This window comes from Astatotilapia calliptera, chromosome 17 (assembly GCF_900246225.1).
Source record: "Astatotilapia calliptera chromosome 17, fAstCal1.2, whole genome shotgun sequence".
Classification (NCBI taxonomy): Eukaryota; Metazoa; Chordata; class Actinopteri; order Cichliformes; family Cichlidae; genus Astatotilapia; species Astatotilapia calliptera.
Genome location: NC_039318.1, coordinates 13258748 through 13393408, shown reverse-complemented (window position 1 = coordinate 13393408; position 134661 = coordinate 13258748). Strand labels below are relative to the sequence as shown.

General features: G+C 40.5%; 2 protein-coding genes across 4 annotated transcripts; one reads left to right on the top strand and one right to left on the bottom strand.

Annotated features, from left to right (window-relative positions):
* The first annotated feature begins 7003 nt into the window (after positions 1 to 7003).
* jak1 (Janus kinase 1) lies at positions 7004 to 37159 on the top strand. 3 transcript variants are annotated; one of them, XM_026146093.1, is made up of 25 exons: positions 7004 to 7294; positions 15301 to 15509; positions 16982 to 17105; positions 20421 to 20571; positions 20956 to 21119; positions 21255 to 21523; positions 22280 to 22395; positions 22843 to 23025; positions 23534 to 23691; positions 23955 to 24069; positions 24556 to 24754; positions 27407 to 27516; positions 27781 to 27933; positions 28034 to 28121; positions 28214 to 28341; positions 28486 to 28624; positions 30854 to 31005; positions 31164 to 31314; positions 32129 to 32217; positions 32587 to 32779; positions 33034 to 33158; positions 33245 to 33417; positions 34020 to 34137; positions 34588 to 34698; positions 35449 to 37159. In XM_026146093.1, exons 2-25 carry the CDS (start codon positions 15308 to 15310, stop codon positions 35587 to 35589), a joined length of 3552 nt encoding a protein of 1183 aa, XP_026001878.1. In that variant the 5' UTR covers positions 7004 to 7294; positions 15301 to 15307; the 3' UTR covers positions 35590 to 37159. The 3 variants fall into 3 exon arrangements, with proteins under 3 accessions (XP_026001878.1, XP_026001876.1, XP_026001879.1); XM_026146091.1 differs by having other exon boundaries at positions 7004 to 7298; XM_026146094.1 differs by lacking the exons at positions 34020 to 34137; positions 34588 to 34698; positions 35449 to 37159 and having other exon boundaries at positions 7004 to 7298; positions 33245 to 33421.
* Positions 37160 to 45060: 7901 nt separating this feature from the next.
* On the bottom strand, positions 45061 to 134330 carry raver2 (ribonucleoprotein, PTB-binding 2). The gene is made up of 16 exons (XM_026146201.1): positions 133989 to 134330; positions 114245 to 114311; positions 82001 to 82308; positions 80500 to 80664; positions 65198 to 65389; positions 59567 to 59687; positions 56402 to 56484; positions 56212 to 56310; positions 54548 to 54659; positions 52645 to 53003; positions 51206 to 51314; positions 50562 to 50743; positions 49760 to 49870; positions 48771 to 48872; positions 47320 to 47538; positions 45061 to 45831 (listed from the first exon to the last, which is right to left on the bottom strand). The coding sequence occupies exons 1-16, from the start codon at positions 134259 to 134261 to the stop codon at positions 45691 to 45693; spliced, it is 2643 nt and encodes an 880-aa protein (XP_026001986.1). The 5' UTR covers positions 134262 to 134330; the 3' UTR covers positions 45061 to 45690.
* Positions 134331 to 134661: the final 331 nt, after the last annotated feature.

Below are 134661 nucleotides of genomic sequence, written 5' to 3'. Positions count from 1 at the left end.
TCCAAAGCCCGCGAGATGAAATCACGCGTGGTTTCACGAGATTTAACGTTGCTATCTTATTAACTTACTTCACCTGAACATGATATGAACAATTTAATACACCCTTTCTGCATATCATGTAGTTTTTACACTATATAGTGACATTTAACTTTAAAACATGAGGCAATTGTGTTAAATACATGCAAGATGCTTACATAAATCCAAGAGATGGCCAGTCCCTTTTTTTCAGTGTACCTGAGCAAGGAAAAAAGGGTGTAGAAACATTATTAGGATATAGCTTAATGCATCGATAAGTGAGGGGCATTAGTTTGATTGTGCAGGTGGTAAAAAACAAAAAAGCCTGAATAAACTGACACACTACTGTAGCATCATCTGGCTCTCAGATGGATTTCATACAGAAGACGCCTGGATGAGGAGGATCCTGTGACTGTAACTGTCTGCAACTTTACACATGGTCCAGATATTTGTTTCTCTTAAACATATAGGTTGTTTTGTTTGCTTTTCCCCCCTCCCTCTGTCTGACTTTATTATTTTACCAGTTTTCTCATGTTTAGAGAGCTGAAGACCATTGGTGTAAAGGACACTTTATAAATATCACATGTTGCGTTACATGGTTGTTAGTGTGTAAATGAAAGGTTATTTCAAGTGATTCATTTGTAAGCAAAAGAAATTTGCAAAACTTGCTTTGCATGAGGAGAAAACGAGCTGCAAAAAATGCAAATGGAATGTTATCTTTGCACCTGCTGACCTACAGCAAGGATTTTATTGGTGGATGACAAAGTGGAGTGAAGTCTTGGACTGCTAGATTTGACAGGCTGCCCTGGTTCAGTTATCACAGTGCTGATGCTGTCCCCATCGAAGGTACAGTACTGTGATAACTGAAGGATGGCTGCCAACTTGACACTAGTGCAGTGGTCAAAGTGGCACATTCGGCTAACGAGGCAGAAGAACCAAAGAGAAGGTGGACAAGTGTGGGTATGTAAACGGCATTTGTTGTGATATGCTGAGTAATAAAGTTTGTAAAGGATGTCCAAGTGTCTGTGTGTGTTTTCATTTCCAAAATAACATCCATAGGTTGAATCTAACAGCACATTTGTAACAGTGTTCAGCACTTCAGCAAAAAGCCACAGAGCCAGAATCTGTAGTTTAGGATCGTCCTCGCTGAGTTATTTTCCCCAGCAGTACAATATTTATAATCTATCTCAACTGTTCAAAGGTCAGTAAATATTTAATCTTTATATCTAACAACACAAAAGCAGTTGAGTTCAGATGGATGATTTTGGTTCTTTATAGGTTTTTTATCTCTTGCGTGAGAGCCCACTGAACATTATTATCAAATATTGAAAAGCACGTTAGATAAGAATGCAAGCATCGTTGACCCAAACCAACTTCATTTGTATTTTGTTTAGTTCTTTTATTTTTTAACCATTTGTGGCCCTTGTTCGTCATTGGCAGAATCAGCTCTGTTTTTTCTCATTGTTCTTCTGGGACAAAAGTAAACGTAATCTTTACTTTTGAAGAAAAGAAACATTTACAAAAATCAGAGGGCAGAACCATCCCAGGCATGACGCAGTGAATTCCTTAGAAGCAAACAGACGCATTGTACTTACTTAACACACCCAACACAAATGAATCCTGCAGTTTAGCCTTCTTCTGGAATTCATAAGCACAAACTCAGTTTATGGAGGTTCTCCTAACTATGACCATAAAGGTCTAATAAGCATTTAAAACACTGGAAGCATGAATGCCTCATATTCACCACCTTAAATATGAACGAGCTTTGCATTGCTCGATCATTTGAGAGTGATTAAAAATAACTGCTCAAGTAGAAGAAGCTGTATTTGGTCCCGATCTGGAAACGCTGGTGGCAACTAGTTTCACATTGCTGCCAACAGGGGTCGCTACAGATCCATTATTAGTAGTCGTATTACTAGTATTATTATAGCGCTTTGTGGTGTGGTTGAAGCAGAAGCACACAAATGTTTCTGTGTTGTGTAATCCGTTTGTGAACCCTTATAAAGTAAAGAACTGCTGCTGAATTCCTCTGGACTAAAGCCGGGTTCACTTCTAGTGACTCATGGAGGACGTGAAATGACATGAAAGTGTGGGGTTTTGTTGTTGTTTTGTTTTTGCTCAGTCATCCAGTTTTGCTAATAGAGGGAGACTACTCCTTCCTTCCATTATACTGCGTGAATAACAACACAACGGCTTTGAGCGAGCATCCATTTTAGTACGAACTACCGAGTTGTTGTTTTGGTGACTCAGTTTGCGCACAGTTGCGCTGTAATCTGCGATCTATCGATGCCAGTTCGCTCCAAAAAATGAATCGCACTTCTTTTTTTTCGGAACGTACTATTTTGAATAATGCAAGCACTGTTTGAGTCATGTCTGATAAACCGCGGGGTCACTCTGCACCTGTCCTTCGTATGTAAAGGGTACATGCTGCCGCTGAAGCTGCGGAAAGCCCCTGAAGAGTCATGATACTTATTTTGTTTTTCTCTCACGTTAACCTCAATCTGCTAAATCCCGCCTCGAGTCGCGTGTTTTTCTCACTCGGAGCTATACGTGCTGCATTGTGGCAAGGCTGTGTTTTGATAACAAAATACGCAACAACGAAAAAACAAAAACAAAAAAAAACATTTAAAGTCGCTTTCGAGACGAGGACAGCGTCTTCCCATGACCCTCCACCATGAGGGAATTTCTCCTCATACTTCCTTTAATGTGTGGCAGTAATTGCGCTTGCTTGGATGTGCCGAGGGAATTCCCTCCCCTTCATATGAGCCACATACTTTAAAAAAGACGTCTTTCAGGAGCTTTCCTTTCTCCCTTTGTTGTTGCAGGAAGAAATGCTTTTCTTCTTCTTCTTTCTTCTTTTTATCAACTCTGATCCCCATCTCAGACAGTGTTGCATCAGTAGTTCAGGTAACTCACAGCTGATAACTGCTGCTGTGAAGCCAACCTTCACAGTTTCATTAATGTGAGAGGAAAAGGTCGAGATAAGCCTACTTTGGCTACGCTTTCTGCTGCTGCATTTTTAGCATTCATGTGCACTAGAGCAACATTTGATGTCCTGTAAATGCAATTGCACAGTGGCAGAGAAAAGGACATTAAAGAAACTGATGGACATTATGGACAATGCTGGGCATCCTCTGCACACGGCCATAAACAATCAGAAGAGTCTGTTCAGTGACAGGTTGCTTCTCCCCAAGACAAGAACTAACAGACTTAAAAACTTCTTTGTCCCACACGCCATCAAACTGTTTAACTCCTCTCTGGAGGGGAGAGGGAGGGGAAACAGGAGGACAAAGGAGGGGGGAACAACTAAGCTGTAGTGCCTCTTCACCTCACTGTACAATACCTTGTGCAATACTTTTTGTAAATAGTCAACAGTGCAATAGACTCAATACTTGAAATGTGCAATTCACTTGTATTTTAATTTTTTATTCCTATTTATTCTATTTATCCCCTTTGTATATTTTATTTATATTTGTCTCTGTATTTATATGTGTGTGTGTGTGTGTGTGTGTGTGTGTGTGTGTGTGTGTGTGTGTGTGTGTGTGTGTGTGTGTGTGTGTGTGTGTGTGTGTGTGTGTGTGTGTGTGTGTGTGTATATAACAGTTCTGTAACTGTAACTTCGGTCGTTGCTGTGCTTTTTTTGGAAGTCGAATTTCCCAGAGGAACCCACCAGAGATATTAATAAAGTTCTATCTTATCTTATCTCTTATTCTAGCCACACAAGTGGAGCTTTGTGCTGTGAATAAACCATAAAAATATGTCTCCATAGGACAAACTATATCATTACTCGCTTAAACTCTCCTTATAGCTGCAAATGCATTTCTACATTTGTGTTTGTGAGTTCTAAACCCATTATAAATGCTACACAGAGGGGCTTAAAGTCAGTGTCTGTGTTTACAGGGACACTCGTGACAGTGCAGTTTAAAAATTCTGAAACACATATCAGTATCTGCACACAATCACCCAGCATTGCTGTTTGATCCTTTGTCTGCACTCAGCAGGGAAACTCCATTTTTCTCTGAGCGCTGATATCACCCAGAGACGATGACTCGCTGATTCTTAGCTCTAAGAAGACAGTTAGTCACACATTTCTGCACACTTCCTGGATTCTGTACCTTCCAAGGAAGCCTTTCTCACTAGTTACAATTGTAGGACACATGATTTTAGATGTAAACCATGTTTGAGTTGCTCTTTGTGTAATCACAGAGCTGGTGTACATGCCGGCTGCCAGTCAGATGATTGCAGCTACACCTGAAGGAAAACAGATAAGGGGAAGTGCTTGCAAAGGGAATGAAGTGACATCCATAGCTTGCAGGTATTTCTTTGGTATGGGAATGCACAGACAGAGAGGCCGTGAACAAACCACAATCAAAAGAACACAGCATTCGGCCCCTTGGTGTTAGTTACAAGAAAAAACTGGGATATTAACGCATGCAATATTCTGGAAACACAATCTGAAAATAGCGGTCTAGAAGAAAGTGCCACCTACAGAAAGGCAAAGATTGAATGATAAGCCTCGCCGTCTGTACCACAGCAGTTGGTGAACTTGTACTTTACATAGCTTACTGTACATCTCAGCTTTTCTGCTGAAGTCAGGATGTTCTCCAGTGCTCACATCAAGTTTCAGCTAAAGGTGACTAAACTCAAATATAGCTAATCACAAGCAATGCAGACGAGAAATCTGGCAATATGAGTAGCAGGAGTGATGGAAACTAAGCCTCTGACACATGCACTGAAAGTGGGCTTTACAGTGAAATGAATGAATTCAAGAGATCAGTGATTCTCAGAACGCCAAGCTTTTGGTTTTCTTTTTTCTATTTTCTTTGTTGTTGTTGAGGGATTTAACTCTAAAATGAACACTGAGTGCTCATCATGGACCTTGAATCCAGGACTCAGTGAAGGGGATTGGGGCAGTCTCCTTATTGTGTTCTTAAGGGTTTTTATTATTATTATTATAGTGTCATTTATAGTATTTAAGTTCAGAGTTGAACTGAGAATATTAAGGGGGTATAATAAAGTATTTTTGAGCAAAGTGTCATCAACTGAGTTATGAAATCAAAAACATCAGTGTTGATACACTTCTATTAATTCTCCTCCTCTTTGCCGTCCTCCTCCTCCTCCTCCTCCTTCTTCTTTCAGCTGTTCCTGTAATGGCTGCCACAGCAGATTGTCTGTCTCCATCTTAGCCTTCATCCTTTTATCACACCAACTGTTTGCATGTCCTCCTTCCATGTACATCCACGAATCTTCTCTGTGATGCCCTTTTCTTTAACTCCTGCCTGGCAAATCAATCTTCTCCACACCCCCAAATCATCTCAACCTTGCCTCTCTAACATCCTTATAATGTATTAATTTCTTATCCTGTCCATCCTGCTCACTCTGGGTAAAAATTTTAACATCTTCATCATTGCCACTGCCTCCAATCATTACATCACTGCAGGGTCCCACAACCATCTTGTAAACCTTCCTTTTTTTTCTCTAGCTGCTATCCTTCTTTTTACATATCACCCAACACTCATCTCCACTGGCTTCACCTCTCTTGTGCACTCTGTTCCTTTGAATGAATAAATAAATAAATAACTAAATAAATAAATAAATTTTTATTTATATAGCACCTTTCAAGACAGAATCACAAAGTGCTTCACATAAGATTACAAGTCATAAAAAGATTTAAAAAGAGAAAATAAAACAGGCATAAAATTAACCAAAAGCAGTTTTAAAAAGGTAAGTTTTGAGTTGTTTTTTAAAAACAGCTACTGAGTCCACAGTTCTTAATGCTTGGGGGAGAGAGTTCCACAGTCTAGGGGCCACAGTGGCAAAAGCTCTATCACCCTTAGTCCTCCTCTTAGTGTTTTTTATAGCAAGTAAGCCCTGATCAGATGACCTCAAAGACCTGCTAGGGACATAGGGCTGTAGCAGATCAAAGATGTAGGCAGGTGCAGTCCGTGCACAGCTCTGTAGGTCAAGACCAGGATCTTAAAATCAACTCTAAATTTAACAGGAAGCCAGTGTAACTGAGATAATAACGGTGTCACAATGGTCAACCTCAGTTATTTAATCTTATCCACCTTCACTTACACCACATCATGCATTTTCACTGTTACACCTGTCTCCTTCTCATTCACTACATTTCACAAGTAAATACTTTATGTATTTACTCTGCTTCTATTTGTACTTTAGCGCCATTACGTGCTTTTGTAGTAACTTAGATTTTTGTTTCATTAGAGACCAGTCAGAGTTTTTCGAGAAAAAAACACACTGTTGAATATCAAACCAGCGTTTTGATTGGCCCCTTAAAGGTGTGTCTCAGCTAAATGACCATTTTGGGGAATAATTAGTTAAAAGTCTACCTTATTATTTTTTAAAAAAAAGTGTGTGTGTGTGTGTGTGTGTAGGGGGTGGGCACAGCTTCAGCTAGTTAGCTAGCTAGTTAGTTGTAGGTAGTTCCATCTGCTCTAATTGCTGGAGCACAGCAGTTACAAGTGATGAATAATGCGTTTGAATACTTTAATATAATTCCCAATCTTTCTTTTTTATATAAATCTTTGCTCATTCACTTAACCTATAAGAAGCTTTAAACGCATGGCTTGTAATGGACTAATTTTACAGTGTTGTATTGGTTCTTAGATGGAGAATCTAAATGCGTCTTCCATAGTTGTAAGCGGATAAGAAAGAGGATGAGTGAAAGCTGGGTTTTACTTTTGCATAGTCACTTACATTACTGACATTCCTTGGCATTTTTGCATCGAAGATATTAAATGCAGTTAATAAATACATCAGTTCATTGTTTAATTTTACTTGAGTTTTTTTTCTTTCTGTATCATCATCATCACGTCGTTTAAGCTAAATCTGCGGCTGTAAGTAACCCACAATGCTCAGAAAGTGTGAATAACAGTTTAATTTATGTTTATCGCCGCTCAAGGACTTGTGTCGTCATCTCCAGTGAAAGGTCTCACAGCCAATCAGCTGCCGGCTTTTACCGCCAGCCACTGCGTCGTTTTCGGGAAGGGGACGTTTCTTGTCAGGAAGGGTTAGAGCTAGAGTCGAGGAAGGCTGTTTTCTCCACCGCCAGAAAATACGGTATACTAACGGGGGAAGACTGTGGAATTAACTTCGCACCGCTTTTCTTTGGGATATTTATACTTTTTTGGGACGTTTTGGAATTAATATACAACATCTGATACTCACGAAGCTTTTAGAGAAAGCGCACCGACTTGGTCGACGCGTCTAATGTACAAAACGAAACGGAAGTAACTTGCCAGCTGTCTGGCCAAGCTTGGTAGGTGAGTAAATAACCGTTTATTAAATATTTCCGTCGAACACAGAGCACGTCTTCTGGTCTGTTAAACACATCCTGTCGTTTATCATCATTCTCCGATGCTGCCAAGAGTAAAAATGTTGGCGTTGGGCTTTTCTTTGGCAATCTAAGTTAACTTACTAGCTAGCATGCTCACGTTAACCAACGTCAATGCACTTGATAGGAATGGCACCGCCTCCATTGTCCCTGTCACAATACAGGAAGATGGGTTAAACTATAATTATATTATTTAAACAATACAGAAGTACGGTGAAGGATAAGTAGGCTTAAGGAAAGCGAGGACGAATTATTAGCATATGTATTACACAATTTACCGTAATATACAAAAAGAGTCCATTATGTTCCATTAAACATTTAACAACATGTCAAGGAAAATCGTGGATTAGATTGACATGGATACTCTGTGTTTATGATTGTTATAAAGGATTTGGTAATAATGGTTAATCTCAGGATTTGTATCTGACAAAGTGGACCCAGAGGTGACTAACACAGAAAAGGCAGAATTACATAAAATGATTGGCTTCGGCATTTTTATGAATTGTATTCATTAGAAGAGAACAAACACATGTGGGATTAATTTTGTATCCTCCACATGAAATTAGTACACTACAGTCGACTGATCAGTTTATAAATCAAATCTACACGTTTTTTTTAAAAAAGACGTTTCTTTTCTTTCTTTTTTTTATAGCAAAATGACAAAGCCACTAGTTTCATCTTTTCAAATGTGATTATTTCTGTTTTCCTGTTTGTGATTTATGCTACTGCCGTTGTTTTGTTGTTGTTGTTTTTTTTTCATTGTTGTAGACAAGACATTTAGCTTGGATTCTGGGAACTCGTGATGGGTCTTTCCCACGATTTTTGACGTTTTGTATAACCCACACAGTAGACCAGACAATTAACTGACGCAGAAGCCTTTGGTCCAGTGATAGTAAGTGAAAATAAACTCCTGTTTCAGGCTGGAAATGTCACATTAAGTAAAATAAAGCCACGCAGTGAAAGGTAAGTGGCTTTGAGGCTGACAGAGGTGGGCACATGTTTTTTTTTTTGATCCACAGCACACAAAAAAACACATAACCAAAGAGGCATGTTGAACATTAATTAGAATATAGTTCCTAGAGCTTTTCCCCAGCTGTACTTTTGGTCAAAAATTTATTGATCAGATTGAACAAGCAGCAGATTTATCTGCAATGATAACCAAAAATGATGAATAGATTAGTGTAATTCAAAAATATTATTGATGACATTTTTTAATGTGCATACATATGGAAACGTGATCACAGTTGAACTTTACTTTGATATTGTTGATCTCGGTATGCCCACCTTTTGGTATTCACCCTGATATTTGACATCAAAGAGAAAGTTATGATGACTTTTTCTCCTGATAGCTAAGTGGCACTTTTGATGGTAATGCTTGACCATATTTGAGTTTCTCTGTATTGTTATTTAAGTGAGACACTTATGTAACACATTATTGATACCTAATTAAAAATTGTTACAAAATGGTCCTTCCTTTTTTTTCTTTTTGTTTTAAGTTTAGTTTCACTCATTACCTACTTCTTTTCTGTCTTATTATTAGTTTCTTCTGAAATCTTAAGTGCAGGTACTGTATGGTAAAGATTTAATTCTATTAATTCCATACTGATAAATGTTTAAAAAATGTGGTCTGGAATGTATTTTTTTCACCTTCTAAACTACATAACATAGGATTCAAAAATAATAACTAACCTATAATAAAAACAAAGTCTGTATCCCTTGCCATCCAATCACTTCGTCATGCTTCCATAAGTTAACAGAAAATAAAACAGAGCCAGGTTAATGAACAGTCTATGAAAATACTTTTATCTTTTGACTCATTGTGTTGTGGCTTAGACACAAGTCATATGATTATGACAAAAGTAACGGATTGAATGTGAATCATCTGAAACAGAAAGTAAAATTTAAGTCTTTCGTAGAATTGGGCACCACTTAAATGATCTTTTAATTGCTTGACTTTCCTTAGACCCTTATAATGGATTAATACTGCTGTCAGAACCCAGTACTTCTTGGTCTTACAGCATTAATAATTAAACTGTAATTGAGCTATAGCTAAAAGTTGTTGATCAGTAGACCAATTATTTGTTAACTGATTAATCATTTGAGCTGATTATAAACCCATAATGAAATGGGTGAGGAGCTAAAAAGGATTTTTTTTTAACTGACAGGATAAACATAGGGGATCCCCAAAATAAGATGGATATTATTATCATTATTTTGAATTATGAAGCAAAGCTACTTTGTAGAGCCAACTGTAAACTGCAAATGAGCTGAATAGGTTCCCTTTAAAAAACTTGTCTTGGGCACCGAATGTACTTGACATTTGAATAGAATTCAACTGAAAAAGAAAGAAAAGGTATTGAGATGGTGAGAGAAACCACATCATCCGGTGGGGTGTGAGGCCCAGACTAGGGAAGGCAATTGTGTGGCCTGTGTACTCAGTCACAGGTAGGACCATTTGACTTCCTTTAGTTTGATTCTGATATAATAGGTTGATTCCAGCAGTCTACTGGCAAGCACTGGTTTACAAAATTTGTCCCATGAAGGACTTTGGATTTTGGTCTTTGCAAACACTGACAATGTAGGCTATGCTCTTATTTGCACGTGTAGCACTGGAGCTCCATCTGATAATCCAAGTAACATTTTAATTGCACTCCATAAAACTCATAAACACCTGTGCTTGCTTGAATGCAGCTATAGTACATGTATGCAACAGTAGAATGTCATAGGGGGGGAAAAAAAGCTCTTTTTTTCCATTTTCACTTTCTTGATATTCACATGAATTTGTTCCCATGGTGCTTTTAATCCATATTTAAATCCATTTTAAATCAGACAGTCTTAGTTTTCAGTAGTTAGGGAAAAGTGACCAGTGATTTCATCATTTTGGATTCATTGTGGATGGTTAATGCATGAACTGTAAGTTATACAGTAATGTAAAGTGTGCATTTAGCGCCCTATGCTGCCTAAGTGATCCACACAACATTTCAAATGTAATTGAGTTTATAGGAACGTAAGTAAAAACATGTCTAGCCTGTATAATAGTCTGTATTATGTTGACCTGTGTGGACATATCACAGACATAAGGATGTCGGTGGGAAATGTGTTTTTCGTTATACAACATATACTTGGGGAAATCAGGAAATGGTTTCGTCCCATAGTTTGTCCACCTCCAACTCTGTTGTTCGTAATACTTTGAGCACAGGTAGCAAAGTATGCATCACATGCTGAGCATGTCTTGACATTAACTTTTCTAACAAATATCTTAACTACATTGCCTCATCATTTTCCACATTCAACAGAACTCGTCAATACCTGATACAACGTGAATAGAACTCACTTCTCCAATAGAATAAGAACCTGAATTGCAGTTAGAGGAGTCCCGTCAAGCACTTTGCAGATATATTGCTAGTGGTTTTCACACATGAATCATATCAGGGCATTGCTCAAAGTATTCCTTTCTCAGTGTAGTGAACAATATAGTTTCCTTTAAATGTGTTACTATTAGAAATGCTGGAAAAAAAGAACTGTTAATTACTTTATTGTTACACTTGGACACACGCGCAATTGGACTTTGTATTTGGGTTGGGAGTTGGGAGGTTAATGGCAGTTTAATGGGATTGGTTTTGACTTTTGCATTGTCACACATAGATGGATAATGTTGAGAAAGGTTAGGGCTACAGTGCTAGTCAAGTATGACTCCTGTCTGCAGAACATCACAGGGGAACATTAACGACAAGGCTGGTGGTGACTAATACATCCACTGTTGCAGCTTTAAGGCAACACATTCTGTCTTTTTTTTTTTTCTATGAAAATGTGGGCACAAGTAGAGGCATTCTTTGTTCTGACTTTTGTGAAGACTTTTAATTTTAACTACACCTCAGAAAATTCAGCTTTTACTGTCAGACAATCGTAACATCATAAACTCTTCCAAGGTCTTGTTTTGTTCAGTGAAAAAAAAATGCTTCAGACATAATGTAGACGTGAAGTTACCGAGGGAACCAGCGCTTAACAATTTGTTTTTTCAACTGCTGTGGAAAGTAGTGGCGTAATCATTGCAAAAGCCTCATCGAACTGGTGTCACAAGTTTGCTGCCATGTCATTTGTGTTTGCTTTATGATAAACTTCATGATAAACTGTGTTTATCATTAGGATGAACTTTGTTTGTTGTAAAATGTATTTCTCATAGATACATCTTATGCATTTTTACATTTTAATATGAAACAAAAAAGGGATAGTGACTTTCTAAAGTACTGATGATAACTGAAGTAATAATAATAATAATAATAATAATGGATTGCATATATATAGCGCTTTTCTAGGCACCCAACGCGCTTTACAGTTCCACTATTCATTCACTCTCACATTCACACACTCAGTGCTCAGAGGAACACTGCCTGAGTTACAAATAAAAAGAATGAGTCATTGAAATTCTCTTCTTAAGAAACTCAGCTGTAACAGTGATGAAAAGTGATGAGAAATTATAAGTGCTAGATGAAAGCTGGTGTAGGGGAAACAAGCTTAATGCGGGGGATATGGCATTGAGTGGAATTATTAAACACCACCACCAATAATAATAACAGTAAACGGATATGAGCTTGATAGGGATATATAGCGTTAGGAGGTCAGCATTATGAAGTGTAGCCCTAGAATGATTAATAAATGGAAGTTTTTCTCTTTTAAGTAGCTAAAAGAAACTTTAGAAGGGAAATTTTCTCTAAATAGAGGCTACAAAGAGACTGAGACGTAAATAGATAAACAAACGCAATTAAATGTTAAATATTTATTTTTAATGCTACAATAAAAAAACAAAGAAATATGATTAACGAATGACTCTGAAACGAGAGCATGCAGGGAAAAATGTGCAGCATAGTTGATAAATGCAGCAATACAGTGAATTTTTAATTGTATCAATACAGAAAACTGAGTTAACTGAGAACAAGGCTAGTTATGGTACTGCTGTGTGCCTAAGCTGGGTGCTGAGTTGTGGTGAGGTGGGATTGCTGGAATGTCAGCTTCTTGCAGGATGTTGATATCTCTCGGTAAACAAAAAACTCAAAGTTGCTCAAGCTCATCATGGCGTATACGTGAAGTGTATTGGCAGCAAATTCCAGAAACCAAATATTATTTTGTGCTTTGCTCCTGATGACCTTTTTGTTCTTAATTTGTCAAGTGAGGCTTAATTCAGTCTTTAAGGTTAAATTCAAGTTTGTCTTTTTTTCCAATAATCGTTGCTCCCGTGCCTGGGCTTTTATGCAATATTTTATTTAGAAGTGTGTTGTATTCCATGCTGAATAATAGTTAATTGTTTTGTTAATTGTGTATGTTGAGAGCAGAAGTTCTTGTGGTGAAAAACTGACAATCAGAATACTTTAATAATCACTGAGGAAATTATGTAGACAAACAGTCTAAGTACTAAGTAAAGGACAAAGAAATAAATAAGAAAGTAAAGAGAAAAAGCAGGAGCAACTGAAACAGGCTGCATGCTGGTTGATGTATGTGCACTTGACTCAAGCATTGCATGGTTAAAGCCCTTCCCCACTTGCTGTACGGGAATCTGCTAGAAAGTGCTGTGATTTCAAATCTCGTGGCTCTCTGGGGTCTTAAAACACATACTCTCTTGGTTTGTTGGTCTGCTTCTGTAGTGAGAACGTGTTGTCCTGTTGGAAGATGTGAAGAACATCCAGGCCACCTGGGTTGGCTGGAAGACTGTTTACTTAGCCTAGCAGGGTGAAGGACACTGTCTCAGCTGAACTCTGGACACGCACACACATACATATACACTGATATGCACACACTCATCCCCCTCCCTTTCCAAACGCCTTCGACGCTTATTCCCTTCCAATGCTGACGGTGGATCAAGGAGACCAGCGCACAGGCTGCAGGCCCGGATGTACTGTCTAAATCGGCTGTCTCTCACCCTTTACCCACCCCTGTTGCTTGTCATGTGTTTCTTTGGCGTATTTAGAGTTTTTTTTTCATGTGCAGAGGTGTTTTTTTCTGTTCTCAAACTGATCTCCCTGTTGAAGCTCAGTCTGGGGGGAGTTATTTTTTTTCTCCTTATCTTTCCTCATGTGGTGCATTTTCCATTGTTATACCTCTCTGACCTGTCTTCCCCATGTGATGTTTGTGTAATGTATGTATGGTCAGAAGGGTAAGTCGGCGCTGGCAAAGGTCGGCAGCCTTAACCCAATTTCCTTCGGGGTCAACCTTCAGGATCAATAAAGTTTTATTGAATTGAATTGAATTGAATTGAACATGTCATAGTAGTGGTTCTCCTGGGCTCTGCCAACATTAAATAATCTATATAGCACGTAGACCATGTTGTTCAAAAAAAGAATTGGTGAAAATGTGACACTTTACATTTTAAATCCTAAACCTAACCTGTTCTGTTCAGCACATCTTATTATGATAGGCATGATTTCAACAAGGTGCTAGAAAAATTCCTCAGAGTTGTTTGTTCTTATTGACATGATTGCATCACTCCGCTATTGCAGAACAGTTGATTGCAAATCTTCCGTTCCACCACATCCCAAAAATGCTCTATTGGGTTGAGACCTACTAGTAGCTGTGAATGGCATTTGTGTACAGTGATCTCATTTTCATGTTTGGGAAATCTAAATGAAATGCATACATGGTGGTATATACAGGGATGGACAGCAGCAATACTCAGGTAGACTGTGGTATTTGAACAACGGTCAGTTAGTAATAATGACCCCTAAGTGCACTAAGAAAAGAAAATCCCCCACACCACCACTAGCAGCAGCAGCAGCCTGAATCTTTGGTTTAAGGCAGAACGGAAGGTTTTCCAAATTATGACCCAACCATCTGGAAGTTGCAGGACAAATAAAGGCTCACAAGACCAGACAGCATTTTTCCAATTTCCTATTGTCCAAGTTTGGTGAGCCCTGTGAATTGTAGCCTCAGTTTCCTGTTCTGAGCTTACAGGAGTGGTGCCCATTATGGTCTTCTGCTGCTTTAGCCTGCCAGCTTCAAGGTTTCACATGTTGCTCTTCAAAGTATGCTCTTTTACATACCTTGGTTGTAACACGTTTTTATTTTAGTTACCGTTGCCTTCCCATCAAATCGAAGCAGTCTGGCCAATCAACACTGACAACTACAAGACACTTCTGCAGAACTGCCACTCAATGGATATTTTTTCTGTAAACCATAGACATGGTTCTGTTGAATATAAGTAATTGTCAGCCCAGCCTATGTGATATAAACATCCATGCCACTTAAGTCACCTTTTTTCACTTTGAACTTGAGCGGTTTGTCTTGACTGGCTGACTTTAAGACCAGGTTGCTGTTGTGTTCAATAACGTTATATAATTACTTATGCTGTAATGGGAATGACTGTTAAGTAACTGCAAAGTTAGTTCTTGTGGTGCTCTCAAGCTTATAATGATTTTATTTAGTAATTAGTTTAAGATAGTGAACTTCCTTTAAGGCAATACAACTAAGTAAGAAGAACTAAAGTTTGAAAAGCTGTGACCATTAGTAGAATATTGAATATAATTGAAGTTTTCAATGAGTTATCATGTGACTATGGTCACAATGTTATAGCATTAGAGCTGCCAGAGAACAAAAACTGTATATTAAAATATGTACAGAGTAACACATTACAAAATAACTAAAATATTAATTAGATTAAATATTATAGTTTGAATATGTGATCCCTGACAGTGGCAGAGGATGCAAAATATCTGTTCCTCAACTAGAAACAGGAAATAATCATTAGGAACCTGTGGTACATGAAGCTTGTATGAGTTACCTGTTCTTCATTCTGTCAGCACAGTAAATTTTCACAGTTTTCCTCTCCACAGACCAAAATTTTAAGAATTTCCAAATGTGATTCTAACATTCCCACTTCCTACCCCTACCCCCTTTTTTCTGTTTTTTTTTTTTTTTTTTTTTTTTTAATTTCACTTCTTTAGGGTCTGAATGCCAACTTTGTACGTGATGGAGTTGGGCAGGCAACTCTGTTTGAAGATGAGGAAACCTAGGAAACCCCAGACTTCTTCCTCACCTGCTTCCATTAAAGGCCTGGAAATCCACTTTTACAGACTTGACATTGACCCACTGAAATACCCAAAAGGCCACTACACTGCTGAGAACCTCTGCGTGGACGCTGCCAAGAAATGCTGTAAGTGGCTGACTTGTTTACAGAATTGTCATTTGCCAGTTCTTTGATTTAATCTTTTCCTGTTGCAGTAATTAAGAGTGTATTTTCCTTTTTTCTCTGTAACTGAATATAGTATATAGTAAAATGGGTTATCCAGATTCAAAAGACAAAAGCATAAAGTTATTAATAATGATTAGCTTTAATCTTATACCTATTGCGTGCAATCTTACATATGCTGACTGTCAAGTTTTAGATTTTGTCAAAATCAGAAAAGTATATTAAGCAAAAGTACACTTCTTTTTGTCTCTGTTTAAAAATAATAACAATAATAATGGATTGCATTTATATAGCGCTTTTCTAGGCAGCCAAAGTGCTTTACAATTCCACTATTCATTCACTCTCACATTCACACACTGGTGGAGGCAGCTACAGTTGTAGCCACAGCTGCCCTGGGGCAGACTGACAGAAGCGAGGCTGCCATATTGTGCCATCGGCCCCTCTGGCCATCACCAGTAGGCGGTAGGGTAAAGTGTCTTGCCCAAGGACACAACGACCAGGACAGAAAGAGCTGGGGATCGAACCGGCAACCTTCCGGTTACAGATGAGCTTCCCAACCCCCTGAACCACAGTTGTGGAACCAGATTATATTCGTTGTCTCTTAAACAGTCTCATTGCCTTTACATGTATGCACATTTATTTCTCTAACTAAACAATAATACTGTTAGCTGCCTAGCTTCCATTGTCACAATGGTGGGATTTCAAACTTGATACTGAGAACCAGGAACATACATGATACTTTATGGAACTTTGGTATTGAAAGGTACCAGAAGCTTCAGTTTTGGTGACATCCAGACAAATGTGAACAATGTTTAAATGTGAGGCTGTAAGAAGGAGTAAGAAAGATATCAATATCATCATTGCAGCTTTTTACCTGCAACAACTCACTTTCACCCAAGTGTGAGGTGAAAGTAAAAACATATGAAACATACGAAATAAAAGCTGTTGTTGCTGCTGTGCAAATGTAGCTCTGTAGTGTGAAATGTCTCCCAACTGCTGTCCTTTTACTGCCAGCTTCCTCCATGCTATGTTAGCACTCTGGCTAACAGCCAGTACTCTGCTGCCGTTGCATGGTGTAGTTAACTAAATAGAACTGAATTGAATAGAAATGCTGTAGATCAGTGCATTGTCTCCAGTATCTTATCCAGCTATTCGGGATCCAACCAGATATCTGATCCAGATATCAGACTGGCACATCCCAAGTCAGAACAACAGATGGACAGAGTGGAGCCTTTTCTACGAGTCATAAAACATTTCATCTTTTGCAACGATATAGTGGTCTATGCTCTCTATGTGTCTGTTTAGAAGCAGATTGTATTCCATATCTCTTAAACACTCTCTTTAAACAGGCTGTAATCCTCTTCCAATGTCATTATTCTAATAGCCTGACTATTGATCCCCCCCCCCCCCCCCCCCTCTGCTTTTCTGTCTCTCAGCTATCTCTCCCTTGTGCCATAACCTATTTGCCCTGTACGATGAGCTCACTGGCACTTGGTATCCCCCAAACTACGAGTTCGAGGTCACAGATGAAACCAGTATCAAGTTCCACTATCGCATGAGGTAAGAATGATGTCACGGCAGCAAATGAGCGCTCTGGAGTAGGGATGGGTACCGATATCCGGTGCCATTATGGCACTGGTTCTGACATAAACGGTAGTAACCAGACCGAAAAGCAGCGCACATTTCGGTGCTTGTTTTTTTTTTTCCTGAGATGTCATACACTTTGGATTCTAGCCAATCATTTTACCTTTCCAAGGATAGTAGGCAGGCCCAGGTACGTACGTTCTTTTAGAGCAGAGCTACAGATCAAAAATGACCAAGGTGATGCGGTCAAAAGTCTGGCTGTACTTCACAGCAAAAGATGCAAACTCAGCAGCCTGCAACAAGTGCTTTAAGCTGATACTGTGCAAAGGAGGTAACACCTCAAATCTGATGAAACACCTGGCGACACATAGCGTTTTTTTTTTAAAGCCGAGAAATGCACCGTATTTGATAGCTTGCTACAAAACCTCACACCGAGCACATCTACTGCGGGTGTGGTAAATCTCCATTAGTGAGTTAGTGCGTATCGCCTCGTGCGTGCGGCTGGACGGTGCTTATCATTTTGCAGAAATAAAATAAAACCTAAACGATACCCATCCCTACTCTGGAGTTGAATACTCTAATTTTTTATCATATGTGAATTGTTTCCTGTATTGTATCAGAGGGTGTACATTTCGTGATACCAGAAGAGAATACTGCAAATAAAGTTAAACACTGCCAGGCTTTCTTTGCTTTAGTTGACTTGATAAATCTAAAACCCCAGCAGGAAGCAACGGGTTTCACATTATAAACTTTCTCTGTAAAGCAGCACAATTTGCTTCAGGCTCTGTGCATACTCACATAAAAAGGGGCATTTCATGGGTCATTCATGTTAATTATTTTATTGCTGAAAGTGCACTTGGGGCTATTGTTGGGTTTTTTTTGTTTTGTTTTTTTCGCTAAGGTGATGACTGCACATTAGAGCTCTGAACTGGAGACATTTAAAAATGAAATATTATTGCCCCATAACCTGACAAAGAAGATCAAAGGGAAATTATTTTTATTGACTGAACAGGTATTCTTAGCATGTGTTCTGTATTATGCAATGCAACACAGTTTGTAATTAATTCTATGGTTCTATTAAGGTACAGCTTAACAGTTTTCACATATAAAACATATTTCCCCTATAGCGACTCGACTGTATTTAGAACATGCCGTAAATGAAAGAGTCAGCTTGTGCTTTCAGCTGATTTTAAACCGTAACTGGTCAGGGGCAGGTTAACGTGGTCTTTCGCAACACATAATACTCTGACTTTAAGCTCGACATAGTTTGCTAAGCTGTAATCCCTCCTAGCTAATATGAGGGACTTGGTTGGGTCCCCTGACAACCCCCCTGATAACCAGCTAGGACAAGTTGCATACTGTATGATGCTCCGAGCCCGATAAAGCCTGACTCAAGAGGTATGGGCTAAAAAGCGAGATTATAGCTTACATCTCAGAGCATCATGCAGTATGCAACTTGTCCTAGCTGGTTATCAGGGGGTTGTCAGGGGACCCAACCAAGTCTTTACAGGCCAGACAGAATATTAGGTGCTGGAATCTGGGCATTGCAACTCAGGCAGAAATTAAAGACGGGAACCTTGACTTGCCTCCTCCTAGCTAGGAACACTGTCAATTAGGTATGGAATCTCTCCTCGCTTGTTGGGATAGAGCAGTGGTTCAAACTGTATTAAAGCAACCATGTCCCAAAAACCCAAAGACACTATTAAGACTAAATTATTTTGTTTCACTTTTGTTTAGCACAAGCTAAGAATTCAGACTTCTGGATAGGGCAGAATTGCTTCCTTATATGGTTTTTTCTGTACTTGTAAGCCATTCTGTGTGCTCTGATTTAAAACAAAAACTTGTCAGCATCAGACATTTTTTCATAAATACGAGTGCTCTTTAAGTAAGACGATAGGATAAGATATTTCACAATAATAGAATAGAATAAAAATGTCTGGACCAAATGATATATTTGTGATTGATTGGGGAGTTTGGTCATTTCTGGATTACAGCTTTAGTTTTTGCAGCGAGAATTTGTTGTTACTGTGGCGTGTTTTGAACCCCAAATTGAAATGAAACATTTGCTAGACCTTATTTAAAAAAAGAGAAAGGAAAACCAACACAGGACTCAGCTGAAGGTCAAGGTGAGTGAGGGAGTTGTTTTGCTGCTCATAAAATAATATAGTCTTACAACAGCTATAAAAGGAACTAAAAATAGGAACAGAAAGCAGTTTGTTCGACCATTTCGCGTGATAATGGCAAAGTATTGCAACAGACTCGACCCAGTGAAGAATACTTCAGTGAAGAGTTTATTTTGCCAGTTTTTTAAAACCAGTAAAATAATGCCATATTTGTACTTGACTCTACTACCCCACTGTACTGTGCTACTCACAACTTGAGTAGCATGTCATGCAAAGAGGAAAAAAACCCCACTGTGGTGTCAGTTACACTTCCTCTTTATCTGTGCTCTGTTTTGGCAATAGCTAGTAGAGGGAAAATCAAGTGTACATAGAGCCTAACTGTGGTGCATATTTTTTGTATGAGCTTCTTGTATCAAAGTGCAGCCACCTAAAAACAAGTGAGTTATTATGATCATATCATGATATGAACATGGTCTAAACAAAGCACACACAAAGATAAAAATACCATCAGGATAGATTTATATAAGGTCAGAAAGTAGCAAAACAGAGCGTAGATGCAGATATTTTTTTTTAAAAAGTTGTAATATTAGAGAATATCGGATGGCATATTTGACAGTATTAATATATCAGTTTTATCAGGTTTTATTAAATTCATGACCTTTTATTGAGCCCTCATTATTTGTTTTATTACTTCTTACTCTTCTTTTCATTCATTTTTCAGTGTTGCTTTGATTTAGGTTACTACTGTTTTGTGCATTGCCCTTTGTCTATTGTTGTTCTTTGAAGGATGTAGACAGATACATGGTGTACACGTATTTCCTCTGTAAAGCACAGGCTAGCTTTAAAATTGCTTCGTTTCAGAGAAAACAGGAAAACGGGTCAAAAAGTAAAAGAAAAAAAACAACAACCAAAAAACCAAAACCTCAAACCTGAGATGGTGGTGTCACTGCCCAGCACTGAAACGCTAACTGGAAAGTCAAATGGAGATGACAGATTAAAAGAGTAACAGAGTAAAAGTCAGCATGGACAGTTTTACATTTCAATCACTCATCATCAGTAATGTGATGCAGACCCACATAAAAAGAAAAACGAAGAAACCAAAGCCATAAATTCCCTCATGTGTATTTATGCTGTGCTGTTAACCAGTCCTCTATCTCTCTGCTGTCAGGTTTTATTTCAGAAACTGGCATAGCTCCATTGAAGGAGAGCCGTATGTCTGGAGGCACTGCATCAGTAAACTCAAAGGAAACAGCCCACAGAAAATACCAGAGGGAACACCGTTACTGGATGCTGACTCCTTGACTTACCTGTTTACTCAGGTTTGTGCTTGCAAGGTTTAGTTTAGACCCTGAATTATTATACTGGTTTTTGTATACACAAGCTTTTACCCATTTATTGTTGCATGTATCAAGAATATAATATCTCAGATCACAGAAAGATCCACTTTGACTCAACTTAACATTTGAATGTTTTTGGTGTGTTATTTTCTTCTTAGTTTTACTTTAAAATCCCATGAAAACACATTATCAATGAAAGCTCATTTTAAAACAACATCAGCTGGTACTCATGGTTTTTTTTTTGGTTTTTTTTTTGGTTTTTTTACAGTGTGTACAATCAGTTTTCCATTAGAGTTCTGTTATGATCAGATGTGTTTGCTGTTTGTCTGATTATCTGCTAAGGATAAATGTATATTTGTTGCACAGAGCCAAAATGACTTTCAGACTGGCGTAGTTCCACTCAGGAGCCCCCAGTCAGAGGCAGAGCAACATGAGATAGAAAACGAGTGTTTGGGCATGGCTGTGCTTGCAATCACTCACTACGCCATGAACGAGAAAATGCCTCTGTCCACTGCTTCCCATGAAATCAGGTAACACAGCTTTTTGATTATTGCCAAAAAAAACGACACCTACTACTAAAATACAGACAGCAGCACAGTGTTTTATTGTATTGACAAAAATGTTTATGCATTCTGTCTTGATCCCCTCCTCTCCCCATTTCCCAGCTACAAACGTTTCATCCCAGATTCGCTGAACCGCAACATTAAGCAGCGTAACATTCTGACACGGATCCGCATCAACAACGTGTTCAAGAAATTCCTCACTGAATTCAACAGTCGCACAGTAAAGGACAGCAACATCACGACATACGACCTGAAGATCAAGTACCTGGCCACGTTGGAGGGTCTGGTCAGCAGCATGGGCAGCGAGGTTTTTGAGCCTTCTTCACTTAGTGTAATTCAGGAGGGAGACTTCTGCAATGGAAGTTACTACGGTAAGTAACTGGAGTGGTGAGAAGGTGCTAATCATGATTTTAGTTTCCCAGGGAGTGTTCCAGATTTGTGACATGCAACAGCTCAGGTTGTAGAAAAAAGCACCCTGGCATATTATTTTTTGACTTCCAGCATGACCCAAATTTTTCAGAAGATTTTGAGTAACGAAAGATTCAAACAGTTACTGAGTTAATCCCTGTTAGAGTTTGAGACCAGTCAGGGAATAATACATATAATGAGGAAAACTGTAATTGCTACTCTACCACAAAACTGAGATAACGGCTTGTCTTTACTGTCCTCTGACAGTAGTTTAATTAGCTGCATTGATCTATAGTTGGCAGTGGTTTGGTATGTTTACATGTAGGCTCCCTGTGGTGTCCCACTAGCAGATCTGCAAGAGAGAGAAAAAAAGGTTTGCACCTTGTTGACATCCAAATATACCCAAGACACAGTGAGAACTTTTGCAATGGCTAAAAAACAAAAGTGAAAGAGGATGTTTACACATTGTAACATTAACCCACTTATTACTTAGTAGACCACACCCCGTACTTTTCTAAATAACATGTGAAGATTACAAACACTATAGGGCTGATTACTGAAAGTAATCTGGGGATCTGAGTTTGTTTGTTTGTTTTTCCCTTTTAAACATAAAGTCACCATAGTTAATAACAGATTATTTTGTAAACAATCTTTGTGTAAAATGTTATGTTTCTATGCAACTACTACAATATACGTTTGCTATGTTTACCTGTTTCCAGGATATTATAATCAGAGTCTAGGACACGCTCAGAGTCAGAACATGGAGGCAAGCCGTGACATGCAGGTCCTGGTTACCGGCACCACTGGTATTTCCTGGAGGACGAAACCCACTACAGTGAGTAAAAACCTCAAGGGCCTTTAGTTTCACAATGGTAAATTGAGTAGCAAACAAGTAGTGGACAGATCTCTAACCTGTTATTTGAGAATCCCAGAGACAGCACACCCATTTAATCTGGCCTTAATTTATAAACAAATGAGGAAAACTTAACTTACTGGTGGGTGTTAACAAGTTCATACAAACTTCAGTAAGTTAGGAAATGTGTGCAAAATTGATAAATGTAATCAGTGGCTTTAATAGAAATATTAAATGTCAAACATTGTAATATTTAAAGTATTTTAGTAAAACATTTTATTTTAACATCGCTTAATCACTCGATACATCTCTGATGCACTGAGATCTGTTACAGAATGTCATTGAGACTTTGAAAAGGTGATGCAGCATTTTCAGATTGGCTAAGAAAAAATTATATCCGTGTGTTTGCTTTGTTTGCTTTGTAAACAGTCGTCTGTGGCCTGTAGAGAAAAAGGAAAGTCAAAGAAGAACAAACATGATGCAAAACAGAAGACTGACAAAAAGAAAGATGCAAACGAAGGCTGGGTGGTCTTCTGTGACTTCCATGAGATCACGCATACTGTCATCAAAGAGGCGATGGTCACCATCTATAAACAGGACAACAAGAAGATGGTGAGACTAGTGTGTGTGTGTGTGTGTGTGTGTGTGTGTGTGTGTGTGTGTGTGTGTGTGTGTGTGTGTGTGTGTGTGTGTGTGTGTGTTTTTCCTTTAGTGTTTGCTCAAATGCGTACTTAAAATTTTAAAACTTTTCATTTATAAGTAAAACCAGAAATTGCAATTAAAGTGTTATTAATAATATCTTAAATAAGAATTGTATAAGGATTCATTGTTGAGAAGCCCTGTAGCTTGTTTCTTGCATTCTCTACATTGGTTGTGTTTTTGTTTTTGTATTGTTTTTTTCACCTGCCAAATCAAAGATGGCGCCTCGCTACATTTTATTAGCCATGACAAATTATTTTATCATACTTAATTGTGAAATTAAATTTGAGTTTGTCATTCATCACTGCTCATACTACAGGGCTCGAGAGTGCTGTGGAGTGTTTGTAATAGCTGCTACTTTGATTACTTCTTCCCTTCCTGCTTTCCTTCATCACTCTTTGGATGTCTCTGCACTTTTCAGGAGCTGCTGTTGGATACAAGGGCAGAGGCTCTGTCCTTTGCAGCCCTTGTGGACGGGTACTTCAGGCTGACTGTGGATGCCCATCACTACCTGTGCAAGGAGGTGGCTCCGGCTTCAGTGGTACACAACATCACCAATGGTTGCCACGGACCCATCAGGTTTGTACTGGCAATTTTATTTGAGGAGGATGAGAATGTGCCACATGCAGTTTTATCAAACAAATTCATCATTTGTTGCATGTCATGTTACTGGACAAGGTGATTAAGTCACATCGCAGGCTGAAAAATGTCAAAGTAGAAGCTCCTATAAGAACCTCCATCAAATTTTCCTTGTAGCTTAATATTTCTGGGATATCTTGATTGAACAGCTGTCTCCGGTCAGGTCAGTTAAATCAAATGTCTCGTTGTTTTTCTTTTTGCAGTACGGAGTACGCCGTCCAAAAACTGCGCCAGGAGGGCAATGAGGAGGGCGCCTACATCCTGCGCTGGAGCTGTACTGAATACCAGTACATCATCATCACTGTGGTTTGCAGTGAGGTACTATAGATCTACTGATTAACTGACAAATTCACAAAACACTACTTACCTAAATTTTATTTACTAATTTTTAAATGAGAACAGCAATTTTGGGTTGAGGGGACCACTGTAGACCTCAAATGTATTCAAGCACACAGCCATCTTTGTTGGTCTCTGTTAAATTTCTACAAGCCTGTTTGCCATTCAAAAGCTTAGGAAAAATAATTGAAAGCTGAAGAATTAGCGATTGTTAAATTCTGGCGCCCTTTTCCATAGTTTGTCGGGGTTTTTTCTCTCTGCTTTCTTCTCTTTTCTCTCAATCTCATGCGGTTGCAGCAGATGGCTGTCCTCCCTGCTCCTAGTTCTGGCTGAGGTCTTCTCCTTTTAAAAGGGAGTTTTTCCTTCCCACTGTCACCAAATGCTTGCTCATAGAGGGTCTTTTAATTGTTGATTGTTGATAAAAGAACTACTTGTTTAAAATGAAAAAATTGTTTATTGTTCATCCAGATTGACTTGAGGGAGTCTCGTCCTGTGCGCCAATACAAGAACTTCCAGATTGAGGTTACCCCCAGTTCCTTCACTCTACACGGCACAGATACATCACAATCCACTCTCAAGGAGCTGCTTGAGCACCTGGAGGGCCAGAATCTGCGTAGCGACAACCTTCAGTTCCAGTTGGTCCGCTGCTGCCCCCCACAGCCAAGAGGTAAGCTTAATGAAAAATAAACAATGGCATTCACAGTAAATGAAGACAAGCTCACAGCATTGCAAATTTACATTATTATTTTCAAGACAAGAATAATAACACAAACACACGAATAGGAACTCTGCATTTTACATCCGTAAATTGACTATTTTTAATGCACAGTCTTACTGCATATGGTAATTTTAACAGTGTTGAATTAATGACACAATAAAGTAATTTCACTGGTTCACAGCAGGTTTTTTCATACATATTGTACATGTAAAACATGTGGCACAGTTAAGCCTATGCAGTGTGTTCTTTTCTCCATCATCATCATCATAAAAGGCAAACTCCAACTTTAATACTGGGTAGGATCAGACATACAACAGATTTTCGACCTATAAAGCTCAGGGAAACAAGTCATTCTTTTTCAGTGGGATATAAAGCTAGATTTATATTTGTTTTCAGGATATATTGGCATGATACCGCAATTATAAAAACTGCGTGTCATCTACTGACAATAGACAAAAATATGAGCACAGACATGAGTAACGATCAGTCTGTTTTGCCAAGATTGGTGCAAATTAGCAGGTCAAAAACTTAATTAGACCTAAGAGAAGCTGGTGAAAACACAAAAACAATGTCAGAATGTTTGAAATTTATGGAGACTGCATGTACGATTGGTGATTATTGCAGCTGGTCTCTAGATTAAGCTGACTCAGGATGTGAAGAAGAACACTGAGCAGTCTTGAGGAATGGCAGCCCGGAAACTTTACCAGTGGGACACATCGTTGTGTGCCTCAACTTCACAGGGTGTTTCAGTCTTTTATCACAAGCTATTCTGGCATTTTTAAGTTTCTTTTTACCTTACTTGGTTATGTTTCGGGATTAGTAATCTGATCTAGAATACAATATAAAAATTGTGGGACACATAATCAGCAGTGGACCTTGGATTCATTGGGGGTTTCGGCCATTATCACTAGACACCCTCATCCAAGGAGGTCCTGCCCGAGTTATATCAATAATTCAACGTGCATTTCCCTTTTTTTTTTTTTTTTTTCATGGGTGACTCACAGCCACCTTTTGGGCAACAAATCATTGTAAGATTGAGACGTAATTCTAGCTCATTCTAAGTCATAATAATGGCTTAGCTTGAAAATTGGTTTCGGATGTTTCAGAGCTCTGTGAGTGTGCACTGCTGAGGAACAATGAGCAGTGGCTTTGGTGCTTTCTGACACGTTCTTCATGGACTACTCTTTAAATAGAAATACTTAATTACTTAATTACTTTAATTTGAAATTTGTCATTGCAGCTTTATAGTGAATCCCAACAGTATATTTTTTTTACATCAAAAGACAGTTTTGCACTTTGTGCAGACTCTAAGTTGTGGATTGCTGTTGAAGTTTAGGTGACTCACTGAGAGTGAAGGGAAGCAGGTCTGGTCAGGTGTGTGTGTGTTTGTCTCTGTAAAATGGTGTCAGAGAGGAAGAGAGTTGTAAATGTGGGTTTCCGGAGCCAATCTAGTGCTCTTGTGTTTACTTCACTCAGGGAAAGGTAGAGCCATTTATGCATGGATGTGTTGGGCTGCTTGTGTTTGTTCAGGGTGTTGTGGTTCAGACAGTCATCTAAATGCTGGCTGCTTTCGGTTAGTCTTTGGTCGGGATGAGCTTTAGAGGAAGACAATAGACAGAAGTTGCTGTGTTGTCTCTGCTAAAATATTTATAAGGTGTTACACAACGCTCTGTCTACCACAATAACACCCTTATATGCTCACTTCCTGGGAACAGCATGCAGTTGACTTATTTATTGTTATTTTGGCTCTATGCAGGTTTTTGTTTATCTGTTCTGACAGTAAGATAAATTGTGAAAAATGCTGCAGGGTTTAAGAGTGGGTGAGTATGTGTTGCTTTGTAAGTATCTAGATTAAGGCGAGGTTTTAGAGGAGTATATAAAATATCTGATGGGACATGTGGGTGCAGGCTGTGTTTGGCTTTTAGCATGAAACCCAGATTGCATGTTACAGAATAGTGCTCGAGATGCTCTCCGAAATGATGGAGCACAGATGCTGGGTTTTTTCTTCCCCCTTAAACCACAGTGCGTTGGTTTTGTCACAGCAGTAGACACCCACAAACACACATGCATATAGGTAACAGGCACAAAGATACATCTTCACTTGTTCCTCCCACATGTCTCTGTATACACAAAAAATAAACTGAATCAGTATGGTAGCCGAATACGAATATCTGTTCACGTCATTGCCACATTGACGTAATTCTTGAATGCCCGTTTTACCACATTTAAACACGGTTCTTCTTTCATTCAGAACGCCAGGGCCTATATGATCATCTGTACATTTGTAAAATACAATACTTCACTGTAAAAATCATTCTTGCTTATACTTTTAATGTTATTGGATATTTGTATATTTTGATAATAAAGGCATGGTAGTTTTATCTTATTAAATATCAATAATATGTAATATATTAAATATATTAAAGCATCTACAGAGGTAGATTTAAAGTTTTCTAAACAGAATTTAAAATGATAAATACAGAACAGACAGACAGGCCATTTTTATATGAGGGCACACAGTTGTTCGCAAAAATAAGAATCTAAAGTATATCTTTTTAATATGTAATGCTTACAATCAAATCTGTTTTCTTTATGTTACAGAGATTTCAAATCTCCTCGTGGCCACCAAAAACAGAGCATCAGCCCCTAAGAGACACATGCCAGGCAATCAAGTCAGCTTCCCACGCATTCTCAAAGAGGACATTGAACAGGTACTCCTTCTCTCTTCTGTGTTAGTTTCCTTTTTTTGTTTATTCTTTAAATAAATCAAAGAATTACACTTTTTTACATTATTTTAAATGCATTCCGTCGCATTTTATAGTCCGGGCTCTGTTTTTTTTGTATGTGGAAATGAGAGTTACGATGTTTTTGAAAAACCTGTAATAAAATGCTGCAAAAACCTTTCTTGTAGGAGGTATACTTTTGCTTTAATACTTTACACTATAATCTTTTGGGCTCTCTGTTGTGTCAACCAGGAGGAGCACCTGGGTATAGGTACAAAAACCAACATTTACTCGGGCACTCTGAAGGTGAAGGGTGAGGAGGAGGATGATGCAGGATATACATCCTTCCAGGAAGTCAAGGTGGTCCTAAAGGTGCTGGGTTCTGGACACAGGGACATCTCCATGGTGAGCTCCTAAAGATGTGGAACATCCCAGAAAATTCCATCAAATTGTATCTATCCTGTAACATCTAACCATACTGAAATGTTTGTCTTTCTGTTGAAAGGCTTTTTTTGAAACGGCCAGTAAGATGCAACAAGTGTCCCATAAACATATTGTGCTGCTCTATGGAGTGTGTGTCCACCACCAGGAGAGTAAGTGCATATTAGAAGCGGTGTGGTTGTCTAATGAGGTTCTTATTCCTGTGGCTAAGGTTTTTGACACCTTTCTCTTTGTGTACCATAAGATATCATGGTGGAGGAGTTTGTCCAGCTGGGACCACTGGATGTGTTTATGAGGAGACAACAGACTCCACTCAGCACATCGTGGAAGTTCCAGGTGGCCTTGCAGTTGGCATCAGCCCTCAGTTACTTGGTAAGAGAGGAGAACAAAAGACACAGTCCATGAAAACTTGTTTTTAGCCATGGATTAATGTCAATATTAGCGTCTTTTATTAAATGTGAAAGCGTATCCTCTTGATTATGGACGAAAATGTGTTCTGTCCCGTGTTTGTTGTAGGAGGACAAAAAGCTGGTCCATGGCTTTGTGTGTGCTAAGAACATACTGCTGGCCAGAGACGGACTCGGTAATGATGAAGGAGGGCCATTCATTAAGCTCAGCGACCCAGGAATACCAATCACAGTGCTCACTAGAGAGGGTAAGTCCACATACAGACAGGCTCAGTTTGGATTACTAAAAATGAAACTTAAATGGTTACAGAATAGCTGCCATGGAAAATTTCACAGTAACTTCCACTTTTCTAGTCAGCTGTAACTGAAAGTAAAACCAGTGGATGAGTGTCAGAAAGTCATTGTGCAATCTATAAAGAAAAAGGATGTGTAGTATCTTTCTTAAAAGTTGTTTATGTAGCATTTTCAGTCCGAGAAACATTTCACTCAGCCTCTCATCCAGGTGACTAATATAGTAATACAATAGTATAGCAGTATAGTGCATGCTGCTAAGAGCCAATGATGGGGAAATCAAACAATCTCTGGCTAAGCACAACACAGAAGGAAATGGCCATCTCTGATCTGTGGAGGGGGCCATCTTACAATGCTGTGGTTGTGGCCATTCCCCAACTTTCTGTGAATGTTAGTCATGACCTTTGATCAGTGGTCAGGACAGTTTGCATATTAATGATCATGAAACTGGCCTCACGTCGGGGGTGTTACTTTCGGTCATTCTGCAAATGTAGTACTTATGAGCTTGGGGAAATCTGCAGTCAGCTGAGGCTGAGGAAATCACTGAGGTGAGTTACGAAACGTTTCTCCCACAAAATCAACTTTCTGGTATTTCCTTACGTGGATGATTGAGCGTGCATCAAGATGGATACAATCTTTGCTCGCTGTGGGGACAAAGCCTCCAGTCGTGGCCAAGTGGGTGGAATCACAAGCAGTAAGGAAGTTGACACAAGAGGGCGAGGCTCTGTGCTAAATACAGGCACTAGGAAGCTGGCTCTGGGCCATCTTGCTCTAAGTAATTACCTTAGACCCTCCTCATCCTCATCCATTATCATATTTACTTTTTCCATTCATGACAACGTGTTTTTCCGCACGACACTGATGTCAGACCGTCTTCTTACTGTTAGTCTTGTTACTACAAACTGTATGTTTAAGCCAAAATAATCAGGATTAAAACTGCAAACATAATTAGATGATGTTTAATTTGGCATTGAAACCAGTTTAAAAACAAACCAGGACACAAAATTTACGAAAACGACAACACATCAATGTTGGCTTGCTTGAGTGACACTTTATCTGATAAACAATTTTCACTTAAATGTGGGGTGACTACTGTTAGCTTTCTCTCTTTTTGCTTCTGTCGTGCCCTCATTTTCTTTCCACTCAACATAGAAAAGATACAAAATGAACATATTTCTGATGAAGCACAGGTAGTTGACCATAATTTAAGGCTAGGTATTGGATCAGAGAAGACAGCGCAACTAGGATATGTCTACTTTCAAATGGCTTATGTTTCTGCTTTTCTGCAAGAGTTATAAGTTGTGTGATGACCCAGTGCGCTTGTATAAACCACAGAACAGTTAGAACTGTTTCTGCACAAATGCCCACTGCCATATTCTCCTGGGAAGGCTCCTCCCTCACCATTTGTTCCCGGAACTTTACCGTTTTTTTCCCCATGTCTCCATCACTTTACTGATCAACTGGTTTTCCAGTTAGACATCGATGTTCTTGTACATGGATTTGATTGAACATAATGGATAAAGTGCTCAGAAACCCACTGGGAGCAGTCTTCAGTGCTTCCCAGCAATTTCAGATCACTTTGCTCAAAACCCTCTAATCCATTGTCGTCCCCCCCCCCCCAATTATGTAATTTCCCGCTCAGATATCTGTTCGGCTCCCCCGCCATTTCTTTCCTTCTTGACCTCTTAGTACTTACACTGCTCATCTATCTATCTAGTGGAGGTCAGCCAATCATTTAGCCCGTCTTCCAGTCAAAGCCGAGCCGGCCAATACAAAGCCTTTTTTTAAAATTTACTTCAAGCAGCAATTTAACATTTTGTGTCGGCTACCTGCCAGCTGGCTTGTCAGAGCTAGACTGTAATTAATTATTTTTCTTTGAAATTGGGGCATCGTGAGTGTGTAGACGCATAACCTGCCCTAAGATGTCTTTTACAGTGTGAAAAGTCCACACACACACACACACACACACATACACACTCACACACACACATGCATATGTTTTGGGGGTTTTAGCCGTTTATCAAGAACAAACTGGTGACGTTAGAGCCTGAGGATGATAACATGATTTGATAATTAAGTAAAAACATGTTGTTCACGGTTTCTTTTTTGCTTTTACTTCATGAAACTTGAAACTGCAAGTGCAACTTTTAAACAAAGTGGAGTTTGTTTGTGTCCACTTTGTGCAGAGTGTGTGCATCGTATCCCGTGGATTGCTCCAGAGTGTGTGAGGAATGCCTCGTCACTGGGTGTCGCAGCTGACAAATGGGGATTTGGTACTACTCTGTGGGAGATCTGCTATGATGGCGAGGTTCCCCTCAAAGACAAGAAGCTTACAGAGGTAAAGAGCACACACAAGCACTGATGATCATCCAACCAAGTGTCCCTCGGTTTCTTTCTGTTTTTGTTTTTTTTTAACCATCTCTGTCCATCCGTATCGACTGGTCAGTTTTCATGCAGCACCTTGTTCATACGTGTTTTCATGTCTGTTCTGAGCAGAAGGAGAGATTTTATGAAACAGAGTGCCAACTGGCCACCCCGGACTGCACAGAGCTAGCTGAACTCATGACCCACTGCATGAACTATGACCCCAAGAAGAGACCTTTCTTCAGGGCTATTGTCAGAGAGATGGATCAGCTCATAGAAAAAAGTATGTCCGAGTATGTCTGTACGTCATATAAAACCAGTTTTTACACTTTAATAAAGAGGCTGCACATATGAAACCTGAGCAGCATTAGATTTCAGTCATCGTATTGCTGCTGTGTCCAGCTTTTATTCGTTCTAGATGCTCAGAGTTGAAAAATGTTTAATTTAAGCCAATAACACTGCATAAGACTACAAAACAAGTGAAGTACAAGTTAAAACATTGTGATCTTTTTTTGTTTGTTTTGTTTTTTAAATATCGGCATGGTACCTGAATGTGAAGCATGCTTTCTATCTCATGGAGTAGCAGGCTGTGAACAGACTTGTTTACACTACTCAGAGGTTCTTGAGGAAGTTCACTGGGTGCATTGTCAGAGATCAGCCCCTCAAATGGGCCCCATGGCAGGATATTATACTCTCTTCTTCCACCTGCTGGTTAGAATTGGGTACTGCAACCCATTTTACTCAAGCCAGTTTTATCATATAATGAAACCCTAAGGGACAAAAATATTTCAAGCTACTATATTTCTCACTGTTTGTGAGTATTGTTTGTTTGTTTGAATTTTTTGTTAGAATTAGGTAAATATTCAAAATGATGACACGTAAAAAGTTTTGCCTGAGTGATGTATTGTCCTGCCAGAAGTAGCCATTTCTGTGGAAACATGAGTAAACAGGTAATTACATAACCACACAGAGTTCTAGTGAAAACGTCGACACTGTCGACCACAATGGACTTCCTATGACACAAGCGTGCATGTGCTGTGAGAGAGATGTGCTGTACTCAGTGTGCCTAATGAATTTGTCTCTTTTTGTTCTTTCAGACCCTTCTATCAAACCCCAGCCAACACCAGATGTTGACCCCACCATGTTTGAAAAGAGATTTCTCAGGAAGATCAGAGATCTGGGAGAGGTACAGTGCTGCTGTGTCTAGCTTCATTCGTGTTGAGCCAATCATAGGATTCATTTTGTTAGTAATTAGACTGACGCACAAAAAACTTGGCACCAGACATGAAAAATGGCTTTATTAAATATAAGTTTATTTGGTCCAGTGGGTGTAAGCTTACAGGTATATATAAATATATATATTGCAGTGGCCCCTCTTTTTAGGGGTCACCACAGCAGGTCATCTGCCTCCATCTATCCCTAGGACCTTCAGAGCTTCCCTGTGATCTGAGCATAACAGAACTAGATGAACTAAACGAGCCAATGGATGAAGTTTCCCATGTAGTTGTTTGTCTGCTGTTCAGTACTTAAAATTTGTTTCATGTTTCTCGTGCAGGGTCACTTTGGTAAGGTGGAGCTATGCCGCTACGACCCTAGGGGGGACCGAACGGGCGAGATGGTGGCTGTGAAGTCGCTGAAGCCCGAGAACCGAGAAGAGCAGAGTAACAACCTCTCCAGAGAGATCGACATCCTGAAGGATCTCTACCATGAAAACATAGTCAAATATAAGGGCATTTCCCAAGAAGAAGGTATTCTGTCCACTGCATGATGATGATATTGAAGATTTTGAATGTGTTTTTAAAGTTAGTTTTTGAGAGAGAAACTGACATAACCGAATATTAGAAATTAACTTTTAGTTTGACTCTATAAATTGAGCGAGGACATACTTGTTGTTGAAGACCATAAATAGATTCTGGAGTAAACCTTCAGACCAGCAACAAGTGTTTCAAACATAATATCATGTATACACAAAGTCTGACTGCATGTTTTTATGAATCTATAGGTGGTCAGGCTATTAAGCTGATCATGGAGTATCTTCCACTGGGCAGCTTGAAGGAGTATCTGCCCAGAAACAGAGCCAGGATCAGCATCCCCACCTTGCTCAGCTACTCTGTGCAGATATGCAAGGTAATGCACCTTCTCTTCAGTTCCTTCAATTCCTTTTGGTCACTCTGAACCTGATGAAACATGACACTGTGTTTAATTCATTTTAGGGAATGGACTATTTGGGATCTCAAAATTACATCCACCGTGACCTGGCTGCCCGAAACGTGCTGATGGAGAACGAGACGACTGTGAAGATTGGTGACTTTGGCCTCACGAAGAGCATCAAAGATAACGAAGGTTATTACACAGTCAAGGACGAGAATGACAGCCCTGTTTTCTGGTAAGTCAAGAGGACAACAAAGAGATAATAGCTGAAAACCTGTGTGTGTGTGTGGTGGGGGCGGGGTGTCAGATGGTAAATGAAATGGATTGATAGGATTAATATAAAAAAGGCGCATATGGGCTCTTCTTTCTAGCAATATATTGACTCTGGTGTCAGCTGGCAGATAATTAAGCCTCAAGGATGTGTTTGCACTAAAATGACAGAAAAATGCACACTATGTCAGTCCGAGTTGTTTTATTCTATGAGGACATTAATCTCTAAAGCAGCTTTAATTATTATTTTTTAAATAAGATAACAAATAACAAGAAAACTGTTTAATAGTGGTGAACTATTACTGTTGTCCAACTCGCACACACGTCACCAAAAGTGACATCACATTCGTTGGCACAAGCCATGCTTAGGTGCTGTTTGGGCCGGGTCTGCGCCTCTCAGGTTTCGTAACCTTGTGACGGTCCCACAGCGACACAAGTGTTAGATTTAGCTCTGCTGTTAACATACAGTTGAGGACACTATATGTTGCTCAGTAACCTCTCAGTATAGTGGAAGGATGAAGAAGGAACTGTCACAGTGACTGAGCCTTTATGCTTTTTGTGTTTCAGGTATGCTCCCGAGTGTCTGACTCTCTGTAAGTTTTACCTCGCTTCAGATGTTTGGTCCTTTGGGGTGACGATGTATGAACTCCTCACTTACTGCGACTCTGCCAAGAGCCCGATGAATGTAAGTGTGCAGCACTTTCATTACTAATATTTCCTATCTGCGACTCTGCATTAAGTACACATACTGTGCCAGTCGTGTAAAGTAAACGGCACACACATATTTGTATGTAGCAGATGGTGTTGGTCTTTGGCCAGAGTGGCAGATGATAGACTCCACTGTGAGCTTTCCAAAGTAGCTCGAGCCAGTGCTAAGAGCTCATTTTATCATTAACATCTTTTTACATCAGGCTTTTTGCTGCTACCAGAAGCACTAACTAATAAACCTGCACAGATTAGAAAGACTGAAGAATTATGGAAGCTAGAAAATAAAAGCCATTAAACCTGCAACACAGAGTGTGCACGTTCAACACTGCTATGACTAAAGTTGTATTTCTATGGCCCACATCTAAATGAAAGTAGAGAAAGTGTAGCGTATTTTCCTTTTGTAATCTCCCCTTGTCCTTACCCTCAGTGCTTCCTTGAAATGATTGGTAAAACTCATGGTCAGATGACTATCATCCGATTGGTGAAGGTGTTGCAAGAAGGAAAGAGGCTGCCGTGTCCTAAAGACTGTCCTGACTCTGTAAGTATTACCAGCGGTAATGATTTGGCTTTTTTTGTTTTTATTTACACAAATCCAAATACAGCATATTGAAAGAAAAACAACAGCCACAGTAGGCTTCAAGAGAAGGTAAATATGGGCCTCTTAATGTGTGATGCGTTGTATTCATTCATTGGGAGTTTTTTACCTTAAATAGTTGACATTCATCTGTGCATTGTTGAGTACAAAATTGAGACGTTCTTACTCATAATCCAGTCATTTTTACTGCAATCACCAGTTTTTCACTCACAAACTGTGTTTCTTTCATAACTTCGCTCTTTAAAGAAGAACCGTTAACCACCGATGCTGCTTTTAGATATCTTTTTCAGACATTTCTACAGAAACTGCTGATGTCGGTTTCTGTAGAAATGTCTGATTTACACGAGATGTGGATTGACTTCCTGAAATATTGCTAATCATAGCAGTATCTTCACTGTGCTTTTATGGCATACTTCAGTAAAGGGGCACTCATTTCTTTCCTAACCTATTTAAGCAGAACTAAATAGTGAACAATTTTAATTGTAATCTTTGGTTTTATGTTAAATCAAAATGATTCAGTGAGTTTTAACATGCTGTCAGGTCACACTGAGGTTGCAGGCATTTAAGCAGCCGTCCAAGGAAACCTAACAGCATCAGATGTAAAAGTGTAGCGAGTCAGAGCTGCTGCAGTTTTGTTCGATTTTTAATTTTTAACAAAACTTCTTTTGATTGCCGTTTCTTTTTCCCTGACAGGTGTATGAGCTGATGCGAAGATGCTGGGAGCAGTCACCCGAGAGGAGGATCACCTTCAAGCGCCTGATTGAGGAGCTCACCACCGCTCAACAGCTCGCCCAACAGCAGCAGCAGCAACAAAACAGCCAACCAACTTTCTGAGGCGCTTGCAGTGAAGCTGACTTTGCTTGCCAGTCTGGATGCAAATGGAGATCCTGACCCCCGCCCCTCCTTCAGATCAGCATCTGCTTGTGCAGCTTTATTGTAAAGTCACGCTCCTTCATACTCACGTTTAAACTTTTAACTACCATGCCATAGTCTGCTATATTTTTTAAGGTTTTTATTTCACATATATTCAGATTTTGTGTTTTCAATTAAGAGTATTAGAAAAATATTTTAGCCCTCTTGTATACTACATGACCTGATCGCTTACTTCCAGCTGTCTTGAATATTATAAACGATTTGCACTGTCTTGTGGCCCAAAGACCTTCGAATTATGCAGGACTCTTGATGATGGACAATGGAAAGATTTTTTTAAAAAGGTCAAGGAAGGGACTCTTTTATGACTGCATTTAATGGTTACATCACAGCCTTATTTGGGATGGATAGCTGGCAAAATCACGCTAGAAAACCTCACGTGGATGGATGGATGGATGGATGGGATAAAGAAGATGGAACATAACCACAGATATCCAAGCTGTGGCTTCAGAGTTTTGTGCCACTGCTGTTTTGTTTTATGGACTCCTCTTTTTGGGAGAAACTTGCCAGATTTGAGCCTAGGAATTATGTGTGATAAACATCTGGATTTGCTGTTCGTGATGTGCACATGCAGTCACAGAAAAGTGGCATGTCATTAGAGCCAGTAGTCGGTCAGCATTTTTCCTTCCACCCCACTGTTGTGACTGTTTTACAGATTAAATATTTGCACGGTTAAAAACCATCAGTTCTTACTTGTAATTTCACGTTTTTTTCCTGATTAACAAAAAAATTAAACAAAATCTTTTGGGAATTTTGTGGACCATTTGAAAAAATGCAAGCACTGCGTTTGCACAAGAACAGAAAATCTGTTATTTTTTGTGTTCTTTCGATGTAACGGATGGATCGGTTATATCTTAACAGTCGACTGTTATTTGTGAGTACAATACTTGCGAGAGGCACTTGAGGGCAGTACAACTATACTTTTCCTTTTCTCTGATGTTATGGGGCTTTTAGTCTGAACCACAAATATTATATATCAAATACATAGACTCATTTTAGAGCCAATTCTCACTACTGTGGATTGTCTGTGAAGGAAGTTTAGATGATGTAACAAAAGCAAAAGTGGTGATTTTATACATTGTGTGCATGCCTTTTCCCCCCCCAATTTGCTAAAAAAGTATAATTTCTCCAACACTCATGTCGTCTGTGCATTTTCCAGTGTATACGTGCATTTATCCATGTGTATGTTGTATCATTTGAGCAGAGGGCTTTAGATATGCAGCCAGAAACTTTGCGCTCAGTCATGTATAACAACCCCAGAAACAGAGTCTACATAAAGGCGACAACAACAGGAGAGGGATGTGCTTCAGCCCACATTTTATTTAGGAATGTAAAAGACAATTCCTTCTGCTCTAAATAAGAGAAAAGAAATATATATTTTTCAAAAAAAAAAGATGTAAGTATGACTTATGGAATTTAAAATGATCCATAAATACACCATGAAAAAATAAATAAAATCAATGTTTGTGTCGTGTTTTGTCTGTCAGTCCAAATTCAGTATCATCACCTTCTGAAAACAGCTGGTTCTGTACATTACAGTTTGCAAGTAGGCATGCTAAGATTGCTCTAGAAAGACCTTATTCACAGTAAAACAATATCAATGTAAGTGTGATATAAAATTTTTGCAAAATCTAATGTATATTTCAGGTCAGAAAAAAACAAAACAAAATAAACTCCACATACTTAAAAAGCAGAAGCTGTTTACAAAGCAATAAGCAACAGCAAATTCTAGATTCATCTACAGCCATTAAAATGTGTTAGAAAAAAACCCTCAGAAATACTTTAGTATTGCAAAGCTTTGTGATCAACACACACACGCAGTCATTCACTATTGCAAAGTCCAGCATCAACGCTGGTCTTGTGTAATACGCAGGATACATATTGAGTACAGAGGCATCGCACAGATGCTGAGAGGGAGCTCGGTTTACACAAGAACAGAAAGAAAGAAAGAAAATTGTGGATTTGGCTGTGTTTGTGCAAATTCTACAAACAAATAAATCACAATTCAGCTAAACTGCACAAGACACAACATTTTCTATTCTAATGGAAACTGAGCTCTCAGACAATCAGCCCGACTGTTTTTTCATGTCTATTAACAACTCTTTTTTTTTTTTTTTGTTAAAGTTGCATTTGCACATAGTTTATCCAGAGCTCTAAAGTCTAAAAATCAACCACGCAACACAAGACTGGAGAGCATCCTTTAGTTCACATGTACAATCGTCAGGAGGCCGTCACATGTAGCTGGTGGTACAGAGAGGCACAGAAAATAAAGAAACTGCCCTTTATCTTATCAATCTAACCCATATAACAATAATCAATAACAAAAAAAAAGGAACTGGAACTCAACATTAGTGAAAGCCTTAAAAATACTATTTGTACTGTGAATGTTGGGAGGAAGATTATAATATTGCAACACAGGTTCTTTCTTTTTTTAACAACATAGAGAAAAGAGAAGTGACACCAGTGAATCTTGACCTGTAGGTTGTGATGGGAGGCAAATGTTGAGTTACTACACTGCACCAAGCATTTGAATGCACAAATTAAAAACTCTCCAGAATGCAAAGGTTTGGTTCACAGTGAAACCAAAAGCCTGTAATTCTCCCCAAAAATCCTACTGTTAGCACAAATCATTAAGTATTAACAATGTGCCTTTTGTCCTGTTTTCCTCACAGTCTTCCTGTTAAAGGGGAGTTTTTCCTTCCCACTGTTGCCAAAGCTCTTGCTTATATGGGGTCATGTGATTGTTGTAGGGTCTTTACCTTAATATAAAGCACTATTTGTATAAATAAAAGTTAATTGAACAGAGCCAGCACCACAGCACCCCCTGGTGTATGTGTTTACACAGACACAGACTGCATTCATTGCAGTGTATCATCTTCAGCTGTGTGAAACTGCCAGACGTGTCACGGTTTCTACTTTCTGTTTGAAGGCTGAAGGCTACTGAGTATTCAGTCATGTCCAAGTTACGTCTCTGAGTCCACAGTTAAGGCTGCTGTCTGGGTTTGTTGAGGAGGCTGGATGATTCACTCTACAGGCGATAAAATAACACGCCTAATTATATGAATGTCTTATTATGTCTTCATCGAGATTCAGCTCTAAACAGAAGAACTGTGCCAGAGCGAAGGGGGGAAATGGTGTTCGAGAGTCCATCTAATACTCATACTCTACCAAATGAGAGGAGACATTTTCCAGTGTGCTGGAGTATGAGTATGTGTGTGTGTGTGTGTGACAGCTCTACAGGTACATGCAACATGCAGGAGTCTGGCAGACAGAAACACTTCACTGAGCAAGGAGACAAAATCTAAAAAAAAGAAAAAGATATTCCTGCAGGCTGAGTAGCTGAAGGCAGCTGGAGTTGTTTATCCACCGCTCTCTTTCTTTCAGCCCGTCTCTCCTTACTCCCATTAGCTGCCAGAAGCCCATTTTTAGAGAGCTCCAGCCCCATAAGCGCGTACACAGCGCCAGCTAAATTCACCCCGCCGGCTCAACTCATAATGTGCAAATTCAGGAACGTTAAGAAAGCTTCGAAACAAGGGAGGTATTTACTGAAGGGATGACAAATGGAAGTTTGGAAGCTGTGGCAAACACAGTTTAACGATGCATATCTGCTATTGGTAGATGTGCGATGTTCACGAACAAAGCAGAAGCGAAGGAAGAGCTAAAAAAATAAAAATAACTCTGGGCTTGAAGTGAGGATGGTGTAGCTGTTTCTGTAGCAGCCCCAAAGGACAAAACAGAGAGAGAGGAAAAAAGGGAAAAAGCCTAAATCTAGACATCCCAAAACAAACAGGTGAAGCGCTACAAAAACAGACACCAGCACACAGGATGGACTCTTTGACCTGCGCAGACAGGTGAAGACAGGGAAGAGGAACAACTGTACACTAGAGCTGGGCGATATGAGATTTTTTCATATCACGATATGTTTTTTTTCATTTCAGGCGATAACGATATCTATCACGATATAAGCCAAATAACTATATTTGTAAGATTTAAATGTGCCGTTGCTCACAAGTAAAATGTGAAATAATCAGCAGCTTGTTTTTAAATATTTATTTCCCATAATAAGTTCAACAGGGTAGATGTACTTAAGGAACATGAGACTTTTTCAGATAAATAAAGGCAAATATTGCAAACTACACAAAAGGCAGCCGCTAAAGCGTTTAAGTTTCAAAATAGAACAAATGAAACAGACTAAATTGTCAATTCCACTTAGAAACAAAATATTAATTCTAAAAATAAATCTTAGTTTGTTTTACAGAAGAACAGACAAAACTGACTAACTTTTGTCAGTATCAAATAAACTGAGAACTAAAAGGAAATTCTCAATCTCTCCTTGTTGTATAGCTTAGCTTTTCAAACAGTTTTAACAGTTACTTTAGTCTGACAAAAGCCGAATGACGAATTAGCGCTTCCAGTCAGAGACTGAGGCTACGTCCACACGTACACGGGTATTTTTGAAAACGGAGATTTTCCGTTTTCGTTTTAAAAAATAATCCCGTCCACACATAAAGGCAGAAATGAAGGAAAACGGTGCTATGAACATGCCAAAGCAGCAGGTGGCGCTAGATTCCTAACCATGCAGAAATGTTGGCCAATCAGAAGTCTAGAAGCCTCGGTGGGAAAAAGTAAACAAAGCTGGGGCATAGAAGCAGAACCGAGTCGTATGTGTGGAGGGACAGTAACTGTGTGTATATGTAAGCATTTAAACACTGCAGAGAGTAGAATTAACAGTAACAGTATTGTAGAAGTTCATTTCACCGAAACAATAACGTGGCGCACAGTGTGACGCATGCACCAGTTTATTGTATTTCCAGACTTGCTTTCGGCACAATTTACAGTGCACGCTACTCTGTTTTTTGTCAGACTTGAAATAGCCGAAATACCTTCACACTACGGAACTTCTATGGCTCTTCCGTTCGACAATCTCTCCGGCATTGGAACCATCATCTGTTTTCTCTTCGGTCACGCTCGGTTGATTTTTCTAGTCGGTACACTCATTTCCTCCATTACCCGCTGGCTGCTTCCCAAACAAACACACGTGAAGCTGCGGCTGTGATTGGTTCGGCTCTGCGCTGCTTAATTTGGATCGGCCGTCCTTTTTTTTTTTTTTTTTTTTAAAGAGGACAAGAGCGGCGAGGTCTATCGCGATAGCTTAATTTCTCTATCGAGTAAAAGTTATATCGTGATAGATATCGTTATCGTTCTATCGCCCAGCTCTACTGTACACTGTATATTAAGCAAACAAAAATGGATGCCGTTTTGTGGGATAGCTTTCACAGTTTAGTGAAGCTGCAATCATATCCTTTTTTTTCTTGTCACTAAAAAATTTGAATCACACTTTATTAAAATACACACACTGAAGACGACCTGAAACAAGACAGTGAGACCTCAAGAGCAAAAAGTAGGATCGTTTTCTTAAACCAGAGGAGTCGCCCCCTGCTGGCCATGAAGATTTTAAAAAATGCAGGTCGACTTTTCAAAGGCCCATCTTTTATTTACAGTTTGTGAGCCTGATGGGCCTCGTAGCACTGCTCCTTATTAGTGCCCTTTAAAGATCCTGGGACTGTAACAATTTCTCTTGTAACCTTTGTGTTTTTGCATGTTTAACTTCATTGTTGTGCTTTCTCACACTTCTGTGCTTAGTCTAAAGGGGCCTCTGCACACTTTTATTAGATGCAAATGTAATCAATAACTAAAAACACTTCTTACAGAAGACGTTTGCTCTGTTTATCCCCAGTGGCTGACGAATAACAGCTTGAATAGTGGAAGGACAAGGTCTGTGTGATCTGGGCAGAGAAGGATAGCGGGGTGTGTTAGCTCAACAATGCCACCTGTTTAATGTTACACCGGCTAACATGGCTAACCCTGAAATATGAGAAGAAGAATAGAATTACTGCCAAGTCTTAATTAACCAGCACATTCAAATAATGGTACTGCACTGAATCTCATTTCTTCACTTAGATTATTGGGGGCTGAGTTCCAAACTATTCAGACAATTCCCTCCTGAATTTGAAAACATTTTCTGGGAAGTTTTAGAAAGAAAGAAAGAAAGTGTACTTTATTGGTCCCCGTGGGGAAAATCCCTCTCTGCATTTAACCCATTCACTCAGTGAAGCAGTGGGCAGCCACTGGGCGCCCGGGGAGCAGTGTGTAGGGACGGTACCTTGCTCAGGGGTACCTCAGGGTAGTTGTTCAGGGGAATCGAACCCCCGACCTTCCGATCATGGGGCCACCACTCTACCTACTGAGCTATCCCTGCCCTTATAAATAAATAAACATGTACTTCGTTTATAGGTACTTCTGTGATAGAAAACGAGGTCTAAAAGATCCAAGCTTTATGAAATTGAATGGATTTAGTCCACAGTTTTCAGACGTTCTGCAATATTGTACATAGTAACGACACTACGCAGATAAAAAAGATGACACAACTGATGAAAAACCACTAAAATAATTCAGGCGTCACTGACTTTAGTAAGAGGATCCAGACTGGACAGACAGACAGGAAAGCAGAAAAGCAAACAGTGCATTTTAAAGTCTGCTGCCTCAGCTGTTCATCTACAAAAGGCCCTGCTCATAACACACACATAGACAGGCGCTTCTAACTTAAAAGAGGTGAAGGTGAGAGCTGTCACCTAACAAAAAAAGAATAAGAGCAGAGCTGGAGTCCAGCTGGCTGCCTTTATTTTATTTTATTTTAAAGCACTCGGTGCTGGGAAGCAAATCAAACTGTGGCCCCGAGACAGGCCGCACAGCCAACTAGTCCAGACGACCACATCGCCATAAAATCTACTGAAGCACTTTGAGCTGATTCGCAGGAGACCCGAGCACAGCACAGTACAGCAGGTCGGAAAGTAATCTATTAAAAGAAGTGCTTGAAAGGGTCTCGTGAAAGCTGATTTGACTGCTGACACAGACTTCATGGGCCAAATGAGGTTCACTCTCCTTAATTTCTAACAAACGAGCCGTCTACGAGAACAGCTCAGCAGATAATGAATTTATCTAATGTGCTTTTAAATGTACAGGTATGTAACGGGGAGGTACTGGGACAGATGGTGTGAGAATGCTCACATGGTTTCAACTGCTCTACTCCTCCACCTCTGTGCCACGCAGCTCTCCACGTGTACACCTTTTGTTTCCCAGAACCGGCCAATCAGAAGGGAGGGTAGAGTTTTTAAGTCCGTGGATGAAGCCTAGTGTAAGCTGAGAATCATGCAAAGCTACTCTAGAGTCCAAGATCAACAACGTGGAGGTATGAGCAGAATAAGGGCACTTTAATCATTTGGATGATGATTAGGCTCCATGAGAGGTGTTTTGAGTCCCAGCTTTAGTTACAAGATTTCTGCCTGGTGACTTTTCAGTTTGTGCAGGTATATAAAGCTGCTGCTGTATTCAGGGTTGCACCCATGTTCTCAAAATGAACTTCAAAGAGAGGTTTAGGGGAATGTTTTGGCCCATCTTAAAGTTTCATAGCCTTTAAATGGCTAATAAAATAAAAATAATGATAAGAAAAGAGGCGGTCTGATAAAATGGGGCGGAGCTGTGAGATGGGGAAGTTGTGCGACAGTTTTCACTGACTTCACTGTAATCTGAAGACCTGCGACATCACGGAGCACGTGAGAGTCCATTTATTGCAAACCACAGAAAGCAGACAAAGACGGAACGGAAAACAGGAAGGTGAGCTTGCGTGTTTATTGCCCTTAATTTACCGTTGGTTTTTTTTCCCCACTGTAAGAACAATCCTGACATTCAGCACACCCGTCACACAGGCGGCAGCAAACTCACACCAGATTACTTGGACTAAACGAGTGTGTGAACATTATATATCACCAGTCACTGGTGTTCACACTAGTTGGGAGCGTGTGTTTTTCGGTGTGGCTGCAATAACAACATATGTATTTTTCTGCACAGGAATATTAAAAAAAATAATCGATTTTGTTTACACTGCAAACTTCTGCACAAGTTCTACATTCAACCTTCCAGCAGGAGAAGTGGGAACCTTAGTTATTGCCAGTTTGTTAGACACAGAGGGCCGCATGCACAAACCTAAATTCCAATGAATCGTAAAATTATGAATAAAAAGTAAAACCTCTCCTCTGTAATGAACACTGCACAAATTGCCTGGATACTGCCTGTGCCACAAATATCTCACTGGCAGAAAAATGCACATTAAAGTGGACCTATTATGGTTTTCTTCATCACATACAGCATCTATGCTGTGACAATAGTGTGTGCTCATATGAAATATGAAGACATTTTCAAATAATGAGGTATTTTGTTTTTGAGGACCAATCAGAATAAAGTCGATCAAAAGAGGGGGCGTGGTCTTGTTTCAGTCAGGGGATGAAGCCCAGTGTAAGCCTGTAAATCATGCAAAGCTACTCTAGCAGAGTCCAAGATTGTCAATGGTGGTAATGAGCAGAATAGGTCCACTTTGATAATTTACCCCAAAACACACACATAAAAAAGACCCTCCCTACAAGCATGAAATTAAAGTGCAGAAACTCACATGCAAAGCAGCATGTTAGTAGCATCTCGTGTGCAAAAAAAAGAAAAAAGCTGAAAACCGTACAGACCATCTTATACAGCATACAATCTTACTGTTTTATTATAACAGCGACTTATGCAATATGCACACCATGCAAATGTATCCAAAATGACTTTCAAATGTCACTGCCAGTTAAATCTCTCAGTAATGACTAAATGCTTTTGTTTTTGGCTAAAAACAAACCGCTTATATTGTTTTTTAAAGGTGATCCTGAAGCTGTTTCACCACTGCCAGCCATCAGTTGATCATTTCATCCAGCTAAGATTTGCTACTCACGAGAGAAGCAACAGCACATGTTTTTTAACAGCGATTTGAGTACAAGTTTATTCGCAAAAGCAAACACACTCGGAACCTGCTTTGATTAGTAAATTACTTGAATTGCCTTGTAATATTATTATATTACAAATATATAACAGTATAGGTATAAACAAAACAAATCAGACACTAAAAGGTTTTACCTTCATTCATGTTGTACAACAGGCTCGCAGAGGAGCTCAGAAACATCCATTGTATGTGATATTGTCTGTTACACATGGCTTTATATATTCTGTATTACACTGCACTATTTACACCAGCCTTTTATTATCCATCCAGTCATTGTAAGAAAAGTCCATTCATTGAGGGAAGCTTTAAATTAAGGGCTTTGATTGGTTTAGGCCCTTTGTTTTCCTGATGTGCTCCCAAACCTTGGGATTGAAATGGCTGACATTTCCTACAGATACAGCAGAGCGGCACACACACACGCGCATAAATACGCACACACGCGTACTCTAATTCTCGGGGGGGGGGGGGGGGGGGGGGGGGGGGGGTGGGGGTTAAAGAGTAACCTGGTCTAATAAAAAGAAAAGAGAAAAAAGAGGGAAGCGAGAACAAAAAGATGTCAGACTGGCTGACAAATCAAAGGGCGAGTGTGCGACATCAGACACGTTCAGTCTTTTGAAAAAAAAAAAAAGGGAGACTGGGATGGGGGGGGGGGGGGGGGTAGCTGGCTGCATGGCCAGTCCTAAGACAGTTTCAGAGGCAGACGGCGGGCCGCCCTGCTTGCAAATACAAAAGCTGCTTGTACATACAGATGCAATATACTTCAATTTACATGATATATTAGAAAAATTGTACAAGATAATAGTAGTTAAGTACAGTTAACACACTGACTGTGAAACAACAGCTTAAGTTAAAGAGTTAAGGCTTGAACAGGACAAAAATAACACTGTGTGTATATATATATATATATGTGTGTGTGCGTGTGTGTACATACGTGCCAAGATCAAAGAGCACTATGGCTTCATTTCACTCGAGCCATCTGCAAACCTAAATCTTTCAAACTCAACACTGACTTTTGTAGGACTGCAAAATGGCAGCCACAGAAAGGCCACTAGAGGGAGCTGTGACATCCAGCAGACATCCAGCTGTTTGCGCCTCCCTCCCCTAAGCTTTTAGGCTTCAAGGTGGTTCGGTTCAAACTAGAGCCTCTTCCTCTTAAAGTAGTCAGCGTACTGCCCCCCCAGGCCTTGCGAGTGCTGCCCGATGTAGGCCGCATCGGATGCTGTAACTTCCTGCACTGCCAGCTGAGGATACTCCCTCTTATGGCCCCTCGTCTGGTTCTGATGGGTTAGAAACAAGAAGAGAACGGGAGGCAGAGGTGAGGAGGGATTATGGACGTTTGACCTGGACGTGTATGAAAACACTTATAGTTGGAAAGTCACCGATAAAAACCATATATTTCATTTTCAAATACTAAGGAAATCTTTTTTTATGATCATGAAAGGGTTTATTGTTTATCCCGGGAATATTACTCTTGGTTTCAGACCATTTTACCAAAAAATATTGTTTTATTAATTTAATTCATCTCGGGACTTCGGTTGTCCACTACTATAAGTTTCTGTGGTCACTAAACATTGTTTTCTGCGTCTTACTAAAACAAGTGCAGCCTTGCTAACGATCTGCAGGAGATTAACCCTAAATTACTGAAATGATCAACTAACATAGAAGGTCGGTGACAAAGAAGCGTACGGGTTTGTGCAATTTTGACGAATAAGCAAAAATCCTGAATTTGCATGCATTTGTGTGTAGTAGCACAAACAAATGCAAATCTTTGAGGAGATGACGCTTAGCTCAGACGTCTGGCCCCGGTCTGTTTACGTCACTGTGCACTCTCTCTCGCTCTGTGAATCTCTTCCACCTCCGTGTCTCTTTGAGTGGCTTTAACGGCCTTCAACTATGCAGGGAAAAACATAAATAAAAGCTGCACTGAATGGTAGTCTACTGGTTGACTTGGTTGAGAGAAAAAAGAGGAAATAAATTTTTAGCAAGCAGCCTTTATAACACTGCACTGTTTGAAAGCAGAAACGTGTGGAGCTACTTGCAGCTAATGCAGACCAGCACAGACCTTCAAATGAGAACTGGTATTCAAATCACTGGCAGCACTGACATCAATCTGTACACGTCACACTGCTGCCTGGAGCTCAGCTTTATTGTTTTTAGTCACTGTTTTTGTGTTTGTTTCAGTCTAAAGTGCCTATTTCCTGTTCTTCTTTCACATTAAAAGGCCTACAAGGAAAGGAACCGATCCTAACATTTGACCCAGTATAGCAGCTTTTAATTTGAAACATCTATGCAGGGAGCATAGCATCCCAGCAATTTCTCTGCTTTTATTGTAAAGCAGTCGCACCCTCAGCAACTCTTTTTTTAAAGCTAACCACAGAAAAATACTCCTGCAGTACAGACAATAATCTCTACACACATTTCTTATACTAGCAACAATTGCCCTACTACACATAAAGGCATACAGAAAAGGTTAGCACAATATATCACTTTTCAATTCAGCAGGATGAGCAGCAACCCCCTCCTCCCAGATCCCCACTGTCAACAACGAGTGCAGCGCTCTAATATCAGAAGCTGTGGAGGAAACAACAATTCAACATTTCACTTAGCTGCAATATGAAATGTTGAATTGTTGTTATTTGGCCCAAGACGAGTGTGTCATGATTTCAAAAAGAAATGAAAAGGAAGGAGAAAAAAACCCTAAAAGAATGGAGACAAAAAAATGTGTTTCGTGTCTCATACGGGATCATGGATTGTTCTTTACTTACATAGTAATAGGTGTTCCAGTCCGCAGCAGCGGTGTGTGCGTGTGTGACAGGGTTCGGTGCGGCCGCAGATGGGTGCGGTGCCCCGAGGAAGCCCGGCATTAAGGGCAGCGTGCTGTAAGCTGGGAGCACGGCGGCGGCAGGTAGGACGGCCGGGGGAGGAGCCGCGCCATTACTGACCGCGTGCAGAGACACTCCCAGAGGCTTACACACCTCCACCTCCTACAGGAAACACAGAAACAAATAGTAGTAGCTTATTTATTGATATGATTCAAAGGTATACTCAGGACACCAAGGAAAATGGTCTCTGAAGCCGTTTTTTGTTGCCGTGTTACTGTTTAGGTGCTGACAGAATCTCATAACATGAGAAAATAATTGACAAAAGTGTTTTATTCATGTTAGCTTTTCTGTCCTCTAGTGTCTAGTGTCACATCAGGTAGGCTCATTCAACCGGCTTCCCGTCACAGGGGCTTACTCTCCGAGGCAACCATCCCAAATCAAAATACTCATGCCGACATATACACAGCTCAATGTAACGCCTTTGTCAAATGATACGAAGGATTTCTCAGGCAGAGTTATCAAAATTTCCACGAGCTCAGGACGCCAGGGTCCAAGCCAGCTGTGCAATAAGATCTATGACATCATCTTCTAAGAAAACATCTTACATGCAGTCGTGTTTCCATTATGTCAGAGGACATTACTTTTGCCTTATACGTATTCATCCTGGAGCCTTACCCTAATTATTCCACCAAAAAGCATTTATGATTTACCTCAAAGAGACTTTTAGTCCCCAAAAGGGAGGCGAGTCCCGATTCATCACAACGTGAAACTGATCTATGTCCCCCCCACAGGTAATGCACATATGCTCACATCCTCCAGCAGCAGCAGATAAGCCTGGATTTGGCTGCTCATTGTGTGTGGAGATGGCTGGCATCAGCTGCTGGGTGCAGAGTGATGCGTTCCCTCTAACAGGGTATCGGTGTCGCCGAGAGGTCAACCTCTCCAAATAAACATGCGGATGAACTTCATGTTAGTGCCAGCGCGTGTAGATAGCTTACACTCTGTCTGCAGGATAGGAAGCTGCTTGGATTTTTCAAGAGCTTCACTTTGTATCTGTGTGTATGTGTGTGTGTGTGTGTCCGTATGGTCACGGACAATCTAAATGAGCTTATCTTACCCTAATATGAATTATTTGTATGTTCTAACTAATTTAAGAAGACAAATGAATAACTTGTGTAAAAATGCTTATCCCTGGGACACGCTGGGTTCGTTAGCTTTGCTGATACATGCATGATAACTGAAGTGAATGGGTACGGAGGCTGTGTGTGTGTGTGTGTGTGTGTGTGCACAGGATTTTGTTTTCTCTTCTTTTCCAAGCAGCTAGTTGAGGGCTAGCACCTGGCCAAGGGAGCCATGTGTGTTTCAAAGAGTTTATAGTGTGTGTGTGTGTTTACCTTGCTGGCGTAGCCCTGATTGGCTGTTGCTGGCTGGGAGTAGTATTGAGTGACTGCCTGCATGTAGGAACTGTAATCTCCATAGGTGGACACAGCTGGAGTCTAGAAAACAAGATTTCACATCCATTGTAGTTTTGTTGTGGGTTTTTTTACACTGCTCAAAAAAATTAAAGGAACACTTTAATTTTCAAAGGAACAAATTAGATCTCAAAGGGAAAAAAAATCATGCTGGATAACGTGTTAGGAATAAAAGGATGTGATGGAAATGAAAATATTGACCCTGCAGAGGGCTGAATTCAAAACAAAAAAAAAATTTTTTTTTAAAAAGTGAAAAAATGGCAGCGGCCAGTAGACTTAGGTTGTCCGTGTTAAGGGCCTTGTCTCTGGAATCTCCTTCATGTTCTTAAGACTGTGCTGGGAGACACAGAAAACCTTCTGCCCATATGCCATCCTGGAGGAGTTGGACTACACGTGCAAACTCTGCAGGGTCCAGGTATCACCTCACGCTAACAGCAGCGACACTGACCCTAGCCAAATACAAAACTAGTGTCAAACAGTCAGAAAAGATGAGGAGGGAAAGACTGTGAGTGACCTCCAGCTGTAAAACAATTCCTGTTTTGTTAGTTGTCTCATTGTTGCTCCTCCAGTGTTGTTAATTTCATTAACACTAAAGGAGCTGAAACTGATTAACAACCCCCTCTGCGACTGACCAGATCAATATCCCAGAAGTTTAACTGACCTGATGCTACACTGATTGAAAAGTGTTCCTTTCATTTTATTTTTTAGCACTGCAGCTACTTTTTGTTAGTTGCAAAATATTTTATGTTGCTTGCACAAAGAACACATTTACAGCAAACTGAAGTGGGCCGGACTCTGATGCGAGGATGAAGAAATGAAGGAAATACATTTACATGGAAATACATGGATCAAACAAAAAACAACACGTGGCACAAATCCCACACGGTCACAAACAGGTGTGTGTTTGCCACCTGAGTGTGCTCCTTGCTGTAGTCTGTGGCCGTGCTGTCCTGTGGCGCGGCCGTGCTGTAGCTGTGGGCTTGTGCCGCCTGATAGTGCTGGTACCACTGCTGCATGGCCTCCTACGACACACACACATTACCAAGCATGAACAGTGCTTTCTTGTCTTTGCGTGATTGTTTTGGGTTTTTTTTCTTTGCCACCTTTCAATTTTATGAGTCTCATTAAGTATTGTTCCTGCTCTCCAGCGTTTCGTTCCTCTGTCTTTGTCTTTCCAGACAAATTAAACCGACCGTTTTATTGGTTATCTAATCATGACTCATTTGTTTGGATGAGTAGAGTGTAATTAACATTTCAAATGGGGTTTGGTACTTGCTGCGAGCATCAGATATGTCACCTACTGCTGGAGGAGGAAGAAGCGCAAAAAAGAAAGAAAGAAAGATGACAAACAAGCAGTAGAAGGGCTTTGGGACTTGTTCTGAGTGGAGTGTTAGGCGTGAGAAGGAGAGCAGGGACAGATGGAGACACGCAGTGCTCACTGCCAAATCCACTCTCATTCTGTCTGTCCAAATATCCATACCCATTCCCATCTCTTCCACCACCCTGCCTCCCCTAGTTACAGCTCATCCTGTCTCTGCTGCACCCATCCAGCCGCGCTTTGTGTATCCATCCATCTACTCAGCAACACATGCATCAATAGCATATTTGAGGCCCAGTAATGCCTGTTCACACTAACTGAATGTACAGACCCCAAAATTCAGCATTCATATTTGTGTGTGTGTGTACACACGTGCATGTGTTGTAGGGCAGCACCTGTGTGTATGCTTGGTTGTACTGGCTGTAGTCAGTGGAGGAATCTGTGGTGTACGGGGCAGCGGTCGTAGCTGCTGCACTGTGGGAGTAGGAGCCGGAGCCCTGGGAGACCACAGGAGCGACTGAGCTGTTGTAAACTGCAGCGCTGGGTTGTCCTCCCTGGGCTTTGCTGCCCACTGAGCCTATGGAAGAGTAGAAGGGAGAATGGACGACAAATGATGTGTTAATAATCATAATGATGTGGGTTATCACACAAACTGCCCTTTTTTGTAATTTAGTGTATTTTTATAATATTTCCCCACACCTCTACACAATAAGTTAAATATTGGAAGAATTAGAGACAATTCAGTAAATAGAGACAATTATAATCTAGAACCTGTTTCATGTTGTTCATGATTGAGATGCTCTTGGACACTTCGTACGTGTCTGATATGAGGTTTCCAACTGATTTTATTCATTTTAGTGTTTAAAACTGATCTGATTAACAGAGGTGGTAGAATTGATCACCGGCTGACCTGAATTGCTCTTCTTGAATAAAAAAGCTTGACTAATAAATGAGCACAAAATGCTTTTAAGTGCTGCAAAAGCCAGGACGTGAACTCTGGTGCAAAAACTTTATGGTTGTTGTGCGATCGTGTGCTCACCTTGCAGAACTACTCCTGGCATTACACTTGCCAGGTTTAGGTAAGGATTAGAAGGCAGCCTGACTTCTTTAGGAGGATCGCCCAACAAAGAACTCTGTCCACTGTTTACCTAAAGAGAGACAGGTGAATATAAAACGTATTATTCACACTGCCACCAACAGGAACTGCAAATAAAAATCAGGTTTTCGTTTTTAGAGGTGTTTGAAGGCAATTACAGCTACTTTGCTTCATCTTTATTCCAAACATGTATCACATTGTGGATTTAATGAAAAATACTGTGCTACACAAATTCTAAAAAATACTGATTATACAAACTTTACATGAGGCTCTAAAGCTGACTTTTGTGAGCTACTGAAGAGCTAAAGTGATGGTGGAAACCTGCGAGGATTGTCCTCTCTAGTAATTACACTTTCTCTCTATTAAAGGGACTTCAGAGAAGACAGTACTGGGACTGGAATCGTGTCCCCTAAGAACCTCGGCACTGTGATTATTTCTGTACACAGACTTATAAGAGATAATGATGTTAGTGTAGTCGTACTGTATTTAATCCTGGCCGAGTCTAGGAGATTTAGGGAGGTGTTTTAGAAAGAAAACAGGCAGGTGGGTACAGGTTGCATTACAGGCATTTTCCAAAGGTAAAGCGCTCAAGGGACTGAGGCTGTTTATTCAAAAAGCTCCCTTGATATTGTGTGTTGAGGTTAAAAGCAGACAACACTAATCAGGAATAAATACTCCCTCCCCCCAAGAGACAGAGAGACTGAAGGGTAGAAGGAGTTAGGACCATAACAAGCATTTCTAGAGATAAGTTACAGATCGGTTTCACGGAAAATATCAACAACTTGCATCACAGTTGGAGTTCAAATATTAATTTGTGCAGCAACGTACACATAAATATAGAAATTCAAGAATTACACCAATATCTCTAGAAACTTCCACCAAACATTTGATCAGGCGACAATTATGTAATACTGACAACGAGGGCCAGGTAATGCTGCCTGGTTTGTGAGTCTGTCAAATTACACATTTTGAAATGTTAAGACTGTATATAAATGATGGACGTAGCCAAGGGGACATCATCAAATGCTTTGTGAGCATTTTGACTGTCGCCATCTTGATATCTTTTTAAAAGCACACATCCAATTAAGGAGACGATCCGAGTAAGCGAGAGCACTGCAAGGTCATAATTTGGCAAATTTTCAATCACAGGGTAGCTCCGCCCTAAAGCATCCAAAAATCAATATCATGTTGTATTAAGTAAGAACTGAAACGGTGTAATGATTAGAACATGTTTTACTTAGATCATCCATCAAATGAGACATACAGGCCCAGTCTAGGTTTATAACTGGACTTCCTTTCAGACTTGGAAGGCCATCTTTTATTTACAGTCTAAGTATTTTGTATTTGCTTCACGCATGCAGATTTTCGGTCGGTGTCCTCACCAGGGGGCAGCTGTCTGAGCTGTTGTGCTGGCCTGTTGTCGTGTAAACTCCTCCAGGGGGTTTAGGCGGAGGCGGGCCAAGGCCCGAGTTACTTATACCCAAGGAATAGCTCTGTCCCTGCGGTTGGGCGCTCACCATCGTCCCTGGAGGAGCTGGCTGCCTGTTGTCACAGGAGGTGGAAGAGGAAGAAGAGGAGGAAGAAGAGAAGGAAGCAGAGGGGGTCGTAGTCACAGAATGGGTGCTGTGGCTAGGTAGGTCTCCTCCTACAGCCCGACCCTGGAGGTACGGCATGACACCTGCTGCTGAAACCACTACTGTGGCATTGTGGGTAGATGCTGGAACTGACTCCTGTCCCAACTCTGTAAGGGGAGATGACAAGAAAGCAAAAAAAACAAAAAAACAGGAGGAAATGAAAGGAGAGGTGAGTGATAACAGAAAGTTGAAATTCAAGAAACAGTAAAGTAAAAACATAGTATACAGAAAAAAAGGAAATGAAATGAAGGGAAATAAAGGCACGGTTGGGAAAGATGCCAGATAAACATGCGAAATGGCTTTCACAGATGACCATCAGTGTCTCCGTCTCCTCAGGACACAGACGAATCGCTCAAACGGCTGGAAACTCCGCCTGGCCGTCTCTGCAGAGCCAGCTGTAATATTTGAGAGCAAGTTTCCCGCTCATACATCACTGCTTATCGTGTTTATTTACAGCCTGCCACTTAGCTCTCCACAATCCCAATATTTCACTCACTCCAGGGTTTAATAACACAAATATGTACACATGCAACATAATCCCATACAAATGCACACAGGCCAAAAAAACAAACAAAACACAAACATATAAGTAAAAGAAGCACACACACACTAAACGTGAACATACGCAGTGGCACTTATTATAAATCCAATATTGCTGTGACAAATGGCCTCCATCGCACAATAAACGAAACCGCTCTAACAAGCCTTGAGCCAACATTCCCCAGCAGACACGCGCACCGACAAGAGACACGCACGTTCGTATGCAAAATTGCAAACTCATGCATCCAATCAAAGAGGGACACACTCACAGTGGTGCACATGGGCATGATTGTTTGTTTTTATGCACATAAAAAGTCTGCGGTATATCATTTCCATTTAAAACAACACAGCTTTTCTCAGCTGGAGATTTGAATTGTAAATCTGCTGCAGCTTCCTGCTCCGCACTGTAACGTACAGCTGGGCGAAATTCAGCAGTCTTTACAGGGACAAGCCCGACACACGGGTCAGAATTAGGAAAAGGACCCACAAAATTTATGGCTTTCACTTTAACATGAACAATATTTTTCTGGGACCTTAGAGCCTTCATTATTAACATGTAAAATAGAACAGATTCTGGATTTGGCAGAGAGAACAGACCAAAAGGTTACACTGTAAACAGTAAATCATTGATTTTTAGAAAACTGGTACGTGGAAAAATAAAGGTGGTGTTGTAGGAGCGCTACCAAGTTAAAATGTTAATAAGGTCTGAACCAGCAACCTTCACAGACCTTGTCAAGCAAATGTGTAAACCGCTGCACTCTGGAGCCACACAGTTAGTTAAACTATTAATATGCTCCCTCTCAAGAAAAAGACAAAAGTAGTAGAGCAAGAAAACCAAAAACAAACACTAAATTAGGTATTAACCAAAGCCTGAATGCTTCAGTGTGATTTAATTTGTTTGCAATAATTAAATGAACTCATCTGATCAGGGTGCTTGTTACTCATTTACCTGCTATTAAGGGGTCGCCACAGTGGGTAATTAACATTTTGATTTCTTACACCGGACGCACTTCCTGACACAACCCCACAGAGATTTGTGTCTACTCTTAAATTGTGGCTGTTTAGCGTGTTAGGTAAATGTGTAAACCACTACATAATGGAACCCGTTTACCTGTAGGAGAGTCTCCCAGGAGGCCTTTCCCCAGCTGCACGAGGCCTGGAGGTCGCAGAGACAAGGCTTTCTGCATGAGCAGTCTGGACGGGTCCCCGAGCAGACTGGAGACCTAATAAAGGGGAAATGAAAGAGGAGAAGGAAGAGTATTACAAAAAAAAAAAAATGGAACAGAAAAGCAAAATCAAAGAACAATATCATAAAAAACAAAATTGGAAGAGCATGAGCGAGATGGTCGTTATAAACCAAACAGAATCCACCATGGAGGGCTGTGCTAGCTATACAATGGTGTGTAAAGCAGATCCAGAGCATCCAATCCACAAAGGTTTTAGAATTACCAGGACCTGCTCACAGATTTCTCAGAATATGCAGTCTCATCTTTATAAAAGTCCAAGTGGCAATCTCCGGTACTGAAAATGAAGCCAGCGTTGAAGTTCCCAGAACTCTAGTTCCTCCAAGACCAACACCAAGAACGAGTCATTCCCCATAGAGTTCAAATGCCCAACTTCAGAGATTAAATTAAAATGTCCTCACAAAAAAGAAATGAATAAAAATTAATAGTAATACTTGGATATTCCACAACAATTACAAAGCAATGAAACTAACTCTTGGGACATGGAACTTCACCTCTTTGGTTGGGGAAGAAGACAAAGCTAACACGTGAGGCTGAGAAATATCATCAGGCTCACCTCAATGTACAACATGGGCTCTCGAGCCTCCTGGACAAGGGCTAGACTTAATGTTCCAAACCGGAGTTGCCCTTGGCAAGAGGAGGTGTGGACAGACTCTTATCTCTTGCAGTCTGACAGAGCAAAGCGGATTTTACCCGTCAGTCAGTCTCCCTACAGGCACATATGGTCACAAACTGGGTAGTGACTGAAAGAACATATACAAGGGGTGCAAATGAGTTTCTGAAGGGTGGGTGGGCTCTCCCGTAGAGTTTGGCCATTCAAGTAGGAGTAGCAGAGCTGCTACTCCTCTATATCGAAAGGAGCCAGTTTATTTTGCTCAGGCATATGACTTGGATGCCTCCTGGGTGAGATATTCTGGGTATATCCTACAGGGAAGAGGCCTTGGGGCAGACCAAAGACATACTAGAGAGATTACATCTCTGGGCTTGCTTAGAAACACCTCAGTGTCCCTCTGGGTGAACAATAGGAAATAGGACTGGGTTTAACTGCTTAGACTGGAACCTGGACCCAGATAAGCATGTAGAGGATGGATGGATGGACATGCCAATTGAAAGCTTAAAATGGTCCTCCTTGTTAAAGTTATGGGTTGATTAAGTTTTTAAAAATATGTAGAGATAGAATCCAGTATGCATTGCAATCATTCAGCTTAAAAAAGAAAAAAGATAAAGAAAGAAAAAAAAAAACATCAAATACTCCAAACATCAGTACCCATGACATTTAACTTTCACTTCAGCAACACAAAAAATATGCAAATGAAAACACAGACAGAAACTCATCACCTCAAGGTCTCACTTTAAACAGAAAAGGAGAAGCAATTAGGTTGCATGATTTCGATGTGGTTTCGTTTTCCCGTGCATTAAGTGCTGGAGATAAAAACATAAGGGCACATATGCACATGCCCCCAACTATGTTTAACCCTCAGCACTAGCATATGCAAATCATCACACACAGACACACAAACAGGTGTCTTACGCTGCTGATGCGTTTGTCTTTGATGTGTAGAAGCTGTTGCTGTGCCAGCTGCATGTGCAAAAGGTTCTGGAGGACTAGTCCATTTCCAAACATAGCATTCTGCAGGGTAAAAGAAAAGGACATCAGAATACGCGCACGCACACACACACACACACACTAAACAATTCAGAGATTTAGATGTTAGTGTGACCTGGTGTGCTTTTCCCAGTGTGAGCAGGGCTGTAGTGAGGGGAGGTCTGAGGAACGGCAGGCTGGTGTGACGCCCGTATTTTCCTAAAAACATAGTCAAACAACAAAGAGAAACACCAGAGCCTCCATTAGTGATTTGCTTTTTTTAAAGTCTCCACCAAAGTACTAATCAATCATCATCTCAACAGGCACACACAGGCGAAATTACAAGTCAGACAACCGATCCATCAGTCATTTACAACACATTTCAAGCAATCACACAGCTGGCTGTTTTATAACAAGCACCAGTAAAGCAATACTGGGATATTATGCAAGCACAAAGCAAATTACCTCCCACATAACTTTAACTTTTTTCCCCTCAAAACTTAATTTCTATTTTGGTGTTGAAGACAGATTTTAAAAAGAGCTCTAAAAACAAAAAAATGTAAACTCCTTTATATACCAAAATATTCTAGGGTCAAATGTGAGGCCATCTGTCCAATAGATAAGCTTGGCCCAAACCGGCTGATGCAATAGGACAAGGAAGTGCAGCAGCAAATCTGCAGCAGAATGGCTGAAGAGTAAAAACAATCTAGTTGTTATAACGGCCTGACAAAAGACAAACAATTAAGCAGATGAATTTGTGTTAAGCTCACCAATAGATATTTCATCTTAAGTACTTTTGCCCTTGTATGTATATATGCAGAGTATATAGGATTAATTAGTCATACTTCCTGATGATTTAATGTTTATCATCCACTGATATGGTCTCTTCCTGGCATTAGAGATTTACTTTTCAGGACTTGAGTGCAAATCACTTTTGCAATGCTCTTGGTCTTATTATTTTCTGATTTGCAATCTCCAATTAATTTGTTGTCCAGTACACTTCTCACAGTAAACACCTCCAAGGCCAGCTCTCGCTGTGAAAGTGACACCCCACTTGATAGGACATCCAGTGAGAAGTCTTATCACACAGAGTAATGCATTAACAAGTTTCCTTTTGCTCCCCTTGAGCAATACCTCCTGTAGTTTTCTATACCCTTTTTAAGGGCAACTACATGTTTGTAAGGAGAGACATTTGTGCTTTCTTTAATGCACCTTCTTTAAAAATACATCACAAAATCCAGTGCAATGCCAATTTCTAAATTCAACAGACTTCCTGTTTGTGATTCATAAAAACAAAATCGATCACACTGATCTGCACCCATGCCACAGATGCACAGCCTTTCTTCTGCTTCTTTTGTGCATGCGTGGTAACACAAGCCTTGGTCATAATAAATGTAAGCGTCAATGCTAATGGTAGCTTCCTCCAGAATAAGTAGAGAAAGTTTAACATTTAATCAAGATCCTAATTTTAGACTTTAATTGTGCATACTCTTCTTTAAGAGAGCTCCCCCACCTCTCTCATTTTCTCTCCTTCCTGTTCTCATTTCTTCCCCTAATGTCACACGATTTCATTTTAATACCTGATTAGCCATTCATCAAATAATGAAGCCACTGCCGAGGTGATTACAGTATATAGGAGGGCCTGGCAGAGGGAGACTCATTCAGCGGAGCTTTGATTGCCAGCCATGCCCTGTAGTCATGATCTAGTTTCTGCCCAGATCATTATCACCAATTTCATCATTTTATATTTGTCTAAATGTTCATATTGACTTGTTGTATAGTGCTTACATTTGTTATCCCACCTCCCAATGGAATGTTTATGCCACAGCTGCCCTTAATTAATAGCATTGCTAATTACCTTTTATGTTCCTATCATGGTTAATCTGCCAGTATGCACAATAGGCCTGTGACATCGTCCACAATAACACCAGTATAAATTATTGATGTGATATAAAAGTGCCATATGCCAACATCAAGATGAGCAGTTACAAGGTTCAGTTACTATAATTATTAAGTGTTAGCAGTTATTTTATACTTATACTTAAAATTTTCCGGGGAAAATACTGCCTAGGCTATTTTCATGCTTACATTTGAAAATGCTCATCAGCTAGTTACATTTATAAATGCTGCCAACTGCATGCTTTTTCTAAATTGATAGAAATATTGATACTGCATAGCATTCTTTAAATATTGTGACAAAATGATGAGCTTAAAAATCCCCCACCCATAATGCGGAAGCTCTTAATTAAAATTTTAATGCTAAAATACCATAATTTTTAAGTTTTATGGTTTTTCAAAAAAGCTGAAAAAATAGTAAACCAACTGCAGAGGCTTCTGAGACCTGAAGCTTTTCCATTCCTGCTTGATGCAGGTTAAAAACATTCTGGGCATTTCATAATGCCCAGAATGTTTTTTAGATGAATGACAGCTGTGGACTTCAAGCAGACCAGTTTATCACCTGGAATCTTTCCCTGTGGAGCCATGCAGGTTCAATGTGAGGAGGATACATCTGGCACCATCTTATAGCATTAAGCAAACGTGTATGCACCAAAAAGCTGTTCTAAAGCTGTACATATCATTTCAGCATTAATAAGGCTTTGACAGATGTACAAGCTACCCATGTCATGTGAACTAATGCACCTGTACACCTACAAAGAAGCAGTCTTTTTCAGATTTGATTGGTCAGATGAAAGTATAGTTTTCCCCTTCAACTCACCTCAGTCTTTTATAGTGGAGGATGATGTTCATTTGTTTTTTAATTGCATTATAGAGTTTTAACTTTCATTTTCAGATGCCACAGCCTGCGTTCAGTGTTCCTGAGCCAATGCTTGGATTTCCAATTCACTGTCAGATAATCCACTATCCAGATGTTAGGTGTTTTTTTGTTTTTTTCCCAGATGTACAACTTTTTCAATGTTGCCACAATCTCAGCTAGCATGTAGCATGCTATGCTAGCATGATATTTAAAGAGAAACCACTTAAAAAAATAAAACACCAGTTCTAACTCCTCATATGTTGCCTTTCTTTTTTAAATATATATTTTTTTTTTAAAAAATCGAGAAACAGAACTTTCATCATACAATGTTTAAAAATTATTTTGGAAAAAGAATTCACAGGTTTTAGGCTGTAAATTTTGTGACACCCCATCCTCAGGATTTTCCCGCCCACTCAACGTTTTTAAGGAAATCATCATCATGCCAACACACTTACCAGGAACATAGGAACAGCCAGAAATACTTTTTACATATTTCTGTACAATACTTTCGTTTCACAGATTTGAAATGTAGACTATCCAGCATACCTCCTCTTTTCCCAGTGTGGTACGGTCTCATGAGTATCTGCAGAGCAGCGGGGTTCGTCATACTGGTCAGCAGCTGGGCCAAGTTTGGTTCTGGTAGCAAACCTTTCCTGTTACTCAGAATCTGGAGACAAAACAAAAAACACAAAAAGCAAGTGAGTGCAACAACACGTGACTAGATGTGTGCATGTGTGTATCTGTGTATGTGTGGAGTACAGTATCGGTTTTGATCTTGTCATTAGGAGCCCCTGATGGCTTAAGTAATCATTACACTAGCTTACATCATCAGGATATGGCTGCAATGTCAGCAGAGGGGCGACAAAAGAAAAAAGGCAAGAAAAAATATAAAAGGACAAAGCTGGGAAACGACAGCAGCAGGAGGGAGAGAAAGGACGGGGGAGAAAAACAAGGACGAGAAAGTGTCTGAAGGAAAAAATGTTTTTTAGAGACTTGGGAAGGCCACTTTTATTCACAAGTTTGTATCATATTTGAAAAACAGCTTTTTTCACAGTCTGCTGCTGTGCTGGAACTTGGCTAAAGACGCACATTATGACACATTACATGACTGCTGCCTTTCCAGCATCAAATTCTGTGCTGACACAAGATGACAGCTTATAGTGAGATGGCCAATATTTATTTATTTTTATTAAGGTTTCAGAGGGCGTTACGGTCGTTTCAAAAGAAACGGACACAAAGAACAATCTTTCAGAAAATGTCTGTCACACATGTAGTTTAGCTCACGGTTTGGGAGCGTCTGCCTTGAACTTAAATACGTCACTTCAAAAGAATATCTGATCAAAGCGCAGCTTTTTAAAATGTAATCCTGCGTCTTGTGCATGGCTTTCACAAATATATACATAACAAATAAGTCTGACGCAAGAATATCATCCTGTTATTATTTTCATTGAAATTTGTAAAGATGATTAGTAAATCAGTACCGACAGAAAGCAATAAAATAAGGGAGAGGGGGAAGTTTGATATGCAATCGCCTAGATTGCTCATAGAAAACTGGACCTGCCAGTCTAAAAAGAAAAAGAAGAGACTCCATCTTAGGCCTGTGTAGCCTTTGGTGTTTATCAGAGCAGAGTTGTAAAAGAGGTATAAGCACCGTTGGCTCACAGCAAGAAAGTCCTAGGTGGCCTGTGCCTGTTTTCTTCCAGGAGGTCTGGTTTCTTCTGCCCTCATGCCAAGTTAATTCTCCTGTCAGTGTGAACTTCCACCAAGGCTTACAGCTGGAGCTTGTCCTCCAGCCCTGCACACTGCTTAGAATGAGTAAAATGCAGAGAGCAAATTTCTCTACAATAACACACTGACCCCACCCCTGACTGCTGTGGAATTCATTTGTTTAAAGTGCAACAGCTCTGCTTTTCCTAATCTTCTGTCATATGTACAATGGTGGATGTTCAACTGAGGCACATGGTTCCAGCTGTGAGCATAGAAGCCCCACCCACCAGCGGTTTAGGCCTTCTGTTTAGAAGGTGCAACCAATCAGGAAAAAACGTGATAAAGGGTGGGCTTAGAGGAGCTGCACCAAAGACCAGTGTAAGATTTACGAGGACTGTTTTGCATTACTACAGCTATAATAAAAAAATATATATATATATATATATATATATATATATATATATACATACACACACACACACACACATATATATATTTGTATAAAACCTAACCCAAGTGCATTTTAGAACATTATGTTTAATTAAAGCTGAGCTTATCTCACACACAACACTTCTCAGAGTCGTTTTAAAATCTTGTTTTCTTTCCTATTGCCAATAAAGCTTCTATTTAATTTGACATTAAGCTACATTTCCTGGATCTGAACAGTTCTCTGCTGACTTGCATTTAATCAAAGGAGTTACTGTAAGGCACATTACCCCAAATAAGAATTCAATTACTCATTATGCTGAGGAAATTTCATTCAACAGACTCAAATGAAATCCTATTGAATTAGACTGCGTCAAATCGAATGGAGCTGCCCGTGCTCTGGTAGATCCTCCTCAGCTCTGACAGTGTGGCGGCAGTACGCGCTCGCCGCCCTACAGACACGGCTATTTAAAACAACATTAGCAAGGATGGTGATGTTTCCTCTTCGCCTGCCCCGAGCTACAGCCTGACTTGAGCACAAGTCAACGTTGTTTCCTCTCTGTCGCATCCCGGAGCCGAGAGCTTTACTGACGGGGATGGGCTGCGTTTGACTCCGTCCTGTCAGCAAGTAAGGAAGAGGAGAGTCTAGTGCACACGTACACTATGTGTATTCGAATGTTCCGGTGAGGAAAACTATTGTTTGTGTGTGCGCGCGTGTATGTGTTGAACAAGGCCAGTCATAGCTGACAGCGTCTTTCAAGGGAAGAGAAGGAGGAGGAGGAGGAGAGCTCTCTCATTTCTTTTCTTTCTGCTGGAGAAAATGTCAGCATGCATCAGTCTGTTTGGCTACTGGCACAAAATCCAGCCACACACCCACACACTATAACACACACACAGACATGCCAGGGAGGTAAGGAAGCCGCGAAGAAGGGAAAGCGAGAAGTATCGTGTAAGGGGAAAAAAGGACGAAGGGAGAAGAAAGGAGGGAGGGAGGAGGCCATCTGGTCCTCAGCGTTCACACTCACACTCGCATCACACTAACTGGAGAAATGAGAGAATCGCCTCAGACAACTGTAGACAGGAGCAGGTCTCGAGCTCTTTCTGAAGATCTGATGTTGCTTTTACCAGCTGCTCACATTCACTGCAATAATGCTGAAGGGGCCTCGGGGCACTAATGTAACCTCACAGTCCTCACAGGATCTCTTTCTGTCTTACCTCTTTTTTTCTTCCCCTTTTTCTGGTCTCCTCCTCAAATCCCCCCCCCCCCCCCTCTTTTTGTTTCTTTTACCAATTGCATGTCTTCCTTCCTCCTCAATCGCCCCAGTTAATTTATTCAAAAACACATTTTCCAGCCCATCCGTCACAGCTATAACCTCTTTACGTGCATCTGATAATTCACGCTCTGCAACAGCTGTGATGCCATCAGAGAAAGAGAGACTACAGCTTTTAGCTAAAGTGGAAATTTAGCACTTATAACAGCTCGATAAGGGCGATCCAAAGTATAGAGGACACCTGCGGACAGCTTGTTGTTGCGCATCCAAGTTGCAAATAAATATTAATATCATTCAGAGACATAAAAAGATCAATAGATGAAATCTTGATGGAATCTTGAATTACACAAAATATATTCATGAAAACCTACGTGACATACTTCAAACTTCAAATACTGTAAAATGAAAAATCTTTAAGATGCTATTTCCCGACGAGCGCTATTTTACATCTTGTCCCATCATTCCTGTATTTTAAAACGTGATTACGGCTCCTCTGAGAACACTGATGAAAGCCCTGAAAACTCATCTCTCTTCATCAAAGTGACATATGTAGACGTTCAGCCTATGACAACGATCCCTCCAGGTCTTCAGCATGAGCCGCCATTAGTAGGTGCGAATCTGTGAAAATTGCTCCTCACCTCCAGCTCCACCAACGCATCCAACGCCCACCCGCAGCGAAGGCGGTAGCTGCTCACCTTCTATACAAATGTAGGTTTGATGTATTCTGATAACAATAATTATTCTCAAACCTGAGAAAAGAGAAAAGAGAGAACCACCTACAAGCTGACATACGAGGTAGTGATGCGTTTCATTTATCACTCTCTACTACACAGGAAACACATAAACAGATATAAAATATCATCAGTGTTTGTCTTAATGACATTATCAAGAATAATTATGTGTTGCTAATGCTGGATAATCCTTGCTCTTGATTGCAAGCTAGCAGGATACTAACCTGACTGAGGTTTGTTACATACGAAACTCTCTGAATCAAGTGATTCTGACGCAGTCATTGCTGCACTGCATGTGAAAAACAGTCAGTCACGGTGGTGACTGCTTATTTCATTCACGATATGTCTACTAGCATGAAATAAACACCATCTGGACCGCTCTTTAAGTAGCCATTAACCGCTTCCCTTCTCTGTCCCTAGATTCCTTCCATACCCACGTACACACAAACCTGTCAGGACTCAGTAGCTGTAGTAAATCGAGGTACCCACAGGGATTAGCAGGGACTCCTCCTTTTGGGAACTCTCACTTCTCACTTACTCTCACTCGCTGTATTTACATGCCGTGTGCGGGTTCGCTGGGTGCATCTGTTTGAATGGGTGCACGTATGAGTGTCATAGTGTGTCACTAGCTTGTGGTTTGGTTTATTTCAGGCTGCGGGAGACAGCGGAGGAGCCCAATCAGTCTATAGAACTATAATTATCATGTCAGTGCCTCTCTGCTACCACAGCTCTGTGTAGGAGGGGTATCACAGCTACAAAGACCTTCTCGGCTAGAGGGTGTTCGTGCATGTGCTCCACGTCAAACCTCGGTGTTTCTCAGCAGCGGATGTGCAAGAACCACCCGGCACTGGCATCACAATTAGATGGAAAAGTAGCTGTGAGCATATCCGCTCTTTTTTTGTTGTTTTTCCATGAGAAGTCCAGTGTGTCAGTGTTGTAGCATGTGGTCCTCCACGTATGAGGGAATGCTACAAAAATGAGACTACTGTGACATAACGTTTTAAAATTTGAAAGTAATATTAGGATTTATGATAGGAAATAGCAAAGGGAATGTTTCAATTCATTTACAGTGACGGTGGGTTTGGAGGTTTAGGGGGTGTGGTAAGCTGATGATGGTCCAAATACAGCCAAGCAACATGGTAGAAATATTGATTCCTGGATGTGTCTGGAATCAGCTTTAACAGTAACTAAGATTTCTGCTACTGCCGGACTTGAGCTGCGGAGAGACGAGAGTCAAATCAGTGAATCGGATGATGAAATTCAAATGCATCGCACCTCAACGGTCCACCTGTGTCAGCTAAGTGGCAGTTAGTTGCCATGGTGACAGCATGTTATGTAACTATAACCAAGTGTCAAAAAGTGATGTGAACTGAGTTTGGCACTTGTTTTTCAAAACAGCTTATAATTCCACCTGGTTTAAAATCCCAGAGAGCCCTGATAACTTGCTCTATGCAGTAGAAAGAAAAAAAAAATAAAGATTTTTCCTTTAATTTGGTGATAAAAACCATGCCCGTAGATTAATAATTGTGGGCTCAGCAGCAGGTTAGAGATGGAAAAAATGTCAGAGAAATTTTCCAGCTTCTGTAGGTTAATTTGTTCACTTTAGCTCTGCACACTTCAAATGGCGTGAAAAAACCGAAAGCTCGCATTTTGCAAATCAGCCGGTCGTTTTGTGTTTAAATTGTGTTTTTATGTGGGGGCTGGGTGAAAACCTTTGCACATTTTTATGTGGAAGATATAACTGTGACATACTGACATATCCACACTAATAAATTGTGATTCATCTCTCATCGATTCTTCAAGTCTGTAATAAATACAGTACGGCTGGGGTTTATTCTAAATAACACTTTGGGCGGGTATATTACATTAAAACTGGTGGCTAGTGAACTGTTAAGATTGCTACTAAACCAATGCTGCCGCTAATATTAGCCTCTTCTTGCGTTAACAGAAGGCGACATTAAATGCCGTGTACTGCCGTCTGCGCTCTCTTCAGTACACTCTGTGATGCGTCTGTGATGCTGCTTTCTCCGTAATATACTCACCATACCCTGGGCAGCAATGAGTGCAGCCAAGGTGCTTCTCCCTGAGGTGCCAGGGGTACAGAGTGACAGACGGACCTCCTGTCCTCCCACCAGAGTTCGGTCCATCTCTATCAGCACAGCTTCTGCCTGCTCGGCGCTCTCATATTCCACCACGCCAAACCCTCGCACTGGACTGCCCTCATCCTGAGCAAGCTAGAAGAAACATGCATAAAAAGACAAAGCATTTATTCAGTAAGTCATTCTTTTAGATTTTTCTTCTGTGGCTGGGCACAGAAATGTGGGCTCTAATGTGAAAAATTATTTGAATTTCTTTTTTCCTCGTGTTTGATTCTTCATCTAAATTCCTAGTTGGCCGGGGAACCGGCAACGTCAAGACATTGGTATTGATCACATCCCACAAATTGTATAAACATGATGAATTGAGCTAATTTGTGCTTAAGGAGATCTGAAAAATCCCTATTGACACTTGTAAATGTGGAGCACTACAAAAACCAAAAGAAAAAAAGAAAAGAAAAAGAAAACAACTCGTATCTCGTGTTTTATTTTAGCTTCTTTTTTTTCTTTTCTTTTTTTTTTACATGTCTTACTGGGGCAGAGTAGTCTTCTTATGCTCCCACTAATTACAAGGATTGCATTCATGCCATTATCAGATTTGTGCCTGATAATGGCATGCCTTTTGCAGATGCTCACCTGCTGGAGTGTCTGATTAAAAGCAGGCGCACTCCTGTCATGTTTGTTGTTCCTGTTAGTTCACAGGAATGCTCCAAATCTACTTAACAGGCTTTCACTAATATACAGTACACCTTTCCACTTCCAGGCATGCCACATTAGCTGTAAGATGTTAGAACTGTCTGCTCACTGGTGGGTTCAAAACATATGGAATAACCTGTCCTGGTTAAATGCACCCAGCAGGCTGGAGCGAGTTCCTTCAGGAGAAAGTGGGTCGAGTGATATAAGGGAGAAATGCCACCAGTAGCAAGAGCAATAGTCCAGCATAAAACCCAACATCAACTTCTGAAAACAACGTAAGTTCTGACACTACAAACTAACGTCATCAGCCCTTCAGACTTCAGCAATTATCTGTAGGAATAAAAAATTAATACGCCACCACTGCAGCATTATCGCCAAGAGCTGTTTAATGAAGTAAATGTATTTTAAAGTGGATTTTTTTTTTTCAGTACGCAAAAGAAAATTTACTGACTTCTTATCAGCCAGTATCAGCTGCTTACTGCTTGATAGGTGTGCCCCCCTCCCCCTCACCAGAGACCTAAAAATACTTGCATTTACTATCTTTTAATAAATCATCGGGGCAAACAAAGGAGGTCAGACACGTTTTTATATCTGCACGTTCTCGGCACCATCTAGGAATAGCAATATCATTCATCTAGAAGACTGATTGGCAAAACACAATCTTCTCCAGTGGCAGTTATCTGTGCAGCCCAAGCTACCGTCATGATGCACTTTGACTAAGAAAATGAGAAGCCAGCATGAGAGGCTGCAAAGACTGCAAAGTTATCCGAATCCTAATCCGCCCAATGTTTTCAGAGAGTTTTAGACTAACAAATGCACAAATTCATGCATGTATGGGTTTTTTTCTGTGCATGACTGACAGACAGGGAAGTGACAGATAACAGTGGAGTGGAGGTAGAAGTGCTTCTCTCAGCTTCTTTTGTCAAAAAGGATAGATAAAGAAATGACATGATGTAAAAGATACATCCTTTTGCTCTTCCTACACCGCTTCAGGGATGTGCACATAGATAGAGATACACACAAACACAACCTAACGTAGTGTCTGTGGAAAAGACAGCTCCAAACTACAATAATCTCCTACTTAGGAGCCGGATCGAATAATGGGCCTTTTTCAGCATATAAACTTGACAGAGCATTATTATCATACATTTATGGTCAGCAGTCAATAAAGACATGTCTCAGCGCTAGAGTGTCCTGCTGATAAAGACTGACTTCTCTGTCAAGAAGGCTGAGTCATTTCCATCTTCTGAGCTCAAGCTAAATAATGCAGGCAGGCTAATAGCTTATAGCTAATGGACTTTATCGGATAATGACTATGTCCACAAAGTAATGGCTTGTGGTTAAAACATACCACTTAACGTATTGTTAGCACTGGTTCGATTCATATGAAATACAGCAGGAATAAAAAGGACAGGAACTCAATTTAACTTCTCTCACATTTTAAAGGATGTGTGATCTGTTAGAGACCATTTGAAGGTTTGGTTTGCTAATACTTGTATCATCGCTGCTAAAGGTGCACAATTAGACACCAAAAAGGCAGTTTTCAAATAAATTCATCTTCATTCCAGACACGCACAAACAAAGAGAATTTCGTGGCACTGTTGGAAGTTAAATGCAGCGTTACTTGTAGTGTCTACAGAATATAAACAGCTGTGTTAAAAAAAAATCTGCATATTCATAGACTCTGGATATTTCAGCCAAAGAGAAAAGCATATATAATTTCAGGAAGCTGCAACTATATAAATGAACACTTTTATGAGAAACCCTTATCTGATTTCTTATATTAATTTCCATATGGTGAAAGGAAGGTGCACTTTTGCATTCATTTGGTACATATTGTGTGGTTTGCTCCCGCTGAAATGCAGCATTTGTGATAGACTCTGGCCACATCTCCCCACTACTTTAAGCTGCAACCAAGTGATCAGCCAAAACATTACTGACCTTTTTAGTCTGAAAAGTAAAGAAGGGGAAAATTGTGCAAAACAAAGCTGAAGAGCTATATTTGTGGTTCTCTTTGCACACAAGGTCGCATAAGAGCGTGTGAGTCATGGAGGCTTTTATATCAATCAACACAGTCTGTATCGCACAGGCCAAATGTATTTTGAAAGGTGCAGACGCTGTGAAATACCAATCATGTAGCAAGCAAAACAGCAGACCAATGTGAATACTGGTCCTTAGCCATAGCGTGAGATTTGTCGTGTTAATTGTGGATTAACGTTATTTTGTAGCGACTTTTATAGTACATCAGCACAATGTTGTTAATGAGTGAAGTCAGCTTTGGTTTCTTTTGAGAAAGTAGCATAACTGTGAGGTTGGAGTAATTTCTATGGAAGGATGTAATCTGTGGGCATCTTTCTCACCCTCAACCGGTTGCAGCAGATGGCTGCTCCTCCCTGATCCTGGTTCTACCAGGTTTCTTCCTGTTAAAAAAGGGAGTTTCTTCTTTTCATTGTCACCAAGTGCTTTTGGGGGTTTTCTCTCTATCCAGCTTTGTCACATCAGCATCAGTCTTCTTGGAATTTTTATTTTTTGAATCTCTACTGGAAGCAGTTCTAGATGTGACACCATCACAACACTGGTGGAAAAGCCCTGGCTACTCTCTTATAATGTTGCAATAAACTCTGATCTTGAGGGTATGAAAGTCAATAAATCCAAAGTCCAAGTGACAAATTTCTAATGTGAGAGCAATGAAAAAGTCCTTCAGGGTTAAACAAAGCAGAACGGGACAGAACAACAGAGACATTAATACGAATAATGATCAACAATCAGGCAGCAACAGCAGCGTGGAGCAGCAGGTGGTTTTAATGATACATGTTTGAAGGTAATACTTTCCATGAATTTGCTGCCTGAAATAATGCAATATTAAATACAAGCAGAGCTGGAAGAAAACAAGGAAGAAGGATGATCAACAGAAAATTAGCACCTATAATTTCAACTCATTTGGATGCTCATTGATTCAATGTTTCTCAACCAAATGTACCAGACATTTACTGCTTTGTACATTTGGATTCGTAGGTTTTCAGCTTGAAATTCTTAGAAACTGGATGTCTGTTTATTTATTTATTTATTTTTTGGGGGGGGGGGGTTAGTATTTTCTGACATTTTAAGGTAAACCATTGTTTGAATACTGAAGAAATACATTATTCAGCCTATTTCCCCTTCCAGGGCTAATAAAAGGAAAGCCGTTCAGAAAGTTGAGTTAAACATTAGGAAGACATCTTCAGCAATAAATTAAAAATAAAATACAATCAATTCAATTAAATGCAGCTTTTGCTAATGTTTTACCACTGTTCGCCAAGAGGTGAAGATATCTGAGTTTTCTCAAGTCGCAGTTTTGACCTCTAAGGGCCAGCATATGAATCGAAGTACATGACTAAGGTCTACACAGAAAAAAACCCCAATATGAATAAGTCTTCTGATGCCTCCACATACAGCATAAAATCAGGGAGGGTATAAGAATTCATACACAAAGGCTTTCACATGAAATGTGAGCAAATCAGAAACTTGATTATTTATTTTCAACTGCTGCAAACAGCTAAGGCATCAGCTAAACTCAGAAGAGTTTCAAACTCTGCGTTTACATTGCACATATGTACATTCAGTACTGTGCAAACGTTTTAGGCAGGTGTAAAAGAAAAAATGCTGTTTACAAAGAATGCTTTCAGAAATATAAATGGTTGTTTATTGGCCCCAAACGTATTCTGCAGCAGGACAACGACCAAAACATACAGCCAAAGTCATCAGAAGTACTGGAAGTGATGTTATGGCCCCATAGAGCACTGATCTCAACATCATCGAGTGTGTCTGGGATTACATGAAGAGACAGAAGGATTTGAGGAAGCGTACATCCGCAGAAGATCTGTGGTTAGTTCTCCAAGATGTTTGGAACAACCTACCAGCCAAGTTCCTTTGTTGTTGTCGTGTACCCAGAAGAAGAACTGATGCTGTTTTGAAGGCAAAGGTTGGTCACACCAAATATTGAATGATTTAGATTCATTCACTGCATGTTGTTGAAATAATTAACACTTCCATTTTTGTGCTGTATGTGAGTAGTTTATGAAATGATTCAATTTTTTCTTTCCTTTCTCTTTGTTGTAAAAATAAAGGAATTTTGAATCAGTGGAAAGCAAACGCATTTGTACTTTTTCAGCACGAACACTGACGCCTGTTAGCTTCAACACTCAATCAAGTGGCCCCTCCACTTCCTCCCACCTCTCATTCGTCTGCTGTTCCCTCCAGCCTGAACAGGGGGATGGAGAGATGGATGGTTGAATGAATGCAGGGAACACGAGAGGAATATGCACGTATGTGTGGAGGAGTAGGTCGATAGGCTATTATCATCAGCATATATTAAGCAAACTCCATGGAAATGACCGGAACCACTTTACCACTTGAGATATGGATGGATGGATGGGGGAGAGAGAGTGGGCGTGAGGAGGGAAAAGAAAGAAAGTAAATGGCGGAGGAAGGGGACATAAAAGTGAGGCAGAAAACATCAGTGATTGATTAAGTGACTGATGGTTGAAGAGAATGAGGGGGGGTGGGCTGACAGAGAATATGAGCCAGAAAAGACAGGAAGAAAAACACATAAAAACTTGCTAACCATTATTTTTGTGTGGACACACACACACACACAAACACACACACCACACACACACACACACACACACACACACACACACACACAGACGGGTATTCATAGCTTGTGAATCTAATTCAGCGGCCCCTTTTTGCGCCACAGACCAGTTTATGTCCCCCAATATTTTCACGGACCAGCCTTTAAGGTGTCGTGGATAAATACAGCAAAATAAAACCAGTACCGGTACCAAAAAAAGATTTATTCATAACACACGGGAAGAGACACTGGGAAACTGAGTTAACGATAAAAACCGATAAAAACCCTGAAAACTATAAATTTCACACCCGAGCCTCAACTCTCACGGCCCGGTACCAAATGACTCACGGACCGGCCCGGGGGTTGGGGACCGCCGATCTAATTGACATAATGCTTTCTCTAGCCCTTACCTAACCATAACCCAAATGTAACCCTGATACTAAAGCCACATTTTGAGTCTTAAAAATGCCTTCAAACTCATGGGGACCAGGATTTTGGTCCCCCATGAGGTGTGTTGATCCCCACAAGTATAGTAAACTTCCAATTTTTGGTCCCCACAATGATATGAATACACACTCTCACACACACACACGAGTGGAAGTGGGTAAACTGTGAAACAAACATTATATATCAAATTGGATTCTGTGAAAATGGCATTCAGACTGTCATCAACTTGTGTTTGTGAGCGCGTTCGTGAGCAAGGATGCAAAGACTGAGTGAGCTTCTCCCTTAATTTTTTTTCTCCGACTGCACTCACACAACAGAAGACTGGAATATATAAAACATTCAATCATTATTTGAATCTGCACAATTATGCAAATTTAAAATGGGCTTGTGCGTACTGTATCTGAGCCTTGTGGATGCCAGTTGTCATTTAGCTCTCTTTCTCTCTCTGTTTCCATGTGTACAGTCTCTTTAAAAACCCAACACCCCTCCAACAAAGACCATAATTTCTGGATCATGGTTTGAAGATTGAAATGTCCTCTTACTGCAGGAGTGTTCACATTAAGACTACTGTACAGAGAAAGACAAAAAACAAAAATATTTCTGATCTAATGTCAAGTTTCCCAGATTTTCCTTCAAAATTATGCTTTAAATGCCTTTGGATGATTAAAAAAAACCCCAAAACAGATTTAAGATGGAAATCAGAAACTGTTTGCATTGCAATGATCCTTTTTTCTGTTTTTTTCCTATCACGTGTGGCTCTACCTTGTCCTCAAGGCAGACTTTGAGAACATTAAAGAGTAATTATATGAGCAAATTTAGCACTTCGTGCTTCATCCTCCAAATTATTCTTGATGCAAATCAAAAACAGATTGGCCCAGAAGAAACTCCTTCTCCTGCAATATGCAATTACCCTGTACCAGTCTAATTAGCACATTTTTTTCCACACGTTGGCCAATAGGTAGTTATGTTTGAATAACAGATTACGCTAACCCACTGCACAAACTCAAGTCCAGGGAAAATATGGATTTTTGACTAAAAGCACAGTTTTCTTTGAGCGGTGCATAAAAGCCAAACTGTGATGCATAAGCCTTCAAATTTCACTTGCATGCAATACGCTTAGAGTTTTCATCTTTATGTGTCGGAAATCATCATCACTGCATGCACTGACATGTTTGTTTTGATGCTGTTTAATCAGAAAATGAGGCATACTCTCACCAGTCACTTTATGCGGTGACCCGGTTCAAGTGCTTAATACAAATATCTAATCAGCCAATCACATGATCTTTCTTTTAAGCCACACATTGGAAATCTTATAAAAAACATTCAGATTAAAAGTAAGGTGTGAAAAAACAATTTGTTGCTGCCACCTTCTTACATCACATTGATTATGGTGACATTATTTGAGGTATTTTCTTACAATGCTCCTTATACTTGGAACAAATTACAACAGGATTTGAAGCTGTGCAGCTTAACTGAACTGAAGGGCTTTAAACCAATTTTAAGGACAACAGAGAAAGCATCATTGGATGTCTGTTCATGTTCTTGTGGTATTGTTACTGTCTTTTATTTTATTTTCAGGTGCAAATTTTTTTGTATGAATTGTAACAACTACAGTATGTTTTAACATGTTGTCATTTTGTATGGATATTTAAAACGGGTCGCTCTTAAAAATGAGACCTCGTGTCTCAATGAGATTTACCTGTATAAATAAAGGTGAAAATAAAAAACATGAGAGAAACTGAATTAGGCATATAGGTGCACTCAAGATGACCTGCGTGGAAGTTGATGTCAGACAGGCTGGTCTGAGTATCTCAGAAACAGCTGATCTACTCTCACACAACTATCTATAGGGGGGAAAAAAGAAAAAAGAAAGAAATAGGAAAACACTGGAGTGAACAGCCGTTCTCTGGGTAAAAATGCCTTGTAGATGCCAGAAGTGAGAGGAGAATGCCCAACAGATGGTTTTGAGCGAACAAAAAGGTAACAGTAAATCAAAAACCCCTCAGTACAACTAAGTTATGCAGAAGAGCATCTTTGAACCCACAACTGAACCTTGAAGCAGATGGGTTACAGCAGCAGAAGCCACACCAGTTGCCCTCATGTCAGTAACTGTAAGAACAGGGATGGGATTACGGAAAATGAACATCAGAAGACGGGAAACCCGTTGTCTGGTGTGATGATTCTTGTTTTCTGCTATCAGATCCAGAGAGTAGGGGTACCATAACATGAAAGCATGGTTCCAACCTAGCCTTATATCAAGGCTAGTAGCAGTGGTGTAATGATGTGGGAGATAACTTTCGTAGCACACTTTGGGCTCTTTAGTATGAATTGAGCATGGTTTGCATTTCACAGCCTACCTGAGTCTTGCTGACCATGTGACCATATGAGCAGTCTTCTGACGGCTGCTACCAGCGGGACAACGTACCACGTCAAAGCTCACGTCATCTCACACTGGTTCACTATACTCAAGTGGCCTCCACAGTTACTAGACCTGCAGTGGAGCACCTTTGGGATGTGGTGGAACAGGACATGTGTGCAAAGAATTAAGGTAGTTCTCAAGGCAAAAGGAGGTACAGCCTACAACTAGTAAGGCACACTAATAATGGGACTGTAAGTGTATATTTAAACTACTACGCAACATACAACATATTCATGCGGAAAAAAAGACACCATGTCTAAGCGAAACGATAAAAGGAATATAAATGCAATATGGCTGAAAATCACACTTACAGCATTTTGTTACATGAAGCACTCTCGTCTTATACTCAAACATTCCTTACTAGCCAGGGTTTTGACAGCATAATCAGGCATCTATGCTAAATGAGTCAAGCCAAAGTGCTGTGGCACTTGAGGCAACTTCAGTTTCAGCATAATTAACAGCAGCTGATGACTCTTTTTTTTTTTTTTAACTTGTTCAGTACGACAGCAAATTTTCACAAAGATATGAAGCACTAAAGGCTGAGTTTTCAAGTGGGAATCTACATGTAAAGGGATGCTGCTGATTGAGAACAGCATTTTCCATCATGACATGTTGGATTTTATTTGTTCTTTTTATTTGTTACAGATCTTCAGTTGTATTATTGGTGCTTTGTGTATAATAAGGTCCATTACAAAAAACACTCACTTCTAACCTAAAAAACTCTTCATGCACCTTAAATAACATATCCAACAGGAACAGAAAGTTCGTCCATAGTCAGCACGCCAAACTGAAAAACAAAATGTTGGGGGACCCAAACTGCCCTCTTGTTGCTACACATTGACACTTACGACAGACATGGCACATGTTGTGAATGTGAGCGATTTATGATTGATTGTTAACAAACACGTAGTCTGTTATGTGTTGTGACCAAGTCATGACACACATCTTTGACTCAACAGATCTCTAAAACTTATTTGGATGTACACAGATGTAATGCTTTGGTGCTTCCATGCTGATGGTTTTGTATTTTTATTCTGTTCTTAATGTTAAGCGCTTTGCTCAGCACTTGCTTTATAAAAGAGTTGACTTGGCTGGCAGCTCTGCATTGAAGAAGCCTAGAGTGCAGAGAGTTCTGGCAGGAAATTCTTGCTCACTCATGTCTGTATCTCAACTTGCTGTGCTAAACTTTTCAGTTTTATTTAATTTCATTATATGATGCCAGTTGAAAACTGGTTCATCATTATTCTTACTTTTTCAAGTCATCTGCTGCGTTTTTTCTTATTTGTCTAAACTTTTTTCCACTGTATTTACTGATATGTTGCATTACTAATATCTTACTGATTTTTCTTTATTGACTTTTCAGATCATCAACAGGGAATAATAAACAATCCACATCTGAGTGTGGTTATTTATATATCTATCAAGCGTCTGGTCAGGGTAATATATGGGTTTTGATTAGTCCATGTGATGTGACCATGTGACCAACAACATGTGATTCAAGACTACACTGCATTATTATCAGATGAAGAGCAGAAGTGCTTGAACTGTTTCATCTACCAAAATCAGAATCAGAATACTTTAATAATCTCTGAAGAAATGATGTGGTTACAGTTGCTCCAAGACAACAACAGTAACAGACTGAACTAAATTAAATAATACAATATATCACAAAATATAAGAGATGGCTATAATATATACAAATAGCTCAATTATAATTATAAATGGGCAGCACGGTGGCACGGTGGTTAGCACTGTTGCCGCACAGCAAGAAGGTCCTGAGTTCAATTCCACCATTAGGCCGGGGTCTTTCTATGTGGAGTTTGCATGTTCTCCCTGTGTTTGTGTGGGTTCCCTTTGAGTACTCTGGCTTCCTCCCACCATCCAAAGACAAGCAGTTAGTGGGGATAGGTTAATTGGTTAATCCAAATTGCCCATAGGTGTGAATGCTGGAGTGAATGTGAGCGAGAATGGTTGTCTGTCTCTGTGTGTTGGCCTTGTGATAGACCGGTGACCTGTCCAGAGTGTACCCCGCCTCTCGCCCTATGACAGCTGGAATAGGCTCCAGCGACCCTGAAAAGGATAAGTGGAAGCGAATGGATGGATGGATAATTATAAATATCCAGAAAAGATGCAACAAAGAGGTAAAACTACAGAATGAGAGCTGCTGATTTTCTCAAGGTAAAGACTCTTCACTATTTATGAGAGAAGACCAATCATTTCACCAATCCAAGAACTCCCTTTTAACAGGAAGAGACTTCCAGCACAAAATGACTCGTGGATGAGTAACCATCTGCTGTTTGGAGTTGGGGTTGAGTGAAAAGAGAAGGAAAAAAATCCCATTGCATTAACATGTGCCAATGGACTGCCTGGAATCTCAGTATCATCAGTACAACAGGAGAAACGGCAAATACGAATTTAAAGCGGATTCACTGAATTAATGCTGTCAAGCTCAATACTGCAAAGACACCTTAAAAACAATTTTTAAAAAAAGCAGTTGCCTGTCTACTCTTAAATGATGTTACTATACATGTGACTGTGCATGTGTGTGCACGCATAGCTAGCAATCACTGTGTCCGACAGCTCTTGACCTCCAGTCGTGGTCCCCAGCAAAGCGATGCAGAATGCATCACTGGCAGGGCTCAGGCTCGGGGGAGCACCTGTCAGTTTGTCGGTGTGTGTTTGTGTGTGCGTGCGTGTGTGTGCGTGTGTGTGTGACACAGTTTAAATGGTCACGTCAGTTGTCGGAACAGAGTGATGAGGTCAGGACAGCCCTGTCACAGCTGTCTTTGAAGAGAGGTACATGGCCTATCACAGTGACAGCTTTAAGTGCAAATGTCTTTATGACGAGTGCTGGACAACGAAGGGAGAGGTGGAGTTAATCTAAGTAAGCCTCCATTAAAAAAAAAGGGGAAAAAAAGAACGCTTGTGGTGTACTTCTGCTAAATCGAATGATTTCACAGATTTATCGTCACCTTTGTGTGCAGCGGGAAGACGTCACTGAATGAGATCATCTTTTCAAATAAAACTTTGAAACACTGCGTTTCACCAAAGGGGGTCAATAATTGTGTCAAGAATCTTATGCTTGTACTTGGAAAGATTTAATTAGCTCTACAAAAGCAAGTGCCAGTGATTGAGAGAGTAAAAGAGTACATATTCAAAATCAGCTAAATTAGCTCTTTTTTTCTCCCCTGTTGTACTAAATAAGGCAACTGTCTGGCTCCCGACAGCAAAAGAAAACTCATTATTTTCATTTCCATTTTTCTGGTTGATTGTCAACAAAGCTGAAGGTGCCTTGGGGATTTTTCTTCTAAAAAACAAAAAAGAAAAAAAAGTTAAAAGTGGCCGAAAAGCACAAGAAGTGCTCATATCCATCCTCATAAAACACGTATCATGAAAGCTCAGATCCACGTTCACCGCTTTGCTGTTAACTTCTCGGCTTTTGTTCTGACATTGCTGCACATCACCACCATCTGTATCACTTATACACCACTGATAGTGCAGATTTTGCTTTTTTGTTTGTTTGGTTGGTTTTTTTTTTGGAGGGGGGGGGGTTAGGTTGGCACTAGTATGATGCTTTGCTGTGTCCGTACTCATCTAACACTGCTCTGAAGAAATTACTTTTTTGCAGCAATTTATTTCTGCACTGCTTTAAACCATCCATCCATCAATCTTAATCAAACCACTGGAAGTTATATCCTGACCTGAAAGAAAAATCAAAGGTCTTAAAACAGAACTTGTCCACTCTTTGAAAGACATTTTTATGTAACATTTGTTCTTTTTTTGTCTCCTGCCTATAAATGTGAGTATTCAACTTGCTCCTAGTCATCATTATTACATCAATAGTTGCATATATGCCACCAGTCGTCTTCCTTTGATTGGCATCATACGCCTCTTCGCTATTTCACCTCATCGCTCCACGTCTCGCTGTCCTTCTATTATGCCTGACACTGTCGGCTCTCCTCCTTCACTCCATCCTCTCTCTAATAGTTCTGGCATTCTTAGCGCCGTCCTCCTTTACTCCCATCCCTCCTTTCATTTCCAACCTGCCGTCCTTTCCTCTAATATGGTTGACATTCTTTACTTTCTCTTCCTTCCATTTCTCCTGGCTGACTCAAGCTAAAGTGCTGCCTGGAGGGCCCTTTCATGGGTAGCAGAATTATAACGCTCGGGGCCAAGGCCACAGGTTAAGTGCACGCCGAACAAAGAAAAAGTGACATAAGGGCTGAGTTCTACTTATGTGCACAGAGGAGGAGGACGGTTTATGCAAGGTGAACTGGAGCTGCTGGCAGTGAGGCATTAGGGAATCATCTTAAACAAATAAATATGCAACAAACAAAATGACCAACTCAGAACAGCTCCTCTTCTATTCTGCAGACAGCACTGATCTCTGACCTGTACAGAAACACATTCAGTATATTGATATTATTAAGTATTAATATCTATGTTATCTCTCTCTTGTAGAGTCTCTCTTGGCTCTTGATGGAGGTGGTCGCATCTTTCTCTCTGTCCCTCCCTTTTATTTCCTGCTTGGCTTCTTTGTCCTTGTCTAGTCTTGTCTAACTCTTAGAGACTCTCTCAGTCTTGTTCTCTGTAAACAAGAAATTATGGATTTGATCAACTGGTCTCTTTTTCGCCCTAAACCAAACCCAAACAACCACTAATTACATGCAGCCTCACCTCACTAGCTGGAAGCTCCAGGGCGGAAGCAGGAACAACAAATTCTCCCAGATCACAAGACGGTGTATGACCCCATCCTCCTACTTCCTCGGACCGGACGGCTGTTGTGTACATCGGCTCTGTCCAATACCCCCTCCCCTGTCACAAGTCGCATGTTTTTTATGTTGTTATGTTGTAAGGTGTGAAGATTCATGTGCTTCATTGTGCTGAGGGTTTTTATTCTATTCTCAAACTGCTCTCCCATAAGGAGCTCAGTCTGGATGGAGTTCTTATTTTTCCCTCCTCTTCCCTCATGTATTTATGTATTTCATTGTTTTTTTACCATCATACATCTCTCTGACCTGTCTTACCAACGTCATGTTTGTGCAATGTATGTACGACGGTCGGAAGGGGTCCTATTTCAACTCTGTGTTCGTGTAACATTGCTAGTAACAATTAAACGGCTCAATCTCAATCAATTATGCTACGCAGTCAAACAGGGAAAACTGTGGTTGGAGACTGCAGCATGACCAAAATTATGGCGACCGTGTACATGCATACATGCAGTCTCCTGACAATAAACAGCGATACAGGTGAAAACTGCACATCTGTTGATGAAAAAGTCCCATTAACTACTTATATTCAGAGTTTAGCCAGACTGATCGCAATGTGCTGGCAATCTGTCCGCATTTATAGGTTGCCTACCACCAGGTGACCTGTGGAATCACATGGTGATTGAAAGTGGTCGCTCAGGTATTGGGGGTGTTGCAGGGCCAATCAGCTGCTCAGCTCACCTGTTTCCAAGTGGTTGCTGCGTGTGACATAATTGAATGGAATCACCGGGCAACCGCTGATATTTCTCAGTCAAACGGAGGTTGCCGTCCTATTTCTACTTTAGTGTGAATGAGCTATTATGCATAAGCAAGACTAGCTAGCTAGCAACGGGAGCCAAACTAGCTACAGAGATTCTACAACCTTACCATGGTACCGCGCTAAAGGTTTTATCAGGCATGCAGCATGACTAAAGGCATGGCAATGTCTGTCAACCAGTGCATCATTTACTAAAATCTGGTAAAGAAACGCACAACCTAAGTATTGATTTTTCTTGTAACATCACTACCAGGAAGGCATCAGAGAACCAAACCTGCTTGGCATTCACAGCTAGGATTGTGAATGTGGAAAACATACCTGTTAAATGTTAAACAGTAACATCACTGCATCATTGCTGTGCCTCAGCAGACTATGACTAAACCACTAATATGACTGTAGACTGCCCGAATCCATTCACCACAGTCACTATAAGCAAAAAAGGATGAAATAAAAATGCCAGTCAGGTTGCAATTTCTATTCATGTGTGTTCTGACTCATATATCTCACAGTTCCTGAGGTTTAGAGTTGAATATCACAGTAAGGTGACCTTATGACCATAAATAAACAAATAAAAGAAAGAACTCTTGGGCGTTCCGATATCGCTTTTCAATATTGAAACAAAGATATTATCCATACAGACAAATGGCAAACACACAGGCCTAATACATGCCCATCTCTGCCATAAGGAAAGAGATATAATAAATACTATCATTAACATTACACTAGCAAATAATGGCATGCACATTTTTCATATTTCTGTACATGTTTTCTTTGCATCCTAATAGATGGTGCAGAGCATTTCATAAGCTCTTATCCTGAAATATTCTGGTGCATACATGGTGAAATGCAATAATACAACTGCTCTGAAGCACATAATGTACTGTACATAAAAAAATGCTGAACTATAGGTCAAAGCCTGCTGGCTTTGCAACAGTGAAGCAACATGAGCTAAACACCCACAAAGCATCATGGGACTAGGATGATGTGGGTGTATTGATTTCTATGTGGGAGTGGGGCAGAGGGGTGGAGCTAAAACTGGAAATGCAGTAGATGACAGATGCCGATTGTGTGAACTTTAAATGGGCATGTGGGGGAGGAGTGGATGTAATGGAGCAGGGCGAACGGCGCAAGTGAAAAAAAAGACAGATCAGAGTGGGATGGAAGGAGGGAGGGATGGAGTTGAGGGGTGGGGCCGGTATCACAGTTACCACACCTCACCATAGAGACGGTTGCTTAGTGATACGGCGAGGCTGACCAACACCGATGCTGACCGCTGAATTTTATGTCAGCACCTCTCACCTGGAGGTGTTCTTGTAATAAAGGTGTGTGTGTGAACCGAATGTTTCATATGTCATAATGAGATGAACATTCATGTGTAAAGTCCTTTCAGCTTCTGCACAATATTAAGCTCTGAGAAAAAAAATGGGGAGATATTGATTTCAAGCTCTGTTTACAACTGAGTTGTACTTGCTAAATCAGTCCATGATCAGCACTTTTACACTGAAACAGCAAAAATGAATAGTTTTCTGTGCACTGTGATCTCACCTGGCAGAAAACGGGTTTATACGTGTCGGAAAAGAGCTGGGTTAGCTCCTCAGAGTCACAGAGGTCCAGGGGCAGTCTGTCCATGCACAGACACTTGGAGTGCAGGTTTTCCTCCTGGCTCAGCTGGTTGACGTCCATCCACTGCACCATTAGCGAGCGATCCCCCTGCAACAAGCACCAGTGAGACGCAGAGTCAGACAGTAAGGCAACGCTAGGTCTACTTATTTGCCAAGCGCATTTGGTGACACTATACTGCAAAATAAAAATGTTTGTATTGTACTCAATTAGTCATGGTTACACTTTGTGGATTGTCCCTGTGCAGTTATCCCACAGAGAGTACAGCGCTATTTGTACATGTCTACTTTACTTTCAATTGGAAAAAAAAAAAAGAGTCTGTTTGTGTTTTTACAACACATTTCACCTGATTTGAAAAGCTGGGATCCGTGAATATCTTTCCAGCTTTACAGCAGTCACAATATATGGCTCGCTTTTTTGTGTGTAATGTCTCGATCTCTGCTGTGTCTAGGAGTAAAAGGGGTGAAACACCAGCTCAGAGAGTAATCTAATTCATTCAGCATTTGACTGATCCGCCTGTCTGGACACTTGAAATCGGTAGCGGGTTGCCAGGTCGTGGTGAAGGTTGTACAGACTGTGTTTAACCGACAATCTAGCAACTTGGTAAGATTAGAAGAACTAACCAAACATAGGCATGCGTGCATTCCAATTATTCATTAAAAAAAAATTGGGAGGACACTAGAAAATGTTCTCAAAATACAGAAGAAACCCAGGAAAAACTGGCATGTTGGTGATTGCTTTAAGATCCTCAGCTGGCGTCACGGGCACTTGCTAAACTCTGCAAAGCTTTAATGCGAGATACAGTCTGCGCTCTTGCCGCTGTAAGTGCTGGTTTGAAAGCCTGTCAGCCCTTGAGCTCTACTTCCATTTGCAGATTCTGATTCACTTTTCACAAATGTGAGGTCATAGATTATTGTATGCAATAAACCGATTTTGATGCACTTAAATTTAAGCAATTATGATTTCAGCATTTGTTCCCACAGATAATTTTACTTGGACAGATTTTCTTTGTGTGTGTGTGTGTGTGTGTGTGTGTGTGTGTGTGTGTGTGTGTGTGTGTGTGTGTGGTTTGTTCAATTCATAAACTGAAACCAAACTCAAGCAGCAGGGCCTGCATTTTTACTGATTATATTTTTTTCTCTTCTATTGCCAGTTCCCATCAACCTCAACAAATGGTGGTCGTCGATGGAAACAAGTTTCAGTTGAGCTTTGTCTATATAAACCATGCATATAGTAAATAAGACAAAAGAAATAAGCAGCCTGTGTTGTCTTGGCAACTAGTCTAATCCAGTATAATCAATCCCTTATTTTGAGCATTTGATGTTTCAGTCCATGTAAAGAAGATGTTTTCTGGCCTAGGCTACTCCTTTCCCATCTCATTACATGTACCTGCTGCAGCAGATTTTTAACACTTGCTCTAACATACCATTGGGCGGCCCAGGAGCTCCGAGCGGGCCCGTGAAGCAGAATCCTTCTTCATGTATTCAACAAACCCATATCCTTTGGAGTGGCCCGTGAGCTCACTGTACACCAGGAAGGAGCGCTCGATGTTCCCATAGGAGCGCACCAGCTCCTCAAACTGCTGGGCGGTGAAGGTGTGGGGCAGGTTGGTGAGGCACAGCAGGGAGTCGGTGGGCTGCAGGGTGACGTTGATCAAACGCCCACGGACAGTGCTGTGGTGGAGGGAGCGGATGGCATCCTGAGCCTGGTCCCCGTTCAGCAAAGTCACAAAAGCTGGAGGAGGGGACATTATGGAGACGGCGACGAGGGGAAAAGACGGACGAGGAACAAGGACACACACAAAGAAAGGGGATACACAGACACGGATGGACGGGAGGATCGGGACAAACACAAACATACATTTAAAGCGGACATTCAAAAAAACGTGCATAAAGAAGTTTGCGGGGGATGTGGGATGGAGACACACAGTCAAAGAACATGCTCAAAAGAACTCACGTGAAAAGCAAAGAAAATGAGCGACAGGCCAAATGTGGCGGGGTTAAAAAAATAGAAAGAAAAAAGAAAAGAGGGGGATGAAAGAGGAAATTTAGGCACAAACAACCAAAACCACAGAAACACAGTCATAAAAGACAGACGGACACACATACACAGAGAGAAAGACAACACATTAGCTAGAAAGCCAATAGGGAGTCACTATGTAGGGGTGGGGGATCCACTGTGACACACACACACACACACACACACACACACACACCTCACTCTATTTAAAAACATCAACCTGATAAATGAGAGAACCAACAGCACTAACAAATGCAATGTTAAATGTAGAATTTAATGAGAATTCAAAAGAGCTACCTGATAAAATATCAGCTGTTTTTAAAATAACTTGAAGCAACAGGAGTTCTGTGCACAGAGGCTGTCAGTGCTTTGTTATGTTATTTGGAGGAAGGAGGACGCGTTAAAATCAGAGAAAGTGGCATGTCCTGAAAGTCTAATGTGTGTGTGTGTGTGTGTGTGTGTGTGTGTGTGTGTGTGTGTGTGTGTGTGTGTGTGTGTGTGTGTGTGTGAGAGTGAGAGTGTGTGTGAGAGAGAGAGAGTGTGTGTGTGTGTGTGTGTGTGTGTGTGTGTGTGTGTGTGTGTGTGTGTGTGTGTGTGTGTGTGTGTGTGTGTGTGTGTGAGAGAGAGAGAGAGAGAGAGGAAGCAAGAGAGAGAAGGAGAGAGAGGCGAAATACAAAAGGCATAGTTAAAGGGAAGGTGAAAAAAATGAACCTCCAAAAACCAATTAAAGCCAGCATTATGTTAACTGATCTCAGGGGGACTGACTGCAAGGAGTCTGTGCTGCTATTTAACTTGTTTCCAAACGAGGGTGTTTCACTTGTGTATTTTACTGCAGATTGTTTATTGGCCTTGCAAAGCGAAGTGTTCGTCCTAAATGAATAATTATTAAGTTATTCAGATTTGAGAAGATAGGCTTGTTCATAAATAGTAATATTAGCTGACTATTTTCACAAGTTACTGACCAGTACTGCTGTACAAAAAACATAAAATCCTAAAATAATAACACAAACTGTTTTGAGTTAGTTCAGCTTCGTGAATAGGACCATGCACTGTGATGCTAACAAACAACTTTGTCTAATCTGCCACATTTGAACTGAACTGCTTAACAGATCAAAATAAATGCATGACATTCTTACTGTGCGTAAATGCACAAGGTATACCCCGTCTGGTGCAGCAGAATACAAAAACCGCACGACTTTGCACGCTGAGCCTCGGTCAAAGTTTGATTTAATCAAAATCCAACAAATACAGAGAAGTGGGCTTTCCACTCTGAGCTTTTCACCTGGAGAAAAATACCACTGTGCCTCAGGAAAATCCTGCTCTGTTGATGCACTGTGTGAGAACCTCTGGTCTTTTATCATAGCTCATCCTCACCAGCTGTGATCCTGACCCTCAATTCATGCACATGTTATTCCTGAAATGGTGTCTTAGGAGCTTCATGATTGTACATCACCGCCTTCATGTAGAAACTGACTCCTGATGGCAAAGCTACTGCTTTTGTTTTTTGTAAATACAGTCCTATTACATACATCTGCGCTGTCGTCACACTGGTTGAAATGTGTGTTTCTGTTCATAGTTTCAAACTTAATCTTTTCTGCTTTCTTATTCCACTGGGATTGACCAGTACTGTGAAAATAAAATACAAATATAGAATACGTTAATCATTCAGTACCTTGATGATAGTAGTCAGTCTACTAACATGTGATGGTTCAAAATAATTAGAAATAAAAAACAGAGGCAGTCCGAGTCTTATTGTCCCCACACATTTCAAACTACTATGCCCATTTGCACTGGTTTCTGAAGTATCCTTTTTAGGCTTTCTCCATAATAATGTTACATTATTTGAAGTGAAAGTCAAAGCCTGGCATCTGGTAATGTGGAGCATTAGCTGAGTATCACTTTTAGCCCTCATCTCAAATTACTGGTGACAAGAAAGAATCCACATCCAGCCAAGCCGGTGTTGAAATGCAGCCCTGTTGAAGCAGCCGAAACCAAAAAGGCTCGAATATTAGAAGAATTCTACCTGTATTTAAATGATAGAGACTGAATCTATGATAGGGGTTACAGTCCTTGATCTTTTTTCTTATGAATATACAGGGAAATAAAAGCTAACCTAAATGTCCTTCAATGCTTTAACCGTATTTGGTAATAAAGTCAACATTAAACCATGTTATCAGTTGTCAAAATCACAGATTAGGTCACTATGAATGTTACCAGTGATTCAACATCAAGCTGAGGGTGAGCTGTGCTCCACTGGAATGTGTTGTTATGTTTTTACCACAAAAGCACAGTAGTTCTGTTCTCTGGTACAATTTTAAGTGTTAATCGGTGTAAAAACAAGTATGCAAATTTGTGTGCTTCTACAAGATAAGTAAGGAAAAACCTGACTGTTTTTCGAGCCCTTCCAGACCTCAAACAGATCATTTACAACCTACACACCTAACTCTGCATAAATATACGCTGCTATTCAACAGTTTCGGGAACTGCTTAGATTATTATCCATCATGCAGCACTGTCAGGGAGGCATCTGACTGGTCCCAAATTCATTTTGCAGCATGACAATAATTGCAAACGCAGAGTCACAGAGAACTAACTTCGTACAACAAGAAAAACAAGAGCTCAGCAGCAGATGGTGGCCCCCACAGGGCCCCTGTTTCTATACCACCGAATCAGTGTGGGATTTCACGAAAAAAACGGAAGCAACAAAGTGTGGAAAGTTCCTCAAAATGTTTGGAACAACCTTGAATGACTGCATGCAACTCTACCGCAGAGAAGTTGGACTGCTGTAGGGCCAGAACACATATTAATCACCATCAACGTGCGCAATCACATGTATTCTGTAATCTTTTAATGTCGTCAATTAAAGTAAGACAACAGATTACCGGCTACCGCTACGTATCTTTAGTCACCTTCAAAACAATTCAGGATCAAAAATTGCACAGCATAATGCCAAGTTTCGTGCCTGATCTTGAGTGCACAACAAGTAGTCTGGCTCCACAGGAAATGAAAAGTTCAAAGCTGGAGTTTAGGTACCAGGGCCACAAATCACTGAGTGATTGTTTGTTCAATTATTCAAATGAAAACACTGACAGCTGGTGTTTCTGCCACTCACAGGGAGCAAACTCTGACAAGAAAAAAAACAGAATTACAAGTGGTTTGTGGTGCTTAAAAAAAAAGGTTATCAATCACATCGAACGCTTTCAGTGATTACGCAGTGAAAAGTCACTGCTTTTCTGTGGCTTTCTCAAACCATTAGCCTCTTCACATTCAGTGTATGTTTCAAACAATCCTCCCGAGTTTAAATTTCAAGAAAACCTCACGATCCTCAGTGTTCACTCAATCAAAAACCTTGAAGTTTTTTGTGTCGTTTTAATTTAAGACACACTGTTTGCACTTAAGTACTGCGGCACTGAGGGAAATAAGTAGGAGTAAGTAGGTTTATCCTAATTGTCAAAGGTAATCTACAAAAACCCTCAATTTCATTTGCATTTCAGTGATGGAAATAGATACTAGATCATTTCCGTTAGGTGTTTTAAACAACAACAAAAATAAAGCTTTACCAAGTCAGGATTCGGTTTATTTCATATGCACTATCAATGAGTGAACAGTGGGGAACAGCCCCAGAACTACATGCGAGGATCAAGTTAGTGATTTCAAAGCAGCTGGTTAAACATTTGTAACAAATCGCGCTGTAACGGTCTGAAATCCTGCACTGCCTGCAAAGTTGCCCTGGTCAACAAAGCCCATGATCAGGCACATGTGAAGCTGGCCAGTGAACACCTGAAGGTTTCTGATAAGACTTAATGTGTTGTGGTTGAACAATGGGACATCAATCCACTCGCTGCATTTGGGAGGACAAGAATCCTCACTATGACCTCCAAGAACACCACCCAAAACGTCACACAGGGTGGTGCAATCATCAAACTGTTGGAGTGTTTTTGTGCCAAAGGTACAGGATGACAACACGGCATTGAGTGAAAGACACAGAAACAAACACAACAATGTCATGGCGAGACCTAACCAATCTCTGGACCTTAAGCCAGTAGAGGACCTATAGAGAGAAATTTAGCGTTATGTATCCAAGTCACAACGTAAAAAACTGGGATTCCAATATCTGCAAAGAGAAGCAGTCGAATATCCCTGATGAGACCTGTGCAAAGCCTGACAGCTATGCTTGCCAACAACAGTTACTGCACCAAGTCCTCACAGCATGTATTCCAAGTAGATCAAATACTTTCCTTTCCCAAAATGCAGATTTCATACATTAAGAAAAAGTTAGTCATCCTTCATGAAAATTATTTTAAATTTAGGTTACACTTTTAAGTAATAAAAATCTAATTAAAACTATTTTTTCAGTGGAAGACCCAAAGACATTTACTTTGCTATATCATTCCTTTTATACCACAGAAAAAGGAATTCCCACACTTACATACATAACTGACCATCATTAATCAGAGTTGTTCCGTTTCAGCCAACTGACTACCTAGAACAACAATCTTTCTACAAAGGTGCCGCGTGTCAAATATATTTATTCCAAAGCGAAACATGCAAAGGCATCTCACAGGTGGTGCAAAAACCCCTGTAGTGCAGGACGCCCCCATTGACCTGCTCATGACTTCATCTACATACAATCCTTCAGAAACAGGGCTAGGTACACAGAGATCAGACACAGTCTCGACAATTCTTTCATTCTTTGCTTAAAAAGCTCCAAATGCCACAAAATCATATGCAGGCATTCAGGATGGAGTTTATGTGCAGGGCCGTGTGGGCACTGAAATCCGGAAAGAAAAGAAAATTAGCCAGAAAGAACGCTGAAATGAGCAACAACTGGGAAATCTGCTCCACAGACTTCTTTTTATTTATTTTTTCCAGAGAACATAACTGTAGTCAGATCTAATGCAAGGTCAGGATCATTCTCACGCATGAAAACAAAAATCTATCGCAACTTCTGTCTGTCTTTGTGTCTTTGTGAATCGGCCTGCCTGTATTCATCTTTCTCCCTGCACTGCATCAGTATCTCTATTGATCTCGGTGTATTGTCTTTACTGAGCCTGTTCTTCCCACCTCGCTCCAGTCTGACTCCTGTGTTTCTTCACACCTACTGTCGGTTTCTGTTTTTTTTGGTTTTGGTCTCTCTCGCACATTCTCACCAAGCATCCCCGCTTCTATGCGCCTGCGTCCAACTTCAGATTCCTCCTCCACCCGAATCAATTTCCTCAAACCCCATCTAATACTCTTACACATACACACACGCACTCACACGCTCAGTAATGGATCTCTTGCACAGAGCTGAAAGCCTAATCTGGTTTTAACCCGCTAAGTATGCTACCTAACATTAGGCATTAGGAGGAGATGGAGAGAATATGGTTGAGGTTTTATGCTAAAGCCCTCTCCCTCTCTTTCTATTGCCTTTAATGACACAGTGCAGTCTGACAAGCGGGGGCTGACGTCAAATTCTGCTCAATACTTTCTCCACCAGTGAAAGGGAGAACTCTAAGACTCCTAAATAGCTTAGAAAATAATCTTATAATTCACAGCGTGGCAATCACTGAGTGGGCTACCAAGTGAACCTTTGACAAAAACGAGAAAGCGAAAACATGAACAAAAAAAAAAAAAAACCAGAAAGAAGGAAATCACAAAAGCTCAACATCTTAATTATGGGTCTCTTTTGAACATGTCGATTATTCCCTGTGTTCCAATGAAAGAGTGTGTACGGGCACAGGAAAAGAACAGAAATCTTCCATTGAAAATCACCTCGAAGGCTGCAATTCAGCTGCCACCTTCCCCCGATAAAGGAGCTAATTAGAAACAAGGGAGTTACGAGCGACGCAGCGGACCCCCCTTGAAAACATGAGGGGCCGGTTCTCGTGCTGTGTGCCAGGAGGTCCTGCTGTTTCATCTCGCCCCTGAGGCCATGATGAAAGTCTCAGGTGGAGCCCGGAGGCTCAATAATAAACAGTTCAGTAGGTTGAAAGGAAAAGCTCCAGACTACGTTCAATCCACACGATCATATCCTTATGACAGCTCTTAGGGGCCGTCTTTAAAAAACTGTGATCTTAGATAAATGGCTGCAAATAACATCTATGTGAAATAGTATCAGAGTGGCTAAAAATGTATGAGTAATATGTAGAATGTAATGGAAATGTTAACTAAAAGCAACATAACATATCTTATAATATAATGTAATACTGAACAATAACTACTGTTTCATCTTATTCACAACACTTCTGTTATCAGTACACATATGATCAGGGTTTTTCCGGCCTTTAGCCATGCCGCAAAGGAAACTTACTAGCACTGTGGAGCTAAACCCACTTTTATTTCAAGGTCATTTGTATGGCACATTTAAAACAACCAGAGCTGACCACAATGCTTCACAGGGAGTGAAATTAATGAAAAAATACAATTAATTATAAATGTATAAATTAAAGGTCAGAGAGTAGAAATTAGTCTTTAGCAAAGCCTTAGAAACAGTCCTTATGTGAAATGGTAAGACTTGGAGCAACAACTGAGAAGCTCTCTTAAAGTATGGATCCTGGAATATTGAGGACCAGCTGATTACCAGACCTCAGTGCTCTGACAGGAGCGTGAACATGAATAAGATCAGAAAAATACAGTGGTGTCAGCCCATCCAGAATATTAAAAAGAAACAATAAAATCTTAATAATCAACCCTAAAATGACAGGAAGCCAATAAAGTGAACCTAAACAGTCGAAAATATATCAGAGAAACACAACACTCATATAGTATTGGTCCACATTCTGAGTAATGATACACTCATTCTAAGGTTGTACATCTACAACTTACTGACATTTTCCTGCATTTAAAGACCCGACATGAAGAGAACACATTTCAATCAGTCAGCAATAATTAGCCGGTTAAATGTAAAAAAAATATATATATAAAAATGTCTGTTTTGGACCCCTGGTACAATAAATAAATACATAAATGGGATTTTTTCAAAAATGTTAAACTGCAGATGTACAGTGAACTATCCTGCCTGTACGCTCTCACCTTGGCAATAAAACAAGGCTGATATTTTGCATTTTAATCATCTTAGCATCTTGTGTTGTTATTTATTTTAAAATATATAACAACACAAACCCTTAGCTCTTAAAGGCTATCATGTGATAAATTAAAATGTCATCAATTTACTGCGGCTCTTCCCTGCCAAAGATGAAAGTTCTTCAGTAACAGAGTCAAAGATTTGCTTCAGAGATAAAAGGCGGACAAGAGGAAACCAGGGAGGTGAAGCCAGTGTTTAGAAACTATACCTTCATTGCTATTTCAACTTAAACTAAAGTCATATTATCTTTATATGAGCTGACGTAAAGGATGAGCTCTTTCTTGATCTGACACACACACACACAGTTGTGTGTGTAAGTCTCTTCTGAATCATCCTATGAATCCCTGAAGGATATTCTTGACTGAACTGAGAAGCGTATAAATCCTCAGATCACAGCACACAGCATCTTTGAGAGGATCACAGGCTATCCCAACATTTACATTGTCTGAAAAACGCACACTACAAAAAGAGATTCTTCAAATAAAGATTAGGGGATGTGACAAGAGTGGGCTACTTTGCCAGATAGTTAAATACCTGTGGTACATCACCATTACTAAGTATGACCACAAATATAAACCCCACACAAAAAAGACACTAAAACAGCCTTTATGGTGCCTCTTAGATCTGTAGCACTGATAAACTCTTGTCATCCTTTTGCATCTCTTCCTCCGTGCCTCTCGCTGCCAGTGTCTACACGAGTAAACACTTCAGACGAGCTGCATCCTCCTCGCTCTCCAGCGCTCCTCACATCCTCAGAGCCCTTTGTCTTCCTACACATCGGCCCTCCCACACACTCCTCTCTGTCTTCAACACCTCTTCTTGTTTTTCTCTCATCTCTCACACGTTTCCATCCATTAGTACCCCTATAGTCTTCCAGCAGATAGCCACTTCCATAGTAGTCTCAGTGGGCTTCAGGGTCTTGGCTCACATTGGGTAACTAGTTTAAAAAAAACGTATATTTTTTAAACAGCTGATTGTGCTATAATGTTTGAAAAGATTACCAGCATATCAGAATCTCACTAAATTTGAGCAGCAGTGCAATAAAGATCTAGTCTAAGCCTTCTAACCTATAGGTTTTTGCTTCTCTTTGACATCCTTTTATAGCCAAATACGCAGAAAGGTAGATGCTATTTTCACACATGAACTTCAAAAGTGGTTTGAAGATACCATTGAGTGCAGTGGCTTCATAACACTGGCATTAATCTCCCATGTTAAAATGTTCTTCTTCCATTAGCAGATGGTTTGTTTAAAGCCTAATAAAGAGTTCTGGTTTCCAAATACAAGTTCAACCTTCATAAAACTGTACAGAGGGCAGTTCTTTGGGTGGGTGGGTGGGTTATTTGGTTATTTATTTTTTTAATAGCTCATCTGTTTGTATTTTGACAAGACTTAAGGTTAGAATGTAGCTGCTTTGATTTTCAGGTGTAGGTGCACGTGCAGGTATTTTCCTGGCTCAGTCACTGAACTGGACTCCATACCTTCATTCATGCGCTGATGTCTTTTCTAGCATTCTTATGGCTCAGTCACACTACATTAAAAAAACAGCACAGCAACATCCTTGTGACTAGAGAGGAAAATAACTAAATAAATAATCAAAATTGCATTGAGTTTTTTTTGCAATCTGCGACTGGTTGTAAGTTGCTGCAGCAATCATCATTGCAGAGAAGCTAAGCATGCAAAATTCTCAACATCCAGGCAACCGCTTTTGAACCAACCATCCCCTTAACATTAACTAGTAATGACTTTATGAACTTCTTCACAAATAAAATGTTTATCATTAGAGAACAAATTACCAATAATCATCCCACAGATGTAAAATTATCTACAGCTACTGTTAGTACCATTGATGTTAAGTTAGACTCTTTTTCTCCAATTGATCTTTCTGAGTTAACTTCAATAATTACTTCCTCCAAACCATCAACGTTCTGCCATTAATTAATGCTTCAATCTCTAATAATCAGCTATGTACCACAGGCCTTCAAGCTGGCTGTAGTTAAACCTTTACTCAAAAAGCATCTCTAGACCCAGCTGTCTTAGCTAATTACAGGCCAATCTCCAACCTTCCTTTATATCAAACATCCTTGAAAGAGTAGTTGTCAAACAGCTAACAGACCATCTGCAGAGGAATGGCTTATTTGAAGAGTTTCAGTCAGGTTTCAGAGTTCATCACAGCACAGAAACAGCTTTAGTGAAGGTTACAAATGATCTTCTTATGGCCTCTGACAGTGGACTCATCTCTGTGCTTGTCCTGCTAGACCTTAGTGCAGCGTTCTATACTGTTGACCATAGTATCCTATTAGAGCGATTAGAACATGCTGTAGGTATTACAGGTACTGTGCTGCAGTGGTTTGTATCACATCTATCTAACAGACTCCAATTTGTGCGTATACATGAAGAGTCCTCTTCACACACTGAGGTTAATTATGGAGTTCCACAGGGTTCAGTGCTAGGACCAATTCTGTTTACATTATACATGCTTCCCCTTGGCAGTATCATCAGAAGACATAGCATACATTTTCACTGCTATGCAGATGTCACCCAACTCTATCTGTCCATGAAGCCAGATAACACACACCAATTAGTTAAACTGCAGGAATCTCTAAAATACATAAAGACCTGGATGGCCGCTAACTTTCTGCTTCTTAATTCAGATAAAACTGAGGTTATTGTACTCGGCCCTGAAAAGCAGATTTCTCCTGTTTTGGCTTCCCTTCATTGGCTTCCTGTTAAATCCAGAATTGAATTCAAAATCCTGCTCCTCACATACAAGGTCTTAAATAATCAGGCCCCATCTTATCTTAATGACCTTGTAGTACCATATCACCCTATTAGAGCACTTTGCTCTCGCTCTGCAGGCCTACTTGTTGTTCCTACAGTATTTAAAAGTAGAATGGGAGGGAGAGCCTTCAGTTTTCAGGCCCCTCTTCTGTGGAACCAGCTTCCAGTTTGGATTCAGGAGACAGACACTATCTCTACTTTCAAGATTAGGCTTAAAACTTTCCTTTTTGCTGAAGCATATAGTTAGGGCTGGATCAGGTGACCCTGAATCCTACGGTAGTTATGCTGCAATAGACGCAGGCTGCCGCGGATTCCCATGATGCATTGAGTTTTTCCTTTCCAGTCACCTTTCTCACTCACTATGTGTTAATAGACCTCTCTGCATTGAATCATATCTGTTACTAACCTCTGTCTCTCTTCCACAGCATCTTTATCCTGTCTTCCTTCTCTCACCCCAACCGGTCGCAGCAGATGGCCCCGCCCCTCCCTGAGCCTGGTTCTGCCTGAGGGTTCTTCCTGTTAAAAGGGAGTTTTTCCTTCCCACTGTCACCAAAGTGCTTGCTCATAGGGGGTCATATGATTGTTGGGTTTTTCTCTGTATCTATTATTGTACGATCTACTGTACAATATAAAGCGCCTTGAGGCGACTTTTGTTGTGATTTGGCGCTATATAAATAAAATTGAATTGAAATTGAATTGAACACAAGGAGATTGTACAAGTCACCTGGTTAGAGGCAACCTGTCTCCAAACAGTTTTGGACCAACTGAGGATTGACTGCAATCAGTCTCAGACAGACTGGTGAAGGTTTGCAATAATTACGCTCTAATTTCTTATATACAAACAAAGCTGAGAACCTAACGCAAAAAAGCAAAAGGGTGAAAGCGGTGGCCCCTGGTTGTCATCTTCAAAGCAATGATATCGCATGGTCAGTACGTCGTGTACAATAAGTTTGATCATGTAGCCTCAATGAAATTGACAATGTTGCTGTGAGGTATAGATCAAGCTGTGTGTTCCAGTTGTGTTTTTTTCTTGGTAGTCGGTTACTTAGAATGAACTAACAGGTATGTGCAAGAATGGTTAGTAATGCTGTGGCTTCAAAGTACAGATTCCAAAACTTACATTTGCAGCACAGCAAGAAGGTCCTGAGTTCAATTCCCCATCAGGCCGGGGTCTTTCTGTGTGGAGTTTGCATGTTCTCCCCGTGTTTGTGTGGGTTCTCCACAGTCCAAAGACATGCAGTTAGTGGGGATAGGTTAATTGATCAGTCTAAACTGCCCATATGTGTGAATGTGAGCGAGAATGGTTGTCTGTCTCTGTGTGTTAGCCCTGCGACAGACTGACGACCTGTCCAGGGTGTACCCTGCCTCTCGCCCTATAACAGCTAGGATAGGCTCCAGCGCCCCCTGCGCCCCCTGAAAAGAATAAGCAGAAGCGAATGGATGGATGGACATATTTTATATACAGATCATGAAAGGAGCATGGAAAAGACAGGACATGAGGCACGCTCACTTGCAAATGGACGCTGATGCTGAACGAAATTTGTACTGTGAGCTTCAAATAATTAGTGCAAGACGATTCACATTTTTAGGTACTTCTCTACAGCTCGTCAAAGGATTCTGAAAGACAGTCAGGACCAAAGTCCCTTTTTCGAGTACAAAGCATCATATTGCAACCGTTGAGAACTTTTAAAACTTCAAATTTTCCATGATGTTTTGGAGTTATGTAATTCCATACTTATTGGAATTAAATGCACTCTTTTTCTATATCTATTTCTATTTTTTGCGACCTGTTCAGATCTCCAACAACAAAGACCAACAGGAACGAAGATTCAACAAGTTTGGAGCGAGATGCAGGTAAGCATGAGCTGAGCTTAAATTTACTAAGAATAAGAAAAGCAATGGCGGTTGACCAGTGTGAGAGTATCTAAATTCACTTTTTAAATAAGTGATTGTACAGAGGAGGATAAGTAGTGTTTCATCATCAAACCTCGTGGTAAATGCAGGATATCGGTTTCAAAACATGAATATTGAAATTATATAGCAAAGTATTCGAGGTTAAGGGCAGAGGTGGTGTGTTATATAGATGGATAGAGGTGGAAAGATGAAGGGATGGATGGATGAGATGTATGAGTGGCGGTGCTGAGTGGATCTAACACCCGGCATCTCTCAACCAGCCGCCCACTCTTCTGCCCACAGCTACATTGTTCACTCAGCTGCTCTATCCCTCTGAAACATTTCACTCTAAAAATTCAGTCATCTTTTATCATTTGCAAACATTTTGTAGTACACACATAGACATTTGCATTTCAAGGGCAAAGATGGCCATGGAAAATATAAAGATGTTTAATTAGTATTTAGTACGATGACTCAAACAGACAGTGCTTTGTGGAATCATCTGCAAATATTGTGGACAGTAAATAATTGAATGAATTTATATTGTGCCCATTATCCCTCTCCTGCTAGTCATTCCACCATCAGTTCATCACTTATTGATCCTCCGTCTCCATCATTCATTCTGCTGTGTCCAGCCCTCCGTCTGTCTCCTTTATCATTAGTCATAAAACCTGTCATTTTAAGTCAATCCTAACCTTCAGCCTCTATTTATCAGTTCACTTTCTTCCTCCATGCATACCTCAAAATGTTTCTGTCACTCCTCCCATGTCGCGTTTTGTACCACTTTCTTACTGCTTTCTCTTTGCAGAATAAGTAACAATATAATTTTTAGTTTTAAGCAAGTTTTTGACTGATTAAAATATAAAAATATGTGTGATTTCTTGTTTAATTGAAAGGCGTTCTAATTAAATTGTTAAGCACTGTAAACAACTTAACATTCTCTCAGTGCAAGAAATGAGAAAAGACAATAGTTTTAGGTTATCTGAGGCAGTGCTGTGCTTTTAATGAATTGGCTCCATAGTTTCAATGCTTATCAAGTAGAATTAGGTTGCCATGGTTACAAATGAGAAGTAGGAGGAGCGGTGGTTGAATAAATAGGAAATCTGATGATGATGATGATGATGCTAAGCAGATGACACTCTCGGCTGCTTTTATTATTATTTTTTAACTTTTTACAGATAAGAATAATTAACAGATTAACTCATAATGACTATCATCATTCGTAGCATCATTTGTGTATATTGTGTACTGATGTAGCTCCCCCACATATTAGTGACACCACGCAGAAGCACCTGCGGAAACACTGCACTAAACAAACATTTCTTTAAAGAAATGGCCGGTGAAAAAGACAAAAAAGACAACACTGGGACATACAAGAAAATATGAATATTCAAACTACATCCTGACAATACCTCGGGGAGACACACAATGTATACTTCCTCTTTTGTGTTTCTGTAGACAGCTGGTTATCACAAGCTGTTCTAATCTTTTGTGTGCATTTGTGCTCTCAGTGAACAACAAAGCAAGGTTGAGCACCCTGATAACGCCATGACTATAAGTATCAGACCTTATCAGTATGTGTGTGTGTGGGCGTAGCATGTAGCCGTCTTGTGTGTTTGCGTACACACACTTGATTTGTACAGAAGCGTTCCACCAAAGCGAGCGTGCTCATGTGTGTTCTTATGTATGTGGGTGGCTGTGGGGTTTTTTTTTATATGCATTGGTGTGAGCTGCAGATAAGGCAAACACCATCTCTGCTCAATGAAGATACGAGTTGGGACGGGGGGGGGGGGGGATCCTATCTTCAGATGTTTATGAATGTTTGTGAATTAAAGTAACATCTGCATTTTTCATATTTTAGAGATGCCTTTTTTTGGAAAGGATCATTTCAAGAGCGTTAATGTTTTTTAAATGATTTGCACCGCAGCCTGTACAAATCATTAGACTCATCAGTATCAGACCAAGACACCATGTTTCTATGTCATGCTCAACCCTGCTGTTTGCCATATGAGTTATTTTCAATATGCTATAATCATTCTTTTTTGGCTAAAAGGGTATAAGTAAGGCCTGCTGGAAGCATAAAAATCTGGTTTCAGTGTGGCAGTGGGTAATTAGCGCTTTGTTGATTCTGTTAAGAATTACTCGACTATTTAAAAAGGTCAGCGGTTGGATGGAATAGCTTTCAAAACCTGTTTTTAATAGCTTTTGTCTTAAAGGCTTCTATGTTGGTATAATTGTGCATTCTTAACATAAAGTAGGAAACAACAACATGAATTTACAAAGGCAATGGGATAAGAGTGAGTGGCAAGGATTTGATGTCAGGCGGCTCCATTGAGATAAAAACTAAAAATACTTTATCTTAAAACTTGGGAAATTACAACGCTACATCAGCCAAAACATGAAAAACAACACGGGTCACGAAAATGAAGAACTTCAGTTAAATCATAAATATAAAAAGTGAACTAAATCAAAATAAGTCACTAAGTGTAATATAATACTATAAGAAGTTTACTGCACGTCCAGTAAGCGCTACAAAAGTTGGTTAGGATCTATTAATTATCAATACCCACCACATTATGACGACCTCTGCGTCAGCTGATGAAGGAATTTAAGAGTCAGGATTCAGACAGCAACCGCCACAGTGACTTTCCTTAGAAAGTAATGCGGATACATTACCACAGCTAGCAGTTCAAAATTCAGGCCATACAGAGGCTTGCTGTCACATATCTGGGATTACACCACTTTCTACTCACAACTACTGCAATCCCTCCACATTTCTTATTACCACTAAGATTAACTTCCCTGCCTGCCCAAAATATCCTGAAGCCAGATACGGTTGTATGGTGATACGGTGAGGTGGGGGTGCCAATGTCTCAACGCAAAGCTGTAATGCTCCAGGAAGCACCCAGTTTCCTCTGGTCTTAATCATCCGTATTATTGTCCAAACATTTCACATTCCTCACGATGGTCGCTGGGACAGCTCTAGCACTAAAACCGCCACATTTCCACTGTAACTTCTCAATGACAGCAGGTCCTTCTCAAGTCTGCCAGCCTATTTGCCTCGTAAATGTTATTCACTCAAACGGCCTTTTCAGTTAGAAAAGTCCAACCAAAGTCACCCCAACGTTCATCTTTTTCATTGGGTTAGTGTTTGTTTTCTCTCACTGCACTGTTTGAAATACTACTACAGTTCAGTCGCCCTCACCAGCAGCCACCAGTGGTGGCAAAATAACTGACTTCTCCCCAGATTAAAAAACAAAAAATGACAGTACAAACAAACAGGAAATTGGAGAGCTGGAACCTAAGGATAATAGCTGTGCTCAGTCAGGTTACAGACATTTTCTCCATTGTAGGAACTGTGAAAGACCACGTTATGTCATAATGTTAAATTGTTTAAATTCTAGTCTTGCATCTGTCCAAAGTAGTACTATCTGACACTAGAGAGACAGCTGAAGAATGGTGAAGGAGGCCAAGGAGATACTTGTGAATAAGAGACGAGCTGTGAGATGAGCCTCCTCACATACAGCAACAGTAAACAGGGTGAACATAGCGTGTTACTTGAGTCTGGCAGGTGTTTTCAGCAAAGGTTTGAGAAAATGAGACCAAATGAAGTCAAAGCTGCACTCCATAACGTCAGTATGGGAATATTTTTGGATTAAGCCACATAAAGAGATCCCATTAGCACCAACGGGCCAGTGCTGGCTGTGGCAGTACAAGTAACTCTGTGTACCTCTGTGCCAAAAGTCTAATATTCATTTGCATGTAATTCTCGTTAATGGAGCCACAAGTCCACTTTGTTTGTTTAGTTTTTAGGTGTGTGGCACCAGTTTATATTCTTCTGACAACAGACTAAGCCTAAAAATAATAATAATGGCATCACTGCTTTCTCACATTTGTCCTGGATATATTTGGGCTGCATTACTGTCAGTCTTCTTCTAATGTGATAAAGGAAAAAGGCAGAGACCATTAACGGTGATGAGACTTGGCAATTGAAAGAGAACCATCAACATCAACATCATCATCGTGGTCTCCTTGCTAGGTGTGAGGGTTTTTTTTAAACAAGCTAAAGTGCGTGTGCGTGTGGAAGAGCTTTATTAACGCATCAACTTTCTACAGCACACTTGGTCCTAATGAAAGTCTAAAGAATTTTAAGTAATTGACACCCAAAACGAAAAAAGTACACAGACAGCAAGAGGTAAAAGGTGTGTGTGTGTGTGTGTGTGTGTGTGTGTGTGTGTGTGTGTGTGTGTGTGTGTGTGTGTGTGTGTGTGTGTGTGCGCGCGCACGTACTTGCGCTGTGTGATCAAAGATAACAGTCCAATCACATTTGCGTGGCCTGTGCCGATTTGCATTTAGTGATTCACGAGGAGACAGATGGACAGATGATGACAGCGAGGGAAGAAAAAAGAAAGTGGAGGAGGAGGAAGAGGAGGAGGAAGGTACAGAGTAGAGGGAGTGAGCCAGAGAGAAAAGAAGGGAGAGTGGTGACAAGCTGCTGTCCAGGGAAGCAATTAGATGGACTCTGCTACTGTCACTTAAGACAGGAGGATGGAGAACAAATAAAAAAGTGAAAAATAGGAAAAGAGCTGTGTTGAATCTTATAAGGTTTCGCTTAGCTCGTCTTGTGTAGTCCTGTGAGAACAAGCCCAGAGATGCACAGAAACAGGCAATGGCTAAGCTTCAAACCACATGCAGTAGCTGTAACGTCAACAGTCCAACTCCCATCTGGATGACCTCTGTTGCACACACACACACACACACACACACACACACACACACACTGAGAATAAAGGCAAAAAGCCAAAAAATAATCTTACTAAGGTGCATACTTTGCTCTGTCCAAGAGCCAAATGCTCAGCTCCAATTACTAAAACCCTAATATGAATAATTAATCTCAATGTGTGGTAAAGCAGAAGCAGTCACATGAAAAGGCCTCCTCACAACACCAGTCACGTATAATCTTCTTCAACCCAGTCATTACAAAGTAAATGATGGATGATGACAGCCGACTTGCATAACCCTGTGGAAATACGTTTATTAAGTTTGAAGTTATAATTTCATTACACCGATTTTAGAAAAGGTGGATCAACAGTTATGCTCACAATATCATTCTAGAGATGATTTGGCAGGCAAATATTGTAACATTATTTCTGCACAGCCTATTTAAATGGCTGTACCCATTTACATGTTTAGTTTGCTTTTTGTTGGTCTCGATAAGATTCAAAACACTAATGTAGGAACATTATGCCAGATGATCATCAGTTTAGGCAATTTTCTATGATTAAGATTGGGCACTGCTTAGATCTAACTTCTATTCAGTCAGCCAACGTCAAGTTCTTATCAAATCCTGAGTCCAAGAAAGAAAATGGCAAAGTGATGAAGCAAAAGACCTTAAATACACACACAAGTTCACTTGTAACTTTTCCATAATTCTCTTATACATTATTACATTATTCAGATGTGTTAGTTGTTGGATGCACCCATTGTTTATTAACAGGTTCTAAAATATATTTTTTTCCTTCACTCCCTCCAAAGGGCAGAGCTACACTAAAACTTTGTTGTTTTTATAATAGCACACTGATGTCAGCCTGTTATTGTGACATCATAGGACACTGTAGTGAAAAAAATCAACAGTGTGTTATACAGCTCTCTCCATGTCCTTCCCACTGTCGCCAAGGTGCTTGCTTATCTGAGATCATCTAATTGTTGGGGTTTTCTCTGTATTATTGTATTACAATTATTCACCTTACAATATTAAGCACCTTAAGGTGATTTCTGTTGTGATTTGGTGCTATATAAATAAAGCTGAATTGAATTTATTGAACTGAATATAGTTTCTTAATTTTTCCTTTTTCCCAAGGTAGACTTTGACCTTGGGAGCTAACAATGAAGGTCCAGGTTAAATGCTTAGCCAACCGAGGTAGTCATGTCCCCCAAGGCCTAGTATGTTGTAAACTTTGAAGACAATACATAAAAAGTGTGGGTGATATAAAGTTTATCTGATTTTCACATTTTGTATCACATTGACCGGATTTTCACCAAAATAATATTAGCTTGAGCCGTTTTTGGTATCTACTATAATCACACAATATTGGAAAATGATATATTAAAAACTGACAGACTGACAAACAAACAAGCGAAACTGATTCCATACTCCGTCCCATCAGCCGGAGAATAATCTGCAGGATGAATAAAACCTTTAAAATGTATCTTTATTCTTATTTTGTTAAATTTTATTTATCATCAATGTTCCCTCTAAGCTGCGCGCGTGCGCAATTGCGCACTGCTGGCACGGTCTCTGCGCACAGAAAATCTGCGTTGCACACACAAAAAAAAAAACCTAAGCTGAATTGAAATTAAAATTAATACTTTAACAATTCTGTTTTGCAGTGTTAGTCAGTAAGTGACTGGCTGCTCCCGTATGGGATTAGAACGATGCCACCTTATCACATAGTCCAGCCAATGATGCGATTCACACTGGTATATACGCAGCTGATCAACGTGGTTGTCAGGCTATGACAGCATCCTTATGTGCAGACACCGCTGTTTTAGCTAGCAAAGCGGCGTGGCTGATGTGGAGTGAAGCCACGTTAATGACAACGTGGACAACCATTGGAGATGTGAGCAGGACAGACGGAACAATTGATGGAAAAAGTGTGGACTTTATACCAGTTTTTAAATTGTGTTGATAGGCCACGTAAAACCAGAGTTATGATAAAAAATATCTGCAATGTTTGGTTTTCCTCCTGAATACTATCGTTGTTTATATTTACTGCGGGAAGAAACGGTAAAAACTGCGTTTTATAAGGAAAACGCTCGAAAGCCTGTGAGCAAAAACAACGCCAAAAAACCCCACCCTTTCCTATTGGTGGAAAAATGTATCATGTCGACCAATCAAAAAATGATATGGCAACAGTTGTTTAGGAAGGGGGAAGTTTTAGGAGTGACGGCGGTGTTTTGAGATGTGAGAGATTTGCGACGTTTAGCGCAAATCCTGTGTAGTTCGTGTGTAGTGTAGTCAATAGTTTTGTTGTGTGTGTCACAACAAGGCGACTGCTGAATGTTGCAGGTGTTACAGCAGTGATACATCTGCTGTTGTCAGGCCTGCAGGTATCAGGCTGTTGTTCTCCTTTATCTCATAGTGGACAGAAATTATTTTTTGGAGTGGCACAAAGCTGATTGTTCTGTAAATAGTTTGAAATGTTTATTTAAAAAAACGCCTTGGCTGCATTTTTAGGTAAACAGCTGCAAAAAACTTTGTTGTTTGCAAAACTCAGTTACGTTTTTGAAGAAGTAACTATATAATTAATTGCCCAACATTAGTCATTATATACTGTATTTTGCAGACAGAGAGTTACAGGACTCTCTCCCAGACCACAGACTTATAATACAAGTCAGAGCTTTATAAAAAAAAAGAGAAAAAGAAAGAAAGAAAGCTGTGTTTTCAAAATTGGAGTTCAAGTTATTTTTACTTCCAATAATATTAACATTCTACACAGGTCATGAACAAGATTTTTTTTGTAATTTTCATTGTAAGTGGGCTAAAGCAGTTAATTAAAAGTAGTCTAACATAAATGTAAATGCTGTAATTTGATTATTTTAATAAACCATGTAACTTGGATGGATTCGATGCTGGCGTGACCACAGTGCACACGTCTGCTGTCGCTCACAGTGGTCCAAGTGTCCACTCAGGGAGTTTGTGTGTTCGCTCAGACACATGAAACATTAGAGGGAACATTGCTTATCATTGAGAAAATTTGTTGAAAATTAAAAAGTTAACCGTTTCAAGATACACTTATGTTGTTGAAGGATGGGGTAAAACTCGTGTTATCAAAAATGGCATCGATACCATTCTTAAAATTCTTCCAGAAACTTCCAACACTTTAAATAAAAAGAAAAAAATCTAAATATCTTTGAAACTGCTGCTGCATTTACTGAGCCTAAGCCTGAGGCAGTTATCGTTAAGCTCAATGTTCCTGCTTCCAAACTAAACACACCCTTCTAGACATCTGAAGCAACTAACAGCCAAGCTAATCAACTTTCCATTCAGCAACACCATTACCAAACCACACAAACCACCAGCAACACAAGTCAGAGATATTAATCTCTTGGAGGAATGGAGACAAATAAAAGGGAAGAGAACAGATTATGGATGTAAACACTGACAAAAAAAAGGACAAGGAAAAGCTTGCTGAGCGTTTTAATGGCAGCGACATCGAAAAAAGAGCAACGACTGCTGCAGGACAAGTTGCTGAGTACATCCCTTGGCCTATGCATTTTGGTATTTCGTCCATGCTGTCACACATGCATACTGTCAGAGCAGCAATAGGCCAATGAGCTTTTTGCCAGCATGTGCTGTCTTTATCAGTGCAACAACGAGGACAAAAGCCTCCACTGAAAGACAGGGATTCCCTGGATAACCCTCACTATTGTTTTCCAACAGCCCTGGTTCCGCAGCGCTGCCGCATCAGTACACATACCTCAGGATCGGCGGCATCACGTGAATGCGACGGTGTTGGATGGACGGATTGATGCCTTCAGATTTCTAACAGGCTGTTTAAAGCCTCACCCCATTTGTCAATGGTGCGTATGTAAATGTGTACAGACCTGCCTCTCTGCCATTTTCTTTTTTTCTTTTTCTTTTTTTTCTGCCATTTTCACTCTCTGGCTGAAGTTTCACATCAGAGCTGAGTTAAGTTTTAGCAGCAGAGACCTGAAACCAAACTAAGACAAGCCTCAAAGCGTTTTCCATATTTAGTGAAAAGAAATTAAAGTATGGCCAAAAGTCTTCCTGACCTGAAATTGTAATTATATCTGGAACCATAATAATTGTCCCTCTCTCGAGGGACAATATTGAGAAGCTTTTTTTCCCATCCAGTCTGTGTGATCTCAAATTAATTGTCAATATAAATAATAAACAGTGTATTAACAGCAATGACACAAATCATTTCTTCAGGCCTTAGAAATGCACGTGTAGATGCAGTTAATCAAAGACTGACTCAAAAAGATGACAATTAAAGGTCATCGGGCCACAAATCTGCGTGGAATTTGCTCACACTGTTTTGTTCGAGCAACGGAGCAATGCATTCAAATTAAGCAGGGACAGTGGACAGGCCAATTTAGCGATAAACACATCATCATTTATCGAGAAAGCCTCTGGCAACAGGTGAGCCGTGGCATTCGGGACGCGAAGCCCACCATTTAAATTAAACACCAAATGAGCTGCAGTTCGAATGTGCCAAATTTGCAGCCAGCTCATAATCTGCTTTGATGAGATTTTATCAAGCGCTGGCGATCCCACCAGATAGTAATGTAGGCATCGAGGCTGATAATAATGGAGGCTTAACTTTTAAAATGCAGACCATGGGCCAGCTAACAAGCTGCCGGTAAAGTGCCTCCAATTTGCTAATGGTGAGGAGAGGCTGTAAGGAAAGAAAATAAGAGAAAGAGGGACAGATGGAGAGGCTGAAGGCAGCGAGATGTGGGAAAGCAACAAAGATCAAAGGATGTGAGAGGATTAGAGACTTTTTTAATGGAATATCTCCACTGTAATAAGTAGGAAAATAAGGAGAGCACGAGAGGAAGGGCAGGGAGTAAGTAACGATGTTACAGGTGGGTGTTTAAGGGGGGAATCATTAGCCAAGGAGCTGAAGCAACAACAAAACCACAAATGGAGACACCGAGATACATACACACACACACACACACACACACACACACACACACACACACACACACACACGTTAACACAGATTTGTGTACTGCAGGACACGCTGACATAAACAGTCTCATCACTATGGCCTAATAAGTCCAACAGTGGAGGCTGGCTCAGTGAACTGATATGGTCATGAGGTACAGATGCATGCCAAAGTTGTTCCAAGCAGCACTTTTCAATTACAACAGAGGTCAGGGGAGGAGCTAACAGAGGCTAACACACAAGCAGTAACAAAAACACCTCAGAGAATCATAAAGCTGAGGACCACTGGTTTGTAAAAACAATCTCTGTTGTTATACCATAAGAAATGAAACTGAAACAAAGGCTGGGAAATATGTCTATTTAGGAGATCTAAAAATAGATTAACTCTTTGTGGATCTATCTTTATGTAATCTACAGTGCACGCCCATTAAAGGTGCGTATGTCCTATCCAATGCTTAAGAAATTCGCTCGACCGCCACCCAATGTAAGGGTCCACCTACAACTTACCTAGATTAATAATATTAGTCATTTAAAAAAATCAAATCAACAATGTTTTTAATGGAAATATAATTACTGCTATCCATGAACTTTCAAATGTACTATTTTAACAAGAAAGAAAAAAGTTGCAGTTATTTACCTGCACTGATAAACAGAAAAAAATAGTTTTAGTGGTTAAATGTTATTAATATTCTTAATATATTTATGACTCAAATTTGGATATAAAAACAAATAGTTTGAAATGTTTTTTTTAAACAGACTTGTAAAATATTTGTATTTTCTTGTTTTTATGACAGGTAGTCTAGCACCTGTGTGTTTTGTTACATAATAGAAACGATGGCAAGTCCGCACAAGCTTTTCCAAAGGAAGAGGATTTTGATTCTGTGGGCCACGTGGGTAGGAGTGATGTAAATTTCTTCAACAAACGGTGAGTGCGAAAGCTTGCACGCCTGCCAACTGCACGCGTGCACACGCGCACACACACACACACACACACACACACACACACACACACACACACACACACACACCAGCAGAGACTTTACATTAAAATCAACTAACTGCCCATGTGCCCACAAGGCGGATTTCCATTTTCATTGAAGTATATCATAGGAATGACAAGCCGGCCATCGTGTCTCCAGCTCTCTAGGCTTGAAATCTACCAGCTAAATACCAAACAAATACACTTAATGTGTGTTGGGATAGAGCTGTGTGTGGTTTTCCTTTTTTAAAACTTTCTTTTAGTGCCTAAAATGTTTGCACAGTGTTGTACATTAATTGGGTCACTTCGGGCACACATACTATATCTAAAGTGAAAATGAAATAAAAACCGAATCTCTGCGTCTTCTAAAATGACGCAAGGATTGGCTCTCTAGAACAAACAAAGCACACACATATAAAATCAACAGGCTCTCACACTCCCCAGAGACCATCCTGGTAGTGAAAATTATTTGAGTCCTGTGCACACTTGATAGTGTATTTGAGCCTGCATATTTGATACACTCACCTCGGGGAATAAGTCTGTATTTCACACCAATTATTGAAATTCCTACACAGCCATTTTCTGTTCTCCCGGGGACATACATGGTTTTTTTCTTTACTTTCTTGACAGCTGTGTCTGAGCCTTATAGGTCTTTTAAATACCAAAATTGATGTCTGGAGATAGAAATGACTACGGACCAGGGATGACCTGGAGGACAAACGTCTATGCAACATGTTCTTTGTAGAGAGGTCTGAATGTGGCTGTAACCTTGGTGAGTGAGTCATCTCTGCTTCCCAGTTCCTGGATAGCGACTGTTTTGCTTTTGCTTGTGGTTTTTGCTCATTGTTTTGCGCAAATGAGGTTTTGTCATTTAATAACATAGTAACTTTGTGTATTTGAGAGGACCATTGTGAAAGAGAGCAGAAATGTTTTCCCACACTGGGTAAGACATTATTTAATTAAGATTCATTTATGTGGTGACGCAGACCTTTACGAAAGAAAAAACGAGGTTAACAAAGGAAACGACAGTTTCCTTTGTGTGATTAATATTTCATGGCGTGTTTATTAAAGAGCCAAGGGTAATGATATCAACAGCAGAAACATTCATGAAACCAATATAAAGCCCGTTTCCTATTTTAGGCTAATTTGAGTGATCACTGCTGTGTTCAGTATTAAAGTGTAATGAAATTTGCATTAGGGCTCAATATTTTCTCTGTTAAAATATTCAAACAAATCTCTTTGATCAAAGTAAATTCTTCAGGAGGTCCAGTTCAAACTTGATAAAAAGCATCACACAAGGACCACCCTCCTCGTCCCTCAAGATAGATGAACAGATTACTTAGCCTGGCTGGTCTTGACTCAGGACCAGCAGGAGCCAAGACTGATTATAGCGTCCACCTTCAATTCAATTCAGTTTTATTTATATATCGCCAAATCTCAACAACCGTCGCCTCAAGGCGCTTTACATTGTAAGGTACACCCTACAATAATACATACAGAGAAAAACCCAACAATCATGTGGCCCCCTATGAGCAAGCACTTTGGCGACAGTGGGAAGGAAAAACTCCCTTTTAACAGGAAGAAACCTCCAGCAGAACCAGGCTCAGGGAGGGGCGGGGCCATCTGCTGCAACCCGTTGGGGTGAGGTCCATCACCCCCTCACCTTCAGTCCGTCTCCAAAGTACAGCACTACACTCATCAAAAATATTTATTTTAAAATCATTATTTCAGTAATTTCAGTTGGAAAGTAAGCACATTATTTCTGTCTATATTCTTTTAACTACTGTAAATGTCATTCAGAATCAGAATCAGAATCAGAATGGGTTCTATTGCCAAATGTTGAGCCGGTTTACAACATTAGGAAATTGCTGCGGTGCTTCAGTGCAAACATAGTGTCATAAATAGCACTTAAATAGACATGGAAAAAAATAAAAGTAGGGATAAGAATTAAAAGTGCTATGTGGAAAGATATGTGCATGAGATATACATGAGATATATACATGAGAATAAGAATTAAGAGTGCTACGTTGAAAGATATATACATGAGTGCAGGTGGTGATCAGTGCCAAACATAGAATGATGCAGTGAACACAGCGTAGGGTCATGTGTTAGTGGCGGGTACAGTCATATGGTTATTGTTCATGTGTCCAACAGCAGAGGGGAAGAAACTGTTCTTATGGCGAGAGGTTCTGGTGCCCTTCTGAGTACCCTTTCAAATATATAGATGTATAGTTTTTTTTTTTTTTTTTTGGCAAGCCAAAATAATAAAATACTGAACTAGCAAGGAAGCTGCCACAATGATTCACCCACAGGAGCCCTTCATGTGTACAGTGGACTCTCATGAGATGTAATTTGTTTTTTCAATTTTGTGTTTTTTTTCATTATTTTAATGGTTTTCTATCTTAAATAGAGAGTGAACACAGGTCACTGACTAATTTCCGCAAAGTCTACAACATAGATAATACTGAGTCTATTACCACTTACGTGTCTCCTCATGCAAAGTGGTTATCAGCTTGTAAAATCCAGTTCCAAGAACCCTATTTTATATTGGCAATCACATAACACATTTACATTTTTAACATGAAAATACAACTGAATATAAGATCCATCTATCCAGTTCCTTACTCAGCTTCTCAAATCAGGATTGTAGCATGGCTGGAGTCACGTGTCAAAAGGCCAGAGGCAGGGTAGGCCCTGGACTGGTCACCAGTCCACGCCGATTACCAGTCATGACTCACCTGTCAGTGGAGCCAGAATCTAGGAAAAGGTCACCAACATGTAGCCACACATCTGAAAGCATATTGATATGCTCTCTAGATATTTAGACTGTACTAATGATATTTTAACCTTTGCCATTGATTAAAATGCTATTAACAACTTATACCAAGTACATAAGTTGTTGGCATGTAAAACCCTCAACATCAAAATATATTGTTTCACCAACGATAGGAGGATTCGGGCTGTCGGAAAATGAGGGCTGCACTTGAGCTCTACAAGTTTCATTCCCATAAAGAGACAGTAAATAGACACGCGCACACATGCAGAGGCTTTATGAGAGGCATGAAAGTAAAAATCAACAACAGTGAGTATCTTTGTTATACTTTCAGCTGCAGTTACATTGTTGGTTTCTACAGATCCAAACTGCTGATGAGTTTACGATCCTCTCTCAACTGAAAGCTGATGAAACTAATGTATACACTACCACGTGTCACTAAGAGTGCGGAGGATTCGGAACTTGAACCTTAACTTTGTGACATTTCCTCCCTTTCACCTTGACATCATCAACCACTGCAGCACAGAAAAAAAGAAAGAAAAGAGGAGCAAAATCTGGTTATTCTTTCTAAGCTGTGAGATTGAAGAGAGTGTAGGTGAAAGAGAGACACAGGGAAGGGAGCAAAAGAGAGAGAGAGAGGAAGGAGAGGGTGAGTCAGACTGTAAACACTCGGTTGGTGTGATGTTATCCAGCTGCCATGAAAACTGATCCAAATGGCTGGCAAGTCTGAGCAACCAAAACACAAAAACAGATACACGCAAGACCAACATTACTCTCACTATAAAACACAGCAGTCCATTTGTTATGACACACACTAAACATATGCAGACATGTAAACAGTGCGTCACCGCAAAAGCATGCGCACACCAGCACAAAACTACAGGAGCTAAATGGACGTGTGCGTTCAGCTTAAGTGACAAGGCGACAAGCCAGGGAGTTACATGGATCACAGCAAAATATTCAGTCCTTCAGCACACACACTCAGACACACACACACTCACACACTGGGTAAATGCTACAGTGGCTTGAAATCAATCCTCCACACCTCTAACTGAACACGCACGGACACACTAACACGAGCTCAGGAAGCATTTTCTAGCCTGTCTGCTGAGGCTGCAGTCCACCTACAACAACCCCATTTGTACTTATTTCAATAAGATTACAGAGTTAATGGGCAGAATAACAAGGTTTAAGCTGTGGAGGCTTGTCTACTACAACACGAAACACAAAGACACACCAACAGCCAGGCTCAGCAGGACTCAGGGAATGAAAAAGAAAACATTTACAAGAGATTCATTGGTTTCATGACTAACAGTGGTTAGGCCTAATGTCCAAGTTATAATCTGAGAACATCCCCAGTTCCATAAAATCTTGGGACATTGTGCAAAAATGTAAATAAAAACAGAATGCAACGATTTGCAGACCTCGTTGACTTATATTCTATTCACAACAGAAAACACAAAGCATATCAAATGTTTAAATTAAGACATCTGACTATTTCACGACTCATTTTTAATATCACGGCAGTATACGGCACGTGTCAAAAAGATTTGAACAGGGGCAACAAAAGGTTGGAAAAGTAAATAGTACTAAAAGGAAACAGCTGGAAGAACATTTTGCAACTAATTAGGTAAAGTGACAACACTTCAGTAACATGTAAAGAGCATCTTAGAGAGGTAGACTGGCTGGGCTTCATCTTAAATTAGCATCTACAAATCATGGAAAAATGTCCAAATAATATTCTGCAAAAAGAGAAATCTTTGTGTACGCTGAATTAAAAACAGACATGCTTCTGTCATGCAGGTTAAAGCAGATTATTCACAGAACAAGCCATATGTGAACATGATTCAGAAACGTCACCAAAATGGGCCAAACCTCATTTAAAGTGGAATGAATCCAAATGGAAAACATTAACAACCCATCATCTGAACTAAAGAGGAGAGAGACCGTCCAGCCTGTTATCAGCGCTCAGTTCAAAAGCCTGCATCTCTGATGGTCAGTAAGTGAATACGTTCCTAAGGGAGCGCCAGCTTGCACATGTGGAAAGGGACCATAGGTGCTAAACAGTACATGCACGATGCATATTTCAGCAAGAAAATGCTAAACTGCATACGGCATCTATTACAACAGCACGGCTTCGTAGTTAACGAGTCCGGGTGCCTCTTCAAAAAACAAAGCATAAATGCTCAATGACATAAATATGACAACACAGAATAGCTTAGAAGATAAAACCTACACGAAAGATAGAGCACATTTAAACAGAAATATAAATGAAACCGCTCATGAATGGGAATATTAATATACAACCGATAGGTCACACTACAAACCTTCTTCCACTAACAAACTTACGCTACCGTTTTTGTGTTTCACTGAACAGACAACCCCACAGTGGGACGTCCACTAAAGATCCCTGGTACATAGAAAAGAACCGGCTGGAAAAATTCAGGCAGTGTCAGAAATGCAAAGATTGAACTTTCAAGGAGACTGCTGCTCTGACCCACATCACAAACTGACCTATCCAAATATGATGTACAAGAACATCAGTGACATAGTAGCTCAGACTCCTTTGGCCAATGAGCTAAAAATGACATGTGATATACTATTAGGTGCTTCATATGTGCCATTTTTTTCTTTAAAGTTTAGGGAGAAAAGGCTCAAATTTGAAAAACATTAGAAACAGCAATGGAAATACAGCGAGCCTTTGTTCTCACATACTAATATCTAAATGTATCACAATGTGAATTTCACCACACGTTCACTCAGTCACTACAGAAATCCCGCTTCTCTGACAAATTAAAAAAAGCAAACCACACTTTTTTGACCAGCTTCAAGCTAAAACAAAGCTAACGCAGGAAAAATAATGTCTTGAGGAAAACTCCTTGCTCCTTCCTTGGAGCAACCTCCTCACCTGCCACACCTTTTCTGCAATGTAGCACTGTTGAGTGCTTAATAAAAATTGATGACAATATTACCTGGGAAAAGATGTTGAGGAAAAAAACAAAGCTTGCAACCTTACTTTCACCTGGGGCCCTCAGCAGAGCTCTGTGAGGCTGTGTGTTAATGCTCCTGAAAATATTCTCCTTCTTAATTCAATCAGCTAATGCAATATTGATACAACGAAAAGTTCCCACATTATGTTGTGAAATTACTGCAGTAAGCTCTTGAAATAAAACTGAGTGGTGCTTCAGTGAAGGAGAAAGCGACGGAGAAGAGAAAAAGGAGGAAGGGTGAAAGTGTTGGGTTAATGGAAAACACAGACCATGAGAATGGCAGGCGGCAGTGTGACAGAAGGAACGGCAGAGAGAGAAAGAAAGAAAATGGGGGGGGGGGAGGAAGGACATGGTTGCCACTGGTAACATCACTGTGTTTTTTTAAGAAAACTTAAACTTTACCTAAAACAGCCTCTGATGCTTAATTCTTATTCCGCTCCTCCCACCTCATCAGTGCCTAACACTACCGCAGCGGCCTAATTAGTACAGTGCAGTGGCCGCTGGTCCGATGAGAGCCTGTGTTTCATCAGGCTCTCATTTGCTCTGAAACACCATTAACCTTTTGGACAGGCTGGTGCTTTGATATCTCAGCTGTTTACAGCTCCGCTCGACTTTCCAAAAGTGTTTTGTTTCAGGTGCTTGGCTGACTGCTGCGACTAAATATAGCCACTATGGAAGATTTCCCTGGAAAGGGACACACTCTAAGGGCAGAGGGTCGTCTGTGTGTGTGTGTGTGTGTGTGTGTGTGTGTGTGTGTGTGTGTGTGTGTGTGTGTGTGTGTGTGTGTGTGTGTGTGTATTTGAAGGTCCTCTCATATTTCCTGACTTATGAGGACTTAATGTGGAAAATTGTCATTACAAGAAGCTCAGCTTTAAAACAGCAGGAGGAATTTGAATTGTGATAGAAACTGCTAACATATGCAAGAAATATATAATACTTTGGTTAAGTTAGACATGTAGTGGTTGAGGTTTAATCAGTTAATACTTGGTAAAATAACAGTTTTGAACATAAAAACCCCAAATCATTAACTGAATGATAGTAATAGCAACTAATCTATGGACAATCCCCAAGCTTGTTTTCAAGTTTAACACACGCACACACCCCTACACCCACACACACACGTAAACCTGTGAAACAGAACTAGTTAGTTCAGTTGCTGAAATCAGATATCCATGAATGTTCTTGACTGCAGGGAGGGTTGGTGCCTATCACAGCTCTCACTGGGGTACACCCTGGACAGGTTGCCAGAGCTATCACAGGGCTAACACAGAGAGACACAATCACTGATGCTCCCATTCACACCTATGGCCAGTTTATAATCACAGATCAATCTAACAAGCATTTGTTTGAAGTGTAGGAAGAAGCAGAAACTAACTGGGGAGAATCCATGCAAGGCACAAGGAGAATGTGCAAACTCCACGGCTCATATGGAAAAGGCTTTCCAGACAAATGATTGTTTAACAATCAATAGTCAGGGAATAACTCAAAGTACAACTAAACAGGGCTGCTGCATTGACGTCGTCCTATCATGATGCTATAAATACTGTAATGTACAATCTAGTTGTGGAATACAGATGGCGAGCGCTGTAGACTTCACATGTAGGTTATCAGCGGATATCAGTGAACTTTTTGTGACAGTTCCATGGACCGTGAATAAAGCCAGACACTAGGGATGGCATTCAAGAAAGAAACCCAGGTTCTCTGGCACAAAGCCAAAGGATTAATGTTTTCTAAGAAATAAAAAGAAGCCTGATGGGTACTGAGAATACACTGGGAGCACACTGAGACCAAGATACACTTGTCCAGGATTTTTGGCATAAATTTGGTCAGGACTACAATAGTGAAAAACAGTCACAATAGTGAGGCACAGCGGTAGGTTTGCAATGACATGGGCTGCTTGAGTGCAAAAGGTGTTGGGTAGATGACATTTATAGATGGCGGCGTGAATGTCTGTGGATATACCAAAATACTATCTGACAAGATGGTTTCCAGTCTCCACAATTCTGGCAGAAGAAGAATGTTCCAGCAAGATAACGATTCAAAACACACTGACACAGTCAGAGAAGACTGAAGGTAAGAACTCTGACCTGGAAAAATATCTCGCCTGGCTTGAATCCAATCAAACACCTTTGAGGTATTTTTATGTGAAACCAAGAGCAACACACATCCAAGATCTCTGAAAAGTAGCGAGATCTCTCCAGAAAAAAAAATACTGACTCAGTCAACAGAATAAAGGACGTGAGATGTTGAAACAAATTATATATTCAAATCTTATTGACAGATGAAATGAGATCATGTCATTTTTTAAAAGTATATCTAAACTATAAATTTTTCATTTTACACAAGAATACACACTCTGGAAATGAACTTGCAAGCGTTAAAGTTACACTGTGACAGGTGATACAAGTTTCAAAATTTGATATTTTGGTGATAATGCACTGGGGTGTACTCACATCTGTTGTGTATTCTAACTATAAATACAAATTACCCGTGACAGATATGGGATAGCTGTGTGTTTAGGGTACATGTACATTTACATGAACATTTACAATTTCAGCCACAGGACAATTTCATCACCCATTACATCCTGAAATAGCAGTTAAGGGACAGGTTAGAGTTAAGCATTGAGTTGGGGTGGTTATTATTAGGGGATAACTAAGGCTACGTTCACACTGCAGGTCTTGATGCTCAATTCCGATTTTTTGATCAAATTTGATTTTTTTTGTCTGCGTGTTCACACTAAAAATAAAATGCGACAGCAAACGCGCTCTAGTGTGAACGCTCAAAGCGGCCCGCATGCGCAAAAGAAGACGTCACACACAAGGCGCTCTGTTTGAACCCAGAGCAAACAGTATTGTTTGACTGATGGCCCTTAATATAAAGACTTTGGACTTCACGTTTCCCAATTTTTGCTTTAAGTTATTTTGTTATTTACATAATAATGTAGATAAACTAATAATTACTCTTATTGCTTATTGTTTTAGAGAGGAGCGGTGCTTCAAAGGATAGTTGCAGATTTCTGTCAGAATCTGCAGATTATACAGTACAAATAAAATGTTTACGTTTCTCCAACGTTGTCTTCCTAACAGTTTCACTGACATCTACACTGGATGGCCAGGAAGCGTTCGCGATGTCTTATCGGGCGCTGATAATTGGCATCTGTCTTGTGTCAGTGACGTAAAGGACGGATTTAATGCGACATGACCGTTCAAACAGCAGTCGCTTTCTAAAACATCGGATATGTATCGGATTCAGTACCACATACGAAAGTGACCCAGATCGGATTTGAAAATATCGGATTTGTGCCGTTCACACTGTCATACCATGATCGGATATGGGTCGCATAGGGTAAAAAAATCGGATTTGATGCGCTTTCGCCTGCAGTGTGAACGTAGCCTAAGGTGGTTAGGATCTTCAATAGCACAAGTACACAAGTGTGACTTTGTGTGTATGTCAGGTTAGAGTTGAGTTTTACCTGTTCCTTTGTTGCGGTCCACAAAGCAGTACTTCAGTTCATATTCTTTCAGAATTTCATGGACTTCCTATAAAAAAAGTAAGGGACAATTTGGTCAAACAGAATGGTAGAAGTCATTAATGTAAAAAGAATAGAGAAAAAAAACTACAAAACTCTTGATTATACAATAATCAAAGTAGTATCAGTAAACCACAATGATCTTAAAAAACTGTTTTGGAAAAATATCAGAATAAATGCAAACACAATGAAAGACTTAAGCAGTGAATATACAAGGGAAAAAAGGTTCTATCTTAAATGGAAAAGTAAGCTATTACATTCCAATACACAAACTGTGAGAGAAACCTTTGCATTATTAGCATGTGACAGATGCTCATCATCTTTCTCTACTCTAGTCTAGTAACAGCTATTGACTCAGATAAAGGTAAATTTTTGTCATATATAATTATATAGTCTAATGTCATAATTGATACAGGGCTCAATGTTAACACAACTTAGTTATACCAACAACTGAAATAAACTGAAACCCCATTAAAAAAAATCTCCTTTACTCCACAGATGAAGATTTATTCTTTGCATAAGCAGAAGTAAAGCTTTTTTCATTTAATGTTGTGCTTTTCTGGTGAAACTGAAAGAATGGATGCTGCACAAGAAAGCAAAAGCAAAGCTTTGAACAAAGTTGTGGGGATAATGGTACAAAACAACTAAAAATAACGCAAATTTTCAAAATAACTAAGAGCTCAGACAGCACTTACACCCTTTAAAAAACCCTGATAATGTCAGCATGATTACTTGAAACTCACTTTTCAATCGAACAAACTTCTCTGCAAAAATGTCTTTGATGGGAAGTTTCCATATTTGCACTGATTTGTTTTTTTAAACAGGTAATTGTTGTTTTTTGTGTTGTTCAAATGAATAATACTAATACTGTGCTTGACATTCTTCCATCTCGCATAGCTAAGGACTGTTTTGATGTAATCAGACCCAGTATCCTATTTCTTATGAACTTTTCCTTGCTCTCAGGCTGTGTTCCTTTGACTTTTAAGCATGCTGTAGTCCACCCGATTCTTAAAAAAAGAAACTCTGACTGTTATGACCTTTCAAACTACAGACCGATATCTAAGCTTTCGTTCTTGTCCAAGATCCTGGAGAGACTAGTTCTCTCCCAGCTCCAGGCGTACTTGGACACAAACAATATTGCTGAGAAATTTCAATCTGCTGTTAAGCCATTGCATAGCACTGAAACAGCGTTGGTTAGAGTTCTTAATGATATTCTTGTAATCACTGATACTGGATGCTCTATGGTCCTAGTTTTACTGGACCTCTCTTCAGCCTTTGATATGGTGGACCATAACATTTTATTATTAAGACTTGAGCACACTGTGGGTATTAGAGGCACTGCCCTCGACTGGTTTAAATCATATCTCGCTGATAGATCCTTCTCAGTTAACTTGGGCACCTTCTCCTCTTCCTCCGCTCCGGTCTGTTGTGGTGTGCCTCAAGGACCAGTTTTAGGCCCTATTCTCTTCTCATTGTATTTGCTCCCTCTAGGCGCAATCTTTGAAGAATACAATATCGCCTTCCACTGTTACGCTGATGACATACAGATCTATTTTGAACTTACTGATGACCTTGCTGTGTCCCTATACTACTTTCAAGAATGCATGCGGGAGGTCAAAGAATGGTTCCTGAGTAATTCTCTTGTTTTAAATGATAAGAAGACTGAGATTGTGGTTTTTAACAGTAAAATCCCTCGTGCCCAACTCTGTGCTGCTCTGGGTTCCTTTGCTAGCTCTTCCTGTTACTATGTCAGTAACTTGGGTGTAGTGCTGGATAGCTCGCTCAAAACTCGATAAGCAAGTGTCTGCTGTAGTGATATCTAGCTTCCCCCAACTGCGCCTTATCTCTAAGGCTGGGCATTATGTTCCGCATGAGGACCTGGAGAAGCTTATTCACGCTTTTGTGACCTCCAGGTTGGATTATTGTAACTCCTTGTACTACGGTCTTCCCTCTTCTCTTCTTCTTAGACTGCAAACAGTCCAAAATGCAGCAGCCCGCCTCTTTACTGGTACCAGGAAATTTTGCCCTATTACTCCTGTTCTAGCTAGCTTGCATTGACTTCCCATAAAGTATCATATTCAATTTAAAATATTACTCCTACATTCAAAACTATTATTAAATCAGCGCCGAGTTATCTTAGTGAACTTCTCAAACCACATGCTCCTGCTAGAACACTTAGATCTGCCACTCAACTACTTCTGACCCAACCTAGATCTCAGCTGAAGTCCCGGGGTGACCGTGCGTTTGCTCTGGCTGCCCCGGTACTGTGGAATAACCTTCCTCTCGACATCCGCGCATCTGATTCCATTGCACTGTTCAAATCACGACTAAAAACCCACTTATTCAATCTTGCCTTTCCTTCTAGTTAATATTTCTTTCATGATTTTATATCATGCACTTTTATGCTCATTTAATTTCTTCTTTGCTCTGTACCTGTTGCTTTCCTATGTATCAGTGACAGCTACCTGCTTGAATACCTAGTACTTGCTTTGGTCCTATTTCTATTATTTTCCTTCTATTCTCTATGTTACTTGTTAAGCGCCTTGGAATACCCTTGGTTTTTAAGTGTGCTTTATAAATAAAGTTTATTATTATTATTATTATTTTTGGGAGTGTATTCTTAAAAAAGAAATGATTCTATCTGGTGTTGGGCTAATACAAAGATCAGCACTCTATCCAACTACACAAGGGGCACAAACTAATACTAAAGTACAAAAGCAGATTCCACTCTCCAGCAAAATGTGTTATTTGTCTTTTTAGTGCTAGGATGTAATAAAGGTAAGTAAAAGAGAAAAAAAGATCATAACACAATACGTTACAGCCTCTGCTGTCCACGGCTGACTCTGTTAGCCTTCCTGATAGAGTTTACTGATTTTTTCTTTTAAAGATATGCAACAAGCACCCTTGTGGATTTAGTCACTATCATACCTGTCCAAGAGCAGCAATACTGAGGCACTACATAAACGTGGAGGTATTCTCTCCCTCTACTTTTTATGTTCCTACCCAGTTTTATTCAAACGCATAGTCAACAATACAAGCTGGTTTTTAGAAGGGCTTGAGCATGAACAACAACACAAAAGTGGCAACAGTCTTTCATGAATTGATAAGCATTTGTAAGGACACAGCAGCTCTTTATTTTGCTAATGCTGCCTATACGCCGTGCTCTCCTTTCCTGTCATTTAATGCTGGTTAGTTTTTGTGCTTCCATTGAAAGACAGAAAACAAAGAAATCACCTTTGCATAATTATAACACTGGAGCTCTCTTTAATACAATACTCGCACTAGAGCGAATGTAGCTTTGGCATTTGTGGGAGGTCAGGTGGACAGACACTTCATAGAAAACATTTCCACTTTCATTTATCGCATCAATGTTCAGTCAAACAACGACGGAGGTGATTAGGCTTTCTAATGTGTACAGTCTTCTTTCTTTCTACCCTTCTAACAGCCCACTCGTGCACACAGAACAGCCATGTTTTATATCAGCGAAGGCCATGCAAGGCAGCCCACACAGAGGGTCAGCTCACTCACCCTTAAAATCAGTGCAGAGCGAGCTATAATCACAGAGAGGGGGGAAAGAGCCAAAGAGAGATATAAAAATCTATATACAAAGAGGTATTTTGCTTTGGACTTTTGGTGATTCAGCTGTCTTGCTTAAGACAGAAGTGGTTTCAGGGTATTGGCAGCATTATTCTGAAAGTACACTGAAGGGTAAAAAAATCTACCTGAAATTAAATAATTAAACAAATTAAACTTGTTTGATTATTTCTGTTTGTACTGTGAAATTTAAAAATATCCTTTTCTTAAGCATATTAAGAGAGTTTGCTTCATTAGAATTGACAAAAATAAAATTGTATTTTAGAAAACGCAGTGGAAAAATACACATCGGCATATTTCGTCAGCTGTCAGGAAATGAAGACTGCATCATGCTTTCAAGGGACTCAATTATAGTCAAAAACGAGCTGGTAAACAAAGATTTTTTTTTGTTTTTTCTTGCATTACAATGCCAACACACAAGCATATCATTACAACACCGGTTACAAGCAATTAAATAACAAGATAAACATGGAATTCAACAGGAAAGCCACCTAAATATGTCATCATTTCAACAAATGATTCCCAAAGCTCTACTTCTTTGTCCTTTGTTTAAGTGCTTGCATGTTTCTATTCACTTAAAGCTCTGTCTCACAATTGTTGCTTTTCTTCTACTCTTTTTGGTCTTTGTCTGGCATTAATGGCGTGTTTCTGACAAAAAAGCAGAGCTCTTATATTAAGAGGAACACCAACTTGAAGCTAGAAATACCCCTGTGTATGTGATGAAGAAAAATGACAAGTAACAAAAACACGGGACTTTTTCTTTGCCTCCGCATCCTGTGAAATGTAAAAGTTATTCATTAGTAGTTACTGCTCTGGACAGCGTACGGTCAGACACTGCGGTGCACTTTGTGACACTGAGACATGGCTAAATTACACTACTCAGTGACCATCTTTCTCCAAAGCCATTTTATTGCATGGCCCTCTGCTATTCTGTACTTAAATTGAGCTGAAAGTTTGTTTCTCACAGCACTGGCACATCACAAGACATTTAAAGACTATTTTTAGGAGCACAAACAATCCAGCCTCCCGTCTTAGCCGTACAATTTACCAGTTGAGCACACCAGGCTGCTCCTTTTTTTATTTTATGAAATTCCAGTTTGTTTCACCCCATTTCCTTTTACATTCCATGTTTTAATGATCTCTACTTCCAATCATGCTGTTCAATAATGTTGCTCTTTGTTTCATTGAGAGTCCCACTACGCTATTTCAACAGCTTTCTAATTAGCACTTCTGTACGTGTTTCAAAACAGCCACTGGGCTCAGTACAGAGACACAGACAGGCAAACCTACAGACCGGATTGGCAGTACGGCTGAATAAATTTGTATTATTCTGTCTAATGGAGGATTCACAATTTCAATATTTTTTGTCTTGCACTTCATCAAGAATGCAAGACAAAATAGAATTCCTTATTAAACTGCCCGCCTTTGGGCTATTCAGTGTGTGCTCGGCAATTGGATGCGCATATCAGAGTCCATCTGCTGTTAGATTTTTAGCGAGGAAGCTTTGACTATTCCCTGTTGATTATCATCATTATTATTATTATTATTACTTCATCAGAGCTCAAACATGGCATTCAGGACAGCCCTAGTGAATAGAGATGGTTTACCTCAATATGGAAATCACTAGTAATCCTCAAGAACAGAAAGACTCATTTTGATTTTTTCCCCACTTCTGGAACAAGACCCTTTGAGCAAATTAAACCATGAATTGTTCCCACATGATGTGAAGAGAAGAATATGGAAAAGGAGAGGAAAGGCTTGTGATCCAAAGTCTGTGGACACACAGTGTAATGACATGTCCATGCACGACTTCCAATGGAACTGGGTAGCAGGGTGGATTCTTAAGCATATAAAGGAATGCTGCTCAGATTATTTCAAATGTTGTTAAACTAACAGGAAAGCACTTCATGGCACAGATGAATAGTGAACTAAAGCATACTGTAAAATAAAGCCAAGGTCTTCTCAAGGCAAACTAACAAAATGTCAAATGGCTGAGACGGTCACCTGCCCTCCGCCTAATTGAGCCTGTACAGATAATTGGAGGCAGAAAGAATCACAGCTGAAACTAAACATGGTTTAGCTTGGAAGTGAATCTACTGGCCCGACTCTTCTCACTTTAGATGCCTGGCAGATGCTCTTCAAGGAGAAAACTCTGTATTTTGTCATCTCCTAGGGTTCCAAAGTTCAAGCATATTTGCATCCAAGTATTAAAAATAATCCTTCTTATCTTCATTTATGTTAGTCCAGTTACTGGGATACAGAGCGACTCAAGAAATAGAGCGAGTTGTCTACTATTCTGCAGTTCAACGTATCCTTGGGCAAGGTACTGAGCCCCAAGTTGCCTCTGATGAGTGTGTGAATGTTGGATTAAAAGCACTCTAAAAGGACACTTAATTAAGCTCATTGTAAGAAAGCACTTTAAGTGCTGAAATAAAGTAGAAAAACACTATAAATGTACCGGTCCATTTACTATTTTACCATATCACCATGCCAAAAAAATGTAGTAGTGGGTACAGTGGAAATACATAATTCTCAATTCCAAGCTCAAAGTCAAAGCAAGACAATTATCTCATGTAGTTAAATATAAACTATTTTATTAAAAAGTTGTTTAAAACTCCCTGACATGGTTATGGTTTATTTGAAATCTTAATATGGGCACAAACTGAATTGTTAGTAGGTTACTTGGCAACCATCCTAACATTACTACACAGTTAGCTACATTAATTATCATCTTACTTTAATCATGTATGTATGTATATATATTCCTCCTTAACGACCCCCGGGCCTCATGTTTGACACCCATGCCTAAGAACATGGTTGATTTCACAACAAAAATGCCATCGGTCTTAAAAAAAACTGATGACATGTATTTCAAGATAACGATGCAAAGTACCTCCATATCAAGTTGTTATTGCCCTTCTTACAACAACATGGGTCGGAGACATCACAGCAGCTGGACTAGGCATCATCTTTTTGTAGTTTTTCCAGTGGTTGACGTGAGTAAGGACAGATTCCATTCATAAAGAATTTCTGTCCTAGAGCATACACTGCCTACAGACTACCAAAAAAAAGAACAAAAATCCAAACAAAAAAAGAAGCACTATTGCGTTTTCTGGTGACGTCCTCAATATAAACGTATCACCAACAAAAGAAAAACACCTCTAGCAAATTTTCCATATTGTACTGTCTGAAAAGAAAAATAGCAGCAAAAGGAGTGACAAAGAAAACTGATACACTTGCAAAGGTTTCCACATCATTTCTGAAATGTCATGTTGAAAGTCTAACAGTGTTCTGTTGGACTGCTGTAGTGGGCTCTCTCATCAGTTACACTTTATTTCAATGTTGTGAGTTTCTGTGCGATATACTTCAGTGTACATTTTAGTTCGACTCTACAGTTTAAAATTAAACGGCACAACAAAGACGCAAAGTCACCTAAAACCAAACTTTTCAGCTGCTAGCCACAAATAATCCTGATTTTAACAGTCCCACTCAGCTACACTGTGTTCTTCTTCTTACTACTACTACAAAGATCAACAAAGTCAACCAGTTTCTTTACATCCAACAAAACATGCCATCCACTTCAATCAGCGCTGTAATGTTCCCTGTGCATGTTTGAACACTTTAAAACGCTGACATTTCCAGCAAGTCCAGTCAGTACCCAGCACTTGCTTCAAGCCCACGGCCAAATCAGTAAGTGCATGTGTGGGTGTACACTTGGTGGAGCATTAAAGCAAAGTGCCCTGAGAGAAAGAGCTAGATAAAGAATTTGATAGCAGCGCCGTCTGAATACTATTAAAGGGAAAATGAAATGACAAGCACCACCTGAAACAGCTGATAATCATCTACACACCTGTGGGCACCGCACTCTGTATGTTCCAGCTGCGTTCGCTGATCAACAGCTCCGGCACAAAATGAAGCACACCGCCCATCACCGCAGATCAATCTACATGACGTTCATTTCAAGCTACTCAAACTGGTGCTCGCCAAGATACGAGTAAATGTTGTTGCTTATCTATTGTGTGCCGTGAACGGGGTGTAGGCTTACAGGCATACCTTCCCATTTTAACATCTCATACAACCAGGAGCATCAAACCAGCAGACTAGTCGATCCAGTCAGTACTTTCTATAGCAGGTATGTCATACTCATTGTACACTGTGGGCCACATACGGCCCACTTTAACCTCGAATGGGCTGGACCATTGATATCTTCTTTTAAAGGGGTTATCTACTTTTCTGCATAACAAAGAGATGCCGCTCTGGTACATCAAAGAAATCTGTCACTGTAACTTTTTGGGCATAAATTGTAAGAAACAGATTGCAGTAAAAGTTCTGATTTCTCATCGATACGACTGTCCTGTAATAATAAAACAAAGCTTTTTCTTAATTTTTTCATTATTGTACATTAAGAACTTTCTATATTAGTGAAAAAACAGGAACATTTCTGTCATTTAACTATTACTAATTACTTTGCTGTAATATAAATGGCCATGGGGGAGGTCTTTATCAGTAGTAAAGCTGAAAAACTTGTGAAAACTACACTTAGAAGCCCAAAAAATTTAGATCTTCTCTCACATTGTTTGTGAGCTGCCCAGTGGGCCGGACTGGAGTCCCCGCTGGGTCGATTTTGGCCCCCGGACCTTCTGTTTGAATCCCCTGTTCCAGAGGGTTTGTGAAACAGGAAGGAAAAACAAGAAACTGTCTCATTTCCCAGCATTAACGGCACATAATTATTCTAAAATATCCTTTCATCGCTTTGATGCCTAACATATGCTTTGGGCTTTTTCAGCACCACAGTTTGTGGAAACAGTCAAAGCGGCCCGTCTTCAAACAGATTACGGTACTCCAATTTAGCTTCGGTGACTTTAAACAAGACACCGAATCCTCAGCAGCACTTCTGTGGCTGACACTAACCGCTTCGATGTCCCAGGAGGCAGGCTCAGAGAAATCATTTCACATTGTGGATTAATCACAAGTGTCACAAGCGCTATATTACTGTGATGTCCGTAATGTGAAATGGCATGCTTCATCACTGTTTTTGTCAGCTACTGTCCTTTAAATCTCACCTTCAATCAATCCCAATGTAAAGAGCTAGCAGACGGCAAATTGCTTCCCTGGGTTTGTCTGGGCGAACCCTTCTACTGCTTTCATCTGTCGGTTTAGGTGTTTCCAGTTGTCCTGTTACAATCTGAAAGTCGCTGTACAGAAGGTTCTATACAGGGGAAAGTATGAAAGATAATGGAAAACACAAAGGTCAGAGTACCAGAGTAGAACGATTTTTACTCGTCAGACGAGGAATGACAAGAGAAAAATGTGTTTACTGTGACACCTGTCATCATAAATGAGAAGGCTTAAAAACACAAACAGGACCACTCGGGTAAAGTAGCAGTGGGACATCGCTTCAACTTGGCGTGTCTGTGTGACAGAGAGATTGAGGGATTAGGGGGACAAACGCGCTCTGCCTGGCCAGCTTACCGACAGTGACTGCGTGATTTATGCCACAGAGAGGAGAGGGGTTGAAGCCCAGGAAGCAAACAGAGAGGTGCTCCCACACTCGTGTGTTATCATTACAATGACAGCGTGATTACCAGTCACATTACTGGAGCTGTAATCGGAAACGCTAAAACTTTGGCGCTGAGGTGTGAGCGTAAACTTTGCCCGTGTCTACTGTAACGGCTGCATCCGGCTACAACACAGGCTCTTTGGGGGAAATTAAAAATGGGGCATGTCTAACACATCTCAAATACTTTGTTTTCCATATCTGGTCGGAGATGTGTGTGTGTGGGTGTGTGTGCGAGACAGGTGGCTCAAACCATGCACAGCACGGTTCACTGGCCCATCAAATGGCTGCCAGGAGAGCTTCTTAGAAAACATGCAAACTCACATATTGTTAGCAGACAGGCATAAATACACACGAGTGCACACTTCTCTTTTCCTTTGAGCCTCTCAAACACACTCTTTGAGTTTCCACACCTTGTTCTGGATGCTAGTTCTACACAGTCACACTGCACTGGCACTGCTCAAATTCCTTTGGTTTAACAAGTTTCCTCCTTCAATTCACGTTCACCCTTTTTTCCCTTTCCCCTCTACATCCAGCCTTTCCACCCCATCTACTTAAAATCCTTTCTTTTTTGGCGCTGGACAAAACTTTAGCCCCAGTCAAAATTCCATGCCAAATTAATGTTACCCTTTAGGGAAAAACAACCAAAAAAAAGAGAATCTCAAATTTTATTTCTCAATATAACCTCTTCCCCCACCCCCCTCCACATTTGTAAGACAAAAAAAAGATACAGTAAGTGTTCACTCTATGTCTTCATTATTCCCTTTTGCTTTTTTTGCCTTCTTTGGATGCTTTCTTACTTCCAGTTGAGTAGAGACAGCTGATGCAGGGAAGCAGCACAGCAGGCTCAGGGATTCAAGCCCATCATCAACCTCAGCTGCCGCAGGCACGTGATCAAAGAGGTGCACAGTGCACTGGCTGCCAAACTCCACTTAATGTGGAAGTGCAGCACACAAATGGAAGTTGTTGAGAATTTTTTTTATTTGCACTCCTCAATAGATGAGTGTATGTAAATAGCTGCGTTCTCCATCCATTCTCTTATCTGCTCATCCAGCTCAGTTCAGTGGCACAGCCAGTTCCAGCTGACTTGGGTTTGGGTGAGATCTCTAACCTTTATTTTACTGGCAAGTCCCATTGAGATCAAAGGTTCCTTTACAAGAAAAGACAAACGTCCCAAAAGTGCTACAAATAAAACATGAGATCGACAAAATAATACACAATATAAAAACACCCATGACTAAATTCTTAAAAATTCAGTGGCTTCTCAAAAGAAACACCTACAAGTCTCCTTCACTGCACATCTGCTTTTAATTTTGCTAATAGAGGCATGGTTTAATAACTCCATGTCCCAGGAGTGTTGTAAGAAAATGCCGATTTCCCAGATCTGTCCGAACTCATCAAAAAACAACCATTTCGAGAGGCATAACTTGTATAGCTGGGACAGAGAAGGGTACAGAGGTAAACTGGACATTTACCTAGAATTGATTTAAAGAAGAAAAAATATCCATGACCCATGAAACAAGATTTATCTGCGGCCAAGTGTGCCAGAAAATCCACCGGGTCAGAGTGAAATGTCAGGACAAGGAGAGACGAGAGCAGCGCACAGGAATGCCAGGACACAACCCACAGACCTCTGTCCCTCCCGGTAGCACCTGTAGCCTCGGATCCAGGTAACGTCACCAGGCAGCAGATCACCCTCCCCTTTACCCGTCGCTAACAGCAAATGAGAATGGCACGGCACGGCACGGCACGGCTTTAGGACAAGGCTGGGAGTAAAGTTGAGCCACAGAAACCCCCCAGTGAACCCAGGCTCACTGATGATACTTCCCAGTACATCATGAATAGTTAGTAAGAATTTTTTTTTATTGGTACTGACTAAGCATGAAGCCTATGAAGCATTTTTTTAAAACATTAATATCATATTAAACTTAGTCAAAGTTGAAACGTTTGTGCACAACAGCTCAGGCCTCAGCTCTAAATGCTTGGTTTGATCTACTTTTGGATGCATGCAAGTTCAAAGAGAGGGGATATCTTAAAGCCCCACCCACTTGCTGTTCAAAGCATCTGTTTGTGAGAGGCAGCCAATCGGGGGGGGGGGGGGGGACAGAAGCCTTCAAGGGAGAGGAGTTAAAGTGGCTGATTTCAGTGGGTGAGCTAAAGAGTCACACACGATAAGCATTCATCACCACTGCACGGGATCGCCTGAAAAAAACAGATTCTTTTAACACCTCGAATCACCTATTAAGCCTTAATGTGCTGCAATGAAAAGATACTGTGCTTTCATTTCATGTGCAACTTGGGGGTTTCCATGTCGCTTTCATGTTACTTTTATGTCTTCTTTACACAATCAAACAGAATGAATCTGAATCAAAATGTTTGATTTCAAGTAAAACTAATTTGTCGGGAAAACTTTAGCTAATGTCCTTGTTTACGCGTTGAAGTCCTCGGTTAATGAACAAGAGAGGAATCCTGTGCTTATCACAACTGTAAGAATCTTATGTTTGAACTGGTGTTTAGTTCATTTAATGCCATTTTTGTCAGCTTAAAGGTGTTAATGCATATTTATCAACCAAACGCACGGGTTCAAGCATTCTTGACTGAAGCTGCGTTTCGAGGACAGAACGACGATATTTAGCCGTCTGCCTCTGTCCATTTCTTCACTTCACTTTTTCTTCCTTGATAAGCTGACTAATTTGATCTCGGCCAGCGCAGAACCAGTGGGCTGAAGGAAGCAGGTGGCTTGCCCCGAGACAGGACAGATTCTGCTGTCAGCCAGGGTGACCCCGCCTCCCTCCCCCTTTTCACACCCACCCGTCTCTGCTTGTCTCCGGCCCTGAAGCGACAGGGCTCAAATTTGAGGTTATTTTTCCCCTCACCGAGCCCGCAGCCACTCCCACTCAACACAGCAACAGACTCCTGCCATCACAGGGTGAAACCGTCATTTAAAAACAGCCATTATTTTTGTTTGAGTTGGTTCGTGTGGCGTTTCCCCACTTGAGATATTATAAATTAAAATGTGCTGAAGCACCTGCACAATGGCGGCGAAGTATAAGTCTACACTTCTAAGACGTCCACAATCAGGCTTTGAGTTAATGTCAGAAAACTGCACGGTACTTAAAACGCATCGTCACGGCAACATAAGCAAAGCAACTGCAGAGAAATGTGAACGCTTGCCGAGAAGCTCTTAGACATAAAAAGCTAAATGGCCTCTTGTACTGGGCTCCAGCAGAAGCACCCTGCACACCAACAGGCAGGATGTACAGCAGTGTCTACCACTGCACACTCTTGTTTTAACCATTGCCAATCTTAAATAATCATAACCAGGACCAACAACCTGGGTTTTGTTGCGTTTCCAGCTTGGAAAATTCCATTAGTGAAACAGTCTGAAACACAGTTTAAAAATTAACGTTGCAATAGATTTACTTTTGAATTGCCGTAAGGTGATATTCACCTGTAGCTGATGCACCCAGTCACTGCTAAAGAATCTGTGAGAGTATGCACGCAGTACTTTTGACTCCAGCGTGACTTTGCATCAGTTTAACAGACACAAAAACAACAACCAGGGGCGATTACATCTCCAGGCTGAATAGAAGACTAAATTTGAAATGTGCAAATTCCTTCAAAACTGTATAATTACATCCTTTATATAACAGAATCAGTCTGTCAGGTGGACTTCATTAATCAGTGGGTTTTCTTTTCATGAAGGCATGATGATCTTTTGGTTTTTTTGCTGTTTGTTACAGTATAATTGTAGACGTGGTGACAGATCTCATTGTTCCCTGTGGCAAGATCAAGCCTCCGGAAAGTGGTTTATGGGAATAAAGCAGGGATTGATGACTTCAAGCTGTTAATGCACAGAACAAAATGAGACCCATCAGCTCAAGTATGCTTCACTTCCTGCACTCTAGTTGTCACTTGCTGGATTTAATGTGTGGTTTCTCTTGTTTTGGGTGACAGATGTGGAACCCGGCGAGCTTTACAGTCGTCGTCACGAGGCCCGTGACCTTTGTGGCGAGGTCAAACGTGCTGCTCAGACACAGCTCACGTTGATCTCTCGAGTCTCTCGGCAAATCACGCTCCAAAGGCTCGATCACGTTGCAGAGGTTTGTATTAATGCACAGCATCCAGAAGTTTAGTTAAGAGCCTCCGGGACAATGTCAACTGTCACACTTACAAACACACACAACTGTGGCAGCAGTTGTGAACAGCAGGGCTCCTGTGAAGTCCAAACACATGTTAACCAGCGCTGAGAGTTAAGATCGTTTTAGAAGTCTGGGAAATTATAGTCGTTAGCCCTGCAACAGACTGGCGACCTGTCCAGGGTGTACCCCGCCTTTCGCCCTATGACAGCTGGGATAGGCTCCAGCGCCCCCCGCGACCCTGAAAAGGATAAGCGGAAGCGAATAGATGGATAGATGGATCCATTATTCCCGCACTCATCAAGTCAATGCATTTCCGTCCAAGTTACTTTGAAACCTTTTATCCAGTCAGCACGAGCCCCGCTTTCGTTGTTTACTCTCAAACAGTTCAGAAAGAAATACCGGAAAAAAGAATCCCCTTTTTAACTTTCAGCTGAAATATGCTATGACATAAAAATAGCCCTGCCGTTATCAGTTTACAAAATGCTTTAATGAACAGCTTTATACGGTTTGTTTTTTAAAATCAGCCCTCTCAAACCATCAGTTACAACACAAGCCTTTTTCCTCTCCACCATCTTTTGGACCCGAGCTCGCTCAGCGTCAGATCTCCAGCCAACTCCATTATCTCACCTACATAATGTCACCTTCATACCCGACTCGCAGCCAAACTGTGCCGTGAAACATGCAAAAAACAAAGCTGTAGCATCGTGACAGTGAACAGTGAACAACGAAAAGTCTAACAGGTGTGTCTTCAGATAACTGTGACACGAACATGTGCAAAACTTCAAGGTGACTAATGCCAGCGTAAACAGCTAATCACAACAGCGCGTTTGCACACTGGCTCGATAAAGGCCGCCCACTGTCAGGAGTGGCAGATTTCATGAACATCTGCTCATGACACAGACACACACACACCACAGCATGCAAGGTAAGGCGAGAAGGTGGGTGGAAAGAGCAGCTCAGATGCATGCTGCTTTGTCATATTTACATGCATTTGTGTTTACCTGTACATATGCAAAACACACACATTTTCATGGTGTTCAAACAAACATATCACCCCCCCCCCCCCCACACACACACACACACACACACACACACACCTACCTTGTAAAAAAGTTTTGTATTTGTTTTTAAGCTGATTAATTCAAGAACTTGGCAGAAGACCCTGGAAGTTAACCTCCTCTGTGCAAATAAAACCACACTGCCCCCGTTTATTTTACACTGTTGTGCCTCTGAAAATGATTTTAGACTCGCTGCTTGGAATTATTAAAAGTTGTGTCAACTTCCGGCTGTACTTCCCGCTACTTCCAACTAATTGCAGGTTGCGACTACACAGTATCTGATACAAGATAGTAGCCCTGTCAGATTACGCGTTCATAATCAAATCTTTGCCGTTGCTTCCCCGTCTTTTACGGCCTACATGATGTCAGTGGGAAGGCGAACGGGGTAGATTTCTGCACACGAGATTGTAAATGAACAATGGCGCATGTGTGATGTTGGCTGTCATGTGCTTTGAAAGGCCTACGAATAGGAAGAGGAAAGCAACTCTGGGACTATATTAGGACTGCAGAACGCAGACGCTATGAATTTTAAATACTTTAGCCTAATTTGAGTTGGGCTATCATGCATACTATAATCTGAAACTGGCATTATTCATCTGCATGACTGGCATCTTATTCACATAACCCTCGCAGTCCAATATTAGCAAATCCCTTTTACGGAACCTTTTAGCTCCCTTTACTCCCATTTCCTGGAAGCAACAATGTACTAAACACTGAGGTTTTTCAGGTTAAAATGCCACAGCTAGCAGACGGTTATATCTGCTGTGATGAATGTTTTAAGTGGTAAAAGGAAACTTGGGTGTTGTGTGGTAAATGTGTTGACTTTGAGCTCACTTTCAGCTGCGTTCCTACAAAGATCATATATAAGGAAAAGGCTGCATCACCATGTAACGCCACCGTGCACGTCACAGCTAACTGTGCACGTGGCACCAACAATTAGTTTATCAACTTAATAGTGCTTAACGGAGAAATCAGGGTGTGTGGATCAAGTGGCTCATAAAAAATAATGTGTTTTTAATTCCGGACAAAACGAATGACTTTCAGAGTGTTGGTCAGCATCTGGAAGAGAGAGCACATCTTTGGTTTTTTAATCCTGCCCAGACCCAAGTGGCGATGTTTTTCAGAGACTGCGTGTCTGGATGGGTTCCAAAAGGTGGAAATCTGTCCTGGAAGAGGCATGTTTATAGCCGCAGGTGTCAAGGCACATCATCAATTCAACGTTCTCTTTGGAGTACATGTGAGCCACCTCTTCAGGACAGGAATGGCGCGGGAATGAGGTGGAACAAAAGCTGGCAGGAACTAAAACTGTCAAACATGACATGTTTGAACAATAGAATATGTCTATATGTGGAGAGCAAACCATTACAAGACTACTTGTGTAGGTAGAGTAGTGTGGAAATCTCTCGAGCTAAAAGCCTGGAGAGCTATTTAAAACTTCTGTTCGAGTTTTGTGAACCTGCTCTGCCATCATTAGTTGACCAAAATGTAGGTTTCGGTCAATAAAAAGCAAGAGTATGTAAACATGCTCTCTGGGTTTCAAACAGCATATCGCAAACACAGGCTTAAGAATCAGTGAATTTGATGTTTTTCAGATTTTTTCTCCCCCTCTCACTACTACTAAGATTTTTAAGCCACTACTGTTAATGATTCACACATATAAAAACAACCTGAAAGAGACCTTTGCTTTTTAGCTTTAAAAGAATATAAAATAAGAAAAAGAAAGTACATAAACTTTATGGCTTTTAAGCTCTATTTTTCTGTATTTGTAATCAGATTTATTCATGGACAGCACTGAACAGACACAGCACCCCTAATCAGCCCACGCAGCCTTTCCACTGTGGTGTAAATGGTAAATGGTAAATGGCCTGTATTTATATAGCGCTTTACTAGTCCCTAAGGACCCCAAAGCGCTTTACATATCCAGTCATCCACCCATTCACACACACATTCACACACTGGTGATGGCAAGCTACATTGTAGCCACAGCCACCCTGGGGCGCACTGACAGAGGCGAGGCTGCCGGACACTGGCGCCACCGGGCCCTCTGACCACCACCAGTAGGCAACGGGTGAAGTGTCTTGCCCAAGGACACAACGACCGAGACTGTCCGAGCCGGGGCTCGAACCTGCAACCTTCCGATTACAAGGCGAACTCCTAACTCTTGAGCCACGATCGCTCACAAAGTTACATAATAACTGAGTGTCTTCAACCACAACTTAACATCAAGTCAGATGATTGCCGAGTTTCTGTTTGTTGTGAATGTTATGCCGTTTGTGATGCTTGTGAGAGCAGTGGTCTCCTGTTTTTCCCAGAGCGGGCTCTGTGTCTGCTCCAGGCTGTTAACATGGACACGGCAACGAGGTGGCATCAAGTACAAGTGAGGTAAACAGAGTGGCACTGGTCGAAATCTGTAGACAGCTGCAGGTAAATGTTAATATCATATACACATCAAAGACAACCTGAAGGGTAATCAGGATTCCGGATGCCACCCCAAAACTGCAGCGCATCTAACATCGTCCAAAAAACAATGACCTCAAGATGAGATCTCAACCGAGCCCGGGCTTTTAATATATTAGGATACAATGTATACACTGGACGCTTAACCTGCTTAAATTAAAAAGTGTAGTTAGACTTGCACTCAAGGAAGGAGATGACTGAAACCTACAATCCTACAATAACTGCCTTTTTTCCCCTTTCCTTCTTTTTTTCTTTTTCTTAAAACACAGCACTTGCTGTGCTCTGAAACCAACAAACTTGTTAGATTATTTATACAGCAGTCGAGGCGCAACATTATTATCTGTCTCTCGGTCCGCTAAGTTAATATAAGACCAATTTTCATGCCCTTTTAGCTCTGGTATGTACCAACACCTCAGGGAAATATCTGGCTCTTTAGCTGCTCGCAGAGTGTCCGTCAGCTCGATCCTTGCTCAGTCTCTTTAGCGCTGAGCAGGTATTCTACAGTTGGTTTTTGGGGGGGTTGAACAGCTGCATAACAAGAGTGACTTTAAAAGGATTTAAAAAAATGCAAAGCAGAAAAACACTGAATTGAAAACTGAACACAGCACCATAAAGCTGATGGGAGCTGGGGCTTTCTGTGACAATTCTCCCCAAGTTCATTACCGCAAACACACTGTACCCTTCCTCTGTTCCTCCCCTTTTCCCTTCCCCCACTTCTCCCCTAAAATGAGGACTGTCAACGGGGCCATATATCTGACACAGTCTACTGTGGACACACACATACATGCACATGCGGCCTGCGATCGAGTGTTCAGTAATGGGGCAGTGGGAATGAGGGGAATGGGGAGATGGAGACGGCTGGGTGCTGCTGGGCCTATCAGTCGGGTTATATAAGACTGTAATGAGGACTTTCCTTTGCCATAAATCTATAACCTCACTGAAGATAAAATACAGTAAACACCAGCACTTAGAGCATCACCGCATCTCTGCACAGGACCGAACGAGAACAGCTGCAGGATTTTATGTCTTGCGCACTAACAAGATGTCTCCGTTTCAGTGCTCGTGGGAGTCAGATTGTTTATTGACTGATTAGTCTTGATTAAGATGTTAATGAACTGCTTAATAAATTAAATCAGAAAATTAGGGGGAAGGGGGCTCCAGGTGGTGTCTTGAAATCGCATTTTAGCCCAACCAACTGTTGAACAGTGGAGTCCAAACAAATGAGAAAGATGCAGAAAGTTCACGTTTAAGGAGCTGACACAAGATTTATGTTGGATCGTTCTGACAATCACACCCAGAGGCTGCTCCACACAACGCCATACTCGCCATAATGGGGACAGTATTTATGAGTGCTGCGATGTCATTTGAAACACTTTTGTTTTTTCCCCTCTCCTATGCTGCTCATTTCTGAAGATCTAAAGGCCGAGCTCGCGTCAGTCCAACTACATCACCTTCACTTCCACCAGTGGAAACTCACACCGTGTCATGTCTCAGTAAGAGACACTCCTGCAGTGCTCCTTTAAATGGACAGATTTATGTGGCACATTCAGCAGCGCAGGACTTCACGCCACTGAGCTTGGTCTCCCCCCCCCCAGCACATCACGCTCCATCTGACACGCCGACAATGTGGGGGGAAAAACCACACACACACATACACAGAGAGAGAGAGAGAGAGAGAGAGAGAGAGAGAGAGAGAGAGAGAGAGAGAGAGAGAGAACTTCCAATTTTGCTGCTTCACCTGATCCAAATGACCCTCCACCACCACTCCACTTCTCATTTCTCACACACACCATGCATTCTCACCCTTCCTCCCCCCTCTTCTTCCACGCTCACCGCGCAAACACCCGGCCGAGGTACTGGCACTCTTTGGCTGAGAGCCTCTCAAAGAATGTGCGGCGGTACAAGCCTGAAGGAATACACACCATCAGCGCCCTCAACACGCTGCCTCATAAAGGCTCGCGGGCTGACACAAGTGATGGATCACACTTAGCAGGAGAAATGAAAAAAAGAAAAGAAAACACTCTGTGGTCCTCGGTGAACATGCAAAATTGAAATGATGTGCTTTCTGTCTTTAGGAAATTGGGGGAAACTGTTTAGAACGGGCAAAGGTCAGAGATCAGGGATCCACACCTGTCGTGGCCACAGTAGAGTACAGTATTTGTACAATATTACAACAGTACAACTTGCTGTCGATTGCCAGTCTGCAGATCTGATGTTAAACTTTACGCAGCACAAAACAAAAACACGCAGAGCGCATAAAGCTAAAAGCAGAAAAGGCCGCATGCATTTCATGATTTAATCAGAGTGTCTGCAGACGACAGACTGCATTTTGCAGCGTCTCCTCCTGCTGAAAAACACCCCACTTTGCATCCTTCTGGCTACTTTCCCAGGAGCTCACCTGTTACACGAGTCTGACTGCACACAAGTCAAATTCAGGCACACCGTTTCACTTATAGCAGCAGCCAAATGATGCACTTCCAGCTACAGTGAGGTGAGACCCATGGGAAACGCAAGTCACACAGCAAAAAGAGGAACTTCGAAGTGACTCTGCCCGTGGATCCCCCCAATCAGAATCTGACATCATGTTGGAAAAAACATGCAGGAAAGATAAGTAAGCTACATACAATGATAAGTTTACCATGAGCTAGTCGGATACACTCGGAAAGTTCCCTGTAAAGTTTATATCTGATCAGGAGGTGATGTGGTCAAAGTCATGACCTGAGACCGCGATCACACTCGCGGGTGTCAGAACTAAGCAGTGAAATGAAGGTTAAAAGGCTTAAAGCAGGAGTCCGTGCGAGCGTGCGTAAAATGTTGGGGGGGGTGAGAGAAAAAGAGCTCCACCCTGTTATTTCTCCACCGTAAACTGACATGTATACCTGGTTGGTGGTGTCAGGCGGCAGGTTCTTAATGAGGATTTTCCTCCTGTTGCTCAGCTCCTTGCGAGTTTTGGCCAGCCTCCTCTCGATTTCCTCGGGCTCCAGGTCCGGCAGGTCACGGAGGCTAATCCCGGAGTCCGGGGGTTGCGCTGCCGTCGCCTCCTCGTCCTCGTGCTGCCGGCTCTCGGGGCTGTCCATCTCCGGGGAAAGTGCGCTATCCCGGGCTAGAGAAGAGTGAACGCTCGGCGGCTGGATGGATGAGGCTGCCGCCATCTTGGGAAAAGTGTGAGGAAAGCGAGAGAGAGAGAGAGAGAGAGAGAGAGAGCAGGTGGGAGGTGTGTGTGTGTGTGTCGGTGGAAGAGAGAAAGATTAAAAAAGAGAGAGAGAGAGAGAGAGAGAGAGAGAGAGAAGGAAAAGGACCGACAGCCAACAACACACAACAATACTGCCAAATTGCTCTGAACTATTTCTTTTAAATCTTCGCTTCTGTATTTGGCGTCAGTTTGTATTCTCCTGTTTCTACTCTGACCGATGATGAGCCGTGATAAAGAGCGGCAACACAGCAGAGCTCCAAGGTTTAGATTAACGTTACATTAAACATAGCATTTGTTTAAAACGGGGCGTTTAAGAGTCGCTGTCATCTGATGAATGAAACTTGTATATGGGCACTTTG

Bases quoted from the DNA above. Each gene is read 5' to 3' on its own strand.
- raver2 (XM_026146201.1), bottom strand. From the start codon at position 134,261: ATGGCGGCAGCCTCATCCATCCAGCCGCCGAGCGTTCACTCTTCTCTA. The intron at 56,311-56,401 runs GTCACACTAACA...TTTACCCTGCAG, and splicing joins CACTGGGAAAAGCACACCAG to AATGCTATGTTTGGAAATGG. The intron at 54,660-56,211 runs GTAAGACACCTG...CCCCTTTATTAG, and splicing joins AAGACAAACGCATCAGCAGC to GTCTCCAGTCTGCTCGGGGA.
- jak1 (XM_026146093.1), top strand. From the start codon at position 15,308: ATGCCAACTTTGTACGTGATGGAGTTGGGCAGGCAACTCTGTTTGAAG. The intron at 32,218-32,586 runs GTACAGTGCTGC...TTTCTCGTGCAG, and splicing joins AGATCAGAGATCTGGGAGAG to GGTCACTTTGGTAAGGTGGA. The intron at 32,780-33,033 runs GTATTCTGTCCA...ATGAATCTATAG, and splicing joins GGGCATTTCCCAAGAAGAAG to GTGGTCAGGCTATTAAGCTG.